This window comes from Pseudopodoces humilis, chromosome 8 (assembly GCF_049639895.1).
Source record: "Pseudopodoces humilis isolate 2021_Gansu_Grassland_sample_001 chromosome 8, ASM4963989v1, whole genome shotgun sequence".
Taxonomy (NCBI): domain Eukaryota; kingdom Metazoa; phylum Chordata; class Aves; order Passeriformes; family Paridae; genus Pseudopodoces; species Pseudopodoces humilis.
The window spans coordinates 35647922-35788411 of record NC_142207.1 but is presented as its reverse complement, the minus strand read 5'-3'; the positions used below and the strand labels follow the sequence as shown (position 1 = coordinate 35788411).

The 140490-nt window shown below is 48.2% G+C and overlaps 4 protein-coding genes across 12 annotated transcripts; 2 read left to right on the top strand and 2 right to left on the bottom strand.

The window, feature by feature from the left end:
• Positions 1–31012: 31012 nt before the first annotated feature.
• On the bottom strand, positions 31013–89189 carry COL6A3 (collagen type VI alpha 3 chain). The gene is made up of 46 exons (XM_088058560.1): positions 88890–89189; positions 80272–80420; positions 78726–79343; positions 74400–75002; positions 69831–70433; positions 67008–67607; positions 65187–65753; positions 61853–62470; positions 60160–60759; positions 58979–59581; positions 57983–58585; positions 55983–56329; positions 55417–55495; positions 54923–55068; positions 53644–53736; positions 53231–53284; positions 52235–52306; positions 51295–51321; positions 51133–51177; positions 50972–51025; positions 50744–50806; positions 50291–50356; positions 49542–49595; positions 48758–48793; positions 48162–48224; positions 47816–47878; positions 47064–47126; positions 46548–46610; positions 46311–46361; positions 46153–46188; positions 45994–46056; positions 45801–45863; positions 45118–45150; positions 44990–45026; positions 44869–44880; positions 44220–44713; positions 43532–43631; positions 42346–43044; positions 41132–41240; positions 40115–40389; positions 38559–38813; positions 36918–36992; positions 35185–35364; positions 35016–35069; positions 31982–32152; positions 31013–31850 (listed from the first exon to the last, which is right to left on the bottom strand). The coding sequence occupies exons 2-46, from the start codon at positions 80357–80359 to the stop codon at positions 31810–31812; spliced, it is 9639 nt and encodes a 3212-aa protein (XP_087914686.1). The 5' UTR covers positions 80360–80420; positions 88890–89189; the 3' UTR covers positions 31013–31809.
• A 13841-nt stretch (positions 89190–103030) lies between these two features.
• MLPH (melanophilin) lies at positions 103031–130057 on the top strand. Of its 7 annotated transcripts, XM_088058992.1 has the most exons (17): positions 103031–103559; positions 107497–107718; positions 108879–109015; positions 110463–110501; positions 111114–111208; positions 111909–112037; positions 113634–113820; positions 115053–115213; positions 118840–118923; positions 120717–120908; positions 123182–123367; positions 125248–125403; positions 125511–125603; positions 125802–125867; positions 126015–126072; positions 127631–127728; positions 128070–130057. In XM_088058992.1, exons 1-17 carry the CDS (start codon positions 103450–103452, stop codon positions 128094–128096), a joined length of 2040 nt encoding a protein of 679 aa, XP_087915118.1. In that variant the 5' UTR covers positions 103031–103449; the 3' UTR covers positions 128097–130057. The 7 variants fall into 7 exon arrangements, with proteins under 7 accessions (XP_087915118.1, XP_087915120.1, XP_087915119.1 ...); XM_088058994.1 differs by lacking the exon at positions 111909–112037; XM_088058993.1 differs by lacking the exon at positions 118840–118923.
• A 1764-nt stretch (positions 130058–131821) lies between these two features.
• Positions 131822–133613, top strand: PRLH (prolactin releasing hormone). The gene is made up of 3 exons (XM_088058971.1): positions 131822–131889; positions 133048–133224; positions 133462–133613. The coding sequence occupies exons 2-3, from the start codon at positions 133110–133112 to the stop codon at positions 133611–133613; spliced, it is 267 nt and encodes an 88-aa protein (XP_087915097.1). The 5' UTR covers positions 131822–131889; positions 133048–133109.
• Positions 133614–134296: 683 nt separating this feature from the next.
• RAB17 (RAB17, member RAS oncogene family) lies at positions 134297–140282 on the bottom strand. Of its 3 annotated transcripts, XM_088058944.1 has the most exons (7): positions 140071–140279; positions 139710–139785; positions 136873–137032; positions 135807–135958; positions 135446–135571; positions 135145–135238; positions 134297–134790 (listed from the first exon to the last, which is right to left on the bottom strand). In XM_088058944.1, the coding sequence occupies exons 3-7, from the start codon at positions 137027–137029 to the stop codon at positions 134678–134680; spliced, it is 642 nt and encodes a 213-aa protein (XP_087915070.1). In that variant the 5' UTR covers positions 137030–137032; positions 139710–139785; positions 140071–140279; the 3' UTR covers positions 134297–134677. The 3 variants fall into 3 exon arrangements, with proteins under 3 accessions (XP_087915070.1, XP_005528937.1, XP_087915071.1); XM_005528880.2 differs by lacking the exon at positions 139710–139785 and having other exon boundaries at positions 140191–140282; XM_088058945.1 differs by lacking the exon at positions 139710–139785.
• Between the last annotated feature and the right edge of the window lie 208 nt (positions 140283–140490).

Genomic DNA, 140490 nt, shown 5'->3' with positions numbered 1-140490 from the left:
AAGAAACAAACAGCTTCCTTGTCAAAAAGCCTCCAGCTCTCTTGAGCAGGCTGTGCCCCAAGAGGTCTGACTGTCTCCCTCCTCCTGTGGGTGTCTCCTGCTTCTTCCTTCGGGATTTCTCCTTAGGTATTTGTTTCCTGTCCTTTATATATGGTCTGTGGATCTCAGAGTCAGTCCACAGCTTCCAAAGTAACCATGTGTTTATGGTATTCTGGGATGAAAAAGATTTTAGCTTGGGAGTAAAACAAGATGACATTTCCACTGACTTTTGTATTGTGTTTGACTTTGGACCATGCATTGCATTTTGCGTTTCACCGTGTGTTATTCCTCACCCCTTGTGGACTACAGAATAAGATGGAAAGAGAGGCATAATGGAGGATGATCGGATTAAAACCAGTATTTTATTGTGGTAACGTGATGCTTCTTTCTGGTCTCAGTTTCTGAATTTATAACTGAGGGCCAAGCAGAGCCCAGTGATGCGTGCACTGCCAGGGCTCCGTGTGGGGGACAGTGCTGAATCCCAGGAGAGATAGTATCCTACAGCAGGGTAGGATAATCTGCTCCAGGTGGGAGCACAGTGTCTCAGAGCACTGTTATTCCATTAATGATGTTACATCAGAGCATTATATGAGTGGATTCCACTCATTCATTGCAGCTCTAAGGGCTGACAGTAGTGAGGAATTCCGTGCCAACCAAACCTCCCTGAGGATTTCTTGGCTCTGTAATTCCTTACATACTGGAGCAAATGATCTCCAGCAACGTGGGGCTTCCCCTTTCTGGGGTGGCTAGTGTTTGCTCTGGGATTTCTCAGCACGTTCAGGCAGAAATTAATCTGCTTCTTGCATGAACGGCCCAGGTCTACTCTGGATGCACAAACAATGTGTGCACAGCCCTCTTGAGAGCTGGGTTTCTCATTCCTCATTGTTCAGGTCTCTCAAACACTTGCTGAAATCTCTGACTAACACAGAAAATCTTAATTGTTGTTCAAACTCACTCTGTGGGCAGGAAAAAAGCACAAATGGAGAGAAATATGACCTTATCTGACAGGCTCTGAACTCTGACTGATTTATACTCTGGTGCAACATGACCCTGCCTTGAGCTGCAACAGAAGGAAATTTGCCTTGCTATCAGAGAGTTGTTAAAAATGGGTCTATTTCTGTCAACCCAAGTGGGGAAACCTTTGGATCCCATTCAACAGGTTGGGATGACTCAACTCCCAGCTGAGCTGGTCACCCTGCACCAGTACATACAGTATGTGACGCAAGGATTGATTCTTGGCTCGCTTACTGGGAATTTTTTTGTGGCATGTTGCAAAATCCTGTACTGTTAACCCCCCGGCAGCCTCGTGGTACAAGCTGGACCTTCATTACCCTCAACATATGATGAGGAATAGGAAGTTTCTGACCTAATTCCATCATCTCAGTCTCCTCCTTATCATCATTCCCAGGTTCTGTGGGACATTTCTTCTGACATCTCATCTCTTATGAGCTCATCTCTTACGGCCTGCAACAGGGAACAAGATTTTCATAACCCTTTAGCAGTTCTGAGGTGGAGGATGGGATTTTTCCAAAGCACTCACCCTGTGAATTGCCCTTCTGTGGAAATAAGTGGTGAGCATTCTCAATTTCCATGGGACCAGGCTCAGAGCAACAATAGGATTTTTGTAGAATCCCACAGATCAAGCCAAGTTTTGAGCACTCCCCATCCTGAATTCTCTTTAAGGACAAGAAGGGAAATCCCAACAGGAGACCCCAAAGGAACATAAAATTTTCCCTGCTCATTTCAGCACACAGTGTGGGAGCAGAGACCTCTTGTGAACTTGCCTGAATGCTCCTACCTCTGTTTATTGTGAAAAAGATGGAAGATGGGCTTTTTCAGATATATTCCCATGTGATCTTGAATTAAAGGAGCATTGGTCCTGAAGTATCAGGACATTTTGTGAATCACCTTTGCTCTAGAGTGCAGACAGTGACATTGGTCTTGGAGGGAACAGGTTTCTCCCAAAATTATCACAATAGCAATCACACTGAAAGGAACCTTAAAGCCCATCTTATTCCACCCCCTGCCATGGGCAGAGACACCTTCCACTACCCCAGGTTGCTTCAAGCCCTGTCCATCCTGGCCCTGGACACTTCAGGGATCCAGGGACAGCCACAGCTTCTCTGGGCAACCTGTGCCAGGGCCTCACCACACTCACAAGGAAGAATTCCTTCTTTTCCTGGCCCTGAAATCCATGTTATTAGGCTGTAGAGTTAAAAGAATAAAAAAAATTAAATAAATTAAATTAAAAAAAAAAAAAATCGGCCAAGTTATATTTCTCTTATTTATTTTAAACTAGAGATTGGGAATTTCAACCTATGATCAATGACACGATGTGAGACTGAGACTTGCAGATAAAGGGAGTGACTCCTGTCTGAAATATTTGTAATGTAAGTAGATCAAGATGGTGCCAAGGGAGGGGGGCATAAAATGAAGTGGTTGGTTGAACAATAAGGTTCAAAGTGGTTACTGGATTAGAATTCCCACCAGAATTCAGTCCAGGTTGATTCATCTGCCTAAGGTTGTGTTCTGAGGTTGTGTTGGCTTGAGGAATGCTGTTTCAATTCCTTGCTGCTGGCTAGCCCAGAGGGCCACAAGCCATGTGTGACTGAGCCCATTTCTTGGAGAAAGACTGAACTTCAATTCCACTCCTCCAGTGGCCATTCACTCTTCTCGAATCCCAACTAGAAAATGTTGCATCCATTCAGAAGGAGTTGATACAGCTTTTTTCTGTGGGTGATTAAAACAAAGCAGTATCCTCAATATCACCTGGCTTGGCAAAACCACACTGAAATCTGAGTGAAAAGCCAACTTCTGTTGAAGTTCTCCCTGTCCTAGATGTGAAGGCTCCAGCTGTGTCAGCAGCAGCACAGAGCTGCCACTCCCAGTCTGTGCAGCTCCTGGCTCTGCATGTCAGTGTGGTAAAAATACAGCTGTTTGAAATCTAGTGGAAATATTAAGGGCTTAATTATCATCTGCTGTGGAGCCACTTTTTTTTCAGCCGAGACTGAGGAGATAGGGAGAATTTGGCTGCTGTTCCCTGCTCCTGCACCACCCTGCCACACTGAGAGCTGAAGCAACTCGATGGCTCCTGTGTTTTTAGTGGCCCCTCTGGCAGGAAGGGATTAGAGGGAATTACAGCTCCTTCTATACCCCTTTGTCCCAGGCGAGAGTGTGCGCCTGTCCCCTGCAGATCCCTTGGCTGTCTGCAGCTTTATGTGAAAGAGGAGAAGTAAGATCTATTTTTAGGCTATCTGAGTGGCCTGTTATTGGAGGCAAGTTGACTCATGCCCATCTGATATCATTTAAAGGGTTAGATATTGCCAGCTAACAAAAATAAGTGCTGCTACTCCCTCCTAGTCAATAGAATTAACCTTTCTCAGCTGACATTTGCTTTTATGGCAGAAGCTGTGCATCCCCAGGGTCCTGTTAATAATGTATACATGGCTGAGAAGGTGCAAATCTGGATTTTCTTGGGATTGCAGTGATGGAAACAGAAATATGAAGGCAGCAGAGTTGCCAGGGAGCCTTCAGCTCTACTTATGTTCATCCCTATTCAAAGAACCTGCAGCAATTATAAGGGATGGAGACAAAAAGCTGCTCTCTTAACACCAAGGGCTCTTTCCTTTCCATGGTAGAGTTTTGGAAAGGTCCTTTCCTCCTCCTCTTCACCCCAGCCTGCCTCAGGAGCATTCTCTCTGTTAAACAGAAACTCCTCTGCTTCCTGTCTGTTGGTTTTTGGCATCAGTTTTGAAGCCCTGAATCTCTCCCTGGGGATGTACACTGGAAAACTGATGGGAACCAGTTTCCTATCAGCAGCTGAGATGCTCCACTTTTCTAGGGAATCACAGAGTACAGACCTGGACAGCATCATGAGCACAGTGTAAGAGACCAAGTACCTCTCGTGGGCTGAGTGTGTGAAATCCTGAGGCAAATACTTCTTGCAAACTCAGGACATGAGGGAGGGTGGGAGGGGGAAACATCAGCTCATAAAGCTTTGCCTGCTGGCTCAGGAGCAGGGAAAGAAATGAATAAAAAGTGAATATAGTTCTGTTTCTTTTTTAGGTCACAGCTGGAATTAACCATGAGGTATTTAACACTGAAGTGGAAGGAAAGGATGAAACACTAGGGAGAGGAACTGCTTTGAAACTGGTAAGCCCAATGTCCCTTTTAAACAAGGAAGATGAAGGATTTGCTTGGTGTAAGGTCACCCTACCTACAAGATCCTTGTCTTTCTTTCCCCCAGCTGGGATAAAGAAAGCCACGGCTCCAGGTATCCCGCCTGAAATGTAACATCAAGGGGAGATGCAGCAGGCAGGTGGCTGTGGGTGAAACAGTCCTCCCAAATACACCTTCCACTGCTTCCACTGTGGCTGCTGTGGTCAGGCTGACTCTGAGAAACCACAGCAGCAGCTACAGAATACCAGAATGAATCCCAGAATGGTTTTTGTTGGAAGAGACCTTAAAGCCCATCCAGTTCAACCCCCTACCATGGGCAGAGACACTTTACACTATCCCAGGTTGCTCCAAGCCCCATCCAACCTGGCCTTGGACACTTCCAGGGATGAGATAGCCACAGCTTCTCTGTGCAACCTGTGCCAGGACCTCACCACCCTCACAGGGAAGGATTTCTTCCTAATACATAACCTTAATGTGCCCTCTGTCAGTTTAAAGACTCATGGAATCCCAGAATCATTGAGGCTGGAAAAGCCCTCCAAGGCCATTGAGTCCAACCTGTGCCCAGTCCCCATCTTGTCACCCAGACACTGAGTGCCACATCCAGGCCTTCCTTGAACACCTCCAGGGATGGGGACTCCAAACCTCCCTGAGGAGCCCCTTCTGATGCCTGACAACCCTTTCCATGAAGAAATTCCTCCTGAACCTTCCCTGGCACAACTTGAGGTCGTTTCCTCTTGTCCTGTTGCTTGTTGCCTGGGAAAAGTTGCCGATACCTACCTGGCTCCTGTTTTAGAGTGAGGAGGTTTCCCCTGAGCCTCCTTCCCTCAGGAGACAGAGCTGAACTCCTCCCCACAGCCACTCTAATCCCTTCAGCTGCCCAATGGCCAGCAGATGGCCATTTCTCCCACTGAATGAATGCTGATAGCTGCTCTCTAGGTACACCCTTTAGCTCACCATGGTGGCCATGGTGCCTTGATTGCACTGCTAGTATTCAGCCTAAACAACATCAAATGGGGTCCTGCTTTCAGAACAGATTTTTCTGTACCATGATAATAGGAATCGTCTCATAAATATTCCTGGGAAGGGGTTGTTTTTCTCCCAGATGAGAATGGGGACAGAGAATAGCACTCTAGAGCCAATATCTGAATGAACCTCAACCCTTTGTGGGGTTTGGAAGGACTTCTTTAAAGTGCTGGTCAGCATCACTGGATGGATAGAACAAAATTTATGCTGCTCCCCAGGTTAGTACTGCACTTACTGGGATGTGTTCCCTTTCCCCTAGCTAGAAAATTTATTCTAGACCTGAAGACAACCTCTTCCCCAATGTAGATAAATTCCTTTGTAATAAAAACACATTTTATTTTTCTGAGAAAACAGGATTTTTCACAAAGGTAGTGAGGGAGAACTGCATTCAGAAACACACAGCAAGAAAGCACATCACAAGAATATAGGCCAAGTAGTCATCAACAATTATAATAGCTTCTTGGAGAGGACCCCAAAATAGCAAAAAAAAAAAAGCTTCTTTATTTGTGATATGTGGATTAATGATACGTTAATAGCTGATGCATGTCTTTAATCATTATTTGGTTTTAGAAAACCTAAGCAGAGCCAGGATTGTCTTTGGGCTGAAGGGGCATTTGCAATTTCCCCAAGGCAGACACTGGGATCATACCCAGCAGCTGTTGGGAATCACAGGCATGGTCCAACAACACCCAGAATGCACAAGCCTAACTTTACCCTTCCTCCATAAAACTCGTGGTACTCAGAGACAAGGCACAGCAAAAGAAATGCTGGATAAAGGAGGAAAAGATGGAGTTGGCCAAGTCAGGCAGGAGGCCTGTGTCAGAGCCAGGAGCTGAAATCACCTCTCCTGAGGATGTTCTTTACCATCACTGCCAGAGGCAGAGCTGACCTTCCCGTGGCTCCCTGTGCAAGATCCCAGGCTCCACAGGACCTGACACTTGGTTCCAGCTTCTCACTTTTATCTTGTTTGCTCCTTGGCTCTCAGGCTGCTTTCAGAGTGGGCCATGAGCATCAGGTGAATTGCCATCTGAGGGCTCTTCCAAATTAGAAAAGAACAAACAAAACCCAAAACAAAACCAAATAAAACCCCCAAGCTATGACAAAAAAAAACTTCTCTGAGGGTTTTTTAACCCAAGCTTACAAAGAAGTTTAATGCTGTGGTGGAGGACTGTGTTGTGCAGTGTGGTCTGAAAGGAGGGGAGGAGAAGGGAGAACAGGAATTAATCCTGTGGCATGTGGTGAGCAAGATATTCACCTTGCAGACGGACGCTTTTCAGCAGTTAGTGGGGATGCAGTCCTTGCCTAGTTGCATTTAGCCAATCCCTGACCTTTCAGATCAGTGGGAAGAGTCCCAGGCAGTCAGCAGACTTGGGAAAAAGCCCCAGATGACAGAGAAAATTAGACTTTGGGAGTTTTGAACTGTTATTGTTTGACTCATGGCTGCGGGTATTTTCCTCTCTGTGCAGCTGCTGGGAGAACTGGGGGTGGCTACTGGGAGATGATCAAATCCATGTGACATCCCTGAGGTAAAAGAGCTCTGTGGTGAGGCTTTAAAATGTTACAGCAGTCCCAACAACCAATAATCCTGATAGATAAGTCTGATGAGTCTGGGAGAGCTCTTCTGTGAAATTCCTGGAGTTATTTGGGAAGTGATAGCAACCACTGCCCCCAGGGTTATGTAGGAGAGGTCAAAGGGATGGGTTGTTGCCCCCAGGAAACTGCTTACAAGAGAAATGAGAAATAGAAATAAAGGGGCTCTTGCAGATTTGGAAGAAGAAACATGAGGGTTGGTCAGATGTGGGGGCTGACAGCTCCTCTGGCTGCTTTTGGGTGCTTCCTTGGAAGAGCTGACTGTCTAAGGAGAGTTTTAATGAGGTGAAAAGGAGCTCAGCTGCTCCAGAAGTTAGGACCAAGGATGGCTGTATCCTTGTAAATCCTGTATCAATTGTAGAGAGGAAGAGAGGCTCAGGAAGCTGCAGGGCTGTGCTGCTCACAGCTGCTGATTCCTCTCTTCCCTCTCTGCTTCCAAGAGGGGTCAGAGCCAGGGCAGCAGTCAAAGTGCCAGGGAGAAGTTTCAGTGCTGATAGCCATAGTTTCTCCTCCATCTGCAAAGCTGAAAATGGAGAGAGACCAAAAAAAATCTGAAGTACCACAATGATGATAATAATAATCCCAAATTCCCTCTTAGTCAGTCTCATCTCACCCCACCCTTTAGTTCTTCTCCAGAACTCCTGTTTCCCAGGATTGCTGGCACCCTTAGGAGGACAGATCTGGTGCAGGGGTCATGCTGGGGGTCAGAGTGGTAGCATGGGAAGGGTTTCTTTCAGGACAGCAAGTTCAGATCATGCCAGAGGTTTTTCCATACAACCTTAAGCCTACCTTTTAAACTCCTCTCTGCCTCAGTTTTCCAGCAATTAAATGGGGTGGTACTTTTCTCTTCAGCTGTTTGGATTGTCAGCTGTCTAAAACAGAGGCATTTCCATCTCCCAGCACGCCTGCTCTTGGCTGTAGCTGCTGCCATGATATCCCTTTTAATGAGGGAATGAGCACATCTTCCTCTCTCTGCCCAGCACCAGCCAGGAAACCCTTTGGCCTTCCTGTCACAGCACCAGGGAGCCAGGATTAGCCTCTGAATTACCAGATCCCAGCATGGATAAGCCAGGCACATCTACAAAAATCCACAGGACAGTCTCTGCTCGGAGAGGGAGCTCCCTGAAGGTTTTGTCCCAGCCCACACTGTCCCCAAAGCAGTTGGGTCCCTCTGGACTGCCAGGCTCTCACAAGCAGAGCTGGCCCGAGGGCTCTGAGCAGGTGTTGCAAATTTCCCTGTTTTGTGGTTTTTTTCTCCATCAGGGCAAGACCATCTGTGATGCTCTGAGGTCACTAATGGTTTCCAGTATTCCAAAATACTTGTGCAGCCTACGACGTGTAGGGCAAGTACATATTATGCTCACATATGCAGGAACACAGAGCAGGGTGTAGGGGTTTGTGAAATATTCCAGTGGAGTGGCTTCCAGCGGTTTTTTTGCCTTTAGGAAGATGCACAGCTGTTCCAAGCTGTTGAGCTCTCGGGGAGATGAGCTCTATTTGCATGACAAAGGCAAAAACAATGTCGTTGTCTAAGTCACCTTTTCCTCGGTGTGCCAAGCAGGGGTCCCTTCCAGCCCCTTGCTGGCACTGCTTCCACGTGCAGCCAAGGGTCCCCGAGGTGTTATCTTAGCCCTCAAACCCACCTGGAGAACTTGGGTGTTTTGGGCTGTAGCCCAAAAATCCAAATGAAAGCCTGCTGGAGCCAGTGGGAATCTTTCCACGAAATGCTCAAGAGTTTGCTTTGGATTTCGTTGGCTCTCTGCAAAGCTGATCTGCGGCCAGTGGAATGACTCTGCTTTGGGATACTCACGCCATCCCTTGAAGGGGTGTTTCAGAGGTTAGGAAGAGTCTCCAAGCAGGAAGCAAATCCTACCAGGAGCACCAGGGTCTCCTGGATCTAATCACCCCTGAAAGCTTAATGAAGCTCACTTATGGGGCAAGGCCACTTGGTGCTGCTGTCACTTGTGCACAAATCCTTCGTGGTCTGTAGGGAGCTGTGGGTGCTTGGAGGAGAGCTGGGATATGCTTGTGTAGTTTTGAAACTGCACATCAACATCTGTCTCAGGATCAGTATTCATGGATCAGTTATCAGGAATCTGGCTCAAGTGGGAAGCATTGAGAAAAATATGAAAAATATTGTCTGGATGTTTCATTTGCAGCCAGGAAAGGGAGCTGAGTTTTTCTAGGCTGGTTTGGGGTTCTTAGGCTTTGACAGAACAGTTTTTATTTTGACACTGTCAAAACATTTTTTTTTTCTTTCTCTTTTTTTTTTTTGTGGTGCTTTGCCTTTTTGAAGATGCTTTCATCAAAATCTGACTTCAGCATTCTATAGGCTGTGATTTTTATAGCATGTTAATAGTCTGCTCTATTGCTTAGCTCTTAGTGCATCAAACCATTTCTACATTTTTCTATCAGAAAAAAATATCAGCTTTACTAAAGCAAACTATGCTGATATTTCTGGGTGGTTTTTTAAGCAATTCACTAAATAATTTCCACAGTTTTAATTTTATTTGCCTTTCTAAGACCTTATAGAAAAATACTGGGGCTTTCCAGAGAGCAAAAATTATACCTCCCAGCCCACATGAGTGTGGTTCCTTTTGCAGAGATAAGGGTGCATTTATTTCACTGGTGTGACAGTCCCTTTATAAATCTACTTCATTATCCAAGTGGTCTGGCAATAAGAACCTGCAGTAATTTAATGTTACTGGTTTTATATCTGTTATTACATGTACCTGACTTCATCCAGGAGTGTTTCACTGACTCTGAAGCTGGATGCCATACAGAGTCAGAGGGATATTGTTAATCCTCCTATTATAACCTGGAGAATCTGGGGATGGAGATAGCAATTATTTTCCAGAGGTGGTGCAGGGAATCAAAGGGTGATGAAACCATGAACACTAATCTCAGAACTCCCACACAGCATCAAGACCCCCAGCAGGTCCAGCAGGTGCTACTGTGTTTTCCATTTTGCCTTCCCAATGTTTTTCCCAGATCCCAGCCTTCTGTAGAGAGAGGCCTTGTAAATCTCTTTCGGGAGCATCCACTCTGTCCTGTTTAAAACTTCACTCTGTCCTTGAGGAAACAGAATTTTTCCTCCCTCTCTTGCAACTTGTGCTCTCTTCAGCTGTAGCATCACAGAAAAATGATATGATCCTGCATAAAACTCTTTTCTCAACAGCATCCAAAATTCTTACTTTCTGAAGATGACAGAGATGGATAGTACATGCCTATTTTTAAATTTGCTCACAGTTATCAGCTTACCAAGATTGTTCCAAACTTTAAAGCCCAGCTTGGGAGTAGTAAAGGGCTTAAAACAGTTTGTTTTGGTCCTTCTCAGGTAAAGAAGTACATCTTTGCAGCACATGCATGGCCTCTACCCCAGTTTATCCAGAGGAGAGCCTGATTTCACTGCCAGCAGAGTTTTGACTCCATCTGGATGAAGCTGGATGGAATGGCAAAGACTGGGCAGCCAGATTGCAACAGGAGGGTGGGGACTGGAGTATCTGGAATGCCCAAGCAGGAATCTGGTGCAGTGGAGTCTGGCTTGAAGTGGAGACTGCAATCCCTGCCTGCCCTGGAGTTGTCCAGCAGAACCCTGTAAGGAATTAGAGTTACTCAGTGCTTTAGGACAGATTTACAGATGGGGATTGGAAACAGACAACCCTGCAGCAGCATTTGTTTGGGTTTGCAGCTCTCAAAGAGCTCTAATTGCCTATTAAACAGCTATTCCTTTATTCAAGGAGAACCCCCCCCTCCCAGTCCCATGGCAATCCAGGAGTCTGGGGACATTTCAGACTGGCCTTTCTGCTTTGTGATGTCTTGGCTGTTTCAGGAGCATTCGATGCTACGTGCAAAGCAGATTTTAAAGTGAAAGATCTTAGGAAAGGGCTTGCCCTTTCCATGTAGTGAGAAATGCAGTCCATCCTCCAGCTTTTGCCCATATTGCAGCTACCCAGGCTTAGAATAATCTGGTTTAAGGTAACATGCTAACATCCAGCTTGCCAGGGGCTGCTTCCTTCAAGTGTCACCTCCCAAATATTTGGGCCAAGCTATTCCATACTTTGTGTTGTTTGGGGTTGTTGGGTTTATTCAGCATTCCTTGAGCTTTCTAGGAAAAAGTTTTCTCTGCAACCAAGTACAGTTCTAGCTCCTTCACTAATAGTGCTTTTGATGTGCTGTTCAAAGCAAATCTATCAGAGCAGGGTTCTGTGAACAAAACTCTGGAGAAACAGGAGGTCAAGTGACATGAGTAAATAGACCTCTCCATCTCTTTGGAGCTCCCATTCAAAGCCAAGAGGAATTTATCCTGACAAAAGCACCAGTTTTAGCTTTGGAGATTGCTCTTTGAGCCACAAAGAAGTAATTCATGCCAGTGGATTGCATAAAGACACTTATCCACATCTTTCCAGTGCTCCCAGATGTACCCAGGGACAACTATTTTATTTTTATAAAGATACTTTTCTATCAAAATAATTAACCCCCAAAGCCTAAGTCCTAGATTTTTTTTGGTGTTTCTTAGGTTCAAACATAATTTCTGATTGGAGCTAGAGGTATTTAGTCTGAGGAGAAGGCAAGGGCTTGCACAGGATGTCAGCTGGCCAGGGCTGTCTTTACCCAAGGAGCCTCTTGAGATGGGTTTTGTTGGGGTTTTCTTTTTCCCAAGAGAGAAATCCATGCTACTGCTTTCTTTTGCACATGGCCCAGTGCTTTTAGCTCACTTTCCACCCTCCTCTTCACACCACTGAGATGTTGCCAGCATGCAAAAGACTACATCTTGCAGAAAATGTATGCCCCAGACACTTCATGTGTGAGTCACACACACGTCCCTGGGCATGGGAAGCCTTTCCTGATGCTGTTGCACCCTTGTTTTCACCACGATGAGGAACCAGAGATAAGGATGGCTGAAAATCTCATTTCAGATGGCCCATCCAGCCCTGTGGTTTGTCTCTTCACCTCTTGTCATTCAACAGCCTTGAGCTGCTTGTTGGGGTGGGGACCACCAGCAGTGACTGAGACGTGTTTATCTCTTGGAAAATATAATTCTCATGTAGCCACAAACCCAGGGCAGTCACTGCTCCCTGCCACTTCCTTCTCCCAGTGTCCAGAAGTGACCTTGTAGAGGCCATTTGCAAGTTTTCCAGGCCTCTAGAAATGCAAGAGCTTCATCCAAAAATCTGGCTTTTTCTCCCAAATCTTGTATGTAACTGAAATACCTTGGCACAGGCGTTCTGAGTCCTCAGCCTGGCAAAGTCTGTATTCTGTGCAAGATTCTGGATGCCCTGAAACCTCAGTTCCAATGTTCTCATGTAACCTGAACTTACGATTTCTGTCAGGAAAGCTTGAATTAAGGGAAGCCTGTGGTATTCTCCAAGGGATGGAAAGGAGTAGGTTGGAAAAGCCAAGCTGTCCCCAGCCTATTAAATACCCACTTGCTGATGGGAAGGGAGTACGTGGGATAGACTCTGTGGGGACTTTCTCCCTTCTTTCCACTCCTTTGGCTCTGTGCCTTTTGCCAGCAATTTCCATGGCTGTCATTCTGGTGGCATTCCTGTCAAGTTCCTCCCTTGGCTCACAGACCTGGTCATCAGACTCCCTGGGCAAAAGTCTTGCCCTGGTTTGGCTCAGGACCAACATGTTCACTGTTCCCAGTCCCTGCATGGATTGCCATGCCCACAGCTGCCTATGGCTTTTCCAGATTTCCAAGCAGCCCTGTGAACCAGCCACACCCCCACGTCCAAGGGGCTTCCCTTTCCTCCAAATGACTCATGGTCTACGTGGATAAGAGGCCCTTTCTTCCAGAAGGCTCTCAAAGACATTGCAGATGTTGCAAAAAAAAAGGGCAAAAGGTTGCTGGAAATTACTGTATTGTTGGGATAAAACATAAAAAATTGCTAAGTGTGATTTGTCTTCCCAAGGGAATGGCAGGCTGGCTCAAGTATGAATTCCTTCCACCTATCCTTGGAAAGACTGACTCACTCTGTGGGGCTGCTTCTTTCTCTTTCCACCAGTTGCAGAGTCCTGCACATCTTGCTTAGATGGGCATTTAACTTCCAGAACTTTGAAGGACTCTGTAATATCTTAATTTCTCTTTTCAGGTTGGTAATGGCCAGCCCAACTCCTGGGCAGCTGACTTGTGCTTTAATAATAAAATGAATCACAAAATTATAGATGGTTTGGGTTGGAAGGGACCCCAAAGCTCATCTCATTCCATCCCCTGCCATGGGCAGGGACACCTTCCACTATCCCAGGTTGCTCCAAGCCCTGTCCAGCCCGGCCTTGAACACTTCCAGGGATCCAGGGGCAGCCACAGCTTCTCTGGGCACCCTGTGCCAGGGCCTCACCACCCTCACAGGGAAGAACTTCTTCAGCAAAGCAGTAAAACATGCAAAACTTCTTGTTTTAGGCCAGGCACAATTATCTGGGCACATACAAATGATGTTTGCAAATTTGGAGTTAATGTATCTGAAGGCAGAGTTTGGATGTAAAGATCAGTTCTTTGTGCTGAGTGAGAGAAGACTGATTTTATTAAAGACACTTTTTTAATGGTTTTTCATATTCCTCTGACTGCGCTGACTTAAGGAGCAGCCCTCACCACAAGCTATTACATCATGAACTTGATATCTCTCCCTGGGAAAAGAAACACTTTTTAGGAAAAAAACCCAAGTGGAGTACTGGGGGGAAAGGGGGAGGAAGAAGGAAATGTTCAGAGGAGTTCAGAAAGCCTGAGATTCCTCTGGGGTCCCCAGCTGTGCTGTATGTTGTCCCAGCTGACCACCAGATATTTCCGCTCTGCACATTAATGCATTCACAGAGAGATCAAAGTGCCTGCCCTGCTGGGCCAAGAGTGGATGTCCTACCTCCGAACAGCCTCATCCCAGAGCTTCCAGGCCTTTATCCCTCCCTCCTGATATGGCTGGGGCTGAGCATGGGCTCTCAGGAGCTCATTATGGGCAATGTGTTAAGTGATGGACAGTTCTTCTCAAGCTCGGTGGCACCGCTGGCCTGGAAGCCACATCCACTGCCGGAATATTTCGGGTGATGGGAGCGATTTTCCTTCCATGTTGAGGGGAAGAAGAGCAGCACATCTTTGATGGTCCCACCACACCACATGTCCTGTGCTGCCACTCTTCAGAGGTGCCTTGGGACAGCCCAGCTCGTCCAGTGTTAGGGAGTTGGAGGAATCCAGTTAGGAAGGCTCTGCCAACTCTGTTGCCCCACAAGGCTGGTTTGTTTAGATGCAGCCCAGATCAAAGCCACATCCTTTACCAGTCAGGAAATTCTTCAAAGCAATATTTTACATCCCCACAATATTTTTTTCAGAGGATGGTTCTGAAATTATAGAATCACAGACTCGTTTGGGTTGGAAGGGACCTTAAATATCATTTTCTTCCAAGCCCTGAACAGGTACACTTTCCACTAGTCCTTGCGTCTTGCCTTTCTAAGTACTCTAAGCAAGCACCACTGAGCACAAAGTGAGAGGAAGATCTGCTGAAAATTGAAAGTGCTGGAGACAGTGGAGTGTGTTGTGCAAGGGCTCTGTCCCTTGTCAGTGTCAAATTGCACAAATCGGTGTTGGCCAGAAGAACTGAAGTAACAGCTGACTTCCAAACATGGCAATATCCCCATATGCTGTTCCTGGCTGAGGACTTGGGACAAGAGCACCAGGGGGTGGCAGTGACTGCAGAGTGTCCCTTGCCCCCACAGTGCCCAAGGGAAGGAGAACAGCACTGTTTGCCATAGATCTGACAAATACCAGGGCACTTTGCACCCTACAAAATCCCTCTGGTGTAACTTTCAGCCTAAATAATGTATCTTCCTTGAAAAGAAGCTGCTGTTTTCTGGGATCCAGCCTCTTCTGGTTAGATTCCCTAGGGCTTGAATGTTTCAGGCATGTTTCTAGCACAACAAGTTAAAATGGGAACTTGTAAAATCCTATATTTGGGGTTTATTTGCATGGTTAAGCAGCAAAAGACTGTTCTTCGAAAGGGGAGAGCAGTTAAGGTCCATCTGTGCAGTGTGGGGAAAACTACTGGCACTGGTAGGTGCCAGTGGAGGAAACCCAAATATGCCATGGGACTCCTCACCCTGGGAATGATCCATCATTCCATCCAGAGGAGCATGCAGCCTCCCTCTGCTTGGGATTCTAAGGTTGCAGGTTTACTTTGATTTTAGTTTTGATTTTAGTTTTAACTACACTCACCATTTAGCCCTGCCCCAAGTGTGACCTTCCTGAGACCTGAGGTGCTGCTCATGCTCTGCTCCCACAATTTTTACCTTTCCTTTTTTTTTTTTTTTTTTTTTTTTCCCTTAAATGGCCACAGCTGGATTGTGTCCTGAAGGTTTTTCCATAGGAGTTATTTAGTCAGATGGCATGTTTGTTTAGCAGTAGCTCTGGACACCAGTTGCTCCCAGATGTCCTTGAAGGAGCAGAGTGTCTTGCCCACAGCTCATCAATCCTGCGGTCTCTGCCTTGCCAGAGCTTGTGGACAGCATCTGTCCTGCTGTTGTTTCCAATGTATCCCAGCATTTTTATCCATTTAAGGGCTAGGGATTTGGATTGCTTCTCCTTCTGTGTGAGTTTCCCCATCATTTTGACCAATGCAAGTTCTTGTTTTGCAGTGAACTTCTCCCCACATTCATTTGTTCTCTCTGATCATGACTTGCCCACTGATCACTCCAGAATTTTCTCTCTCCCTCATATTTTCCCCAAAAGATCCTTGATGTGAACCTCTTGTTGGAGCAGAACTCCTCTCTTTTGTGATGCCTCATGTGGAGTCTAGCTCAGCTTGGCCTTTTATCCATGTTAGTCCCCCCAGCTCTCACCCACCTCTTACATCTCCTGCAGTCTGACCCTCCATGTGGCTCACTGGAGCTTTTCAAGACCTTCAAAGACATTCAAAAAGCAGGGTTTTTTTTTACAGAATTTGTGAAAATTGCCTTCAGTCCACAGCTGTACATGTAGTGGACATTTGCAGCCTTGCCTTCCAGCACAATGACCTGGACATGGAGCTGGAGGGATGGGGAAGTTGTTGGGAAGCCTGAATTTTCCCTGCCCTTGCTCCATGGAAAGACTTCATTTCAGCCCTCCTTCAGCAGTGACTGGTACAGGTGGTATCAACAAAGTAGAAATTTCTGCTTCAAAACCAAGGGAAGTATTTAATTAGCTTTTCTTTTCCTCAGTTTCTTCTTTCAGAAATAAGAAAAATGAGAGGGAAAGCCACAGCAGTCACGGATTGTGGAGCTGCCTGCTTTTCATACACAGCTCTGGGATCTGCCCTGAAATGCCAGCTTTTGGGGAGTTTCCAGTCCTCCTGGGGAAGGATTCACTGGTGAGTTTCAGCATGAAACCTCTAATGTCCACAGGAACAAGCAGAACAAAGATGACACCAATTTTTCTTTAAAATTACTATTTTTAAGGCAATATCAGGATTTTCCTGAGATTTGACTTACTTTATTTTGTAAGAGCTGAGGCAGAGGTGGAAGCACAGCTTCCTGAGGGGCAGTGGCAAGGCTGGAGGAGGACACCAGAGGGAGATGACATCTCCAGCATCAGCTGCTGCAGGGAGGGAGTATCATTGCCATTTCCTTGAGGCAAAGCTCATGGAAATTGGGAAAACTGGGAAATACTCAATAACACAAACTTCTTTTAAAACTCCTCAGCTTGTGGGTCCTCTGATGTAATCACAGGCCTGAAACTTTAGGTTTTTTTCAACTGGAGGTTCTTTTTATTTAACTGAAAGAGTGGTTGTGTGGCTAATGGGATTCCTGGGCTAATTGTGTCCGTAGCTCCTTTGCCCTGGGCTGGGATTCAGTCCCTCAACTGCCTTTGAATGGGGTTGTTTTCATTTCTGTCCTCCTTGGCACAGGGTGGACAGAGACCATGACTAAACTTTTCTGGTTTCTGTGCCAGTGCAATCATGTGAGAGGTTCAGGGGCTGAAGGAAATGCTGAGGCCTCTCGTATGAAATAGGTGGGGTTTTTGCACACTGGATGAAAATGAGAAACCTCAGGCAAAATTCAGGGGACAAAAGCCATCTAGCCCTTCCCAGTACTGGTCAGAAGTAGCAGCAAGAGCAGAGGGTAAATACAAAGGGAAAAAAGCTGGATACAATGGGAACTGCTGGTCCAGCATCTCCCAGCTGGGTTGTCTGGCACAGTGCAGCCTTGGGAGACTTCATCAGCAACCTGAAAATTAAGAAATTTAAGAAAAAATTAAGAAAAGGCTGGCATTGACAGTGAAGTCACAGACATTATAAAGTAGGTATCTCCCTTCTGCATTGCTTAGTGACTCTAGAGAGTCTCTGCTCTAAAAACCTGCGGTCAGTGCTTATTGGAAATTTCCCTCTGTCCTTTCTCCCTGGTGATGCTGGGGAATGCCAAGGCACTGAGACAAGCCTGGCCTTGCTTGTAAGAGCCACATGCTGGTCTTCCTGGGGCTGAATTCTCCTGAGCTCTTCCAGAGACCTTTGGGGGTGGCTGGAGGAATGTGCCAGTATCCCTTGATGCTGGCCCAGGAATTGCCTTTCGTCCATGTTTTCCTAAAAAACAATGGAAGACTTCTAAAAACACCACCCTGTCACTTCTGTGTTAAACCAAGTCCCACCTCTGCACCTTCCAAGCCAGTGGCTTGGCTCCAGCTGCACTCAGCTCAGGCCACAGCAAACACTGCAGAAAGCTCTGGGATGTGCTGAAAGGAAAGGCAAAACCAGCCAGGAAAAGGCCAAGCATCACCTCCTCTTAGTTTAGTGATGTGGTCCCAAACAGTGACCCAGAAAATCCATGTCACTCCACTCCCTGGACAGCTTTCTGCCCACTGCCAGTCCCTCACATGAGGAGGCTGAACTGGGGGAAGGTTTCCTGCAATGCTTAGATGGTCACTGGCACCATCAGCAGCACCATCCGTGCCACTCACCATCCATCTCGTAACCCTTGGGTTTCCCTTTTGGAATCCACCCAGCTGCCCTTCATTTGAGGCAGTCCTGTCCCACACCCTGGTCAAGCTGTGCCATCTTCCCCCCTTGATGGCAGAGATTTGTTGGTCCTGTGTCCCTCTCAGTCTCGGGGCAGGATGTCCCTGTGTTCATTCAGGGCTGCACAAACCTGTAACAACAAACAGTCCCCACCCAAGGCATCCAAAACTGTTGTTTTGGGAGCATGTGGCCAAAAAGTAAATATAGAAATAGAAAAATTAGTTTTGGCTTGTGTTGGTTTTTTACTTTGCGTGAGCATTTTGTGCCAGGCAAATAAACCACTCAATAACATAATCTCAGCAGAAAAATAAGTGAGGAAAGCTTATTGAGCCATCAAGTGCTATAAAAGCGGCTTTTACAGAAGCAGGTGGTGCTCTAAAGCAAGGATGGGGCATTGCTGCTCTGCACTGGGGTGGTGGAGGGCTCCAGCCATCTACCTTTAGTCACTGAGTGACCATCACACCTCCCTGAGGTCCTTCTTTTTTACCCTGGTGATTGCCAGAATAGGATCAGGCTCCCACAGAAATAAATTTCTTCTTATCCTTTTTGCTGTTTGATGATAGTAGAAGTGAAGGGGCAGCTGCTGGGTTTATGGGAAAGCAGGATGATAAGGAGTCAGGAGAGAGAATTTGGTTCTCACACAGGATTTTGGGGCAAAGCTGGTGTGTTTCAGCAACACTTGTCAGCCCTGCTGTAGTTGGTGCCCAGCGAAGGTGGAACTGAGCAGCACCCACATGGCTCTGGGCAGGAGCAGGATTTTAATGAATTTTAAATGAATGAAATATTAATTAAAGAATTTTAAAGGCCTTTGCAGGACCGTTGTGCTGTTACACACTTGGCAACATTAAAGCTGAGCTGAATCAGTCTGTTCCAGCCACCAGAGAATGCAAACTCAGTTTTGCAGTGGTGTGAAACGAGATCTTTTGCATGGGTGGGAAGAGAGGTGTGTACCAGGGTGACATTCAGACCCACAGTGACAGATTCCAAGCCATGCCATTCCCCACTGCAGCATGTTTGACTCCTTCGCCCATCAGTCTGGCCTTGGTACCACATCCCTGGGGATTGCCTGGTTCTTATCTGTGGCCATGATGGGGAAGGAACTGGGAAATCTTGCTGCCAGCCCAGCATCTCCCCCCTCTCCTCACGGTTTGGGAATTTTCCTGCCCCCATGAGAAGCGTGGCAGTCAGGCTTTTCACTGATTTGCTTGCTTCGAAGCTGTTTCATGGAAAAACTTGTTTTTTCCTGTCTGCAAGGGGAGGGCTGATCCCGGTTTTCAGTTCTGGGTGGGATCAGAAGTGGGATGGGAGTGTTTCATCCAGCACAGCCCAGCAGAGTGCAGTTACCTGCCAGCTTCACACCCCAAGTGTCTGCCAGGAAAGTCGGGTTCTCATGCCTGGCTTTGATTTGCTGCAAAATATTGTTTCATCTGAAAAAATGACAGGGAAAGCAGCCAAAGAGCAAAGCTTTTGAGGACACGCTTTGAGCCAGCCCCGTGCTGCTGGGAGATGGAAGAGGAATTCTGGACAAGCAGTTTTCTCCTTTGGTAAAGGCCCCAGGGAATTAGAGGGTGCAAATTTAAATTAAAGCTTGAGGTTTTTCCCATATTAAGGTATTATTAGATTAAGTATTACTAGAAAGTGCTGAGTTTCTTTAAGCCCAGCTTGGGCTGTTTCAAGAAGGTGTTTGGCCGTCCCTGTAAAACACGAGACACCACATGCTGCAGAAAAGCTCTCTGCAGAAAATTGTGTCAGTGAAGTAAAGGAAAAAGATACTAATTGAAGGAAATGATTCGAATTTCTGCCTTGGATCAGCCAGTACCAACCCCTGCATTTCTGGAAAACAGCAGGGCCAAGGGCTCGGAGTGCTGGAGGAGTTACTGGCTTGTTTCCTGAGGATTAGCCACGTTGGTAGGATTGAACAGGAATCAAAGCTCATTTAGCAGCCTGGTTAAGGACTGGGATAGTCTGGGAACGCTGTGAGTTACAAAGGCATGGGCAGAAAGCTGCAAAGTCGAGGGAAGAAGGATGGAAAAGCCCCATCCCGGTGCCAGTCTCCCACTTTAGGGTAGGATCACAAGCCTGCAGGGGATGCAAGGAGAATCAGCCCCCTACTCCACCCCAAGCTCCCCACAGCACATCTCTGAGTCCCACTCTCATGGGAGAAGGCTCCAAACATGCTTGAGCCTCACTCCTCACAATCAAGATATTAGCAGACTGGGTTTTGGGAGAAAGATCTCTGTTGGTGATGAAGAGAGATGGGGACAAGTGACTCCATGATCAGAATCTGCTTTTACTGTGGGCTACATAAGCTTATATACTACTATAGGAAGGCTACAGTGATTGGGTTAAACATCATACAAACATAAAAACAAACATATGCATATTTCAACATCGATTCAATCTTGTCCCTGTGCCAGACCTGATTTCATCTTCCTGCAATCTTCAAAGCTGTTTTTATTCCTGCCAAGGCATCCTGGCTATCAGATCTCTTATGCTAATCAAGTCCCAGGTACTTTCTGATTTCACTACAGAACTCCTTTTCTACCTTGTCTGGCTCATAAAAATCATTCCAGAAAAATCACAGTGCAGCTGGGTTGTAGGTACACAAGGGTTGGGTTTTTCTCAGTCCCTCTGTGTTGGCATCACTGGTTTTGTTTGCTGGCTCTGGGTGTACAATCCCCCTCCATGGGTGTCCTCTGAGTTGGCTCCCACAGGGAGAGTACAGATAAAATCCTGTCTTGCAGGTGTTTTCCCAATTCCCAGAGCATGGCTGAGGTTTATCCTGAGGTGGGGTGAGGACTGCTGGAGTACCAAGGTAGGGTAGGTGGGGTTTTGATAGATGAGCTCACAAGAATCACATTTCTGCCGAATCTGTAGAATTTTTCTAGGAAATGTAATGGTGTTCTTCCCTGGATGGCCTGGCTGTGATGTGGAGAGGTAGAGGATGAGCTGCCCCATAGGCTTTCCCATGGGATCCTGCTTCACGATGCCATCCCACGTGTGCAGGAACCAGAGCAGATGATGGTGACCTCAGGAGGATTAAACTTGCTGGGGCTGTTGATAAAAGTCTCTTTTTTTTTTCCACCAGAGCAGGGACAGCAGCCATAACATCAACAAGGGACCTCTTCCAACTCTCTCGCAGGGATTCGCAGCCACAAATCATCCCCTTGTCTTAACCAGCCCAGAGGGAAGCCCAGCCACACAGGGTCTCTAAAAACACTTGGCTCTCCACTGATGGGTTATTTCCTTTAATCCCTTCTTGTCTGAGCTAGTGCTGCTGTCATTGCCCCTCCACCAGTGAGCAGAAAGGTCCCAGAAATCCCAAAAGTCCCCTTCCTGCCCCTTGGCTCTGGAGATTTCTCTGCTCATCCATGTGTTCAATAGACACAGGGCTCAAAGCATTCAAAGGGGCTCAAGAGGCATGAAGTTAAGATGATTTTTCCCCCAACTTGTGGGGTTGGCAAGGGAGCTGTTTTCAGCAGAGAACAGGCTCCTTTTACCCTGCCCTGGTCCCCATCCCTCTTCTTGTCCCCTCTGGGACTTGCTGTTGATATGTGTGGACTTGGCCTCAAGGCATTTCTTTCTTTTTTCTTTTTCCTTTATTTTTTTTTCCTATTTTATCTTTCTCTCTTTCCTTTTTCTTTCTCCCTTTTCCCTTTTCACTGTTTCCTTCTTCTTTTTTCCTTTCCCTTTTATTTATTTTCATATCCATATGCACTCCTCATTTTCCTTTTTCCGTTTCCTCTCTCCTTTCACCCTTTCCCTTTTACACACCTTATTTAAATACATATACATTTTCTTTTTTCCTTTTCTCTCTTTTTTTTTTTAACTTTCCCTTCCTTTTTTTTTCTCTCTAATTGTCCTTTTTCTCGTGCTGCCTTCCCTCTCTGTCCCTTCCCTCCCGGGCTGGCGACACCCCAGCCATGAGCTCATGCAGCTCCCGGCTGGATCCCGGATCTGCGTGGGAGGCAGGGAGACACTGCTCAGCCCAGTGCTGGCCACGTTTGGGATCTGTGGGGGCTGATCCCGACATCCAAGTGCTGTTTGTGGCTCTGGGAAGGGATGGCAAAAGCTGGCTGCAGTCTGAGCTTGGGGTCAGCCCCAGCTCCTGGATGGAGGAGTACAAGGGAAAAGCAAAGGGATTCTGCTGTCTTGTTTGGGATAACCATCCCAATCCGTTTACAAGTGGCTTTCCAACATATCTGAATGTTGGAAAAGCAATGCTCCTTGGAATAAGTGTGTGCCTGTTTCAAATATGCCGATATTTATCTCCTCAAATATGCCCTGCTTGAAATTCAGAGGTGCCGGTTGTGCCTGAGAGCAAAAGTTCCCACCTCTGCTCTCTGCTGAGGCCAGAGGAGGTGAAACTGCAGTGCCAGGGGCCTGTTGGACCTTCAGGGCAAATCCATGACCTGTGGAGAGCATTTGTGGTTTGTGCTTCTCAGTTCTGAGCTTGCCAATCAACGGGAAGCTCATTGCCAGCCTGCAAATCCCTGGCAGGAGGGTGGATCCAGGGGAGGATTGGCCTCTTCTCCCAGGGAACAAGGGACAGGAGTAGAGAAAGCGGCCTCAAGCTGTTCCAGGGGAGGATCAGGTTGGACATCAGGAAGAATTTTTTCATGGAAAGGGTGGTCAGGCATTGGAAGTGGGCTCCCAAGGAGGTGGTAGATCCCACATCACTGGAGGTGTTCAGGGAATGCCTGGATGTGGCACTCAGTGCTCTGGGCTGGGTGACAAGGTGGAGATCAAGGTTGGACTCGATGACCTTGGAGTTCTTTTCCAACCTTCATGACTTTTTCCAGCCTTAGTGATTTTGTGATTTGCTGCTTGGCCACTGCAGCACTGTCTTTTCCATCTCTTCCAAAGTCAAACATGGGCTGCTAGAAACATTCCCAGGCCTTTACAGCTGGGAAATAGCAGCGACCTCCTGAGAGAGCCTGATGTCACAAGACTTTTCAGCCTGATTTCCAGAGTAGTGGTCTGGATGTGCTTCAAACTTCTGACTGCTTTTTCCAAGCAGCGTTGTTGTTCAGGATTTTTGTCTCTCTTTTTTTTCTGGACTCAACCTTCCCCAGCTCTCAGACCTTCTTGTGCAATCGATGTCCCATCGTAGACATGTCTGGGAGAAATGCAGAGATTTCCTGAGAGCACTGCCATGGAAATTCCTGAGATTTCTGGTATGAATGGACACGTAGGGAAGGAGGAAGTGGCCATTTAGGAGGTGCATTTTCCACACATATAAGTCCTTTCTGCTCACCCTCTATACTCTGCACCTGCCAAAGGTAGTACCCCTAAGTTTCACCCTGTGGTACCCCAGAACTGAGAGAAGGCTCAAACATTTGCTGCTGCGCCAACTTTTTTTAGCTACTTTGTGCCTCTGGTTGTTTGAAAGCTTGGAAATGTGGCTTGGAGCTCTCCCTGCCTGCTGGAAATACCAAGGGAGCAAAGGCATGATGAAAACTCCTGGGGAGGAGGTGGATTTTGGCAGTGGGCTCCTCCCATGGCGCTGCTGAGGCTGGGAAAACTCATCACACCTGCCTCTGGCATGCCTGGAGGAGTTTGGTGAGATGCACAGTTGTGGGGCTTGTAGTAAGGGAAATTAGAATGGAATTAAATGATCTTTAAGGTCCCTTGCAACCCAAACCTTCCTGTGATGCTGTGAGTCAGGATGAGCTGCCCCTGCATAGAGAAACCCATATGGGAAAATATTTGAGCCCACACTGCCTCATGGGCATCCAGGAATCAGCACAGCCCCCTTGGAAAAGCATTCCCTGCCTCAGTCTTCCAAAGGAAATGTGCAAGGGGGATGTTCTCCTCCCATTTCTTACGTGACCACCAGCATCAGATGTTCCCAGGATGGGACACAGCTGTAGGGACAATGCACGGGGCTGACCAGAGTACAGCCTGCTCTTTTGCAAGGAGCTTGGCTCCAGACTGCAAGCAAAACTGCCTTCCTATTCCCAAAAATAAGATTATAAAAGGGAGGGAGGCAGCGTTCCAGCTGCTGCCTGTTGCAGCGGCAGGAGAGGAGGGGTGGAAAGGACGAGCAGTTTTCAGTCTTCCCAATCCAGGAATGTTCAAACACCTGGGGCAGGTCTGGGGGCTGAAAGTGGGGGCTTTGAATGGAGAGGGGTCAAATGGAGGGGTTAAAAAAGGTATGGAAAAGTGGAGAAAGACCTGGAGTGTTAAGTGCAGGTATGGAGGTGTTGGTTGCTGGTTCCCAAAGAGACAGCTGCAAGCTCTGGTTGGGAAGGGTCACCATCCCTTTCCCTGTATCCACACCCCATCCTGGAGCTCTGGCATCCCTGGGGCCGTGCCCATTCCCTGGGGAGCCTGGGCAGTGCCCCACCACCCTCTGGGGGAAGAAGCTTTTCCTGATATCCAGCCTGACCCTCCTCTGACACAGCTCCAGCCGTTCCCTGGGTCCTGTCCCTGTCACAGGGAGCAGTGATGGGAGCTGTCCCTTGGGAGGAGCTGCAGCCCTCAGCGAGGTCTGACCTCAATCTCCTCATCAGGCTGTTTAATCTGAGATTAACCCCATCCCTGCAGGTCCATGCCCTGCACAGCCTTCACACCTGCCTTCCTTACTCAGCTCCCACTTTCCTGGAGCTGGCTTTAATCTCAAACACTTCAGATCTCACTAAGCTCTTCCAAGCTGCTGGCATTTTTCTAGCACTTAACAAGGCCTTTGCACTTGGGTGTTAAACCCGGCTCACCTGCCCTGTCCTGCTGGGAAGGGGGCAAAAAGGGGCTCTTTGGGCTGTGTTGGGAGGATGCTCTGCCTTAGCCAACTTCAAGAAATAGTCCCAGAATGGGCAGAGAATTCTAATTCTCTTTACTTCATCTGTGTCATACCCCTGTGTGACGAGCTGTGCCTGTTCTCAGACACCTGGTGGGCTTGTCCACTGTAGTTTTTCAGGGTAACATTTCCATTTTTAGGTTTCCCATTGCCCAGCCTGCTGCTTTTGATCCCAGATTGACACCTACAACCTGCAGGCTTTGAAGGTAGGAAGAGGGGGTGCAGCTTCCAGGCTGCTCTGTGGGTGCCCTTCTGCCTTTCTCCCATGGCTGTTTCCATCCTGGGGGAGAAATAGGATTCCATAATCCGACCTAAGAGAGAAAAAGCATTAAATATGATGCCCCTGACATTCTGGGGCCACCTGCATCCATTGCAGAGCTGAGCTGCTTTATAAAGAAAAAGAGAAAAGAAGGAGAATTATGATGCAGATGGGGATTTTGAGTGTTTATTTTGGAAAAAGCTTCTGGATCTCCAACTTTTTGCTGTGGGTCAAACTGTCAGGTGTTTAATCCAAAATCTACCCCTTCATAACTTCGAACACTGGGAATCCAGGGATTTGGATGTTTCACCCAGTGAGCCATGCAGGGACCCCAGCAGCCAGGGCAGGATTTTGGCTTTTCCAAAATAATTTCTCATTTCTTGCTGCTTAAAAAAAAACCCCAAAACCATGAACTGGGGCAAAATACAATGCCATGAGATCTATGGAGCTGTGGGAAAGGTCAGGCTCACTGTATGTAACCCTTCTGCTGCAAAATTCCTCTTTTAACATTTTTCCACTTTTTCCTTAGAAAACCATTCTTGCCCCCAAAATCACCAGAATTCCAGGGGTAAATATTTGAGCAGTGAGTGAGCATATTGAACTTGCCTTTCCAAATGGCACTAGTTTAAGCTTTCAGCTGCTGGGCAGTGAGTGGAAATGCTGTCACCCCAGATTTACCATCAGGAAATGGCAGGATGTTCTAAGGGCTAGCGCAGGGAAGCAGCAGGGGAGCCTGGGATCCAAACACTATAAAGGAGCAGCCACAGTGTTCCACTTATTTCCAAAGGCTGTGTCATGGCCTCTGCAATATTCCAGTCAATCTAATGCAAGGCTAATTTTTTTTCATTAACCTCCAAAGCAACCTCCCCATCTGCCAAATTAATCACTGCTGGAAAGCCAGAGGAGTATTTTAGAAAAAACAAACTACTGATTCTGTCCCTAACAACCTCTTTTTTTTTTCTTTTTTTTTTTCCTTCAGGCCTTTCAGTTCCACTTCAGCTCATTTGCAATGCTCTTGCAGAGCCCATTTGTAAGGCATAAATATAATACATATATATGTACACAAATAATTACTGCTTTTTTTCAAGAGCAATGGTTTATTTGGTCTTTGCTCACCAGGAGACTCCCATCTCAGAGGAGATCCTCAGCAACACATTGGGGTGCTTTCATCCCAGGTTTGGAAGCTAATTTTCAGTGAGTGAGAGCTGGATGTTATTCCTAGAGTGCTTCCCTGGCTGCAAGGCATGGAGCTATGAGCTTGGAAATCAGAGAATCATAGAATGGTTCAGGTTGGAAGGGACCTTAAAGATCATCTTTGTTCCACCCTGTGCCATGGGCAGGGACACCTTCCTCTACCCCAGGTTGCTCCAAGCCCCATCCAATCTGTTATAAGTGCAATTATCTTTCTATTAAATTTTTTAAATGCTATATAAAAAATATGTGAACCTCGTTTTTCACAAACCTGGCCTCGGACACTGCCAGGGATGGAGCAGCCACAGCTTCTCTGGGCACCCTGTGCCAGGGCCTCACCCCCCTCACAGGGAAAAATTTCTTCCTAATGTCTAATGTAAATCCAATCTCTTTCAGTTTCAACTCACTCATGTCAATTTGAAGCCATTCCCCCTTGTCCTGTCATGCCAGGCCCTTGTAAAATGTTTCTCTCCATGTTTTCTGTAGGCTCCCTTCAGGTACTGGACAGCCACGATTAGGTCACCTCAAGGCCTTCTCCAGGCTGAACAATCCCAATTCTTTCAGTCTTTCCTCACAGCAGAACTGCTCCATCCCTCTGATCATCTCCATGGCCCTCCTCTGGACTGGCTCCAACAGCTCCATGTCCTTCCTGTCCTGGGGACCCCAGAGCTGGACACAGAGCTCCCCATTTTGTGGTTTTCCCTCAGCAGAGCCTTCCCAAGAGCTTTTCCTCGCAGGTGGGATCACCAGGCAGCACCCATTGCTCTCCCACATCCCTCCCCCTTGCCCTTCCCAGCCCAGCACAAGGCTCATCCTCAGCTCCCTGCCCGGGTTATATCTTTATGATATCAGGTTTTATGCAGCAGCACGGTGAAGTCATCGCAGCCGGCCGCGCTTTTATTCCGGCGCGGTCCCCGCGGCAACGGAGGGAGAAACAAAACAGGGAGTTCAGCACAGCGAAGTTTCCTGGCTGCTGGGGCTCATTTTTCTTCATGAGCTGGCTTTGGAAGGCAGCGGAGCGGCCGCTCATGGAAACTCAAACATCTTTCCCTCTCCCCTGTCTGCTCCCCCGTCTCTCTCCGCAGCAATGGAGATAAAGGTTACACATCTGGTTCGGATCTGCTCTGTTTAACCAGAAAAAAATAAAATAAAATGAAATAAAAAATGCCGTGCTCCTGCTGTCCCATAAATCATCCCGCAGCTGGAGCGCACTCCCGGCTCTCGCTGGGGCTGTTTATCCCGCCACGTCCCACTGAGCCGTGGGGTTTGCTTTTGGGAAAGCTGCGCCTCCCGAGAGCTGCCTGCTGCCATTTGGAGTGATCTCCGGCCTCTGGGCCAGGCCTGAGAAGTTTAAAGTTACCATGGATTAAGGTTTTGGGATTTAAAACCACCCATGATGCTCAGCTCAGCCCATGGGAATGACGCTTGCAGTGAGCTCCCTGCCAGATGTTGCTCCCCAGGAGCAACTGTTCTGCCCCCAAAACACTCACATGGCTGTAAAACATAGGCAGAAAGCAATGGAGCACCTACAAAATCTAACATCTTCCAAATCCCCTGCTTTTACCTTATCATCTCCATTTTACTCCAGTGATTTTGGGGTTGGGAGTTGCAGTATTTCCACCCCACAAGCAGAAGACCCCTGGCCAAGGAAATGCCCACACTTCTGTCCCAGTTATCCTAAGATCCTCTGCTGCAGGCTCAGCTGCTCCAAGTTTATCTGCATCTCTGCTCAAGCACTTGGATACAGTCCTGATTAATTTTCCTTGAACTCCTGGCCTTGCAATGTCAACACTGGCTGTGTAGGGCATTGCTGGAAAACCCAGGAAAGATCTGGGCAGGTACATCTGGGCATCTGTAGACTTCTAGACTGGCTTCTTTCACTGATGTAATAAATTTAATACTGGCTAATAAAATTTGTCAGAGCCACTTTGCCTCTCCTTGTAAAGGTCTCCCTAGAAGGCTGTGATTAAATGCAAAGCTGCAGCATTGAGGGAACCTAACCAAGCATTAAATGCTGATGCTGTCCTAAATTTAAGGGCCTGGCTTCAATGTTGAACTCTAGGACACATCCTGCTCTTCATTTTTATGACCCCAGCATAAGTGGTTACGTCTGTGCTTTAGGGTTGAATCCTGGAGATTTCACCAGTGGGCTCGTAGCTTTCTGGTCTCCAAGGGCAGCAGAGTAATCCAAAACCCTCTGGATTTCAACTGGAGAAAGTGAGATTTGACAGTGATTCTTTGTAATAGTTTGTCCCAGGGACACACTATCACACTTCAAGGAGGAAGCATGAGTGTAGGAGGGAGTGTAGGATTTTGTGGCTTCCTCTGGGCAGCCTGACTGTGAAATTCTCCGTGAGGAAATTCCCTGGTTAAAATGATGGCCGGTAGCTCTGCTGACTGTACCTCGCCCATCTCCCTTCAGGTCCTGAAGGGACAATACAAGGAAGATGTAGTGACAGGACAAGGGGGAATGAATTCAAACTGAAAGAGGGTAGGTTTAGATTGGAGATTAGGAAGAAATTCTTCTCTGTGAGGGTGCTGAGCACAGGGTGCCCAGGGAAGCTGTGGCTGCCCCATTGGTTGGACAGGGCTTGGAGCAACCTGGGATAGTGGAAGGTGTCTCTGCTCCGGCATGGGGTGGGCAGGATGAGCTTTAAGTCCCTTCCAACCCAGACCATTCTGTGGCTCTTTCATTGGGACAGAATTAGCACTCAGGTTTGAAGACACAGCACTACATTCAAGGCTCACTTGGATTATATGCAGGTCCCGGAGGCAGGGTCACTTCAACCTACACCAGCCTTGTGAAGGTTTCCCTGATCCAATTCTGGAAAACTCCAGAGATTTAGAGCAATTCCAGTGACACTTTTTTACTTCACAACATGCCCTCAGCTTGAGGGGAAATTCTAGGCTGGAGTCTGGCTTTTATGGCCTTGCTGTCCCCCCACCCGGGCGAGAGTGTAAGACTGAGGCAGTACCTTTTGAAGCAAGGCCAGGGGCATTTTTGATGCAGGAGGTGATGTCTAGAGAAGAAATCCTGCATAAAGGGGGGTCTGAGGCCACCCCAAAAGCAGCAGGGTGTGGATCTCGGGGCTCCCCACCAGCAGCCGGGAGTGGAGCGCGTGTCTCGGGCCAGGCTGGGCTATTTTTACTCCCGGTCTGGTCCCGCAGCCACGCTGGCAGATGCGCTCCCAGCTGCAGATGACTTCCATGTGCAGCCCCTCTTGGGGCCCGGGGATGGGAGGGGATGTGGGGCCCCTTCCCGGCCCTTCCCCGAGCTTCCTTCTCCTCCTGGCGCGCTGTGGAACCTCGGGCTGCGCCCTGGCATCCTGGAGGGCTGCACGGGCCATGGAAAGCAGCTTTCCCGGGAAACGGAGGCGGTGCAGGCATTGGGAAAACCTCTCCCGTGCTGCAGAGGGGTGGGAGGATGGAGGGAAGGATCGCTTTAACCAAAGTGCAGCTTTTAAACCCCGTGAGAGCAGAAAAGGGGGGGCCCGATGCACGGTGAGGTGCAGGGCAGGCTCCCAAGTCCCTCTGCAAGAGCCAGTTAAAATAATAAATAAATAAATAAGTAATATTAAAAAACCCCCAAATAAAAATATAATATTAAAATATTATAAAAATAATAAATAAATAACATTCACCCATTCCCCTCTTTTTCTAATGAAGCCCCTGTGGTGTGCTCGGGGAAGGTGCCAGATAAACAGCGCAGTTTCCCCAGCTCAGCTGCCATGGCTTGGCAAACCAAGCTGTCCCCTGTCCCCCACGCAAGCGGCTCAGACGGGAAGTTTTGGGATCTGGGCTGCGCCTCCTGCCAAGAATGGGATGCCTGAACTGTAAATCCTCATGAGGACAAAGCCCAGAGCAGCCCTGAGAGCTCTTCTTGCGCCCTGGAGAAGTCAGGGTGAGGCCCTTGGAGCCCTGTGGATCGTGTGCAGCGCTGAACAGCGAGCCTAAGCTGTCAGATTTAATTTAGTCTTGTAAATGGTGTTGTGGAAGGCAAATCCTCCTCCTGGGAGGTGCTGCCAAAGGCATGGTTGTGTGTGCGACACATGTGGAACATCTCCTGTCATGACCCATGGGGACCTGCCTGAAGTGCTTCAGAAAGCAGCAGGACAGCGCCAGGTGGCCTTCTCCTCATGGCAATCCCACCCTGACCCATGGAAGAACACCTGGATGAGCCCTGAACTGCAAGGGTCTCCTTTCCAAGATCTAATAAATGCAACCCAGTTCTCCAGAAGGCAGTGCCCTCTCCTAGCTCTCCCTCACCAATTCCCTGGTTTTGGTGTTCCAGCTGCCTTCTGCACGGCATATGCCTGCAAGGCTCCATTTCTCCATCCAGGCAACTCCAGCAGGCCGTGGGAACAACGCCTTTGGACAACAACAGAGCCTCAGGGAAACTGAGGATGTAAGGCCCACAGCCAGAGCTGCCCTGTGCTGTGGGGAGGCCACTTTCATCTTCTTTGTGCTTTCAGGGGGGATTTTTGAAGGGACAGGAAAAATGTGCATTGTTTCTGGGAATTTCATCTTCTTTGGGTGAGCTCAGAGAAGGAAAAATCATGGCTGTGGAAAGCTAAGGAGACAGATGAAAATATGGGGGCATTGAGTAACACAGGTTGGAAGGGACACCCAGGACTGGCTGACGCCAAGTTGCTCCATGCCATGTCCAGCTGAGTTTAAATTCCTTCAGGATGGAGATTTCACAACCAAGACATCTCTGTTTCTACCTTTTTTCCAAGCTGGAAATCTCCAGGTTGCCAGCAGCCTCTCAGTGCTGTCCCCCTGAATACCCTTACTACATCCATCCTCCCTTTGAGGAACAGTGGGTTTCCCCCCTCCCTGCCCCTGCCCAAAATATTTGTTTTCCACACCCTGGAAAATTATTCCATTGATACCCACACTGGCTTTAACAAAGACAAACCCACAAGTTTCTCAAAACCTCCATTAGACTTTATTTAAAAGTTCTTTGTATAGACTTCCTGACACAGAATCCACAATAAAAATAAAACCCCACTCCCTCCCACTGCTCCCCCCTCCCCAGATTGCTTTGCTTTGTATTTTATAAAACATACAGCATCAGAAGAATGCCAGAGGCATCCTACACCACAATTTGAAGATTTGTTAACTGAGGCCTTGGTCCCAGCAGTGCATTTGCATTCGGAAACTTTGCTTCCTTTTCCTTGCTAGTTCGGTTGGCCACATGTGGTACAAATGCAAACAAGAGATCTAGTCTGAGATCGAATCCAGCAAAAGGAGAAGAAAAATAAAAGAGGAAGAGTGAAAATGGAGCTACTTGTTTATCAGAATCAGCCACTCTTACACAAAAGCTTTCCCTGTAAAGTTACGCTCAGTTATGAGAAGGATAAAAGCAAGCAGGTAACAAGTTGCCGTGAAATTACTACGATTCTTGGGGTTTTTTTGACTCATTTTTACGGTGCCTTTGATAGGCAGACTGCCAGAATTGGGGGGGGGGGGAAGGCTAATTTAGAGACATGTTGAGAGACAATAACAATCTGCACTCAGGTAAATATTTGGCAATGTTGAAGCTATACAATATAACCCGGGCACGTGTAGCACTCAGTCCACAAACAGTTTAGCACCATATTGATAGGTCATGTAGCAAAACCCTCTCCTCAGGGTTTGCTTGGGAGTTAAAAGCATGAAATATTACAGTGCAAGGTCGTCTATACCCTTAGCTTCTATAGGGGCAAGGTGGCAAAGGTGATGCTGTCTCAGAGGTAAGTGTTGGCCAGCCCCTGGCTCTATGTCCCTATTGTCGTCACCACGCCAGGGTTGATGGTACCTGGTGGAGAAAGAAGGAATAAATAAGGTTCTGATGCAGGATACTGAGGGAAGATAAACGAGGTGACTGTCAGGAGTCCAACCCCACTCAGCAGAGTGGGAATGCCAGGGATTTGTCTGAGTCCCCCTTACCAGAGATGCAGAGTTTTTCACATTCTTTCTGCGTGTTGAACCTGTTCTCGTTGCCGCCGCAGCCGCCGTACCAGAAGCGGGCGCAGCTCTTGGTCTCGGGGTCGTAGTACCACTTCAGCACAAAGTTCCTGCAGGTGCCCTCATCCTTCTGCAGCCGGCAGATGTCCATGACTGTGGACAAAACAGGAGCAACAGTGGTCAGTAGCACTCCTGGGTGAAGCACAGCCTTTTCTGAGTGTATCTGCAGGGCAGGGCTGGAATGCAAGCTGAAAAAGGGCATCCACAGCACACATTGTGCACATCTCTTGTGACTGAATCCTATCTCTTTCTCTGCAAAGGCAACCTCTTTCCCTGAAGGTCACCACCCTGGTGCACAAGTTTGTCTCCTGTGTTGCTGCCATGCATCCAGGAGGGATGAAGGAAGAGTGCTGCATGACAGTGGTTGTCTGCAAATCCCTTGGATCTGTAGGATACGAGTTTGGCAGGTCTCAGAACTGGGAGAGGACTGGCTGGGCTGCAAGGGAAGAAGTACTGGCACCACCAAGATGACTGACTTAATCTGAAAAGAGAAATCTTCCATGTGAAGATGCTCCTGGGTCCACCACACACTGCCCATGGCATTTTGCATCCCTTGCTGGGTGAGCAGGGAACAAAACAACAAAGCACTTGGAAGTGGCAAAATGAAATTGCCAAATTGTTTCTTAAAAATAAAACTAAACATCTGATGTCAGCCACTGATTTGCCATCAGGTCACACACCTCCCTTCTCACAGGGATGCAGAAAGAGCTCATGCCACCTCTGCTCAGCACAGCATAAACGCCACAGATCAGGGGGAGTCAGAAATCAGTGTTGACCTTGCAGTTCAGCTTTGCTTTTGGGCCCCTACAGCCAAAAGCTTCCCCATGCCTTAGGCAGGCTCTTTGCCCTCCTTATATTCAGATTTTCTTTTTCCAAAGACCATCTCACTTCTTCCCCACTTTCCAAAATACTGAAATCCAGCAGATGTGAACACAGGAATGACTCTACCCCAAACCTTGCACAGGAATCAAATCCAAACACTAATCAAAACAGAAGAATTTCTTTTGCATATATAACCTAATTTTCCCCTATTTCAGTCTGAAATTAAACAAAAGCTTACCTAAAAATTTCCAGGAATTGATAGAGAGCAAGAACTAGGGAGTTAAAATGTGTTTTAAGCTGTAGCAGGTTGAAAAGATGGGAAGAGAGAGGGTTTTAAATCATCCCCTGGAGAAAATGTGCCTGGGCTCCTCAGTTACACTTAGGAGTTACTTTTGTCATGCTAAAAAAGTTAATGACAATAAAAAAAATAAAGCCATAGAATCATCAAGGTTGGAAAAGTCCTCTAAGACCCTTGAGCCCAACCATTACCCCAGCACTGCCAAGTTCGCCGCTAAACCACGCCTCAAATTCCACATCTACACGTGATAAATGATATAAAAAGTCCAAAATCAAAGGGGATCACATCATTTAAAAGGCTTCAAAAAGGAAGTGGGTCTGGTGCATGGTTTTGCACCCAAAGTGCCTTAAAGTCTGGGGGCTCAACTCATTTCTCAATGTTGCGCCTGCTATGGGCTGAGCCCAGAGCCTGAGCCACCACGCAGCACCCCAAAAGCTGAGATGCACTGAACTCATGTGTCCATTTTTCATGTGGATTCAAGCTCTGCCTTTGCAGAAAATGGAAAGGGAATAAAGCAAGCAGAGCACAGTGGGCAGAGACCTGAACATCCCTCCAGGGCCCCTCAGCTGCTTTTCTTGACTCTGTGCCCAGGGCAGAGCGGTGCCAAGTTGATGAAATATCACTTTAGCCTCAGAAACAGTTGCTGGAAACATCATAAAGGCATGTGACAATGATCAGAAGGGGCTGACCTGTGGGACAGGGCTGGCAGAAACAACGCTCCCTCCAGAGAAAACCTCATCAGGGAGGCTTCCCTGCTCTCTGAGGGTGGAATCCTGCTCTGGAGTGAAGCTGCAGGTTCCTGCAAAAGCTGTGCACTGCTTCCTCTGGCAGCAAAGTCCTCAAACTACAGCCAGAGGATCCATGATACCCATTTGCATCCCCAAAGCACCTTGAAATCCCCTTTTGCCACCCCAGACATCTCTGTGGCTGATGGTGGCCACCTCCTCCTGGCCTCCACATCTCTGCAGGGCTGCCAGTGATAAAAATTCCCAAGCATGATTTAAGGATCCTAAAATAAACCTAAGAAAGTCAAATGAGGTGGAAGGATCTGTAATTTGCCTTTTCAAACCCTGTCATGCCATTGCAAGGACTAAAGCCTTGCCTTTAGGTATCAGGGCTGTCTTCACTCCGTGGTTTCCCTCCTGGCTCCACAAAGGGCCCTGAAACACCTCTGGGAGGGGAGGGCTGCTCTGATAAGGATTTTCTGGGCTCTGTTCCCTCCCAACCCCTTGCTGAACCAACACAGATGATTTCAAGCCTCTTTTCCCTTCCCAGGTCTTGAAGAGGTTTGCAAACATAACCCCTCAACCTCAGAAACTCCCTGAGGAGAGGAGGACATTGCCATTTTCCTGCGGGCTCCTCCCTCAACCTTGACTTTTATCTTTTGGTGCTGAAGGGAAAACGTCTCCATGCAATACCCAAGACCCATGGAATCACTTTCCATCGGGTGTTTTGGTTACAGGCAGGGAAATGTCGGGAATTCTCTGCATTTCAGCAGAGCAGTGGCACTTTTTGGTCACACAGAGATAACACAAACTGATTTGGGACCGTGCCACGCTCCAGTTCAGCAAGCACAGGTCCCTCATGAAATCCAGTGAGCTTTGCCACTCTGGTTGTGCCAGAACACCATGTCCTCGTGGGACAACACACATGCAAAGTGACTTGCTCATGCAAAGCAGATGGAAGGACGTGGTCATGTGAAGGAGCAAGTGAAAACTAACTCTGTGCTACTTTTGATCTGGGGTTGGATAGGCTTGGATGCATGCTGTGAAATGGTCAAGGTGAAAGAATGGGTTTGCTTTGTTTGTGATGATTAATGTTTTTGGGGGGTGTTACCTGATGAAAATCTTTTCTCAAGGGGTGGCTGCTGCATGGCTTTCTCATCTGCTGCTGGAGGAGGAAAAAGTGCACGGGTTTGGATTTTAAACGGTGTTTTCTCTCTGATCCAAACATCATTTGACATTAGGACAAAATGCAAAAGGGTGAATCCTCATGGGGTACTTACATGGCTTTAAGCATTTGTTATTGCACTCAGCTTCGGTCTCAAATCTATTGGCATTACCTCCACAGCCACCATACCAACCCTGGCTGCAGAACTTGTGTTTGGAGTCAAAGAACCACACAATCTGATAGTCCTTGCACTGCATGCCCATGTCAAAGTCCAGCAAGCAAGGGTCTGGCCAATCTGCATGGCAAAAGGTGCAAAGGTTAAGGGACTCTGAGAGGGTTAAAAGCTGAAAAAGCAGAGAGATTGAAAAGAGGAAGAAAGGGAAAATAGAGCCTGATTCAGGACTGGCATCATTTCCCCTCTCATGTGTTTTGTCTTGCTTTGCTGGATGCAAACCTTCCCCATCTTCCAGCTTACCTCTTCTCACTCTTGGTTTTGTCACAGATCCAAACCCCAAATCCTTGGAGCAACATATTGGGAACCCCTTATGCCCCACTAGGGCACTCAGGACTGAGCCCTCCCACAAATCCCCACATTCTGTTTTCAAAGCTCTTTGTCTTGGCAGTAACTTCTAGTCCTTAAGTGTGTTTATCTCTAAAAGCAAGTTGCACCCGGTATATGTGAAGGCTCAATGAAGGTTTAAACATATGTTCCTTTTCTGCCCCAAAAATGATAATTTAGGTCCAAATCCCAGGGTTTTTATTAGCTGTGCTGGGCCATCCATGGTATTTTACCTATATAAGGAGGACAGAGTGTGGGCTTTCCTCCACAGTCTTTTGGAAGATTTACACATGGGTGTCTCCCATGAACTAGAGGAGGCTGAGCTAAACCCATCCCCAGTTCCCTGCCCTCTTTAGAGTCTTTATCCTGTTGAAAACCTTTGGATTAGCATCCTTGGGGAATGCTCCCCCCAGATTGCTGGCTGCCATAAATCCTCAGGCAGAGGCGTTTGCTGCAGGTGGGTCAGCAGGAGGAGCTGAGATGGAGAGGTCTGTGTGGAAGTGCAGAGCAAGCACACAGCACACCCCTTTTCCCTGGAGCAGAAGGAGCCTACACACTTGGTTTCCCAAAGGCTGGTGCCAAGGGGTTAAACAAAGCCAGGGGGTGCTTGTCACCTTGTCACAAGGCTTCTGAGGAGATGTCAGTGCCAGGGAGAGGGGCCAAACGAGTGGGAGCACATGGGAAGGGAATGATGATGGTTCATGCAGGAAGGAGAAATGAGTTGGTCCAGCACAAGCTCTTGTCCCCTCTGCTGCACTAAGCTCCAGTGGTGCCACCAGCCAGGCATGAATGAGATCCATGCTCATCCCACTCAACACCAGCAGCCAGAGCTCCACAACTCCTGGCTGAACACACTGAGCAGCAGCATTTCCCCGTGCTCTCAGACCACGTCGTGAAGAAAATGAGCCTCAGCGCAAGAGCACAATGCTTAAAGGAAAACATGGGAGTGGTGATTCAGGAGTGAGTTTTAGATGACAGATCCATTGTTGGTGTGCCTGCAGTGGCTGTGCTGCTTGATGAAGGCTGAGAGCCCTCCCAGGTCCTTGGAAGAGGGGTTGTGACACTGATGGTAGCACTGAGTGTGACAGCACCAATGTGATGAGCTTGATGTCACCCAAAGCGATGAAATGAGGCAGAGACCCCAGTGCAGGGCTCAGACCTGGACAGCCAAGGATGTCACCAGCACCAGGATCAGCTGGCTCTGCAAAGCCAAGGACTTGCAGATCCTTTGGTGTTAGTGGGACTGTGAGAGCCCCCAGCCCAGCAGTCCCCCCATGGCCCACACTCACCATTCTCAGGCCCTTCCAGTGGCTCAGTGTTGAGCATCATGTTGGCCAGGGACACCTGGGGCTGCACCAGGGTCTCTGTGGAGGAGAGGCAGAGGGTCAGTCCAGGGGCAGGCCACCAGCAGCAGCACCCTCAGTGCAGTCATGAACAGGTTCCCTGGCCCCAGCTCCAGCACAGGGGCCAGGTCTGGATCTGTTTAGCCCAGCACACACATGTGAGAAATGTTTATTGGAGGCAGCTGATGGGATGAGTAATCCCCAGCTGCCTGGCTGCAGCAGGGTGGGATCACCTTCCATCCCCAGCCAGTGGCTCTGCTTGGGCTCACCCTCAGAGGTCACCTGAGGAGCATCCTCAAGGCCCCATGTGGCTGCTTTGGATGGCCCCCACTCACCCCACAGCACCAACAGGCAGGGGTTCAGGAGCTGGATGTGGCCTCTCTGGAGCCAGTTTAGCTTTGGTTTCCTGGCCTTAGAGATGGCAGAATAAAAATGGCATCCCTCGGGGGGGCCAATCCATGATGGATCTATACTCTCCTGCTCCCTCAAGGGCTCTCTTGAACCCAACATTCCTCCCCATCAGGCCTCACATCCTTCTAGGAGCTATGGCAAGGATAAAAACAGCACAGGTGAAAAAGTTCCATGGAGCAGGAGGGGTCTGCAGCCACAGGAAGGGCTGGATTTGCTTTTCTTTAGTGTAAAGTTTGGGTGTTGGTAAGGGGGACAATCCTACTCAGTGTCCAGGTCACAGCTTGCCACCACTGCCTACTCAGCTTGTTCCCATTCAAGATTTATTCTGTGAGAAAAGCAGCTTCCCTGGGCATTGGGAGCTCCAGTTCAGCACATGAAAATGTTACTTCCACCCACTGATGTCTTTTCTCAACATTTTTGTGGGCATGTTTATTGCTTGAGAAGGTAAGGGACTGGTCCAAACCCACTGAAGCCAGAGGAAAGGCTCTCCATGGGCACAGGAATTGTCTCAGAAGTGCCAGAGGGAGCCAGACACAGCACTGGCAGGACCAGCACAAACTTCACACCACCAAGCCAAGTCACCCCTCTGCCAACAGCATTAAAAAAAAATTGGCTCTTTCTTACACAGCAACTTTTGGCCATGCCAGAGAGTTTGGTTAGGTTCACATTGGATCTGCACACATGGAGTTTGGCTCCCCAAAGGACTAAGCCTTCCATTCCATCTCTTCTTTCTGGGTTTTTCTGGATAGTGTGGGGAGCAGATCAGTAGCTATGGAAATGGCTATCAGGGAAGCAGCTTTTCTTGCTTATTTTGATATTGGACTGGACTGAGTTTGCCAGTTTGACTCATTATTGTTTGCAGTAAAGCAGGCTGGACCCCCACCAAGACCTTTTGCACCAATGTGCAAACCCTCTGGGACCCACTCTGGGACTGCCTTTAGTTATCCCACATTCTGTGCAGGTTTAATCCTACTGTAACTCCCATTTCTCAATGAAACACATTTCCCACGTCTCATACCCTGCTGATGATGCAGAGGATGGCAGACATGAGGTGACACAACTTAGCACAGCCAGGGCTGGGATTGTTGGTACCAACTGACTCCTGATCCCTTATCTTTTGTGTCCACTTTATGAAAAAAAAAAAAAAATGTCCACACGTTTTTAAGAGTCACTTACTCGTGCTGAATGACCCTGTGTAGGTTACTTTGGGCTGGGATTTTTGGTAGCCAGTGATGACGACGACGTACTTTTGCCCACTCTTGAGCCCTCGGATCACGTGTTCGGTGCCAGTCAGGTTTTGCCTCTGCACGAGGGAGTGGTCGTGTGCCAAGGTGACAGTGACATCAAAGGTGTTGTGTGGCTCAGGGCTGGCCCAGCGCAGCCTGGCACTGCTCTCAGTGACATCTGTGATCTGGATGTCGTGGGTCTTTGCTGCAGGGCAGAATCACAAGGGACACCAAGTAGTGAATGAAGAGGGAAAAATCTCAAGGAAAAAGTGCCTCAGTGCTGCAGAATCTTCTTTCCATGGCAAGTGCAAGCCAAGTTGGTGCTTGGCTGTCTCAAATGCCACTGCAGGGGAGGCTTTGTTTTCCATAGCTCAGATGATTCACCAAGTGGTTTATTTATCTTTAATAATCAGTTGCAATCTAGCAAATCAAAGCATTTTCATTTTCTTTCCCCCCAGAAGATTCTCACAGATTGAAATTCCCAGCACTTTTCCAACAACTGTAAATGTGCCCAGTCAGATCCTTCCTTCTCTAGGGTGCAATGGATTCGCTGAGCTGCTGAAGACCTCCAAGCCAAGCTTGTCTAATAGTGAACATAAAATCACAGACTGCTTTGGGTTGGAAGGGACCTTCAAGACCATCTCATTCCAACCCCCTGCCATGGGCAGGGACACCTTCCCCTATCCCAGGTTGCTCCAAGCCCCATCCAGCCAGGTCTTGAACACTTCCAGGGATGATAACCTTAATAGGTCAAAGAAGTAATTATGGAAAGGTTTTTCTGCTCTGGGAGATCACTGGATGAGACCTGTATAAATACTGCTTAAAGCACTGGTGGAGCAAGAAACACTCAGAAAAGTTTATTCCCCTTAAGCTGATAAAAGCATTAGCCTTGCAAAAGCTGACTGCTTTTATTTATTGCTTTTTATTTATTATTTATGCAGCAACTTTCCATCAGTGACTGGATGAGCTTCCCTGTGCTTGGACACGTGCTTTGATCCTTGCTCAGCTAGTGCAGATCTGCCTGGTACCCCCTTGCAAAAATACCTGGAAAACCTCCTTTGTATGAACTGTGCTCACATGAAAGAAGCTTGGCATTCCCAAATAGGTCTCCACACTGATCCATTGATGAGCTAACTATTCATATTAGCTGGGAGCTCAAACAATGCCATGAACCATCACAAATAGCAAAACTTGGACAAGGGGCGATGCTATGAGGAAATCATAGAAACAAATGAGCCATGCTAGAAAGAGCAGTTCTCTGTAGCTGGATGGATTGTTCCTGCTTATGTTTTGCCTAGGGGCAGCCTGTCCTCCACTCATTTTTGCACAAAATTCTTGACACAAGTTGACAAAGCCCCAGCACAGATTTCCACCTAAAACCAAAATTTGGCCTCTGGGTGACATTTCCCGCAGGAATAATCCTCTCGGGGGGCAAGGAGAGCCACAGCCTGCTGTGGTTCAGCCTAGAGGGAGGCACTGCCCACATGGGGAGAGCTGTTCACATACCGCTGTGTCTCCTCCTGCCGCCGGCCACGGTGGCTGTGGCATTGGTGGTGGCCCGGCCGCTGGCTTTGGTGTGGGCAGTGGCACTGGCTGCTCCCTGGGCAGTGGCATTCACCTGGAGCACAGAGCTGTCTGGGGTGGTCTCAGTGGCTCTGCTCTGGGCCGTGGTGCTGGCAGGAGTGGTTCTGGCATGGGCACTGGCCACTGGCTTGATGGTTGTGCTGACCGTGGTGCTGGCAGCAAAGGTCCGGCTGATGGTCGCGTTGGGAGCCACGAACCTGAGCAGAATTTTGGAAGTGGAGAAGAGTTGACATAGAAACCATTGGCAAGAACCCACTCTTGAGGTCAAGAGTCTCTGCCAGCTTTAGATTTGCCCACAGTGAAGAGTGAAAAGTGCTTAGATCCAAGCAGTAAGAAGTGCTTGGGGTAACCTGGTCTAGTGGAAGGTGTTCCTGCCCATAGCAAGGGGTTGGAACAAGATGTTCTTTAAGGCTCCTTCCAGCCCAAACTGCGCTGTGATTGTCTGAGAAGGGTGAATTCAGTAGACAGATCTGTAACATGCCTGACTTCAAGAGGCTTGGCCTTCTAAAGCCAGGACGGCTCTGTGCCACCAGTGAGTCTGGGTGACACAAGCTTTCATTTTTTTTCAGAAAATATTAGCATGGATGCTGTGATGGATTCTGTATATCAGATAAACCAGGGCAGCCTAGCCTCTGAAAATAATGCTTGGAGTAGAAAGCCCCAAATTAACAGAAATTTCTGGAATTCCTGACCTACACGATCAAAGTCAACATATACCTCCACCATATTTTTGTACATATATAAATATGAAATTTATCCCAAATTTTAAATTATACATGACCCTTCTCTATAAGGTATCTCTGCTGCTCTTTTGACACAACACTGAGGAAACCAGTAAAATTAAATGCAGTATTATTAGAATTATATTAATTAGAAGATGATCCTGATTTTTGAAGGTGAAGTTGCTTTTTCTTTCCTTTTCCCCAAAGCATTACTCACACTGCTTTCTGCCCAGTGAGCACGGGGCGCTGGCTCTGGGCTTTCTGACCATTCTGGAGCCACTCACACTGTCTCCTTATCTCTGGAGACAGGTAGGAAGCAAATTCACCTGGAGACGGAGAGAGACATTAAATACTGGAGCTGAGGATGGTGGATACCCACCACCAACAGATTACATTTATTTCTTCTTCATTAAAAAAACAAAACCAAGAAAAAACAACAAAAAAGCAAAATAACTTTTTTTTCTTGCTGGATGTTTGGCTATGGCAACATCCAAGGCTGGGATATTTGTTATTCCAGTTTACAAACATGAGGGCCTTAGCTACAAGAGGGTTGTTTGCCTGAGTCTGTCACTTATAAATACATTTCTTGTAACAAGGCACTTCCAACCACGCAGGTAATGTTATTTTTTCAAGAGTTAGAAGTTTCTAGGACTGCTGTAAGCAGTAAACGGAAAAAGCAAACTGAGCTAACCTAAACATTTATTTCCAGATGTTTGCTTCCTATTTAGTGCGAGACATTCCTGAATCTGTGGTATATCAGCCCACTAATCTGTTTTTCAGGAATTTTTGCTAAAACCTGGATTTCCTAAAAGAGGTCTATTTCTTATCCTTGCTGGATAGGTGTGTTTAGGATCTGTTTAGGAGGTCCAGCCTGGGGCCTCTAGCTAAGCTGAGATGTAACTTTTCAAGGCATAGTCAGCATATCCCAAACACAGCAGCTTTATTTATCCCTGAGCAAAGAATCCTGTACATCTGGTCCTTAAATCTGCATACAGCAACTCCACATCTCAGCCTGAGCCAGCCAAGGGCCTGCTGGACATGGTATTTGTGCTGAAGTTGGGAAGAAAGATCTGCTGGGTGTTCCAAGGAAGTGCTGCAAAGGGACTCAGCAGGACCTATGTGAGAGGCCAGCCAGGTGGGATGAGATCAGAATCCACAGGTGAGCCCATGGAGACCAAGACAAAACACACTGAAGTGCAAACTCTATTGGTGGATCAACATGGAAGAGGATGAGGAGGCCAAAGTGAACAAAACCCGGACATACTCAACTAGGTAAAGTATGAGCAGCCCAAATTGCACCCAACAGTACAATCCATAAAAAAAAGAGACTAAATTCAGTGGGTCCTGCTGCTCAAAACCTTTCTGATTAACTCCTCTGAAGCCAGGTGTTGTCCCTTCCATGACACTTGGGCTGCAGGATGTTGCACTTACTTCTGATAAAGGATGGCAGCAGTGTCCCAAAACGCAGCAAGGGCTCTTCATGGAGCTCTCCTGTTTTATCAACCAGCTTGAAGAATACATCATTTGGTTCGCTGGCGAGGCTGTAGATATTCTTGGCATTCACCTTCCTGCCGATGCCCAAGACAACAAAGAAGTACCCTTTGCATTTTGCATTGATGACAACCCTCTGCAGGTGCTCAAGTTCTTTTTTGTTCACTTTTCCAGTCATCATCAGCACTATGACTTTCAGATCCCGAGGGCTCGGTGCACTTTCGAAAACATGAGTGATTGTGTGTTCAATTGCATTTCCTAGGGCCCTTGTGCCATGGAGCTGGGTCATTTGGTTGTGGAGGTAATTAATGATCTTCTCTTTGGATGCATAATCAGTTAATGAAAACTCAGTTTTTACTGGTGGGAAGCTTGAGTTGGCTTCATGTTCGTAAGGAGCTTGCTGGAGAACGGCCACTCTGGCGTGGTGCTGGGATACTTTTGGCTCTGAGCTGATTTCCAGGTTATTTACGATGTGGGAAATGTACTTCCTCATCTCGCTGAACTGCAGAGGGGTGGTGGACTCGGAGCTGTCCAGGATGAAGGCTATGTCCGTGTCTACGTCCGTGGGGGCTGCCCTTCTGTCTCTGAATGCAGGTCTCTGGCCACTTCCACCACAGCTGGGATGGGGGTCACACACATCTGGGGAAAAAATACCTTTCACCTGCAGGACCCAAACACAACCCTCCCTCATCACTGTAAACATCCCTGGTGTCACATGAAATACCATCAAGCCCTGGACATTCACTGGTCCACTGCTCGATACCTAAGTCATTTCATCCCACAAGACATTTAGTTATGTGTTCAGTATTTTTTTATGTGCTCCTTTGTCCAAGGGGATCCCTGAAGCACTCTGTCATAAGTGGCAGAAGGCCATCTTTGAGAGCACTTAGCTATCAGTATTTGGGCTGTAAAAGTGGCAACCAGACAAAAAAAGGAGCTTCTCTTCACAAAGCAGAGAACGCCCAGGAAACCTCGTTCATAATGCCAGTGTTTTCTGCTCAACCCAAGAATCCCTTGTAGTCATCAGCAAAAGGGCTGACTCCCAACTGGGCTTCCCTTCTTACAACCAACTGCTGTGTGACCAGAAGGATTTGGAACTGTCTAGAGGAGAAATTGGATGCTTTACCCAAACAGATGTGACAAGTCAAAAGCCTCTGAATGGTTTGATTCAGCTGACCACCGCTGGTTGGAAGAACAATGGCGTGACCAACTGCTGTGTTGTTGATCTGGTGGGATGGAAACAGAAACACATGGAGTCAGTAATGCTGCCTTCTGCTGTTCTCAGCTCAGAGGAGGGTAGGGCAATCCACAACTCTGAGGGATTCTCTGCTCAGCACAACGAGCACGATGGATCCCTTTTGGAGGAGCCTCGTGTCCCCAGCGTCAGTTTAGAGTCGTATACTCCAAGAAAAGGGACCACTTGAACCAGTGCTCAGTGAGTTTATCTGGGGCTTTTTCACTTTCAATCTCTGTCTATCCACCCTCCCTCTGCCAACAAAGCTAATGTATTTCCACCTTCCTGCCCTTTGCCTTTCTGTCAGACTCTTCCTTCTGTTTCATCCCACACCTGGCACCCTGGAGCCATGGCCTGGGAAAAGAGTCACTCCTGAGAGTCTCACTAGTATTTCCCATGATGTGCTGTAATGATTACAGAATTAGGGTTTCTCTCCTAATGGATGGATGAGTTTGGACAGCAATACTCTCTTCCACATTTGAGAGGCCTGTGAAAGCCAAGCATTGCCTGTGGCATCCAACACCATCAAAGCAGACCAAGGGCACGAGGAGAAAATAAAGAAAGGGTGAAGGACCCCAACCTCCAGAGCTCTGGTGAGAACCGCATCCTGCCTGCTGGTGAGGAACACCGGCACAACCCCGGCATCGTAGAGCTTCAGCACAGCATCGTTGAGCTGTGGGGATGCTCTCGTGTCCCCGTTGCTGAAGAAGACAGCCACCTTTCTCATCAGGAACCCGCTGCGGGCACGCTTGAAGGTATTCCTGGCCACAAAGGACATGGCAGTCTCCAGACTGCGCGGCTTCGTGGTCAGGGTTGCCTGGAAGTTTTGGATCTGCTGGAGGAGGCTGGATTTCTTCCTGGCATCAGCAAAGCGGATCTCGGTGGTGACCTCGTTGTTGTAGGTGACCAGAGCCACCCGTGCCCCCCGGGGACAGTTGCTCTCGGCGATGGTTAAGTTGTTGACCACTCTGAGCACAGTTTGCTTCATCCTATTGAAAACATCCCTCACGACGCCCGAAGAGGTGTCAATAGCAAAGGCCAGCTCGGTTGGGAAGACAGGGCACTCCTTGGGACCTGTTGGGAATGTGCATTGGGAGCAAGTCATGCCTCAAACAGCTGTCAGGATTCAAGGACAGTGTCCTCAGCAGGGGTAAATAATTCACATGTGGGGAGAGGAACAGTCGTGACATGCAGCCACCCTGGGCTTTAAAGGATTGAGTGAGACTTACCATAGCAGCAAGCTGTGGAAAAGATGGAGAGAAAAAAACAGCTTGGTCAGTGCCATTATTGCAACAATGATGGGCAAATAAGGGTAGAGAGAGGGGCTTAGCAAAGCACTGAGGTACTCACGGCATTTGTCTTTGATGTTCCGCACCAGTGCACATTGCTTTAGGAAATAAAGAAAGGGGGGAAAGAGATGTATCACATAGCCAACCCAAGGATGTTTCAAAACATGAGAGAAATTATGCCACACTTACGTCTCTGGATTCTCCTTTCTCGCCTTTAAGGCCCTGTTTCAAAGAATGAAGAGAAATTGAGTGCAAAGTGTATCTCCAGGGTGCCCCATGAACTCTGTCAGAATAACTACTGAACCATGGGTCATGCAGGAGCCAAGGGAAAATCTGTCTGTTTTCAGCTGTGTTTCCAACAGCAGAGTGCAGGGCTCTTCTTGTGAGGAGTGAACCTAGCTGAGGCCAAAGCCAAAAGGAAGGTTGGAAGTAGATGGTCTTTAAGGTCCCTTCCAACCCTGACCATTCTGTGAGTTACGATGCTCCAGGTTCACGTGCAAAGCAAGCCCAGTCACCTTGGCCTCTCTAGGGAGCCTTGTGCCAGCCAGATTTGGTCACAGTCCATATCCTGTGTGGGGTGGTGAATGAACAAGAGATGAGAATCTCCTAGAAGGAATTTTAAGGGGCATATCGCCATGGGGAATTCCTAACGCCTGGTGAGACCGTGTCTCTTGACTTTTTCCTTTGGTTTGAGGGAGGGTAAATATTTGTCAGCAATAAAGAGCTGCTTAAAAATTTACAGAGACACATCCAGAACAAATAATGAGAGACTTTCCCAACTTGAAATCAGCAGGAGATAGTGATGGACTTAGTTTTCAACCCCTAGCACCCACCATTACATGAAGCCAATCAGCAATGCAGCAAACACTTACAGCTGGCCCAGGGTATCCAATCTCTCCTTTCTGACCGGGTGTCCCAGGTACTCCTGCATTTCCCTAGAAAGAGAGAGAAGTCCTCTCCATGAACAACTGCAGGAGAGTTCCCAGGAGCACTTGGAGGTAAAGATGAGTCCATCTTTAAGGGAATTCATGCAGAAGGCAAAATTTGTACCATGGTCCAACTTACTCTGCGGCCTCTGTTTCCTTTGGGGCCAGGGCCTCCAGCGACACCACGGTCACCAGGTCCACCCTAGGAGGGGAAAACCACAAACAGCAGCTCTAAACCTTCACAGACCCATGGAAAATTGCTTGGAAAATAAATGCATAGCTCGTGGGCTGCACCTACCTTTGGCCCTGCGTAACCTACGAAGCCACGTTCGCCCTGAAACAGTAGAAAGGTTAATTTGAATATGTTCTAGAAAATGCCCTCATCCATCTCCACTGGAGATCTTGGCTGCTTCCTTGTCCTTGTTGAGGAGCTGGGAATGCTGATCATACACCTACCTTCCTGCCTTTAGGACCCGGGTCACCAATTCCATCTCGTCCATCATCACCCTAAAATTGGAAAGCCAGAGTCGTTCATATGTAAATGATATGCCATATGTAAACAACTTAAACCCCGAAGGTCCAGCAGCACCAATAGAAAGAACCCACTGAAGCCACAGGCCTTTGTGAAACTCTTAAATGTTCCTTAAAGTTCTTTAAGCGTCCTTAGAGGTGTGAGGGCATGGCCACACTCACCATCTCTCCTCGTGGGCCTGGCTGTCCAGTCAGCCCTTTGGGTCCAGGGTTTCCAGGCTCACCCTAAAAAGAGGAGCATCTGTTAAAGCATGTGCTGAAACTCCAGGCAGCTCTGAGCCTTCCCCACCCCATCAATACTGGTTTATTTGCACAGAGCAGTCTGCAGCCCTCCTTGTGGCAGAAAGGCAGGACTGGACCTACACAGCCCAAAATGCTGCCAAGTGCATGCTCCTTAGTGGGACCTTTGGTGATTTCAGGAAAAACAAAACCTTCCCACATGGGCATTTTCTGAGAATCTGCCCAGGAAAGTTGCTTGGGAGTCTCAGTTGCTGAGTTACTTTTGCCATTCTGTTCACTGAAATGGGGGCCTAATGAGACAACGAGCACAGAGTCGCTTTTCTCCACGCTGTGCAAGCCCAAGAGGTTCATCTCATGTATCTCTTTAAGCCCATGCAAAACCCAGCAGCTTTTCAATGCAGCTTTAGCTCCTGATGCCCAGTGGTCCTAAAGACATACCTTCCTTCCCATGGGACCAATCCTGCCACGTTCTCCTGCAGGTCCTGGAGGTCCATTCCCAGCCTGGAATGCAAGTGGGGAGAGGCATGTTGGCAACATTCAAGAAAACTCAGGTACTAGGAACTAGGGAATTGGATGACCATAGGAGTCATGTATTGACTACTGTGGCTGATGTCTCTCAAACACCTCAGGAAATTCAGAAGTCTCCTTCATGTTTGGGGAGGGCTGGAGGTCCAGCTCAGTTCCAAGCAAATGTCAGCAGCAATTTATAATATCCCTAAGAAAACACCCACAGGAAAGCAAGAGGGGGAAAACCATGCTGGGGGTGGGAAAATGCAATATGGCTTTGTGTCGATGGGTGTAGCTGAGGAATGCAGCAGGAGGGAGAAATAAATACGTGGGGTGGCCCCTGAAGACATGTGAGATGGTCATGATCTGGCTTCAGAGCATGAAACATCACAGAGATGCCCCACCAGTCACTCAGGGACCCTCTTTAACTAAAATTGCAATAATGGGCCAAGCACTGAAGTCCTGACTCTTCTGTGATTGCTTTCAGCTCTTTCTCTTCTGTAACTCTTGATCAAGGAGTCTTAAGCGTAAGTTGAGAGGAGAATCACGCTGGAAGAGTGTGTTAAAAGAGAGTGGAGCAGAGCTGGAGTCCTAGGAGAGGGGAATGTGAAGACACATTGGAATCTTATTAGTTCAACAGCAGTATAGTTGGGCCAATGTCTGGGAAGCAGCAGAAGGATTACCCTGGGTCCAGGGACACCCTGCTCTCCTCTGATGCCTGGTGTGCCAACCTGGCCAGGGGGACCCTGTGTGGGAAGAAAAGAGAGGCTGTCAGCACACGTGGACAGAAACACACCAAGATCCAAGGGGAGGCAAATGCTGCAGTGTCTGAGGGATGCTTTGCAAACACGTCACACCTTGGCTGGTGTGAGCATAGTGGCAGGCGGGACAGCCAGGCCACAGCACACCCAAAAATACCCAAATCCCAACAGTTTTTTGGGGTGAGACTCTCTGGGGAAGTGTCTGTGATGAAGTAACACCACAGCATCGTGGGGCAAGGCTTTTCCTCTGCTGTGAACCCACACTGACCTGTGGCCCTCGCATGCCTTGCTCTCCAGCTGGCCCTGCTTGACCAGGCAAGCCCGTGGTGCCCTGGAAGTATAAAACAGGACAGTACAGGTTAGTTAGCATGGGAGGACGTGGTCAGCACCATGGGAAGGGAAAGGGGAGGTCAGGGTATCCACAGCTGCACAAGGTGCAGGGAAGAACAGATTTTCAGTTGGTTTTTCTTCCCTTGTGGTTTTTTTTTCAATATATGGTGTTAGAAGATAACAAGCACAGTGATGGTGGGGGCAATTTGCCTCCTGCAATCGATGGGCATCAACCATCATGCTCTGGCCCTGTTACACTGCTCCAGCAGCACATGGGGACAGAACATCCCACCAGGGAATGCTGTAGGAGACAGGCAGGCACGTGGACAGTTGGTTCTGCACCGAGTCCAGCAGGAAGCACACAGGGAGATGAGCCTGAGGAGGAGGAGGAGTTGGGAAATGTGGAGGAGAGAGGAGGCAGAGAGGAACAAGCAAAGCCTGCATGTCTCTTTTCTTGGCACATCTCTCTGGGTGCTGGGGCTGCCTGGCCCGTGGTATGGCAGGAGCCCCATGTTTTGTCCCATTACCACCTACCTTAACTCCTATGGGCCCCCTTCGTCCTGCCATGCCCTGCAAATGAAGGAACAATTAGGCTTGTTGCTAATAATGTAAGCACACCTTTCACTATTGCTTTTAGATCAATGCTTCTTATCAATTCTTCTTATAGCCCAAAAATTACATTTGGATATTTTAAGCTACTGGTGGGGAGAGGAAAAGGAAAATCCACATGGTCAGATCTATTAAATCAGACTTGGGCATGTTTTCTCGCTCCTCACATCCCCCATGCAGGTGAGCTGCTCCCTCATGCATGGCAGGGGTGTGTCACCACCCCCGAGGCAGGAGGGACACGCAGCAGGGAGCACATCCCAGACATCCCAGCTCCAGTTTGGTTTTTGGCTTTCCAAAACCAGCAGCCAAATGCAGATGCAAATCATGGAATCACAGACTGGTTTGGATTGGAAGGTACTTCTAAGACCATCTAATTCCAACCCCCTGCCATGGGCAAGGACACCTTCCACTAGACCAGGTTGTTCCAAGCACCATCCAACCTGGCTTTATATATAAATCATGTAACTCCACTGACCTGAGCACTGAATTTTTCCATGGGAATAAATTTGACTTTTAAAGTCTCTACAACAAGCCAGGAAGCCATGAGGCATTCTCCTTTTTAGATATTTTTCTTTTTTTGGGGGGTGTTTTGTTGGGTTTTGAGGTTGAATTCCTGATGCTTGTGAAACAAAGTACATGGAAAGAAAGGAGGGGAAAAGTTATGTCAGTCTAAATTTGGGCCTTGCTGACTGGAGGTCTGACAACTCACCCTACTCCCATCTCTACCATCTTGGCCCTTCGGCCCTACTGGTCCAGGATCTCCCTAAGGGAAAAACAAAACACAAGTGAGAGCCCTGAGATAAACAGGCACTGGGAAAACAGATTAAATTCTCAAAAAACGGCTCCTTTCATGCTTTCACACAAGTTAATAGTCCTGCTTTGGTGGGAATCCTTCTAACAGCTCACAGAGATTTTCCATCAAGTTTCTGAGCCAGCAGAGGTCAACATTCCTATTCTTTGGGAAATGCCTTCTGACAATTTAAGATGCATTTTTTTATTGTGAGCTGGTGTGAAAACAGATGGGCTTTGAAATTCTCCAAGGAGTGTGTGGGGTTTTTTTTCCTTGTAAAGGTTTCAGGTGAATCAGGAGGTTTAGATTTAGTATAATCTAATCAGTTCTCTGCTTTTTTATATGACCCATGAGAACATACAAAGGTAATTTCCAAGTACAGAGTTATTTTCAGAAGCATTATCCCAAGAAGGCATTGTAAAATAATAATTTATTTTTTTTTTAAAAAGGTGCTTTTTACACACAAATCTTCTAAACTGACATCTTCCCAGAGAAAGTTTTGGTTGCAAACCAACAACATTTTCTAGTAGAAAAAAATATTCCATCTGACAAGGCACAATGAGTTTAAGAAACTTGCATCTTTTTGATAGCATCTTTTTTTCTCTCTTTCTCTGTTCCATTCTGTTGTTAAAACCAAAAAACAATACAAGACAAGAAAGAAATATTACCATTGGTCCAATTTCACCCTTTTGTCCTCTGGGGCCCCGTTGAGTGTTATCAGCTCCTGAATCTCCCTGAAAGCAACAGAGCAATGGGAAACATCTGTGTAAGTGGGACAAAAAAATTAAATCTTGTAAACTGCTCTGCTACAGCTGAGAACCAACGTTATTTTCCTTTTTTGACTGAAATAGATGAAGTATTGCTGCTGTTTTCAGACAGGCACAGCTTTTCAACTGGGAAATAATACTGAAGAAGACGAGGAGGGGGAATTTTAATATGGTGAAGCAGCAATGGATGGGTTGGTATCATGTGGAACCCACATGTCACCTCTGAGTCCTTGCTCTGTCGTGGGACCTGCCACTGTCAAACAGCATTTAGTAAGCCAGAGCCACCCTCTCTGATGACCCTAGGATTAGTGGAAAGTGGGTGGAAAATCAAGAAGATGCCTTAGCAGTATTTACCGGATCTCCGCGGAGCCCGCGGTCACCTCGTTCTCCTCGTTCACCCTTAACACCCTTATCTCCCTGTGGGAAGAGATGGAGAGTTAGGAAGAGCAGATCTTGCTTGTTGAAAGCATCTCTGCCCAGCCCTCAGCCTTGAGGGGAGCACGACGGCTTTTCACCCTCCCCTGGCTCAAATCCACCTCAATGCCATCATTCAGCCCCACTGTAAAAGTGATTAAAGCCTACCCTCCTGCCAGAATATCCCTTCTCTCCAGAGGAGCCAGGCAATCCCTTGTCTCCCTAAAAAAAAGAAAAATATTTTAGAATATTTGCCACTTCCAAGGTGCTTTTTAGATACTTCACTGATGCATCGAGTCATTAAGAGAAAAACAATTAAAATTACTGACCTCTTCTCCATCGATGCCATCCAGACCCATTTCTCCCAGTTCACCCTGTGGAAGGGAGACAAGGGGCAAATGCTCACTGAGGAGAAGGGGGAATGGGGAGAGGGATATTGATGTGCTGCACACTCACAGCTCACTGCTGTGGCATGAGGAAATAGCTCCTACCTTCTCTCCTGGGAATCCCCGAGAGCCCTAAGGAGATAGAAAAGAGAGTTACTCCACTTTTGTCCAGCTCACTGCCATAGGAAGCAGTGGAGAAGGAGGGCTGGGCTTGGTGGCAGACCCACAGACACGACCAGGACAGGACTTTCCCTAATTTCTCTTATGTTAAGGTTTGTCTTCAGCTGCCTCCCCAACACTTGTGCCAAGATAAAATACGTGGGGCATGAGGGTTAATCCAGCTGATCAATAAAATATTTCACTCCTTAGCCACAACTCTTCCTTCACTGACTTTTGATTCTCCCTACACTCATTTTTATGTTAATCCAAAGCCAGTCCTACTGCCTTTGTCCAAGGCTGAACAGATTTTTAACGAGACTCAGAATCTCGGCTGCAGCAAATAGGCTTGGTTCATGCTTTCTTCTTCTCCCTGCCAGAAGATCATGTGGTCAGAGCAAATGGGAGGAAACATCCCCTTAATTTCACTATTTCCCATAAATATTATATGTTTCACCACCTTTTCTGGCTTGAGGTGCAGCTGCTGTCCTGGACCATTAGCTCAAAGTTCCTCTTTAAAGCCTCAGCCATGGCTCACTTGTCTCCCTTTTCCCCAACAGCAGAGTTCCACCCACTCACTGTTCCAGCTCTGTGCCAAGACATGCACATCCATCTCTTCCCAAATCTTTCCCCCAGAGCCAGACTGCAGAAGATAGATCATCCTTGCCTGTGGACTGAGCCTGGGTCTCTGGGCTGCCTTTTTGCTCTTCATAGCAACGCCAAAGCCACAACAGTCTCTGAAAGCCCTGGTGCCTGGCCAGGTGGACACAAGCACTCAAGAGCACGTGGCAGAGGTTGTGTGACCTTCTAAAGCAGCAGGAGTTACCCCTGGGGTAATCCCACCCACTGGACTTTGGGTCTTCTCTGTGCAGGCTTGTCACACACGTACCTTTGTTCCTCTGTGCCCGGGGCATCCCTGGAAACCTTGTGTCCCATTCACACCTGGTGGTCCACGCTCACCCTGGTGCATAGAGGGGAAAAAACAAGTCAGGGGTTGCCTGCTAAGACAATTTCTGTGGCTACCTGTCACAGGAGGTGGCTTGGAGGCACAGGAGCAGCAGGTTTTGCCTGGCCACTCCACCATCCCTTGCCCACAGCCTTCCCTCATGTAGAGACCAACTGCAAGTCTTCATCACTGAGAGAGAAACATCCTTCCCCATCCCTCAGCTGTGAAAGAGCTTTGTGAAACTTGCCTTTCAAAATTAAAACGACAAGATGAAGCCCTCAGAGCTCTGCACAGATGTCTAATCCCATCCTGACCTTCAAGCCCCGGGAAAACATTGCCTGGCATGTGATGTGTCACAGCAGCCTTTGGCCCGTGCCTGCGCTGTTGGAAAAGCCGTGAGCACCGTCAGCCCCTTGGCCTCGACCTCACCCCTTGGGAGTGATGCTGGAGGGATGTTTATTCCAGGGCTGACGTGGGATTCAAGCAGAGCTTAGAAGAAGAGTTAGTAAGAATTCACTGGATTCACGTTGCCTGCCGTGTGATGGATAGGAACATCACTCTTGGTTCCACTTTTGGACTAGCTCAAATCTTTCAGCTGCAGGTGGCATGGATGACTTTGCCATAGGCTGCAGATTTGATGAAGTTGAGGATTTTATTTGCCTTGGGGAATAGCACAGAGAGGGGTCACATCAAATAATGGGAGTTATTCCCTTCAACATCCTTCTCCAGCTCTTGAGAAACTCCCTACTGACTTTCTCTCAGGAGAAGCTGAGACCAGCAACTCAGTCTGTCAGGTGTGGGAAGCTCAGAGTTCTGCTGTCTGTTCTAACCCACATCCACATTTCCATCAGAAAAAGTTTGGAGGCTTTTCATTTAGTGGAAATGCTCCAAACACTTGACTGTGGTGAGGTCCCCACATGAGCAGGGGCAATCACTCACCGGTCCTCCTTCGTCACCAGGGTAGCCCCCGTAGCCAAGATCCCCCGTGACACCCTAGAAGACAATGAAAGAAAGAAAATGAAAATAGTGAATTTCCTTTGTAGTTCTGTGATTGATATTGAAGGTTTTCCTAGATAAGCACAAAGCAGCTGCTTGGTCATATGTGTTAATGAGAGATATAATCTCCTTTTGATGTCCCTGAATTGTTTCACAGGATGATTCATCCTGTCTTTCCAGCCATTTATCCCTGCCCTCTTGGGTGTTTTGCAGCACTAAGGCTGTGGGAAAAGGGAAGAAGAGCAGCCCCCAATTGCTCTGCAAGTCCCAGGGTCAGTTTTCAAATGGGGGGAGTAAGTGGAGCTGATGTCCTCATTACAACTACACAACCCTTCATCCCCAGCTAGGGGACCTACCTTTGGTCCTATAGAGCCTGGCACACCTCTGTCCCCTCTCTGTCCTGAGCACTTGCAGGGGACCTTGCAGCACGTCCTCTCTGCGATGTTGTCCTGCAGGAAAAATGGGAAATGAAAGTGTTAGAAACCTGCCAGAGCCCCAGCACCTGATTTTGGGCACCAGAGGGAAGGGTTTAAACAGAAACTGCAGAACTTGTGGAGTGCATTTAGTAGGACATCAGTCCCCAGAGCAGTGCCTGTCACTGAAGAGAGGAATCTCATCCCCAAAGAAAAAAATCCAGGCTATGGAGCAGGCCATGAGAAAGTCACTGCAGTGAGCAGCTCACCAGCAACCCACAGGCTGAGAACAATTTGCAAGCACACAGTAAAGGAGAAAAAAAAAACATTAAAAAGAATGATATGGACCCAGAGAAACCACAGCTTGGTTTTACATCATCCAACAGAAAGAAGAGGGGAAAAAAGCCACTTTCTTTGCCAAGTACATTGCTGGCTGCAAACGTTTCCTGCCAGCTTCGCACATTTACATTTTGGAAGGATTTTCCTAGGCTGAATTACTTGGGGAGGGGCTGAGGACCAACTTTTATCCCAAAACCCAAGGCTCACTCACAAGTGGCTGCACTTTGATTTGTGGGGAATGGCCTAGCAAGGTCACCACAGGGACCAGTGGTTAAGCCCAATCTTAATAAATCTACTGGAAAAGGAGCTCAATTGTGCTGGTAGCAGCTGAGAAGTTGGGAGGAACTGGACATACTGAGGTTGACAGCAAATTAAGTCAACACTCAAGAGGGCCTAGGCCTTGGTAAAGAAGTGAATCTGTGAAAAATAAAGGCCTTAAAGGACAGCTCCTTCATCCTTCATCATGTCTAAAATACAGGCAGTGTATGAGATCAGGGAAAGAAACCTCGAAAGCAACACTTCTACAAGAGCTTTAGCACTGACAGACATGACAGAGCATTGCTGTGAGGCTAAAAAAACCAACAGTGTAAACACAGGCAGAGGGCGGGTTTTTGGCACTGCAGCTTTTGATGGCATCTTATCCCGTCCCATTTGACCTAAAGCTTCAGCTGGAGCAGGGTTTCTTCAGGAGTGAGAAGAGACTGTGATCTGCTCTGAACTTTATTTGCTGTGGCATCTGTGAAAAGGGCTGACGTGAGGCAGGGAGGGGAGAGGAGCAGAGCCAAGAGGTGTAATCCAGCCACGGCTCAGCCCTGCAGGAGATCCAGCCGTGGGCTTTCCTCCAGCGCTACAAGGCAGCGCTGCCTTGTGCCAAGTTACTTACAAGCTGCTCTGCCAGCTCAAAATCCAAGTCCAGCAGATTAACTCTGAGTGGTCTGTTGTAGGTGAACCCACGGCCAAACTCCAGCTGCATCACTCTGTCAAAGTTGGTCACTCGGTCCAGCCCGACGAAGATGAGAGCGCTGACTCCTGGCAGGGAGAAGCAGAAGGGGCTTTGCGATGGGGAGAGGCTCTCTGGAGGGCCTGCACACCCTGCCCTGTGATAACACATCATTATCCACATCTTTGATTGCAAACAGAGCCTTTTCAATAGAGAGCAAACATCTTCAGACGTATCCTGTGTAAGTTGCCCACTGTGTAAGTGCTCTGGTGGCAGACAGCAGCTAAACATCACAGGAAGGCAGTGAAGAACAGCAAGAACTCACAAAATCCTTAGCTCTTACTACCAAAAGCAGATGGATTTAGGAGAAATGGTGGCAAACTGGGTTACATGTTAACATGGACTATAATCATGGCCTGGAAGAGCAAAAAAATTACCTTCTGAGTGTAAAGTAGATGAAGGAGCCTCCAGCTGATTTATCGGCTCATCTACACCATCAGTAAAATGGATTATGACCTGGGAGAGAAACAAATTTCTGTCAAGACTCAGAATATTTCAGGTGTGAAACACAAACAGCGTGCAGCCTGAAGGGCCTTTTTCCAATGCTTCATCTGAGAGAAGGTGAGGGAATTTCTACACCTTTTCCAGGCCTTGGAGCTCTACATTCCTGTGCCAGGTTCCTGTACATTCCTGTTCCTGTACATCATGCAGGTGTTGCCAGAGCACAACACAGGAAATACCTGGAGAGCAATAATTTGCAGCCAAGCAGTGATTGTGGGAACTGGCTACAGTGATGCTCATCAATTGTCAGGACAGGACCTTGACAATGCAGGGAGAGTGCAGCAAACAAGCAGGGCTTAAGCTTATGGTGAATAAATTCAATTAATTTAATTAATTCTTTACAAAAATGTATCGTGAATTTACAGTTTCTTAACCAGCCAAAGGACATCAGAAATCAACTTTGATGGCCAGTACTGCCCCAGAGACCTTGGCCTTGACTCACCTTGGTGCTGCCAGAGGGCGAGGATCGGAATTTGCTCAGGTAGGACCTCAGAGTGTCTGCCGTGAGGTAATAGGGCCCGCGGGTCCGCATGTCCAGGAACCTCTCCAAGAGCTCGGGCCGGTACTCGGAGAAGTCCAACCCCTCCACGGGTCCCCCCTGGGCCTGGGCCATGATGGCCACCCTGACATTGGGTGCCTGGTTGCCAGTGCAGCTGATCTTCTGCATCTGCGTTATCCTGTTCAGCACGGACTCCACTCTCGACTCCAGACCTCGCTGGGAGCTGAATATGCTTTGGCCGGGCCCAACATCACTGACATCAAAGCCAATTATCACATCTAAGTCACAATCTGAGAGGGGAATGAAGAAAGAGAGAAGAACATCATGGAGCAGCGTGGTGATTGGTTTTCAAGTAATGGCTTTTCTAATTACCTTTTTAGTAGTTAATGAACACACTGCATCAAGAACTGACACCACTTGCTGCACAAGTGCCTCCTGTTTCCTTTCACCATAGCAGTGATAACCTGGGAAAACTTGCATTTTATTAATTTTCTTTTCTTAATTTTTAACAATGGGAGGAGCTGCCTGAACCAAGTCCTAGAGAAATTAGCATTTTCATCAGGCAGCTAAGTCTGCTTCTCTCTCTCCAGCACATGGAAACCTGTCAGTTCTTGTACAGTGAGCACCTTCTGCCTGTGCTCAAAGTGACACTCACAGGGAGGTGTTTGAATTCCCTTTCATATTAGCCACACTGCCTGATTAATATCTTAACCACACTTGGGATAAGTTAATACCACCAGCTTTTCCCAGCACTCAGTTCTTCTTCTCAGCTGGAGCTGCTGCTCAGCTCAGGGCTGTTGGGCCTCGACTTTTCTTTTCTCCAGAGGTTCAGGAAACGCCTCTGCTCAAAGTCAGAGGGCTGAGCAATGGTCTGTTGTGCTGAGAGTAGGACTGGCTGAAATGCAGTAAGTAAAACCAGCTGCTGGGAGTCTGATCCGACAGCAATACCAACTCACTGACTCACTACAATTCCCCTGCTTGGCTTCTGAAGTAGCCAAATCATGGGATTCCTTCTTGAGGCAAATTTACCTTAAACTACAACCACTCGTGCCCTGGTTTTTCCTTATATACCTGTCATGAGATCAGGTGGACATCCTGGATGATCTGCCAAGGGAAATTCTGTTTATCCCCTCCACTGTCTAAGGGGTTCCAAGAGAGCTGGACATAGGCTTTGGACAAGGTCCTGGAGTGACAGCAGGGGGAATGGTTTCCCACTGCCAGAGGGCAGGGTTAGATGGAATATTGGGAAGAATTTCTTCCCTGTGAGGATGGTGAGGCCCTGGCACAGGTTGCCCAGGGAAACTGTGGCAACCTTATCCCTGGAAGTGTTCCAGGCCTGGTAGGACAGGTCTTGGAGCAACCTGGGATAGTGGAAGGTGTTTCATGGCAGGGAATTTGGAACAAGATGGTATTTGGGGTCCCCTCTTATTCAAACTATACAAGAATTCTATGATTCTGTGATTTCCAGCATACCGTGCATGCCTGAATGGCCAAAAATGTCAGTGATGTTTTAATAGACAAAGAGAGGGGAAAGAAGGGCCATCACTTTTCATTTTGGCAAGAAGCAAGTTGGTCTGTCAAGATGATACTGGTATCATGTCCCTATGAGAAAGTCCAAAGCAGGATTTAGTCCAAAGGCTAAGTGTGGTGGTAGGAGACCAGTGATTTAGTGCCCAGCTGTCACATCTGAAATTAATTCCACCACGGTGGTCTCTGTGGTGATGTTACTCCAGTCATTGACAGGCTGGAGGCCATGGACAGGCAGCTCTTCCACCAAAGGTTTGCAGCCCCCATCAGACTCCTGGAGGAGGAAAGAACCCATGCTGCACCTCAGGCCATAGGTAAAGCACAACAGTAGGACAGACAAGTCCATCAAAACACACTGGATATTAAAAGTCACCCCTGAGAATGACCTGGGAACATCATGAAGAGATTGTCCTTACCTCTTGTCACATCTGTTGTTCCTGGGCACAATCTCTCCTCCATGGCAGCTTCCAGCGTGACCAGGACCTGCTCATTCAGCTCTGACAGCTCCTGGGCTGTGGATGCTCTGAAACTCATGGCGCTCTCACTGGCCAACAGGCTGACTTCCTTCAGGTCAATGTTCCTCACACCGACTGCGAACACCTTGACGCCTTTCTGCGTGATTTCCAAGGAGGCCCTTGGCCCGTCATCCGTAGACTTCCCGCCCGTGACGATGAAGGCGATCTGGGGCACCCTCTGGTCAATCCGGCTGCCAGCCTCCTTCACAAAGTGTCTCTCCTGGATGTGCTTGATGGCCGCGCCTGTGTTTGCCACTCTCCCACCTTTGTAGATGACTTTGTTGATAGCATCTAAAATCTGAGCTTTGGTGGAGTGGTCCTTGAGGAAGAACTCGTCAGTGACATCCGAGTTGTACTGAGCCAGTCCTACCTGGATAGAGTCGCCATCCCTGTAAATGGCATCCACCACAGAGTAGACAAACTGGAGAACTTCTTGGAAGTTATCTCTTCCCAGGTTGATAGAGCCATCCAGCAAAAACACAATGTCAGCCTGCTTTTTACCCCCTGAGAAGATTACAAAGAAAACACAGTTGATAGTAATTGTTTGCAGCTCTTCTAACATTTAAACTGCTGAGGGATTTGTGAAGTAGCACTTTGAAAATGAAATTTCTCTCTCCTTTCTACCATTTTAGTTTCATTGACTCTTGGAAGGATTATACATCCATACAAGAAAATTTTTGTATAACACTTCATACAACATTACTTGTGATAGGCACCCTCATCTCTTTCCAAATTTAATTATGTTCTTTCCTAACTCAACAACTTCAAAGACTTCTTTTAATCAACCCAACTAAAGGTTTGGGAATCAAAAGGTGGTATTACAGAATCATTTTCACTTTATAGAAATACCATCTATTCTCTGTTCAGAACAGTCTTCAGGATGAATAGCAGCCTTACCAGGTAGGAATGGTCCAGGTGAGTCTGTTGTAGGTATCGGGAGCTCATCAAGAATATTCTGCACCCTCTTTTCTAAGGTTGAGAGTCCCGTGAAGTCCTGTACCACAAGCACACGCCCAGGATCATTGGTAATGACCTGCAGCTGGTCCCTGTCCGCATTCCTGGCTCCAACACCCAGAGGTTTGATGTTTGTGGACGTGATCACTCTGGCAGGTCTGTTCACGTCATCCTGAGACCTGTCTCCAAGGATGACAACCAGGTGCTGGGGCACTCCATCTTCTATCCTGCTCCCTGCAGACTTGATGAAGTAGTTCTTCACCACGAAGTCCAGGGCTTTGCCAGCATTCAGGGGGGACCCACCTCTAAGCCTCAAGCGGCGGATGGCTTCCAGGACAGCATTTTTGGACTTGTGTGTCTTCAAGTAGAACTCAGGGAAGACACCATTGCTGAACTGTACCACCCCAACCCGCACTTTGTTTGGCCCCACTTCCAGCTGCTGGACAATTCTGCTGATGAAATCCCGAATATGAGCAAGCCCATCTGGTCGAACGCTGTCAGAGCTGTCAATGAGGAAGACTATGTCCTTTTCATCTCCAGAAACATCTGTGGGGAAGCAAGAAGAGAGGAAATTATTTGCCTGCCAAGCCTCTGCTTAAGCTTTGCTGGGGGATTTCTGTGTGACCTGCTGTCATGTGAAGTAAAACCACATGGCATATTTTGGCCAACTTTAGGCATGGTGTTTCAGGAAGCCTCTTCAAAAGGGTCTGTGTGCAAGTGGGAATGTGTGTCTGCCTAGTATTTGAAGCAGGCATTACTCAGAGCCTTATCTGCTTCATTCATTAATACTCTTCTATGGATTTGTCAATGTTTCCAGCTTTATTTTGCCCTAGATTTATGCCTGTTTCCTTAAGAGTTGCTAAGGGGGAATAGGCAATTGTACACATTGTGCATTTGAATTGAAATTGACCCAAATAGGTGTCATGTTTAGGTATTTGACTTGAAAATCATAGGTTATAATGTATTTAGGTACTTGGGTAGAATTGCCATCTATCAAAAGCTTGCCTTCCAAAACTGTACATGTGCTACGACTTTGGTTTTAACTAAGGAAAATCTTGACTTAAAGAGAAGGTCTTTTGGGCAACATTTGTTTGAGTGGAAACCAGAGAGAGCCAGTGCCTTACCTATGGGGGGTTGCACATCTCCCAGCAGCCGCCTGATTTGGTCCACAGTCAGGGTTTCAATTGGAGTCAGCAGCTTCTGTTCAAGGCTGGGCAATTCCTGGAAGCTGGAGACTTGGAATATATATTCAGGACTAAGGGAAATCTGTATCATCTCTTCAGTATCCACGTTCTTTGCTATCATCATAGGTGCCACCCCCACTTGCTTGACTTGGAGGGATGGATACTCAAAGTCATCGTCGGACTTGCGGGAGGAGAGGATGACCAAGAACTGCGGGACGCCCTCCTCTATGCGGCTCCCGGAGGGCCGGGTGAAGATGGTCTTGGCCACAAACTCCAGGGCCTCCCCTACGTTCACCAGCTGGCCACCTTTGGACCGCAGCTGCCTCACGGCGCCCTGCACCTCGTCCTTGGTGGAGTGGGTGTTGAGCAGGAACTCCACGTGGGGATGCTCACTGAACTGGACCACCGAAATCCTGGTGGTGTCGATGCCCACGTCCAGGTTGTTCACGATCCTCCCGATGAGGTCACGGACGAGGTAGAACTCCTGGGCGGCGTAGCGGGAGCCATCAACCAGGAACACGACGTCCCTCTTCACACCCGCTGCAGGAGAGAAGGCATTGCTCAGAAGAAGCACCAGGAATTGTTTATGGAGAGCAGCTAAGCTCATCATCTGCACCACTGACCCATGCCTCTGGCCATGGGAATGGTATTCCTTGTCTCTCTGCCTGGGATAACTCCTGGGAGCCCCAGCAGGAAGCTCTGGGTTCAACCCAGAGACATGGCCAGTCTGCAAGGCACATCTCAGGGGGTGCAAGAACAGCAACTTCCAGAGCAAAAGAAGTAAGAGGGAGCAATGGGACACCCAGAACAATAATTCCTCGTGAGATCTGCACCCAAGAAAATGTAGCCTGGTGGTAGTCTTTACTCAGGGCAGGTTGCTTTGCATTCAGAACCACCCCTCTTTCTTTGGCTTTGCCCTCTAGGAAAGATTCTATCCTATTATTCTCTCAGTTTCTGCCTTTTGATTCCTAGTAAAGTTTTTTCTGCAGTGGAAATTCAGGTAATACAGAGCCTGAATTATCACAGAGTATCACACTGATAAATGGGGATGGAGGAAAGTGGTCTGGCTTAGAAAGGAGTGAACAGAGTAGGACAGTGAATTTCTAAGGGATTGATCCTGGGTGGACACTCTTCATCCCAGGCATATGCTGGCTGTATTTCATTCCAAAGGAGACCAGAAATATAAGATCTGATCCTTCTCCCGATGCCCGCTTCCAATTTCCCTTTGCCCAGTGAATGAGAGGCAAAAGTAGGAAAAATCAGCATGTCTTACATTTAGCAGAAAGCTGACCTTGATTTATATTGGTCCCTGTAGCATCTAAATGACACAATTTCCATTCTAGAAGGACCAGCGTGGACTTAAAATCCATCCACTTAAAATAAGATTAAGGCAATAGCATTCACTTTGTGGGTCTTCCATGTGGATACAGCATGGACCACCTCAGGCTTAAAGGTGGCTCAGTTTAATTGCATGGCTCCTACCAACTCTGAGTGCACCAACAGGGAAACCACGACAGACTTGGAGTCTTAGCCATGGCCATCTTTGCTTTTCTTAGTTTGTGTTGCAGCCATGATGTTACTAAACATCATATTTTGCCACTGGCTCTCGGTGCAGACACAAACATCTTCTCACCTGGGCTGGGTGATGTGAAAACCAGGTCAGGGGCAAGAGATTCTATCTCTTGCTTGGTCAGCCGGATGACTCTGTTGGAGACGACCTGCTGCACCGAGTCCAGCTGGCTGAAGTCGGGCACAGAGATAGCAAAGTCTGGGAGGAAGGAAATGGTCTGCAGCTCTGTGAGGTCGGCATTCCCAATCCCAATGCCAAAGGGCACCGTGCCACTCGTCTTCAGGACCACTGAGGGCCTCCTGACATCATCCTGGGACCGGTCAGCAGTCAGCAGGATCAGGAACTGTGGGACACCCTCCGCTATCCTGCTGCCGCTTGACACCGTGAACACGTTCTTGATGAGATAATCGAGGGCTGCCCCAGTGTTCAGAGGAGAGCCTCCCATGAGCTTCAGCTGCTGGATGGCGCTGACGAGATCTGCTTTGTCCTCGTAGGTGTCGAGCAAGAACTCGGGCTGTATGGTGTTGCTGTACTGTGCGACAGCCACGCGCACCTTGTCACGGCCAACATCCAGGCTCTCGACAACCCTTTGGACAAACGTCTTCAGGAGAGGGAAACCTCTTCTGACACCGTCCGAGCCATCGATTAGAAACACCACATCCTTCTTCTCACCTCTCTCAACTACTGTTTGAGACAAGTAAGGGAACGGGGAGGAAAAATGAGATTCTCTTTTGCAGCGATTAATATTCTCCTCATGCATTGTACCAAAGGAGTACAAAGCTCAGGGAGGGGAAGGTGAGGTGTCAGAAAAGGTGGTTCTGTTCCTTTGCCATTGGAAGCAATCCCTGGTGAGGAGGCAGATGGGTGGAAGTCGGTGGAAACCGGAGTGCAGTGCATTCCATGCCTTACCCACCGAGTCATAGAATCATAGATCCATGGGAAATAGGGTGCCAAGGGACTTCTGGGTGCCATCTCCTACCTGAGGCTGGGAGAAGCCAACAGCTCCCAAGGGGCATGGGAAGGTGACATGTGGCTTTGAAATACGCAACAGGAGCCTGGGATCTTTTGTTCCCAAGAAACAATGAGTTCCTGGATGAAATGGCATATGGGGAGTGCTCACAGGAAGAGGGTGAAGAGTGGGAGAGAAAAGCTTTTCTGACACATTACTGAACTTAGAAATAAACACTGCTGAAAAGAAATTAAGAAATTGCTGGAGAGGACATCCAGCTGAAAATGCTGAAATGCACTTCTAAAATGCTAGATAGAGATCTTTGTTTTGTTTTGTTTTTTTTCTTTACTATCTTCAGGCAGGAAAAAACAAGCTAATTGTGACCAAACTATTATTTTTTAAAAAATCAAACAAAAAAACCCACAAAGAAACAAAAAAATCTCAAAATCAAGACCATGAAGTGTCAAAGATCAGAGAACTTTGACCTGTTATGCTACTGACCAACAAAATTGCAAAGCTTTGGCTTGGCCAAGCAGAAAACATCACTGCCCCTCAAACACAGCAACTGCTGGATGACATCCCAAAAAGTACTGTTGGCTTGTTTAGAGCAAGGTTGAGTGGGACAAGCAGGAGCATGATTTGCCCCTCTGAAGAAAACATTCATTATCTACTTATGAATCTTAGCCATATAAAGAATTAACAAGGGCAGTTGAATTCTTAATGCAGACTTCAGATCAAATTTATTTCTTAAGGGGATTGTTGGAAACCTGGTGGGTTAATGAATAGCACAGGAATATTAGTGTAGGTGGGAAGAGGGAGCAGACATTGCCTGGTGTATCCCAGTTTCATATAATTCCTTTAAAGTTCAGGAACAATGGGAAAAGTCCTATTAAAATCCCTGTGTAGCAGATAAAGAAGAAAAAAATATGGTTGCTCTTATGGAACAGACATCTTTTAGCCAAGAATACTAGGAAAACTGGGTGGATGCAGCTATCCCTGAGCAAATAGCACAATTATTAATAGTCCTTGGTGGCCAAAGGGATTCCAAGCAGTCTGGACAAGACAGAAATGGTTTTAAAAGGGAGGGTGGAATTCAAGAGCACTGGTTGCACAAGTCTTGGTTGAGACAGAAGCTGCACAAATATGGGGAAGGGTCATGAATCTGCATGGAAAGAATTGGGTAAGAGATGACCAGGGGATGCCATCGTCTCACTCTGGTCATTTGGAGTAGGCTGATATTGGGTAGACAAGGGTGAAAATGTAGAAGAAAACCTGCAAGACCTACAAGGAAGGGTTGAATTAGCTGGTGACACAAGGACTGTGACAAGACCTATGTGTCAAGCCTAAAGTAGATGAAAAGGCTGCCACACAAAATTCGGGAGCAAGCTGACATCTGTGTCCTCCTCAGGCTGAAGGAGATGTACAAGGCTTGAACTGTGACTAGGGAGACAAGAAGTGTGACATGAAGGGGAAGTGTTGTCTGATAAAAGCAATTGAACAGATTGGTTATGGAATCTGGGAAGTCTCCCCCAAAGGGTTTCCAGAACAGATTAGATCAATGTCATCCAGTTCTGGGCAAAAAGATCCTGCTGGGGATAAGCGGGATGTACAGCGGACAAGCAGGATGGACAATGCATGTGAAGCAGACGGCACCCTGAGGTTCCTTCCAGCCCTATTTCTTTTTTATGTTTCTATGATTCTAAGTCCATCTGCCCCTTTTACAGAGAGAAGATAGGGATGTTATTACACTTTTCCTTCTTTCCACCTTCTGTTGGGAGATGAGCTAATGCTCCAGTTAGGGCTGCCTCAGGAAATCACACAGCTGGACATGCATAATTTCCAGTACTGCAGTGAGAATTTATTGTTGTGGCCGTGTGATTTTTTGAAGACTTTTTAAAAATTATTCTTCAATTAATCCATCTCATCTACTGAGCTTAAATGGTAACTGAGTCAAGAGCATCTGATTAATTGGTGTGTATATAGAAAATGTAGAAACTGCCATCATGTCCTGGAAGAGATAACAGAGCAGAGTGAATCCAGTGTGTTCGATTCCACTCCTCCAGAAAAGGGAAGATGTCAAGAGAAATTGAGACAACCTATTATTTGCTTCTTTTAGCCCTTGCCCAGCATTGCACATCAATTAATGCAAAATCTCTGGGGCAACAACATCCTGTTATTTCAGGTTTGTCCCATGTTCTACACACTGAAAACAGCACCAGCTGCAGCTCTTGCAGCTGAACAAAGGCATTTTCCCCACTTATCATTAAAATTTGGTTTGGCACTTAATACTTGCTGGATCAGAGCGTGAGCAGAGGAAACTCCAAGTACAACAGCAGTTTCTACACAATCATTTTAAATATTACCAGACCCAAATGCTCCAGTTACCAGTTGAGCAGGGCATGTAAGTCATGTCTTTCAGCCTTTTGGAAACCCCAAGGCTCCCTGTACCTGTTGGCTGAAGCTGGACTGTTCTCAACAGGTTGACTATGTTTGGCTGAAGCTCTGAAATCCGTTGGAGCGATTCAACATTCAGAAGGAATTGTGGGGCATAGACAATCCTTTCCAGTTCTACAGGGTCAGCATTTTTGGCTTTGATACCAAAGGTTACAACTCCAGCATGCTTCAGAATATCCGATGGCTCCTCCACATTGTCGGTTGATCTCCCAGCAACAAGGAGAACCAAAAACTGGGGAACCCCTTCTTCGATCCTGCTTCCAGCTTCCTTCACAAACAGCCTTCTTACAGCTTCATCAAGTGCAGCTCCAATGTTCAGTTGCTTCCCAGTTTTAATCTTCATCCTTTTCACTTTGACAAGCATATCTTGCTTGGATGAGTATTCAGCAAAGTCAAATTCAACTTGGATGGTGTCGCTGAACTGAGCTACAGCGACTCGCGTGGCATCGGGACCCACGTTCAGGTCAGAAATTACTTTGTGTACAAAATCCCGGACGGCAGGAAAGCTGCCCAAGAGGTTGGCTGAGCCATCAATCAGGAATAAAACATCTTTCTTGCTTTCTAGAATAAATTCACAAATGAAAAGAAGGGGGGGGGAAAGAAATGAAAGCTTTTTTCCTTCTTATACGTCATCCTAGAAAACTGTCTACAACTTAGCTGGGTTTCAATCTTTCAATATTCTCATTTACCAAAGCATTGAAAGTCTGCAGAACTATACAGCATCTGAGGAAGAAGGGGAAGCAAGGATATGTCTATCCTAAGACTTAATAAATTTGGGCACCAGATAGAAATATAATATATTGTATCACATCAGATTGCATCATGAATTGTCTGAGTCAGTGATATTTAAGGTCTAGCAATATGTTGACAATACAGACATGAAGTAAAGCAGCAGTGGAGGGTTGGTTGGAGTTTTTTTCCTATTTAAAGGCTCAGTAGACAACAAATAGACAATTCATGCACATGTACACAGAACATTTTCCGGATCTTCTCCTGCTTGCATCACAAGGAACATTAAATCCATGAGAGCCTTGTTTCAGTTTGATGCCCTTTTGATCTCATTGAATATCCAAGGCAAACCCAAGCCTCTTGTACCTCCATATTCATCTTAATGGTCTCCTTTCCATACTAACCCATCCCAGTTGTTCTTACATCTTCATGGGCACATAACAGAATTAGTGAGAAAATACCTGTTTAAAAAGGGGTTAAACTTGCCAAAAGCCTTTGGGTTTAATATTGGAGAATAACTTTGAATTTCTGAAGTCAAATCCAGCCTCTATGACAGCCTGATGACATCACTTTGACAAAATAGTTCTGGGGATGGATTTGTCCACCTGTTCCTGGCTAGACCTCTGCTCTTCTGTGCTCTTTAGTACGACTTTAACCTTTCCACACCACTTTTTATGGTCAAAAATCTCACCCTCCCATTGCCTGATTTAGTGCACATGATGCATTTAAAGGTTGTGGCCCTGTTATGGGAACAGCAAGGGAACACCAGAGTCAATGACTGGTGGGCACAGACTCACTCAGGTCCTCCTTTTGTCCTGACCTACCAAAAGACTTAGAACTGTGCTTTTAAGGTGTGGTAGAAATGACTTGAACAAAATTAAGAGCTACCAGTGCCAAGCCACGTATTCTTAGAATCATAGAACGGTTTGGTTTGGAAGGGACCTTAAAGATCATCAAGTTAAGCACAGCCATAACCACTTTGATGACTCAGGGCTTGGAGATGTGTCAAGGTGTACAATGGAAACAAGAAATTCACTTAAACAAGATTAACTTCATGCAGTCAGCATGCAGGAAGGTAGGTATTACCTGTTGGGGCGAGTGGAACCTCTTCCACACCTCCACTAACATATGTTGTTATAGGCTTTTTTAACTCCTGGGGTAAAGCTGACAGAGCACTGAAATCATCCATAAAATACACCATTCTTGGATTAAAGGCAATCTGCTCAAGTTCTGCCTTATCCGCATTCCTAACGCCAACAGCAAAAGTCAGCACTCCGGCCCGAGCTAATTCATTGGAAACTTGGAGGAAGGGATCGGCAGAGCTCCCTGCCGTCACCAGGACTAGGACCTGGGGCACTTGTTCATCTATTCTGCTCCCACCGGCCTCCGTGAAGTGATTCGAGAGCACAAAGTTCAGTGCAGAGCCAGTGTTCAGCACCGACCCCCCCTTGGGCCTCAGCTGCCCCAAACGCTGGATTATGTCAGATTTGGTTTGGTAGGAGTACAGGGAGAACTCGGTTTTGGGAGTGTCGCTAAATTGCACTAAGCCAACTCGCATTTTGTCACTGCCGACATCAAGGTAGTTAACTAGGGTGGCAACAAAGTCCCGCACAAAGGGGAAGTTGGCATTTCCGACGTTGAGTGATCCATCCAAAAGAAAGATGATATCCCTTTTGGTTACTTGAACTGCAGTAGAGCACAGAAAACAACATGAGACATCACAGAAAACAAAAATGGATTTTTTTTTTTTATCATGTGTGCATGCAGCATATGCCGTACATGCATGTGAACCGTGTTAGGGGGGGAGAGAGAGAGAGAGAGAGAGAGAGAGGAGCAAGAGTGTGATCAGCACAGAAGTAACAAGGACCTTGCTGGAAATTATTGAGTTGGGCAGGGAAGGATTAGCAACTCTTCTAAATGTCAGGCTCGACATCTACCTGAGGATACCTACCTTCCTGAGCTCTGCACTTTACTGTCTGTTGTTACTGGCATCTATTTTTTGGGCTGTTGAAGGGGAGAAATTTCCCACTTTTGGCAGTAAGCAGACAGCCCTTGGTTTGTTCATTTTTAAGGTTAAATCCTTCCAAGCATCTGAGCTCCAGGACATAGGTCTACACCCCAGGGACACCACAGGGTCATCACCCTGTGCTGGTTTTTTGCTCTAAACACATCCAGATCACAGACCAAAATGCCAAGCTTTTAAATAAAATCTTGAAGAACTGATGTCATCCAAGACATCCCCGTAGATGCCTTCCTCCAAGTGAGTTATTCAAGGATTTATTTATGCCCACTGCTAATTCTGCCCAATTTATTTCTGTTTAAAGCATTTCTGGATAGATTTATCCACCCTCTAGCTTGCCTTGTCCCTGTAAGCTTGCTATCCTTTATAGAAAATATATAAATACTGAGCTATTCAGAACAAAAAGGAAATAAAGGGTTCTTTGGAATACAGGGATTGCTTTCAGATTTTACAGATTGTGTTGGCTTTCTGTATTTTTAATTTTTCCCAGAAAAGTGCCATTCAAGGCCCAGGGTGAGACAATAGCCAATTAAAATACAACTGCCCAGTGTCAAAATCAGTTTTGTTGCTATCAATAACAATTTGTTAGGGGTAGGATACGGTCCCTTGCTTATTGTGTATGTGAATAGCTGTGAGCACAAAAAAAAGACTGGAAAAATAGAGAAACTGCATGGATGACCTTTTAAGAACAAGAAAACACAGGAACATTTTTAATTTACATTGAAAAATAAACACATCAAGTTTGGTGTATAGCCATGCAAAATTGTATTAGCTGGAAACACACTCTGAAACAAAGCTTATTAAATGATAAGTCCTGTGATATTCATCTTCATTAAGGACAAGTATTGGTAAACTGATTTCAAAATGTCTTCTTTTCATGTAAATCAGGCACATCCTTTAATTCTTTCAGGATTCTTTCCAAACATCCTGTTTCTTTTCCACTATGGTAAATTATGTGGGAAACTAGAAAAAATATGGACACAATTCAACAACTACTTAAGCCAATAATAACCTCACTATTGATCTTACTGGGAGCTGGAAGAAATTCTGGTTTTCTAATGTTCATATGCCATGAGAGACAAATACAAGGTTCAAATATGATCTAGTGCAACATAGATTTCACCTCAAGCATCTCTATTGTGAAGCAATCCTGAGAAATTTGTATAAAATCTCTATACACCTGGAACATCTCTTGAAATACAGGGGGAACTTCCTCAAAAGACATGACCCTATCAGTTGGTTTCTTCCAAGGTCTACTGGTGTCAATGGCAAGGACAATTAAAAACTGTCCACTGGCTTCATGGAGCTTTGGATCATCTTCCAAACAGATTAAATCAACACTGAAATATCATCACATGCCTCTTAGGGCTTGAGCTGAGTAAATCGTAAGAAAACTAAATATGTTCTTAAAGGGTGAGTTTCAGTCCAACAATATCAGCTCTGAACATCTCCACAAACAAATTCACTTGTGTTCTTTACACTCCAAGGAAACCTCTACTTTTCTGAGCAAACACCCACTATGGATGATTCCCAAACTGAGGAAGAGACTTTAACATTCACAGGTGTCCCATTCACTGGCTACCCAGACCCTAAGAAGAGCAAAAGCCTCCACTGAACAATTTGGATACCTAACTAGCGAAACACATCTTCCACATCCAGGCCTTTAAATCTTGGTGACAAAATCAGAACAGGACAAAAATCTCCAGGAAGGAACAATAAAACTGTAACAACCATGCTACCAAGTTCACTGACCTGTTCATGCACTCACATTAAACCATGCTGGAACATGCATTTGATGTGGTTTTCCCCATTATCTCTACATGTCACAGAATAAGAATTGGCAAACTTATAAACCACACCTCCTTAATTAGAAAAAAGCCATTAATTACCTGCAGGTGGCTCTGGGACAATCAGTCCTCCAGAGAGTGTCCGGATAGGTGACAGCACTTCAGGAAGAATGGCTTGCATGAACTGAAGGCGGAAGTCATTCGGGTTGAACACAAAATCTCGTTCATGAGCAACTTCTTGAAGCTCTGCCAGGTCAGCGTTCCTTGACCCAATGGCAAGGGTCACGATCCGGTTCCTTTTCAGCTCTGCTGCGGCTTGGTCAACGGCATCCCTGGACTTACCCCCAGTGATGAGCACCAGCATGGGGAGCACCCCTTCCTCTATCCTGCACCCAGCAGCACTGGTGAAGAAGTTGTTCCTCACAAAGTCCAGTGCCGAGCCAGTGTTGAGTGTTGTGCCACCCATGAGCTTGATCTTCCTCACATTGGCCATCACATCCTTTCTGGTCTGGTGGGTGTTAAAATAAAACTCTGGCTTCACAGTGTCTGCATACTGTGCCACAGCCACTTGGATCAGGTCGGGTCCAACCTCCAGCCTTTGGACAATTTTGGCAACGAAATCACGAATTGCGTTAAAGGGGGCAGCCCCCAAAGCAGTTGAGCCATCTATCAGGAAGACTATATCCTTCTTGTTCACTTCAATAACTGCAAGTAACACATGAACATCATGTTAGCCTCCAAAACACCCTGCATCAACTCTATGTCAACAGCTCAGCAACGTTCAGGACCTCTTGTTTGCTTGGAGTACTGTTACTCTCAACACCTTTAGAAAGGTCTTGCTTTCCAAACAGAATTATTTTTTTAGGTTCTAGCAGAGGACTAATAATAAATCTGACTGTTTCCCCTTTCTAAAACACTAAAGAGTTGGAGAAGAGTTACAAAAACAGTGATTTTTACACACTTGAATATTAAAATACATGTACATGTCAAAGCAAGAATGAAAGGCAGTAAGGAGAAGTCTTGGCACTCAGAGGCACATGAGATAAAATAAGCAGGTGATGCTCCTTTTATCTGAAGAGGAACCACTTGAATGGTGGTGGTTTGGTATGAAAAGTATTCGCTTCTTGGGAGCAATGACACAAGGAAATAACAGTCTCCACCTAACCAACACACCTGGATTTTGGGTCTTTGCATCCTAAATCTTACTCCGTAACTAATAAAAACAAGTTATGTTTTTTCTTGGCACAGCTGGCCCAGTCATGGATGAGCTGGATTATGTTCTGGTGGCCATGTCTTTAACAAACAGGTTCCCTGGCTTTTAACTTCTGAAATTTTATAATTGGTACACAGGACATAGAAAGGGCGCAATTAGCTTTCCAGTGCCCTGGCTAAGTTTGAAGAAAGATAGCTAGGGAGGAAAAGAACTCTACTGTGTGGCATTGGAACCAAAGCATCATGATATTTAATAGAGAAAATATATTATTTTAAAAGGTGAATATTAACAAGACCAGTATGATTGTGATAACAGCATTATACATGATTATCATGGTGCCTAATTGTAATACTATCTTTTAGACAAATCCTCTCACGTCATCACCTCCTTGATTTCATGCCATCAACATGAGAAAGGAAACTGTGTTGCTTCCAAGTTACGCTGGAGCACTATGGTTCATTGTGTTATGTTGGGTTTGGGGTATCTTTAAATCACCCACCCACCTAAGAACTCCTGAGATGGGGCCAGGATTCAAGGAGGCAGGTCCATCACCCTCCAGGCTTGCTACCACACCCAGCACACATCCTGGGCAGAGAGGACACCCTGGGGATCTCACACCCTCAGGGTAATCAGTAGCAAACACTGCCTTGCCCTGCCTGGATGGAGAAGAGCAGCCCCCAGCCCATCAGGGGTCCTCTGTCTGGAGGCTGTTTACTTTGGATTTCAACAAAGAACAAAACTTTGGCTGCAGTCGTCCTTGGCCGGACACCAGCTGGCCATGGATTGTGGTGCTCCCAAAGGCTGGGTGCCGTCAGGTTTCTCACTACGGGGGAGTGCCATGAGACTGGACTGATCAAGGGGTGACTTGGAGCTGGAGATGACATCTGTGACTCGGCTGTCCCCCTGGCCTCAGACCCTGGAAGACCTGCCTGCATAAGCAAGTGTGAACCTTTGCAAATGCCTCTCATGGAGTCGTGCTGGAAAGAATGTCATTAAGGACCAGTTGTAAAAAATGGAAGTTTAAAATTGCCTGCTGTGGTGCTGCCAGGCATGGAATGATGAGGATGTGCACAAAGCAAACGTGGTGGTGCCCTCCTCAAGCCAAAACCTCGAGTAAGCTGCCAGTGGCCTGCAATTGGCTGCCCAGGCAGTCAGAACAGAGCTACGCACAGAGCGTTTGTGTAAATGATCCCTTTTCCAGAGCCGTGATTTCCAGCATTCATTCCTCCAGCCAGGCTTTTTTTCCTCCTCAGTTTCTCCAAGGAGGAGAGGGCTGAAAGCAGGAAACTTTCCAAATGGATAGCAAGAGCTGACATAGCTGCTTTGTAGGACCCAGGAGAAATGTCCAAAGCACATCCTTAGCTTGTCAGCAGCTAGAAACCCAAAAGAGGAGAGCCTGGAAACTTTTGACTTTTGGGGGAAACATCAAAGGGGCTTTGGAAATATGAGGGAGGCTGGGAAGGAAGAGTTCCCTCTGCTTCTCATTCCTGTTGTAGCTTTCAAATCCTGCAGTATTTTTCCCCAGAGGAATGCAAGAACCAAACCCAAAACACACAGGAAGAAACAACCCACGGTTATGGTTTGCATGGACACAATTAATGCAAAAGCCTTTAAGCAGGGCTGTGCACATCTCACGGGGTTTAATCCAAAGCCCTTTAAAGCTGATGGCAAGTCTCCCAAGAATTTCAGAGGATTTGGGATCAAAGAATTTTATCTTTGGCTCTCAAAGTTGGGAATGTTGGAGGGGGTCAGTGCTGAACCCAGACCTGAATAGTTCCACCCTCGTTGCCATGTCAGTTGTCTGGTGGAGCACCTCATCTAACTTCATCATCCAGGTTCCCCCAGGAGATGAAGGAGCAGAAAACCACTTTGGAACACCCCTTCATCCCAGGATGAACAGCTGGTGAGCTAAAGTGAAGTGACTTCAGTATTTCATAGGAGCACTTGGCACCTCAGAGTGTTTGGCATCCCTTTTGGTCTTCAGCGTCTCCCACACTGCTTCACTCTGAAGCCTTCCAATTGATGTGAATCAAGGAACCTAGTCAAAATTGATTTCCATGGGTGCCAGGGGTAGGAAATTCCCTAAAGATATAATTATTATTTGAAAATAATCTACTTCCCCATCTAGCATATCCAGCTGTATGCAACTGTATGGGCTGACATAGCACCTTCCACAAATGGGCTGGCACTTTAAATGAGAAATATGCAAGTGTAGTTGATACAAAATGTACCAAATTGTTTTAATTTTGCCATTCATACTGTTAAGAATCAGACAGGAGGAAAGAGAGATTTTCCACTGAGTTGCACGGATCCCAGCATACACATTTTAGCTCCACATCTTGACTTCATATTATTTGGCTAAATATGGTTCTTGTAGGGTGCTACAAGGAAAAGTTCTTAATGTTTTTTTCCTGGAATAATGAAGGCAAGGTCATAAAATGATCTTTAAGGCAAATTCCTCCCTTTGATTTGAGCCACAGGATAGCAATCATGTTTAGGCATGGATCAGCAAAGACATCTGGAATGCAGTTTTATATGTCAACATACACCATGAGGAACAGTGTGTACAGAACTCCAGACTGACAACGGGATCCCAAAAGTGCTGTTTGCATTAAGCATCTATTAATTAAGTGCAGCAGCTCCTCTGCAATATGACATGTTACGTCTTTCATAAATCACATGTTTGCCCCATAAATCTAGATATTCTTTATTCTACCACACCAGAGCATCTGGACTGCTCTGGATGCTAGTCCAGAAATAATGTCAGTGGGACTTCTGGGTCACTAAGTGACCTGAGTGGAATATTAACACCTGCATTTTTAATTCCCGTGGCAACTTTCTCAGCTGATGGATCAAGGGTAGGGATTTCACTTCAGAGGAACTAAGGACTGTTCAGTTTTTTAGTTCAACAACACAGAAGTGTCACCCTTTTACCAAGGGCAGCCCAGAGCTGTGGAATTTTACTGTTTTAGCAAGCTGATAATTTCAGCTCTGGTACATAGGGATCCATTTAACATTCCTGTTACCTTCCTCAGCCACATTTTATGGTCATGACACTTCCAACTGACATATAATGTAAGCTTACATGGCATAAATATTTTTACAACTGGCAGTGCTTACTACCAGGGTGCTTAGATATCTCAATAAGGATTATATGAGATTTTTTTTATTACACCCTTTTTTTTTATACGCTGCTCCTGTCTTTTTCCTGTCTTTTAAAACACCCCGTGTCACGCCAATTGTTGCAACAAGACCTCATGGTTTTTGAGAGATAACCCACTGGGCCAATGAGTTTCTGCAGAGAAACATCACTTCTCCATAACCAGACCAGAGAGATTAATTGGGGAAAAAAAAAATAATTAAAAATACTTAAAGCTTTAAATATGCTCGTAAAGCGTGCAAAAGCTCAATCATTCATCGATTCACCGAAATGCAAGGGTCTAGAAAGGCATACATACCTTCAGTCACAATGGTTGGGGCCGCTAACAAAATGAGTCTTTGGGCCACTCCAACAATGTTGGGCAGTAATAATTCTTGAAGAGCATCAAGGTTATGGATATCCAGGGCAGTATAGGCGAAGCTTCCATCAGTAGCAATCTGCTGCAGCTCTGCACTGTCAGCATTCAGGACCCCAATGCTAAACGAAAATATACCAGCTTGCTTCACCGCTAACAAGCCCTCTCGGATATCATCACTAGACTCTCCACCACTTATCAGCACTAAAATCTGAGGCACTCCTTCCTCTATCCTGCTGCCTCCCGCCTGGGTGAAGAGGTTCTCCACCACAAACTCCAGTGCCGCACCGGTGTTCGCTTCCTCGCCCCCGCGGAAGCCGAGTGCCTTCACGGCATCCAGGACATCCGCTTTTGTGGAGTAGCTGTTCAAAGCGAACTCGGTTCTGGGTTGATCACTATACTGCACCACCCCAATGTGTATCTGCTGAGCTCCAACTCTGAGGGTTTCAATCAAATTTACAAGGAAATCGCGTATGGCTGGAAAATTGACACCTCCGATGTTGTTTGATCCGTCAATAAGGAAAATAAGGTCAGCGGACTCTTGAGCTTTAAAAAAAAGAAATGCAAAAGGTGAAAGCATTAAAATGGGTGATTACATGCAGTTGTAACAGTGTTCTGACATGTTTCTTGGAAAACCAGTGAGAAACATAAAAATGAGGAAACAAAACAATGTGATCACTGAGGAGGTGATTTTGCCTCTTAGTTCTGCATTCTGATTGAATACGAGCTCTCAGGTCCTTCCCAGTAGCATCCACAACCCATCAAGGGAGGGCTTGAGTGGACACAACATGAGACAGTGGCTGTAGTAACATGGGGGTCGGCATTACTGGCATGCAAGGAGAAACCTTGGCAAAATACAGTTTTTGGAAATCTAGATACATTCCATCAGTGGCCAGCACTGTCCAAATATTTAGACAGAGGCAAAAGAAAATGGTGGACTTTGGTGGCAATTCTCGCTGAAGGTAGAGGGTGAGGAGGTTTTTATCATTGCTACCTTCTATTTTTTGGGAGGAAAAAAGCCAGCATTTACTGGATGTGGGGAAAGTTTCAGCTTCTCTGTCATGATGCTGCTCTTTTGCTGGTTAAACACAGAGGCTGAATATATGGGCTTCTCCCATCATGAAAAAGCATTTCAAATACATTTTTTAGAATCAATTGAAAAGGATTTAGTTAATTTCCTTGGACTGTAGCTCTTTGACCAGCTGCCATCATCCACCTGAAGTTATCTGTCTAGCAAGCTGACCTACACAGTTTTCAACCTAGGCCATGCAAAAATCGTGTCACTTTAAATATTTTGCACAAAGATGGGTTGATACCAGAGGGGTCTGATCTGTATTTTTCATAGGGATTCTGGATATTCAATCAAGGAATGCAGAATCAGGTTAAAAAAGGGTGATGAATCAGTCATGACATAATTATCCAACTTTAGTTGTTGTGACCATACCCAGATGATCACAAGTATTTGCTGAAAATATACACACACCAAACAAAGCTTGCACGTGGCATCAACGTGGTGCTGAGGAGGTGTATTTTTGCTGTGAGACTTACCAAAGCAGACCCAAAATGCCCTGGTGTCTGCTCTTATTCCTTTTGCTCAACTAATTTTACCATCAACATCACCAAGAGCTGTATGCATGCAAAAAAGAAGAGGGGAGAAAACCCCAAAGCATGCTCAGATGTTTCCATGCTATTACTCTCCACTCTTGTTAAGAACTCAGATTTCATTCTACTTGCAAATGAATGACAAGCAACATTTGTAAATCTCTCTCAGTCAGCTCTCGACTTTTGAAAGCCAAAGGTGAAACCAGCAGCAAAGTTGGCATGTGGTTAAGCAAGGCCAGGAATAAACCTGAGGTCTTTGCTGTTACTGCCAGTAAATGATTTATTTATTTATTGCTGATTTAGTTATTTTTCTAGTACATGTTTTCATAAACAAGGGGATTCAAATGGTGCTGCAATTCCAGTGACAAAGGAGAATGTCTCCAAGTCACCATCACTCCCCTGGACCAACTCAATGGCCAGTGTTGGCTCAGAGGAAATCACCAGGGTTTAGAATTTCAAGGAACTCCAGGTTTTTTCTTTCCATTGAGGCAAAATTTAGGGGTGCTTAGGCTTGGTTTTGCTGAGCCATGTTCAGCTGGGACAAAGTTCCACTTCATCATAAAAGTGAGAGGGAAATCTGGCTTTACCCAGAGATGCTTTAGATATCCTGGATATTTTTTTGAAGGAACAAGACTCCTGGCACTAATGGGTTGCTTCCAACGAAGAGAAAATAGATGTAAAACAGACACGTTGGATAATTTGTCATCACTGTAAAAAAACCTTGTACTTCAGTGCACATTTATGGAACAAGCTGGTGTGGAGAACAAATAAAAGCATGCTGGTTACACAACTAAGCAAGGAGGGTCAGATGAGACAGACAGCTCATATTTAACAAATACTTCAGGGCAAACTCAGGGCTGACTGTTGTACTTACGTGAGTCAGCTCCAGGGACTGCCACAGACCAACAGTTTTGGCTCTCTGTACTGGAACCATTACAGGACTGGGGCTTTTCTACACCTCCATTTCATATTAGGGCTCATTTCTAGCATAGCATCCATGGCACTTCCATACATTTTAATGCCACATGTAGTTATCAGCTAAAAAATGGACTTTTTAAACTCTTATGTTATTTGTACCATGATTTGCACACTGGTATCATCCAAGGTTTAAGACCTGTAATATCTTTTCCCATGTTTGACAACACTCTGTATATGCAAGTCACACAGGGGCAACACTGCAGTAGTAAGATTAACTTTAATTTGTGTTATAAGGATGGGAAGGAAATGCTTGCAAAAAATACCTTTAAGCAGAAAGAAACTTGGAAATGCATAATACACACGAAGTAGGAATTTGGCTTCAAAGCTTTTAAAGGAATGTCTGTGATTCCAGATGTTTCCATGCAGTAGGGTTACCTGCTGGCATGGCCCAGAGGAGGACAGCCAGCTTCCAAAGACCAATTCCCCAATTGATTTCAACAGGGAAGCTCTGGGCTCCTTCATGGCTAAGACACCCAACAGCCACCGCAGTGCTGTCAGCAGGTTGGGTGTAACATCAATTTTCCAGATATATTGGTGTCATTTCCTTAGCGTTGGTGAGCCTTTTGTTATATTTGTGGGGCAGCTACTCCCCTGTGGCTTTCCTGTGACCTGGATATTTGCCCTGTCAAGCGCTTTGCACGACAAAAAACACACATGAGCACGGCCTTTTGGTGTTGCTCTGTGTCATGCAGTGATGGAGAGCACCCAGTGGGACTGGCGTGAGGGTTAATCAGGCAAGACAACACAGGGGGATTAATGTCACACTGCCTCATGGCGCTGCCGTGGCCTTACGTCGCCCCACAAGCTCTCGACCTTCAGATGGAGTCTCAGGAATAAAAATAAAGGTTTGATCCCCGGGACTGCTGTTTTGAAAAACAACAAAGCTGCTCAGAAGGCTCTTGCCATGCTGGAATTTCATAAACAGAGAAGGGATGGAGGAAGACTGGTTTGTTTTCCTTTCTGGGGAAATTGGGCCCTGTGTTGCAGTCAGTGCAGGTCTGCTGAAGCCAGCGTGGGAGGTTTCACCTTTGGGAAGGATCCAGCACTCCAGCAGGTGGAAGCCATGGGCTTGCAGAGAAGACTCTCCAACCACACACCTTCTCCAGGTGCATGAGGAGAGAGGTTAAGGGACAGCTCAGGGGTGGACTTTCAGCAGAGAGATTCCCCACCCATCATTCTTCAGCCATGACTGTGACAAGAATGGCACACTGCACAAGAATGTGACTTTCTGGAACAACACACCGTCTATCTCCCTGTCCCCCCACCTGGTTCTAAAGGGACATCGATCATGGTGTCCCCACAACCAGCAGCTACCTTCTCAGTCTCCAGAGGATTTTCAGTCAGGATTTCACCATCAGGTGTGGTGTGTTCATCCCCTGTTTCCCCACCTTGGGACTGAACAGGACAGGGCAATTTACTAACTCTGCAGAGCTCCCTATGCTTGAATTTCCATGCCATATGTGCCAAAGGATGGCCACAAGGTGCCACTGCCCATTCAAGGATTCCTGCCCTGACTCCTGGCAGCCCTGGCTAAGCCTGCAAACAACAGAACCTCAGCAGCTGCAAAGACGGGGCCACACGCCTCAAACCTTTGTTTTTAAACTTCTGAACATCCATCTCAGTCTTGTCCCTACAGAGTGGCAGCACCGAACAGCACAGCGCCAGCAGATACCACCAGTCAGCCATTACCTGTGATGTCTTTAACCAGTCCTTTGGCTCCAGCCTTTTCTGGAGTCATGGAGGAGCGGACACTCGCCACTAAGTCTCCAACTATTCCGTGGAGAGTGGTAAAATTCTCTAGGTTGAAGCGGTGCGTATCGAGGGGTCCGCTCGCTACTTCCTGTAACTCCCCTTCCACCGCGTCCTGAACGCCGACCGCAAACAGGTTTACACGGGCCGAGTTAAGGAGAGATGAGGGCAGAGCCACATCATCCCGGGGCTGTCCATCTGTTAGCACTACAATAACCTGGGGCACGCCTTCACTGGCTCTGCTTCCAGCAGCTTTAGTGAGGTGCTTCTCGATTAGGTACTCTAATCCTTTTCCAGGCTCGGTGCCTCCCCCCACGTAAGTCATGTTGGCAATATGGGACAGGATGTCCTGGGTGGAGGGGTAGGTATTTAACTGGAACTCTGTGTGGGGGTTTCCGCTGAACTGGACCAGGGCAAAGCGAAAATCATTTCCTCCCACATCTAAAGCTTTTACAACATCATACAGAAACTCTCGAACGAGTTCGAAGTGTTCCTTCCCAACGCTCCAGGAGGAATCCACTAGAAATATTATATCAGCCACGGCAACGGTTTTGACAGCTTTAAAAAAACAGATGGAGGTTTAGGATTTTCTATCGGTCAGCACAAGCATGCTTCCTCCTCCTCCTCCTCCTCCTCTTCCTCCTCCTCCTCCTCCTCCTCCTCCTTCTCCTCACCCAAACAACCAACAGCCTCCTTGGCATGGTGAAAGTGAAGCTCAGCTTCCCCTTATCGCCAGCAGCAAAATGAGAAGCGCTTGAGAACAACCACGCAGCCACCAGAACCCTGGCACAGCAGGTGCTGGGGGACAGTGTGCGACCTGCCCTGCCCAGAGAGGGGAAGCCGAGGTGCTTCTGCCCTCCTGCACCTCGCCCATGGGTTTGGACATCAGCCCTGAGCCAGACAGAGACACCGGCAGCTTCGCCTGTGAATTCAGACTCATTCAGTTTCTAGCTGCCCTTGTCTCTTGAATGGTTTTTGCTGGCTCCATGGTGGTGCTCGAGGATGGAAGGACAGCTTGGTTTAAGCAGCTTAGGTGTGGCATAAGTTTTCTGTGTTTTTCCTGCTGTTAACACCTGCTTGGTGACACCAGCTCCAGTCCCAAAGGCGCCAGCACCACCTCCTTAAACAACTTTTCTGCAGGTCAGTGGCAGTGCTCTTCTCACTGCTAAAAGCCCTCCTACACATGCAGGGAGTGAAGAACAGCTCTGCCCAGGAGAAGACCCTCTCAGAACCACCCTGAGCGCAGGTCCCACACCCTGGTGCCCTGCAGAGCATCCTCCACGGCATGGTACCAGCCAGTGTCATGCTTGGGGAGGCACCACGAGTGTCAGCCAAGGTCTGGGTCCCAGGGACCCTCAGAAAGGTGGAAGCTGAGGAGCAGAAAGTCATCCATCCACAACATCCCACGGACATGCACATTAAACAACAAACAGCACCAATGAGTGGCTGTATGGGGCCAAAATCAGGTGGAGTAGCCTGGGCTTACCTGCTTGCTGCTGAGCACCAACCGAGTCAAAGCCCGAGAGCAGGAGGCAAAACATTGCCACAAGGGGCAAATGTCGATGTTTCCTCATTTTACTCTTTTATATGAGTTTTCCTTTTATTCTCTTTGGTTCAAAGCACCTGATGTGAGACCTAAGGGAGGAAAACAGGAAGAGTGAGAAACAGTGCCAGTGCTGACCAGGAACAGATGAGGCACAAGGTAGAAAAGCCAAGCCATGTGGGTTTACAAGGTGTTTGTGGCAATTTGGCAGGAAAAAAAATTCTTTGCTACTGGGCAGAGTGCCAATTCACATAATTGACCTTTAATCACCTCTGTGGAATTAGATTATTTTATTTTTGTCTGTGCTGTCCCAGGCAATACATAATATATATGAAAATGCAAAATACACAGTGGCCTCCCACATGCCCTCCCCATCCATGGCTGACCAGCTGATATGTCTTTGCCAACATACTTCCTCTTGCTGTTGCCTTTTCTCACTTTATTTCTTCCAAACTCCACAATAATTGCCCTAAACATCCCCTTTTGCCTCAGCTCACCTTTTCAGCTGTCCCACATATACAAGTGGAAATTTAAGCACTCTAGACCCAAGTGAGCCACATGATCTGGCTGCACAGCAAAAAGCCCTTGGACTCTCCCGAGCTCAGAGCCTGGGTTGTGGAATAGCCTGCGCTGGTTGATCATATTTTGAAAAGGCACCAAGAATAATATTTTATCTGCTGGAGCCAAAAATATAATTTAAGCAAGTTTCTTATCTGTGATCCACCTGGCAAGCCTTCTGAAACAACGTCTCCACCATGAAGGCTGTGCTTCTGTTGCCATAGAGATGACCAATTTATTATTTAATCTTCATTTCCAAGTCTACAGAGCAGAAACCAGCAAGTCTTGCTTAACTGGGAAAATATCCTCCCAAAAGGGAACACAGTGATTTAATACCTTTCATTCCCCAAAGGGGTTTCAATTACTCAAATCAGCCAAAAGTGACTCCAATACATCAAACTGTTAACCAGGTCATCATAAAAGGGAAAAAAAGAAAAAAAGTGATTCAATTTTCTTATTACCATCCTTGCCAATTCCATCAATCCAGACAGTTATGACCAATACAAGAGTCTAAGAGGGCTAAGTGAAAGGATATCTTATTTTTGAGGAAAAGTGTGGTAATTACATGGATGGTCATTGCTGGCATGGCTGGAAACAGAACCAAGAGTTGGGAATATGGGAAAATCTGGACATAAGGAGCTAATCCCACTTCTGCTGAAGAGACACTTCTCAGGGATATCAGAGGGCAGTTCCATGGAAAGGAGAGGACAACTTCCACCTGGTTTCCTGGAGTCCAATGTGATCCTAACAATTCCTCTGGCTCCCTGTGTGTTAAAGCTGGGTTGGGGTCTGGTCTTTCTTCTTGGGAGGAGAGATTTGCAGCATTTGGTCTTTCCTGTGCTCCAGATGGAATTTATGAACATCCTATAGCATGAGTCTGGCAAAAGCTCTCCTCTGCCTTTCCCCCAACATATAATCATGATAATGATAATGATAATGATAATGATAATGATAATGATAAATGATAATACCAGGCTGAGAGACAGTGAACAGGCCCCCAGCACCAGCAGCTAGCACACGTTAATCAAGACATGGCAAAGTCTTCCCTTTTATCGGCAACCCCTCAATTCATAGAGGCAGCTGCTGCAGCCCAGAGGTATCATTGTCATTCCTACAGAGATTAAACCATCACCTTTGTGAGCTGGCACCCATCCATCCCCCTGGCTGTTCCAGTGCAAGCCAAACCTCCCAGTGCCTCCAGCAGGAGAAAACCTGCTCAGTTGGACTGTGTCCCTGATGGATATCTTGCTCTCAGAAAAAATAGTTTCACCCAAATGATACATGGGGAGGGTTTGTCCCCTGAGCACAAAAATACAGAAAGGTCTGTAGGTCCCAGAGCTGAGTTCTGCAAAAAGCACCGAGCTCATGACAACCATCCACCCAGTCCCATGGGAGAATCTTTCCTCTGGGAAGAAATTTATGGAAGAGCTGCAAGCTCTTGAGTGGGATTCACTTGCAGCATCCATTGGGATTGTATAGAAGCCTGGAAGAGCTTAAAGTGCTGGACAACACTCTCAGGCAGAGGGTGGGATTGTTGGGGTGTCCTGTGCAGGGCCAGGAGTTAGATTTTTATGATCCTTGTGGCTTTCTTCCAGCTCAGGATATTCCATGGTTCTCTGATTCAAGATGTGTATGTCTTAAATCCTCATAGTTGTGGAGCCAACCAAGGATTGCTGGTAATAACAGCCAAGGATTGTTGGCAGTGACCCACTCTGGGAAAGAACAGGATGTGGCTGGAGAAAAGGCCACATGGAGGTAGGGCAGCATTTTATGGGACAAACCTCCTTATTCTGGCTAGGGGAGATAAGCAAAGCATAGGGATGATGTTGAGAAGCAGGAAGATCTCCAGAGCCGCTTGACCCATTTCAAGAAAGGTCTAGGAAAAACTTGTTAACTAATTTGCATAGAAAGTGAGAATTTTTTCTCCAGGGCAGGGAAAATGTAGCTATAAAAGTTACATCCATGAAGCCCAGGTGCATCTGTGCCCCTGGATACCACATCAGCTGGATCAGTGCTGGAGTCAGGAATGGTGATCTCTCTTTCTCCCTTTCTTTCTGTCTTTCCCTCTTTAATCCATCTCCCTCTTCCCTTTCACTCTCTCCTTTATCCAAAAGCCACTGCCACGTGCTCATGCTGAGATCAGGGAGATCAGCAGCACACCAAATTCCACACAAAGTGTGTAATTTGTTAATAAAAGTTTTGTTTTTGTAGGTTTTTGCCTGCCCTCTCACTTTTGCCTTTTCCTTCAGCCATGAGCATCTACAAACCTTGGGAACCCACTTCCCCTTAAGGGTGGGATGCCACAGAAGGAAAAGGCTGCTAGCAACGAATTAAAAATACGAAATAAAATGCATGCTAAGGAAAACAGCCCATTAAATTAATGTGTGCTGTAAAAACTGCTCATATTTCTTTCCCAAAATGCAGGAAGTTATGTTATCATCCTGTTTATTAGATGCTGGCAGTCAATCCCTCTTCAGACACAACAGCTGGGGAAGAGCAGAGCATCAAGACAAACCAGTGAAAATTGATGTCTTGCTGGCTAAAAAGTGGCAGGACTGAAGCAAACATTTGGGGGCTTTTCTGGTTTTAACATCGAGCAGCTGCTCAGAGCCTGTTTACAGCCAAAGGGAAAAGTGAAACTCCCTGAGGCAATGGAATCTCCCCTGCCCAAAGGATCACCCATGATCTCCCTCAGCAGTGAGAAGCTGAGATCTTCCAGAGTCACAGAATTTCTTAGGTGGGAAAAGACCTCCAAGATCGAGTCCAGCCTGGGGACTGATTCCCACCTTGTCACCCAGCCCAGAGCACTGTGTGCCACATCCAGGAGTTCCTTGGACACCTCCAGGGATGGAGACTCCACCACTCCCTGGGCAGCCCATTTCACCACATTCCCCATTTTATCTCTTAGGAGGCCTCCAGATCTATTTCCAGCTTTTTCTGTGACTTTCATCATGGTATTTATCATTCTGTGCAAGCAGAGGGACTTGTCCATCAACAAGAGATGAGTCTTAGCATCACACAAAACCATCCTAAAGTAATAGGGGCCAGGATTAGTCATCAGAAGGAAAAAGGCAGCAAAGCCTTGCAGGAAGAGGTGATGGATTCCTCTTAGAGATTGACAGCTTAAGGAAAAGAAGAGCCTTTAAGAAGAGCTGCTCCTGAGCAGGGTTTTTTCTTATAGCCCCCTCTCCATGGCACTCATTAGCTAATGAGGAAGAGTTCATTGCTTCCAGAAAGGGGTGGGCAAGGAGATGGTTTTCCTGTAGGGGATGGTCCATGAGAAAAAGACAATGCAGCAAAGACAGCAATCTTTTTTGTAAAGGTGGGGCTTGAGTGGGTGGGGGTAATTATTTATTTTTCTTTCCTTGGATGGGGGAGTCCACCCAAAACTCTACTCAGCTCTGTCTTGACTGAGCAAAGTCTCTGGCTCAGCGAGAAAAGTGAGTTTACTAAGACTGTGAATAATGTGATTTTTATTACTTGGCTTGCCTCAGTGAGGCACAACAAGTAATTTCCGTTGTTCAATGTGTTCTTGCTTTGTGTCCCAAATTACCACTGGTCACAGAAGCTGGAGGTGGCACCAGCTTGCAGGGGATGGATGACAAAACCAGAGAAGTGAAATCATTTTAATACTTGGTTATGGTAAGAATTTGTTTTGCAGCTTTATTCTCTGGCATTGTTGGATTTTCAATAATGTATTTTCAACAAGGCAATTTAATTGTGGATTTATTTAAATTTTTATATTGAAAGTTCCTTGCAGTCCTGTGGGGTGAAGGCTCTGGTGAAGCTTTTGCTATATCCACTTCAAGCTGGAAAAATATGCTGAAAAACCTGACTGCTGAGTGCCTTCAGGAAAGGAAAGAGTTTTCCTGAATTAAGTTAGCGCAAAACCTGGGGAGCCAATTTCTTCATGATTCATGTGCTAAAAGATTAACTCCTGTAGCCTTCAATAATCTGAAAGTTTTATGTCTGTCTAGAGTTTATATAGCGTGTGCCGACCTCTTAATATTACAGCATTTCATCAGAAGAAATACATCTGTTCCTAATACTGCTCTCAAAAAAGCAATCATTTCTACCCCTGACACAATGAAGTGATTTCCTTAAATATTTTCCCCAGCAGCTATTTTTTGCATATATTGCATACTTCTCTATGTGCATAAAATTTGACATTTAATTTTTTATTTTTTTTTTCCTTTGAGTGGATGTTTCAAATTCACTTTCTAAGCAGTTGTTTGCTTGTGTGTGTTGGGGTGGTTTTTTTTCACTAGAGTGTAGTTAAAATAAAATAGATGGGTATAATGGGAACAAATTCTTCCCTGTGAGGGTGGTGAGGCCCTGGCACAGGGTGCCCAGAGAAGCTGTGGCTGCCCCATCCCTGGAAGTGTTGAAGGGGGCTGGAACAAAATGGTTTTAATGTCCCTTCCAACCCAAACCATTTTATGATTGTATTTATGACATTTGTTCGCATAATCTCCCTGTTCCTGTGACACATTCCTGCTGGAAAGCCAAGCAGCCTCTAGGAAGAAGTAGAACATGGCAAGCATGGTAGGCAGAGCCATGACTGGCACATTTTCTGGGGACAAATGGCCTGTATTTGGGCTTGGTCTTGTGCAGCTTTCCCAGCTGTCATGCTCAGGGACCTTTGGGATGCCTCACTGCCCCACACCACAGGATATCTGGTCCAGTTTTCCTGCCCAGCCATGCAGCATCCACAAAAAACACATTGACTATAAACCTGAGAAGCAATTGCAGCCCTTAAATTCCCTTGTGCATGTGGGGTGGATCATGCTTTGTCATGGGAGAAAGAGGTGGATTTGCAGCTGGGTCAAAACAGCTTTTCCAAAAGGGAGACAGGGAGAGCAAAGCTTCATCCCATAGCTGGTGCAGGATTCTGTGAGCATCCTCTAGGCCCCTCCAGAAGTCTGTCTCATGGGGATGTCACAGTCAAAACAAAGGTCCTTCACCTGCATTTGCTTGGTGGGGATTCTCCCTTGTCCATCATCACCCTGTTTCCCAACCAAACTGCTCAGCCTCAAATTCCCTCAGCTTGGCTGTTCTCTGCTGTATCCACAGCCATGGGGGGCAGCAGCTGTGAGCCCTGCCCGTGGCTTGGAAGTGGACACCAGGCACCCAGAACAGCTACTTGCATCCCCAGCAGTGGGATATGATTGCAGTCATGGTTGTGGAGTGAGCAGCTGGGAGAACCAGCTCCCAAAATCCTGATGTGGAGCCAGCGAGCTGCAGATTGCCCTCTGGAGGTGAGGCATGCTCCTCTCTCGCCTGGAAGAATTCCCCCTTAAATTTCCCTGAGCTGGGGAAAATGTTAGCCAAAAGCCACTCCCGGCATGATTTTGAGGCTGAATGCCGTGATTTTTCTATGTGAAAGAATCTTGGTCACCTTTTCAAAGGACAAAAGTGTCCCATGCCTGGCCACGTCTTCATCACAGAACGCTGCATTCCCCCTGGTTCCACAGCCCTAGGGAGAAGCAAAGCTAGTTCTAGGGACTCAGGATGAGCTGAATAGGACAGATCCTGGGTTTATTCATGGCTCCAGGTGCAGACATTAAGATTTGTCTCAGCTCTTTTGAAGCATAAACGTTGCTGCCGAGTGCTACTGGGAAGGTGAGGCTTGTGGGGTTGCGGGTTGCTCCTGAAAACATTTATTCCAACAAAGGCAGACCTGAACATTAATAAAAAAATTTTAAAAAGCTTGAAAGGATGGAAAAAAAAAAAATCTCCCTGCTTTTGTAAGCCACTGGAGCTCTGATTCTTGAAAACCAGTGTTCAGCAAAGCAATAGAGTTACGGTGCTTCCATATCCTACTCAGGCAAGTTCCCTGGGTGCTAAAATTTAATATGAATCACGTATTCATTTCTGTCCTTCTAAGCATGATGTGTTGGCTTAAAATCTACTTGTTTTCTCCATCCAAAGACTCAGACCAAAATAGAGTCATTAATAAGAGGAAAGGGAGTATTTGCTAAAAAAAAAAAGGAAACTCCCTGAAAGATCAATGACTCTTTATGTATAGTAACCGGAGCCTCCTGGAGCGTCTCCACCCAAACAAATCGGCTCCTTAATGTGGAACACAGATCACTTAAAAAGGTGGAAAAAGTGATGGGCATGCGGAGGGGTAAGGCTGGCTGTGATTCACGGCGGGGAGCAGGCACGCAATGCCACCCGGCGCCGTGCACGCCCAGCACAGGGCAGGCTCACCCCTCTGCTGGAAATCCAATGGGGAACACAATCCAAGGCTGGCAAGGCTGTGCAGTTACCACAGTTTGTACTGATGGAAGGAATAAGATGTTCCCTTCCCTACTGTTCCTGGACAGGCACGTAGCAAAAGCAGAAGAGGAACGTTTGGGGTTTTTTTTTTTATTTTTTTTTTTCCCCTCCTTGACATGTGGGAATAAAGCAGGGGCTGGTTTAGCTCACCCTGAAATCAGGGAAAGTTACTGAGTTTGAATGGAAAATAGTAGAGATGTTTGAAAAACCAGAAAGGGGACTGGGGAGGGTGCTGGAAACTGGAAAGTAAATGAATGAACGATGGTGTGGTGGCAGCAAACACGCAGCCCTGCACTCCTGTCTTAAACATTGTCACAGCCCTGGTCATGGCCAGCCTCTCTGTAAAGACAAAGTTTGGGGATGAAAAGCCTGTTTCCCTGAGCTCTGTCTGAAGGGATGGTGCCAGGGAGATGTGGAGCTGAGTCTCTCCTCTGTCACTGCATTCTTACATGACCTTGGAGGAATTCTCCAGCTCCCTGCAGCAGCCTTAGTCTGGAGGGATCTCTCTACAAACCTCCCAAACAGGGTATTTTTGCCCCAGAAGCATCACTATATAAGCACCGTAATTATCCAACCACACATACTGATTCTTTTTTCCTTAAACCAGCAAGAAATGGGGTAAAGCCAGAACTTTGAAAAAACACAGGATTCTTCCCCCAAGAGTGCACATGAATCATCACAGCAACCAGAAACGAGCTGAGAGTTTCCCACTGCACACACTGGAACCAGAGCAGCTTTGGCTACCCCCCATTCCGGCCAGTTTTGGCCCATTTGCTTGGTCAGGAAACCAGTTTGGCCACAACCATGTCTTACCCCAGAAGGCATTTCTTACTTGGGAAGGGAGGGCTTTGCTGAGCCCAGCAGGATGGTGGCAGGGTGTCTCCAGATTAGTCATAGCCACCCCCTCAGCAAGTCCCAGGAGGCTGAGGGCAACTGGGGCTGTGGGGGGAAAGGGCTGGGGAAGGCAGGAGGGAGAGCAGATGGGAGCTGTGGAGAGGGACAGGGCTCCATCCATGGATGGAGAGCCCTTTCCCTTAGGGGAAAAGCTGCTGTTTGGCCAATTTCCCTCTCTGTGGATGACCACAAGAGGATGAGGATTATCCTTGGAGCCACATGCTGGCCCACCCCGGAGCAGTGGGGGTATACCTGGCAGCAGGACCTGAGTGGCACAGCTGAGCACCTCTGCTGGGTTCATCCTACCTCACCTTGGGGCAGGAGGGCAGCTATCCAACATCCCCCAGCCCTGGGAGCAGGAAAGGGGGCACCGAGACACCCCCTCAGCACATTCCTTGCAAGGTCCCATTGATGCCCCCACCTCCTCGTGCTGACACATCTTCCCAAAGCACCACATGCCCTCCCTGGGGCACTGCTTCCCATGTCATTTTGCTCCCATCCCATCACACTGCTGCTGCAGCAATTCTGAGGCATCAGATCCAAAAACCATGCTGAGGCAGCAGGAAATACACCGGTCAGTGCTTTTGAATGGGTTTAGCTCCCCTGCAGTGGTGGGGACAGGAGTGTCCCCACACACACGCTGCGCATCAACTCCAGACCTGTCACCATCGCTCCACTTTTCCAAGACTGATGCAAACCTGGGGCTGGGTTTTATCCAAAATTCCCTGAAAAAAACCCAAGTACTACCACCCCACCAAGGAGAGGAATCATGGTTTAGCAGCTGCTGAGCTTAGGCTGAGGGCTCCCGCACGGAAAGCGAAACTCACCCCCAGAGTGAACCTCCAGAAGAGTTGCTTATTCCAGGATTTTCCGCTCCGAAGCGCCTCTCACCCTTGCTTCATGGTGCACGGTGCTGCTCAGCCTTCCCAGATCCCTCTTGCCTTGCTCAGTGGGGTGCAGGCACTAGTGGGATGAGGGAATGGTGGGACACCGGTGGGATGAGGGATTGGTGGGACACCGGTGGGATGAGGGACTGGTGGGACGCTGGTCCCTGCGCGACGGCTGCCGTGGTTCTGAGTGGTGCCGGAGGAAAGGACTGAGCTGGCTTGGGAATGCCGGGGGCCGGGCGTCGCAAATGGGATCCAGATGGTTGGTGCTGGCGTTCCCGGGGCTGAGGTCAGAGCTGCTCATCACACACAGTCTCCCCCCGCCTCGGGGGACGCCTCCGCGCTGTGTGGCTTCTCCTCCCCGCACTGCTCCCTTGCTGGTAGGAAATATATATTAAAATTAGGGGGGGAAAAAAAAAATAAGGAAGAAAAAGAAAGATAAAACCCTGTGGAGTTGGAGGAAGCTGATTTAACGCTGTCTTTTGGTCTTGGATGCTTGCAGGATGTGCCAAAGAGCATACCAGGTTACGCAGGGCTCCGGAGAAGTGCTGCTCAGAGATGCTGCGGGAAGCTCAGCCTCTCTCCCTGAGAGGTTTCAACATCAGCACAGGCGGAGGGAATCTCTTCTCTCTGCACCTTCCCATTGAAATATAGCAGCAGGTTTTTAGACCTACCTGGATGGAGAGGCAGAAGTGGGGGATTTATGTTATACATAACTTATAAATGGAAGTTAACACCTTAGCATAAGGATATTTTAAAAGATATATAGGTTTAAAGGAAAAGTTTAAAAGGCAACAAATCCAGTCTGCAAGTTCCTGACTGGTGATTTTTAAAATTTTTAAACATACATGAAGTGAAAGAACACTTTAACTTTTCATTAGGCTGAGCCTAATAAATTTGGGACTAATTTTATTCCTGTGCCTTGAGCAGCAGCGGGTCACTGGCCAAAGTTAAACATTTCAGGCTGGACTGGGCTGTGTTTTGCAATAAACACTGGTATGGAAACTTTAACTCTTATCTCTCGCTCTTGCTTGGTTCCATATAAGGCTGGAGAGGAGATGGCGTTCCTGGAATCAAATAGTCAAGTTCTTTTCTTTTCAAAGGGGGATTTATGATGTTTGCTCTGGGGTTTGTGCTGTTTGAAAGACCAGCCACATAAAGAAATAGCTGGAATTATTCAGGGAAGTGCTGAGCCCTTGGACTGAGGCAATAACTCCTTTTAGAAATGGTGCTTGGCTTGGAGCTGGCAGAGACTGAAGGCACAGGGGGACCCAGAGTGAAATTCCCCAGCCTCATGCCCAAAGGAAAGCAGGGCATTATGTCACCCCTCCAAAATCTGTCAAGCTGGAGCTTACAGGCAGGGAGTTCCCAAATAATAAATGAGCCTGGCAAAAGGGAGCTGCAGCTGCTCACTGGGTGTCAGTGGGCACTGAACAGGGGATGGTGGAAACAGGAACTGCTGGAAAGCCATGACAAAGAGCTTATTTTATTTTATTTTATTTTATTTTATTTTATTTTATTTTATTTTATTTTATTTTATTTTATTTTATTTTATTTTATTTATTATTTTATTTTATTTTACTTTATTTTATTTTACTTTATTATTTTTTAAAAAAATATTATTTTTATTTTCACTCAGGGTGAGGGACAGCAGCTAAAAGATAAAATATAAAAGATGGAGGAGCATTATGTGGGCAGAAGCACCCAAACCAAAGGGCTTTCCAGGTGATTTCAGCTGCCAGCTCAACTGGGATGCCCCATCCTTAGAAGTGTTCCAGGCCAGGTTGGGCGGGGCTTGGAGCAATCAGGTCCAAGCTGGAAGATGTCCCTGCCCATGGCAGGGGGAGAGAACAAGGTGGTCTTCAAGGTCCCTTCCAACCCAGGCTGTTCTGAGATCCAATAAAGCAAGAAGTTGAGGCTACAGTCGCTATTGTAAGGAAGAATTATATTCACCAGTGGTTCCAGTTTGTCACCACCAGTGGTAACCAGGACACAGCTGGGGTCTGTGTTGCCTTTTCTTCATATCTGACTTGAAAAACAGAGTTTTCTGTGTGGCAGTGAAGGAGTGCAGGGAAACCTAACTGACTGAAAAAAAAAAAAAACCAAAAAAAACCCCAGAAGAACAAACCACAGGAAAGCTCCCTGCACCCTCAGAACAGTAGTGAAAAACAGCCAAGTCAGAGAATTCCAGATAAATAATGTAACAACACTGGTAAAACGTGTGTGGCTTGTGTTATGTGTCTATCACAGCTCAATTGAGAACATGTTTAACTTGGGAGTTAGACTGATTTCTTTTTGTGCTGCTAGCATTTCTTCTTCTTTTTCTTTTTGTTCTTTGTCTTAACATGGTTTTAATATTGAAGTGACTTTTACCAAGTGCTGCAATAATTAAATGAGGCTGCAGGAGCTCTTCAATTCCCATCTGACTGCCTTTGTGACTGTAATAACTAAGCTGGAAGATTCTCCTTTCCAGTTTTATCACTGACACGTAGTGGGGGAGCTGCCAGACAGGATATTCAGGGCATTTTGGGGTGGGGTTATTTTTCCCCCCCTTTCACTCACATCCCTTTACAATCCTTCCTTTAGCAGTTCCCTCTCTGTTTGTGTTGGTGACTCCCAGCAAAGAGATCCCCATCCATATGGGAACCTAGGCTGTGGCTGCTGTGGCATTCTGGGGGTGTGTGACCCCCCTGGGGAGGGGGTGACATCTGCAGGGACAGGCCACTTTCCACCCCCAGACACCAAACAAACCCTCTGACATTAGTAAAGGACTGGATCGCGTCACACTGGTAATTTCTAGAGGCAGCTGGGTCTAAGTTTAGCAATATTTCCTCCCTGGTGCATTAATAACTAGACGTGATTAATGCTATGAGTCAGGAAGAGGGTTTTGAGGAATTCTCTTTCTACCCACGAAAAAAATTAAAAGCCCTGTGTGCTACAACATTTCCAGCATGCAAAGGTGACTTTGATGTCCTCCCACCACCAGAAAAAGGGTCCCAGATTAAAAAATATCCGGTCAAACTGGCAGAGAGTGGTCACATTTTGCAGTTCGTTTCTGATGTGCCTCAGCTGGGCAATTTCTACCCTGACTTAGGAAACTTGGGTGGATTTCCCTCTTGTGATTCAGGCAAAGCACCAGGTGGCTGGCTGTGGGTCCCTGACACAAGGTGACACCCAGGAGCTCCATCCTTGAGCACCATCTGCTGGCTTTTCCTCCAGGGATTCTTGGGCATCTGCCAAACCCAAAGTCATCTTTTCCCCCTCAGATAAAAGATGTTCCTGCAAGAGCAAATGCATCTTGCTCTGAGATTAGGGAGTACCACCAAAACCAAGGGTTGGTCCATTACTTTCCCATCATCAGCTGAGCATCTGCACAGCGGATCAGGGGTGCAGGGTCCCACCCCTCACAGCCTTCTTATTTTAGAGAACAAATTCTTTTTCCTGCTTGGAAATCAAGGCAAAGAGCAGCTCAGCTTGGACAGAGGGCAGGGCTGCAGACTGCAATTTAATTTTGCTTGCAATAGATGCTTTTCATTAGTTCCAAAGGATTTGCTATTGCTTTTATCCGAATGCCTCCCCAGCACCTCGGTTAGGAAGTGGTCCAGGAAATATTTTCCTGAAGTTTTCTTGGTTCTTCTTTTCTCCTACACTTTCTATTTGTCTGTCTGCCTTTGTGAAAGTATTTCTTGATGTATTTTTGTCTCAACAAATGACTTTGGAACAGTCAGGGAAAGGGGCAAGAGTATCTCTAGATGGGCAGGTCAGAGTGGAAATTAAGAAAAGATAAGAGACACTTGGCTCTGCCCTTCCCATCCTGCAGCACTGGCCAAGAATTTAAAACATCTCTGAAAAATCTCCCATCTTCCATCCCTGGAAGTGTTCAAGGCTGGGTTAGATGGGCCTTGAAGCAACCTGGTCTAGTAGAAAGTGTCCCTGTCCATGGCAGGTAGCTGGAACAAGATGAACTTTAAAGTCTCTCCCAACGCAAATCATTCTGTGATTTTATGATTCTATGTTTTTTTTCCCCTCTCATAAAAAATCTCAGCAACAAAAACAAGCCCACACCAGGCTGTGTGCATTTTCTGATTGTATATACACCCACTTAATCCATGGCCTACAAAATAAATCCTAATTCAAAAGGTTAAACTTGGAACTCTAACCAACCACATCCTGCAAAAAGCCCTTGTGCTAAAAGGGATTTTCAGCTTCTGTGATTACAGGGAACAAACTATGCTCAAGTATGTAAATAATGTGGATATATTCCCCTCTAGCACAATGCACAGTCTGTAGGTCAGTAAACTCTAATGTGAACTGCGATGCCTGGATTCTAGGAAAGATAACTCAGCTCTTTTTCAGAATAAAAGATAACTCAGGGTGCATGAAATGTGTTTTGGCCAAAGCAGACCTTGCCAGCCTTTGCTTTGGGTTACTCCTGTCTTCTTTTTTAGAGCCTTTCCAGGTGATGCCTTGCACAAGGGGATGAGAAAATCTTTCCAAGTCTTGGCCTCAGTGTCCTGTGGCAACTTGTGCTGCACAAAAAGCTGTTTGAAATGGGCTAGATTTCAACAGCTCAACAAAACTTCCAACTTTTGTGATGGAAAGGCCTGTTGCTAATTACAGGGAGAGAGGTGAGGTGGCTTGAAAAGAGCTGGAGTCAGAAAAACGGAGAGGCCAGAAATACTCACTGCCCACACGGACAGGATGATGTAACGGCAGACGAGCTGAAGAGGAATTATAGGGAATTATTCATACTCAAAGAGGAATTGTAAGGAATTATTCATACCCCTGAATGAGTGTTGTGTTATTTGGTAAAGATGCAGAGGTGAAAAATAGACCTGGGGGTTTGCTGTAGGCAACTGCTTGGAAACCTGTGGTCATTGTGCCCCAGTGCTGAAAAGAAAAAATCATGTGTTATGGCAAAAGGGAGAGGAGAGCCCAGGAAATGTGGAGCTCTGTCTTGGTGTGCCACACATCCCAGGCCCCAGGGGGATGTTCTTGTTAGGGTTCCCTACTAAAGAAAGAAGAAAATACCTTTTTTATCTTGCCTATGTGTTTTTTTCACATGATAGACTATTCCATGATTTTTCTTTGCCTGAGTGAGTAGGATGAGATGGATGTTGGGGATCAGCAATGCTGGAGTCTGAAATGACCTGTGGGGATCATGGCCCACACCCCAGCCTTGCCAGGGTTTCTGCTGGGGCACCAGGTCCTGAGTCAGCCCTGGATGTGATTTCCTGACAGGGGTGTCTGTCCAAAATGCTACTTTTTAATCTTTGGGGCTAAGTTGAACAGACTTAATTCAACTGTGAAAACTGTGCCACTCTCCTGACTTGAGCTTTGAATTAAGGGAAGGAAAAATCCCTACATTCTGCTCAGGGTGAGCACAGGGATTTGAAGAAGGTTGAATCCACTCTCCTTCTCTTTCCAAAGAATCACTGAAGGGTTTGGGTTCGAAGGGTCCTTAAAGCTCATCCAGTTTTACCCCCTGCCATAGGCAGGGACACCTTCCACTATCCCAGGTTGCTCCAAGCCCCATCCAATTTGGCATGGAACACTTCCAGCGATGGGGCAGTCACAGTTGCTCAGGGCAACCTGTGCCAGGGCCTCACCACCCTCACAGGGAAGAATTTCATCTCAATATCCCATCTAACCCTGCTCCCTGGCAGTGGGAAGCTGTTTCCCCTGACCCTGTGATTCCAATTCTCATATAAGTCCTTTTTCAGCTCTCTTGGAGCCCATGTAGACCCTGGAAGGTGTTCTAAGGTCTCCCTGAAGCTGTGGGAGTCCCCCTGGGTGGGCACAGGGATCCGGGCTGCATCATCTTGCTCTCTCCCTTGTAAACTTCCTGTCAGTTGATGGGGGAACTTATACAAACATCATCTCCAGGTCGTGGCTGTTTTGTTTGGAGTTAATGTCCAAAAAAATCCCAGGAAACAGCACGTATGTAGTATTGTATCTATTCCTGAGGGGCTTCTCCACAATTTATACCGAGCATATGGAACAACTTGTGTTTGAGATGTTTGCCTTGAGATGTTTGATACATCTGGAGATGCCAAGTTTCTAAAAAGGAATGAAAACTTTGGAAGATTAAAAGCCACGGGTTTTGCTCAAATCCATTTAGAAACTCACTTGAAGCTGGTCTAGGCAATTTTCAGACTGATAGATTTTGCTGCATAAGAGCTCCGTTGGAGAATTTTTTCTTAAAGCAAACATCAGTTCCTCAGCACTGCCAGGTTATTCCCACGCAGTCAAGTACAAACTAGTAAGAAAGTGAGAGATCTTAATTCAGTATTGAAGTTATTTTCAAATGTGAAAAACAAACCAAATTAATCTGGTACACTAGTGGCCAGATGTAAGCTCCTGTTTAAAATTGGGGTAAAAGGGGTGTAAAAACCAAAAAAGCATTAGGAAATTACTTTCCTGGGGAAAATAATGTTCTTTTGCTAATATGCTTGGCAATTAGATTTATTGTTTGTTTGGGGTTTTTTTTGCTAAGGAAGCCAGCCTGGTTTTACAGAGCCAAAGGAGAAGTTGAGTATTTTCGTCCTGTAGTTCAGTTTTGGGAAGGAAACAGAGACTCAGGAGGTTGTTATTGGGAAGCATCTCCAAATTAATGGGAAACCTCTAATGGACTTTTCCCCATATTTAGGTGTCTCTTTGGGCAACCAGCACCTGCAGCTCTCACAGTGCCAGGATCCTGCCGCAGCCCCTGGGCTGGGGATGTGCCTGGATGTGAAAGATCAACCTGTGCTGGGACAGGAAGAGGTGGGGATGACTTTGCATGGTTACAGTTGCTGTTTATCACCCTTTCCAACCACACGTGGCAGAAGGAGTGGAAAAACAGCCTTCAGCGCTCCATATAAAACCTTGAGCCAGCGGCCTTGCCAGCCCTACAAAGTATCCTCTGTCAAATGGCTCATTCATTCATTCTGCAGCAGGGACACGTGAAAATCACATCATTTCTCCAAGGTGGAACAGCAGCGTGCTTGTCCCTAAAAAATCCCAGTGTGGCAGCAGGTCACCCGTCATCTACAAGCAAGCTGGAACGAGAATGATCTTTATGGGACTGAGCATCTATGGGAGTAAAGCTCAGGCAGAATCAGCCTGAGTGCCAGCAAAGCCTGATGGAGATTTCTGGCTCCCTGAGGAACATAAATAACATGGCCAGGAATGCTGTCCCCTTCCCTCTGGGCTGGCACATCACCATGCCTAGGGAGGATGAGTTCACAGTGGGTGATGGCCTGTCCTAAGCCCTTGCTCTCAAACTGTGACCAGGCACTCTGCATTGTCACCCCCAAGGTGTGTCCTTTCCATCTGGACCTGCTCTGCGAAGCTCAGACACCGGAGTTTTTGGAGTATGGAGCCTGATCCACTTCCACAGGGAGCGTTTTATCCTCTTGCAAGCAAGTCCTGTTGTAGCCTGTCTAGCTCAACCCCCTCCAAATTTATGGAACCTCCACCATCCTGTCCCTTTGACAAACTGCTGCTGCCCAGCCATGTGCCAGGACAAGGCCCCATATCCGAGATAACTGATGCTCCAGCTCAAAACCCAGATTCACCTCCAGGGGATGCATGAAAACAGAGTTAGTGTACTCACGAGCTGCTCTTCCTCTGTAGGGATGGGTCCCAAAGCCTGGATTCTCTTGCTTTAGTCTGTGTGGTTTTTTTCCTGTTTTATCTAACACTCAGGGCTCTCTGGTCCTCCAAGCAGCAAGGAGAGAGATGGTAAGCTGCCAGCAAGCACCATCCACAAACACCAGCACTTCTTTCACAGTTAATCTGCATTAGGCCTCCTCTCTGCCTTCAGAGTAATCTAATTCTTTGGAAGGTTGGGGTTTTGTCATCTGGCATGGCAGCTCTGATTCATCAATCCATCAGACTTAATCAGTCCTTTAATTAGAAGGACCTGCATCCAGCCTGGCCACTGGTGAGGTTATCACTAGCCAGAAAATACTTGAAAATACAGTAAATAAATAGTTATTTACTGTGTGAATGTGATCCTTTTTTGACTCTTAGGGAAGCTTTATCCACCTTAATGAATCATGGAAAAGGCTGTATCCTGCAAAGGTACAGCCCAGGCTGCAGCACCGAGGCCCTAGACAATCCCTCAGCTTTTCCATATTGCCATTCCCTCCCCAGTTTGGGTGCACACACCAGAAGGTGAGCTCTGGCAGGGCACTTAAATGATCTGATGTTTTAACAGTGGGAGTGCAGGAACAGGAGTGGCTTTCCCTATGGCATTATCCTGGCAGTTGGATAAAATCCCTCAGGGAAGGCAACAAGCTCAGGGATGTTCAGGGACCATCACTGTGTCCAGCATCACCCAAGTCCTGCTGATTTCTTGTGGTGTTTTGAGGGGGTTGGGGTGTATTATGTGGCTTTAAACTGACTTGTGTGGCTATAGAGATATGAGATTCTATATCGAGGAATGCTTTGAAGGCAGTGGTTTCCCCCAGCTGTGCTTTGGTGGAGCCCAGGAGCAGATATATGGCAAAAGGGGATCAAATCTTCTTTGGGTTTTAACAACAGCAGCTATTTTTACACAAATGATCTGAAACTCCTCAAAGAAAAGCCAATCTGGTATTCAGCCAGGATGAGAGATACCAGAGAAAAAGAGAGGAGATTTGGGTTCTTTCTTCTGTTAGGGCTACAGAGGTTTTGGGGGCTGTGAGGACAAGAGGCACTTGGAAGGTTATGGGTGTGTGAGGTGTTTCAGAGCTCTCAGGGCTATGAGGACCCATGGTGGCTGTGAATGTTATAAGAGCGTGGGGGCCTGTGAGGGCCGCGATAGCCATGGTCATTTGCAGGTAGGAGAAGGACTGATTGACAGGTGGGACTAGGTGGTTGACAGGTGGGATCAAGCTATCTGATTGACTGATTGATTGATTGATTGGACTAAAAGTGATTGAGATCAGCCCCTCAGGGTGATGACAGACAGGAGTGGCCAGTGAGGGTGACAAGAGGCAGGGCTGCTGTAGGATTCAAATTCAGGGGTAAGATGAGAGAAAAAGAGTGGGAAAGGTCGCGGAAAAGGGAGACAAAAAGGGGTGAGGAGTATGATGGGGAAGGGGCAGGAAAAGGTAGATAAAACGGTGGGAAACTGAGGGGGAAAGGGCTGAAAATGTGGTGAAAAAGGGCGGGAAAATGTGAGAGAAGAAAGGGCGCGAAAACGGGGGGATGACGACGGAGAAGGTGAGGGGGAAAGGAAAAAAAAAAAGGGACAAGAAATATGAGGATAAAAGGGCCAGGAAAGAGAAAGACAAACTGCCGGCACGGTGAGGACGAGCGCTCCCAAAGCCGAGCTGCCGTGCAGAACCTTCCAGGGAAGCTTGGGGTCGCTCCAGGCCTTGGGAACGCAGCAAATCAGGGCGGCTGGAAGGGAAACAAGTCTGGAAGGAGCCGTGCCGGATCCTCCGTGCTCCCTGCGCTCACCTCCCTTCCCAGGAGGGCGCAGAAGAGCTGGGACACTTAGGGCTGGGGCTGGGACACTTAGGGATGGGGCTGGGACACCCGCCTGGGTGCCACCCAAGGCCGCTCCGCTCGGCCCATCCCCGCCATCGCCGCGCCTTCGGCTTTCTCTCTGGAGAGGGATTCCACCTATTTCTTTATTTTCCGGGCGAAAAAGAAATAAATAAAGGCGACAACTCGAGACCCACAAGGGGAAAAAAAAAAAAAAAAAAAGCCAAACAAACAAACAAAAAAAAACCAAACACGCTGGAGATAGTCCCCGGCCTGGAGCGAGGCTGGAAGGGATCAGCAGTGTCACACCCCGGCCGGGTCCCCGAGCACGCCCAGCCCCGGGCGGGGCATCTCAAACAGAGAGATTTAAGCTCAGTTTTCCCCCCCACAGACCCCTCTCCAGTGGGAGTCTGTGGGGTTTTTATGTCTTATATTGCGTTGGAAGGGACTTCAAAGCTCATCTCATTCATCTGCTACAAGCAGGGACACCTTCCACTATCCCAGGCTGCTCCAAGCCCCATCCAACCTGGCCTTGGACGCTTCCAGGGATGGGGAATCCACAGCTTGTCTGGGAAACCTGTACCAGGCCCTCAGCACTCTTACTGTAAAAAGTTTTTCCTTTTTTTTTTTTTTTTTTTTTTTATTGACATCTATCCTTCAGTTTAAAACCATCACCCCTTGTGCTGAGGGGTGGGGCAGCCCCAGGTGTGGTTGGTGAGGGTGACAAGCGGGGCAGCATTTGGGGCCCTGGGAAGACCTTTTTCCTTCCTCCTTTCAATTTCATCTTCCTCGTCCCTCACCAGTGCATCCCAGTGCCTCCAGTTTCTCCCCAGTCCATCCTGGTGACCCCAGAATAAAGGCAGAGAGTTCAGGGGAAAAGGGGTTTAAATTGAGGAAAAAACATCCTTTTCCATTACTATTTGTGTTTCAGCTGGAGCAGAGAAACCCTTCGCCTGTGGTTTAAAGGTTATCAACTGAAGGCAAACTTGCCTTTTCTGTGTTTTTAGGGTTGTCAGTTAATTGACCAGGACTTCCCATTTTCCAGTTTAAGGGGAAGGGAAAGATCTTTTTTATGCCATGTGATGGGTTTGAATTGAGGGCAACACACCCCTCCACCCCCCACCATTTTCATCACCTAAAGGTTTAAACTGAGAGGGAATCCCTGTTGTCCCTTACCTTTTTAGGGTTAAAATTGAGGGATTTTACTCCCTTTTCTCATAATTTGGTTATGGGGGCCTATGGGGTTGTGGGGGCTATGGGAGGTCTAAGGGCTGTAGGGTCTGTGTAGGCTATAGGGTCTGTAAGGGCTATCAGTTATAGGAGGGATGTGACAGCTATGGGGTTTGTTAAGGTTTTTGGGGTGTGTTAGGGATGTGAGGGCTTTGAGGTCTGTTTGGGGTATATGGACTTTGAGGGCTCTAAGGTCTGTGTAGGGTATGGGGGCTTTGGGGAGCTGTCAGAGACCTATGGGGTTTTTGAGGAACTGTGAGGGCCATGGGATCTGTGAGGTCTGTGAAGGCTGTGGGGGCTGAGAGGGCTCCCTAATATCCACATTGGTTAGGAAAAATGTCCTTACAGCTTCCACCCCATAAATGATACTACACCAACTTTGTTTTCATGTTCTCAGTGATAGTTTCCTAATTGCTACAGATGTCAGAGCATCGTTATCCGTGATAATTAAAGTTGAATGGTTGTTTTCTCTAAGTGAGGCTGTTGGGGTCAGTCCAAATGAGATGTGGCCGTGCCATAACATAATTTAATTGCTGTATTAATAGATGAAACCCATGGCAATCCCTCGTGAGTCACATACAGAAATAGCAGTGGCATTGTATGCTCCCTCCCTGTCCTGCTTGTTCTCCAGTGTGATGGTGGTGATAAGGTGTCTTTGTAAAGCTGCCAGGAAGCTGAAGGGAGAAGGAATGCCATCCCAGCGAGATCTCATGATTCAGAGATGATTGCAGGAGGGTTGGGGGTGAGGCAGAGGCACCCAGGAAATTCCTGGAGTCAGAAGCAATGTGCTTGTGGGAGCTCCAGTTTTTGTTATGCTCCTATGAATAAGGGTCCTGTGACCTCTCTGCCTGTGGCTTTGAAATGGGCTGGAGCTGCTGGTGGATGCTCCCGGTTCGACTCCTTCTGGCTTTTGGAAACTCCTCTAGCTTGGCCAGGTGTTTGGGATGACCCTGTATTGAGGGAGGCCAAAACACCCATCAGTGTTGATGGAATGAGGTGCAAAGCTGGAGCTGACACCACTGTAAATCAATTCACCTCCCCAAAGGTCATTTCAGCACCTTGCACAAGCACATCTTCCCTCTGCAGCACTTTAGGCAGCTGTTTGGAAAGCTGAGTACTGGAGAAATTATTGTGGTTTTGCCCCTTGTTTTGACCAAACAGGGACCTCTTCAGCAGGAAGAAAATGAGGATGCTGGGAGTGTTGGGTGGCTTCACTGAGGCAGTGTTTGCTGTCTTTAGAAGCAACTGGATATTATTTTCACTCATCGTTTTTTTTGAACTCTGATTATGGATTTACTTCCAGTTATCAGTTAAAACAGTGTGAAATGAATGGCTGGAGAAGGGCCAGGCCACATGTCCCATATATCAGTACACAGTTGTCTTACAAATGATTACCAAGAACTGCAAAGATAACAGCTCATATGACTGTTGTTTTTTAAGGAGTGGCCCTGCAGCTAGAAGTGCATTTCTCTTAATGATACCCCAGAAAGCCATTCTTTTCCTCATGTGGCAATAATGAAAATCAGAAATGGAGCCTGGGATCCATCTATGCCTGGTTTCCCAGGAGAGGCTGAGCTTATGACACTTTCCTCTCCCATTTTGCCACCAGGCCCACAATTCAACTGGAATCAAGGTCCATTTGAGCCTCCAACTAATAGGAAACACATAACTTTTCCTTTACATCCCTGCTCCTGATTTCCACCCCACACATGTGTGGTCACTGCAGGGGCTGGTGGGTTTAGGCAGATGTATAACATCATCTGTCCCTACAGCCTGGAATCATAAGGAGTGGAAAAAGACTTCTAAGGCTGACTTCAACCATTAACTGACAGTTCCACCACTAAACCCTGTCCCCAAGTGCCACATATTTTTTTAAGACTTCCATGTGACAGTGTCTGCCTGAGTGGTTCTGGGTGTGGAGTTTTTGGGGTTTTTTTTTCCTTTTGCATGAGTTTGTAAGATTTGGGAGCCTTTACTCACAGGGAGGGAGCTGTGGGTGGGCAAGTTTAATTGTCCTCAAGGCAGAGGATCGCTGGAAGGTGATGATTACTGGGTCTGAACTGCTACAAAATCCAGAAATTGCTTTGAAAGAGGGGGAAAAAAAAAAGAAAATAATTCTATCTTTGCTGTTATACACACCAGGGAGCTGAGGGAGGGGAGTTTTCCTAAAGAGACTCTGTTCCCAGACAGCCCTTTGCCAACAGAATACTTTGAATTTATTCCTGCACCCGGGACATTTCCCTTGAGGTGGTTTTCTGGCTAAGCCAGCCCTTTTTAGGGGGCACTGGCACTGCTGAACCCTGGCATTTTTCACATTTTCATTGCATAGTAGGCCACATCTTCCTGATTTAACGCAACCTCTTTATCCTTTTGGAGGAGAGTGTGTTGGGATGTGGGGCGGTCGGAGCTCCTGGCGTGATTGTAGCGGGAGGCCGTGGAACAGGGGCTCGTTGTGATGTTAATTAGTAGCTATTGACCGCTCCCTGTTCGGGTGCAGTGGGGCGCAAGGGCTCTCAAATACGCTTACATAAGGACCTGCTCCTGTCTGGCTCCTGCCAATAAACTGATTACTTTTGTCGGGACCTCTGCTGGACGAGGAGCTGGAAATCAATTTCTGGCTTCCAGAGAAGATCATGCACTCCCGATATCCAAGCTCAAACGCTGCATCTGTAGTCATCACCTTTCCTGCACAAAATGCATCCTAATTTGGATTCGAAATGCTTTTCTGGCTCTGTTCACAGAGTTTAATCTAATCTTTGTTTCAAGTGAGTTACCAGGGTGGATAATTCCCTGTACCCCTGGGCGGGCAGCAGGGATAGTTTTCCTCTTCAGTCTTGCCATCTTGTTCCCTGTTTATATTCCTGTCAGGAAGGGAAAAAAAGAAAAAAAAAATTAAAAAGTACCATCAATGTTTGCTCTGATGAAGGTGAGAAATGGGTTTACTTTAATATCCCTAGACACAGAGGGAGTGTTTCAGTGAGCAAGAGCATAGCCTCAGTAGTCAGATATATATATTGCAAGTTATATTTCTTTGGCTATGTAATGTATTTAGCACTTCTCTTAAGATCCTGTCAAACCGTCTTTTCTTGCTCACGGCAAACGAGGGAAGTGCTGCGTCCTAATTAAGCTGTTTGCCACAAGCAAAGCTCAGCTGTCCAAATTGCCGTGAGAGCAATGCAGGACTCCAGTCTCTGATGTGGGGGGGAAGCCAGATGCGCTTAAGTTTTCCTTACAAACTGCTGGTGGGGGCAAAATTTGTGTAACGAGATCAGACACAGAAGAGCGGGAATCACAGCATCCTGGCGGGGCAGGAGCCACCGCGATGGAGCCGGTCCTCCCGGGAGCGCGGCGCCTCCCGGGGATGCTCAGCTCCCTCCCAAAGCTTGCCTTCCCCGGGGAGGCGTTTGAAGGCTCCCTTTCATTCGCACACCCCGCATCGAGCAGGCGGAGAGTAAACATCTCCCGTAGCCCCAGCCGGGCGGGCGAGGTCTGCAGCGGCTGCAGCTGCGGGCAGGACCCCGGGGGAAGGCAGGGCCGCCCTCCCGGCTGGCGAGGAGTCCCCGCAGCCGATAGGCAGCGTGCCAGCCCTGCTCGGCGGCCGGCTCCGCGGGCAGGCTCGCCCGGCAGAGCGGCTGCGGTGCTGCCAGGAGCCGGCTGGCCTGCCCGCAGCTCTGCCCCTGCCCGGTTATATGGGCAGCCGCGGAGGTGGGGCTGGGCTCTTCCCCCTTCGTCAGCAGCATCCCAGGGTACGGGACACAGAGCGCTCGGGGTAGCGACTAACGGGATCGGCTTCGGCTCTCGCCACGACGAGATGGGCAGGAAGCTGGACCTCTCCAAGCTCACCGATGAAGAAGCCAAGCATGTTTGGGAAGTCGTTCAACGGGACTTTGATCTGCGGAAAAAAGAGGAGGAACGGCTGGAGTGAGTATCTGCTCTCCGGTCCCTGAGTTGGGGGCGAGCCAGCCAGAACCTCAGGTCCCCGTGGGCTGTGAGCATGAAACAACCTGCTGAGGCTGTGGGCGAGTAGGGACGGCAGGAGACCGGGCTGTGAAAGTCAAACCCGGTTAATAGATTACGTTATCAGAGCAAGGTGACGCACTCGGGCAGCAAAGGTGCGAACTGGCGCCGTGCCATCGGCAGCGATGCGGATCGGTGACACCGCCGCGCTTCATGGGGACAAATACCAGGAAATGCCTCTGTGAGGCTTGAGGCTGGTGGGGCTCTCAAGGGGAGACTTCACCCGGCAGCAGAGGATGGGATTTGGCTCCCTTGTTTTTTACTTCATGTGATGGGTCTCGTGTGTTTAGGTCAGGAGTTGTTCAGTGGGTCCTGGGAGCCCTCAGATCCCTGAAGAATCCTGAAAAAAATAACTGAGAGGAGTAGTAAATCTTCTACTATTAGCAAACCTATTTTATTAGCCTTAAATACACAATACAAGGGGCTGCGCTGTCCTGGGAAGGTTTTAGGGGTCCACAGATCCAGAAAAGATTGAAAATCACTGGAGCAGCAAATTCTATGAACTTCTAAGTCCTTGTAAACAGGGTGTTGGACAGAAGTGCTGTTTAAAAAATGTTCTGTCATTTCAGATTAAATTTTGAGCATGAGAAATCACAGAGGGTTCAGGTTTTGTTCATGAACTACATCAGACGCTGAACTTAATAATGTCTTAACATACTTCAAGAAGCTGCTGTGACCCTCTTCAGGGTCTGGCCAAGTTCTCATTATTCCAGAGGAGTGGTCCATGCTCTCAGACTGGGTCTGGGCAGTGCTGCACTCCCACTGAGCCCCCAGACCCTCCTAGCTCTGAATTTTGTGGGCCAGCGCTAGTGTTGGTTCCATGACAATGCCTGGAGACCAGGAGCTCATTAGTTCCTCTGTCAGATGCAAAAGGAGGGGTGAGGAGTGATAGCCATCCTTGGTTTGGGATATCTGCATCCCCCAAAATCTTTCAAACATGCCACCCTCTCCATTTACACCATTGGCTACAAGAAACTCTCAGTTGTACATTTTTCACCCCCCTGATTAATTTTTTTTTGCCTTAGAAAAGCTAGCCTGCGTGGGAGGCAGAGATAATTCAGTATCATCATCTACTGCCTTCCTCTGCTGGTAGCTCTGAAGAGCAGGAAGGAGATCAGACAGGAGTATTTAAAAGAATTATCACCCTGCAAAGAGTGCATGTCTCCCTTGTGATGCATCTGAGCTCAGCCTGGAGGGAGGAGGTGGAGACCTACATTGCTGTGTCCTGCAGCAAAGAATTGGGCGAGGTGAATTCCTTCCTTACTCGACCTTGGCGCCAGACTGGATTATCTGTGTCCTCTCTGATGCCCAGGAAGCTTCCAAATTGAGTGCCATGCTCTGGGAGATGCAGGATGGGGGAAGGTCTTGGGATGCTCCTACCCAGCTGCTGTCTCTCCTCCTAAGGATCATTTCCCCCGGTTTCTTGTTTTTATTTTCTTCCTTAGCCGTGCCCTGCAGAGGCCTGGCATTAAGCATTCGGAACTACAGAAATCTCTATACATTCTGAATAATTTCTGAAACAGACCAGACCACCAGTTTGGGAAAGTATGCCACGTTCCTGAGTGCTGGACATGGAGCTACACAATAATTTTCTGCCTGTAACAAGCTGGGACATGATGTGACATTATGGGAGACCCTGCAGCCATTCACTCTGTGCTCTGACCAGTCCCATTTACTTTTCTATTAGTTTACTTTTCTATTCATTTACTTTTCTATTCACCGGGGCTTGTCTCAACCTGCCAGCCTTGAAGAAATGTCCCATCCACCCCCTCCCCAGCTTGGTCTTTTTCTTCCCTTTTTGCTGCTTCTCTTTATTTAGTTTTTGGCAGAAGCTATTCACCAACAAGGGACAAAAGCTTCAGCTGGCCACAAACTACACAGGCATGTGAGGGCAATGCTTTGCCCAAAAAATTAAATAATGGCTATTTTGAGGGGTCTCTCCCTGATTCTTTCCTGAAACCTCCATGCCCACAACCCCATTTTTGGCAGATGGCTCCCTGCATCTCTCCTGGAGGTCCAACCCTGCTGCAGCTGACATCCCAACACCACAGATTTATTTATTCTACCATGAAAAGAGCAAGGCTGGTGCTCCTGCCAGCAAGGGGAGACAAGAGGCATGCGGCTCCTGCGGGTTTTAAACTGGTTTGGTTGAGACTCTTCCTTCCTTTAGCAGGTCTGGTGGGTGAGGGAGGAGAGGTGAAGGGATCCAACCGGTCTCTGGGAACCAGAAAAAGCAGTTCCAGTAAAAAAGATTGGATCCTGCTGGCAACAGCCTTAGCACAGGAGTGGAAAAGGAGTACTGAGTCCAACCCAAGGGTTTTTTATTTGAGTGTTTCTTTTCAGAAGTCACTTAAATTTACTGCTGGGACATTTGCAGCAGTTTATCCCAATCACTGCTAGGATGGTGATTATACAAACCAGGTGCCCAGTTTTCTGTCTGTGTACTGGTTTTCACATCTCCCAGATGTAAATGCAAGTTGGCGTCACTCCTGCATGACCACAAACAGAGGAGTGGCACCAAAAAATGTGTCTTGCGGTGTGCTGGCAGCCAACTGGCCAGAAAATTCTTCCTCAGAAAAAAAATCAAGAGCTGAGCCCTAATGTGCAAACTGATTAGGTTAAACAGAGATTAGCTTGGTTGACATTCCTGCCCTTCCCACTGCCAGTCACACCACTCCTCCCAGGGCCGGCCAGGCTCCTGCTGTGGTCACCCCAGCTCCTGTTGTGGTCACCCCGGCGTCAGCCCAGCTCTGGGAGCATCACCAGTGCCTCGTGCTCCACTTTGTGATCCTGAAGCAGCCCCTAGACATGACTGCTTGAGGGTTTTAACCTGACTCCTGCTCTGGAAAAAAACAGCTTCCTAACCCTGTCTAGAGAGAAGACAACTTTCTAGGACCTTCCCTACAAATCAAACATTTTCCTCTTGGCCATGGCCCCAAAGGCAAACATACCTGAGGTGGTGTGTGGCACGGGCAGCACACAGAGAGCTTTTGGGCAGTGCAGGGGGCCCCCACCAGCTTGGCAGATATCTCAGCTGTCCCTCAGCCTCATGCAGATACTGTTTCCCATGGGAACCTGCTCTGGCAGCCAGGTCTTGATAGTGAAGGAAGCCTGCAGGGATGCAGTGCCAGGTGAAGGTGCTCTTGGAAAGCGCTTCCCTGTCATGGGATTGTCACAAGCATCTCCTCTTGCTGCATCATCTGAACAGCCAGAACCTTGTTGCACATAATAAAATTTTCTGCTGATTTTTTAGCACTGGAAGATCATATTAAAACCCCTCTTAATCCTTTTTAATCCCAGATTTCTTTTCTTCTCTCTTCTCCTGGTCCTCCTCCCCACCCCCCCTTTTTTTTTTAAAACTAAGAACTCCAGAAAGATTTGAATTCCCTGCAGGACTCCAGGCTTGAAGATTGTGTCAGGTTGGGATACAGCCACAGGGCTTGAGAAGAGCCACTCTCCTGAGGTTCCTGATGTTAATGATCAACACCCTGTGAAACAAACAGGACAGGTTTTGGCACAATCACTTTTTTTTTTTTTTTAATTATTCTTGTGGGTCCTGTCCAACTCAGAATATTCTGTGATTCTAATATTAAATTAAATCTAATATTAAATTCGAGTTGCCCATCCTGAATCTAGAGCCCACTTTGTTGTCAGCTTATTTAACTCGTGATATGTTATTTATTAGATTTCCCCTACAGCTGTTTCCACAAGCTGCAGACTTGCAATGCTCCCTGGAAAATCGTTCCTGAAATGATTGTGGCGTGATGGGCTTTGCCACGTGAGAGCTTGCAGTGAGACGATAACAAACTCAAATTTCTGCTTTTGGGGGTGTTTTCTACAGGGAGCTGAAATGCAAGATCGACCAGGAGAGCAGCAAGAGAGAGTTCCTGACGAGTCAGTCCCACCTCAATGACACTCACTGCGTGCACTGCCTGCAGCCCTTCAAGTTCCTGCTGAACAGCAAACGCCAGTGCCTGGACTGCCACTTCTACACCTGCAAGAACTGCAGCCGCTACAACAAGAAGGAGCAGGGCTGGGTCTGCGATCCCTGCCGCCTCTCCAGGTACCGCTCCTCCGGGAATCACAGGATGGTTTGGGCTGGAAGGCACCTTAAAGTCCATCTCGTTCTACCCCCCCCTGCCCTTCCACTCGCCCAGGTGGCTCCAAGCCCTGTCTAACCTTGCCTTGAACACTTCCAGGGATGAGACAGCCACAGCTGCCCTTGGCTAGGGGCTTGGGCCAGGGCCTCCCCACCTTCACAGGGAAGAATTCCTTCCCTATAGCCTGTCTAATCCTGTTCTCACTAATGGCAGTGGGAAGCCATTCCCCCTGGTCCTGTCACTCCAAGCCCTTGTCTCCAGGCCCTCTACAGCTCTCCTGGAGTCTCTTTAGGCATGGGAAGGGCTCTGAGGTCTCCCTAGATCTTTCTCTTCTCCAGGAGAACACCTCTAGCTCTCCCAACCTGCCTCCAGAGCAGAGGGGCTGCAGTCCCCAGAGCAGCCTTCTGGCCTCCTCTGGTCTCATTCCAGCAGCTCCACATCTTATTTTTTTGGGGGCCCCAGGGCTGGAGGCAGCTCTGCAGGTGGGGTATCACCTGAGTGGGGCAGAAGGACAGAATCCCCCACTCCCCTGCTGCTCACACTGTGGGATCAGCCCAGGGCACCAGGAAGTTTCTGGGTGCCAGTGCACATTTCTGGCTCTTGTCAACATTCTCACCCTCCAGCACCCTCAAGTCCTCCTCAGAGCTGTTCCAAATCCATTCTCCACCCAGACTGTCTATTTGCTTAGGATTGCTTCAACCCAGGGGCAGGACCTTGTGCTTGGCCTTGTTGAACCACAAGAGTTTCTCACAGCTCCACCTCTCAAGGCTGTCAAGGTCCCTCTGGGTGTTATTCCTTCCCTCCAGCATGTGACAGCTTGGTGTGTCAGTGAACTGAGGGAACACTCAATCCCATTTTCCATGTCACCAACACATATGTTAAAGAATTCCAGTCCCCATATCAGCCCCTGGGAACACCACTCCTCCCTGGTCTGCGCTTGAGGGAGGCTGAGGGACAATGTGAGCCTTGGGGATGAGGCTCAACAAGACTTGCCCAAACTCAGCATCTTTTTAGATGAAAGCATGCTGTGTTTTTGTTAAGACACAGTTTTTTGGGTGAGGGTCTGCTCACCACGAGCTTGGCTGGAGTGGCTCACCTGGGTGTACCTCCTCTCTTTGGGCAGGATCGTGAAGATCGGCTCCCTGGAGTGGTACTACGAGCACGTGCGGTCCCGCTTCAAGAGGTTTGGAAGTGCCAAAGTGCTGCAGTCCCTCTATGGCAGGCTGCAGCCAGGCCAGGGGCTCAACTCTGCGTTTCTGGGTGAGGAATGGCCACTGCTGCACGTGGGGAATCTGTGCTGCACTGCCTTGGGGTGCACCGAGGGAGGAGCAGCAGGGTCGATGCTGCTCTGAGTGTTGTGGGGTACCGGGACTGCTCAGAACATCTCGGGGAGGAAGCAGAGGCTCAGGGTTGCTCATTCAGACACAAAGATGTTCTTGATGTTCTTTTCTACTGTTAAGTCTTAAGTTTTTACCACAGATTGGAGAATGTAAGATCATAACAGCTGGAAAACACCTCTAGATCATCCAGTCCAGCCCAGTACTGCCAAGACCACCACCAAACCACATCCCTGGGTGCCAGATCCATGTGTTTTTTGAACACTTCCAAGGGTTGTGGTTCCACAACTTCCTTGACCACCCTTTCAATGAAAAAAAGTTCCCTAATACCTCATGTTTAATTTTAAAAGTCTCACGTCTTGCACTTTGTAAGTACGGAAATTTGCAGCTCTTTTTTTTTTTCGTCTTTGTTTTTGGTCTTTTCATCACAGAGCTCGTGGAATTGACCCTAGCTTAATCTGCAGCATAAAGCCAGCCCTCATTTTTTTTTCTCCAAGACCTGATGATTTTTATAACCAAACTGATTATCCCTGGCATAAAAAAAACTATGACAAAATTAGTGAGCTACCTGTAACCATAACTATTTCCTTCAGAGCTTCATGAACCTTCCATATTTCTGATTTTTGGTCCAAGAGTGCATAAATATATGATGATGTTAATACAATGTTATTTACTAACGAGCTCCTAGTTGTCATTCATAGAGCTCCTACTTCTTGGCCTATTTCCTTTGGAAGACAGCGTGGAGTTTATTCCCATCTTGAGGAGCCACAGGAAATTTTGCACACATACCATTGACATGACCTGCTTCAACTGCTCCAGCCACTCTTTCAGCCAGGCCACTCATGGCAGAAATAGCAGGCGAAAAAAAAATAATGGACTGAGAGACAATCCATGCATTGTTTGGACCCAAAATGCATCAGAGCACACAAAAACCCAACCAAGTGTGAGGGTAACAGTGCCTTAGGCTGCTTTAAATTAAGATTCTGATGCCTTTTTCAAAGGGAAATGATTTTGTTGTTTATTACTTCATTAACACTAGTGAATTGGCTGGACCCTCGAGCAAGCAAGAATCTCCTCCTGGGATGTATCTCTGGCCATCTGCAGTTGGCTGTGCCTTCCCCTGCAGCTCCCAGGCATGTTGCATCAGCCTGGGGAAGCAGTGACAAGCAGCTCTTTGATTTTTAAAAGTCAAGTCCCATCTCCAAGAGCCTGTTTTGCTCTCTCTAAAGAGCCTTTTTAACCATTGTTTCTTGTGATGGCTAGAGAATGAGAATTCCAGTTAGCCATGGCAGAGAGCCATTGCTCTCTGCTCAAGGAACAGGAAGAAAATATGATTATTCTTTATTACCACAATTTTTCTCTTTGTTTAGGTCTTCATGACAGAGTTTATAGCCTGCCAGACATTAACAGTAAGTAAAAAAAGGGGATTGCAGCAGGGGGCTTGCAGTTCAAGCAAGGTTTCCAAAGTCTTTTTTGTCTTCTCAACCCCCCAGCTGTGGGTACTTCTGGAGAGATTTGGAGTGGTCCGATGAGTGAAAACATTCCTACACCGCAGTGGAGATGGACTGAACTGGGGTACATCTGGGGTCTCCAGGGGCAGATTTGGATACAACAGGACTTTTAGTTCAATGCCAAACTTGAAGTTTACAAGCTCTCATTATCTCAAAGCAATGGGTCATTGATAAATAGAAGAGCTGGCTGATGGGAATCAGGAATCAGAATCCCAAGCCTTCAAGCACTGGAGTCACCCAGGTGGATCTCAGGGTGCTCTCCGTGGTGCAAGGTGCCCCTTCACTTCCACATCTGTGATGGTGCACATCTGGCAGGGGAAGCAATGAGAGGCCAGCCAAGCCTTTTCAAGATCAAGTACTAAAAGCGGGTGTCTGCAGAAAAAAAAAAAATCGGGGAGGTACTTCTAATCTGGGCCTTTTCACCCCATATTAGCAGCATGGCCTCGCCTGCAGGTACACTGGTGTGACCAGCAGGGTGTGGGACTTACCTGCTGCCTGTGTCCCCTCCAGGAGAGTGCCAGCTGCTCGCCGGCTGTGACGCCGGGGATGACAGCGATGAGGAAGACAATGTCCTTCGTGGAGCTGAAGCAGAGTGCTACAGCAGAGTAAGTCTTTGCTTCTGGAGCTGCTTCACTCCGTGTCCCTGGCCTGCCTTGGGTGATGGTAGTGGCAGTGGTGGTGGCTTTCTGTGCCAGTTTCAAAGCTGGACCTTTCCCTCTGTTTTTCTTCTCTGAGATAAGCTTCTCTCCCAGTTTGTGTAGAAACAACCATGTCAGTAACATCATTAAATACTTGTGCTCTGGAAAAAAGACACACTCCTAACACCATGGACATCACCAATTAACATAAAAGTCCCAGCTGTATAATGAGAACCCACCTGCTTTGGGGTTTTTTACTAATGACCTCACAAATATTCAGAAGGATGTGCCTGAAACACCCTTCCTCTGAGGATGGGGACATGTTTCAGGGCTCAAAAGCATCACTTGGATCTCTCTCTGAGCTGTAACCTGGCTCAGCTTTCCTGGAGTGCCTTTATAAACCAGGAGAGAGATACTCACTCTGCTTATGGCAGCAGTCCTGAGCCAGAGGCTGTGGAAATCAGGAACCCACTTTTCCTTGCTTTTAGCCCAAGCGCATGCTGTACCTGGCTCTCTTCAAGCAAGACAGTATCAGGTCCAAATTTTCTCTGCAGAAAGCTGAGCAAACACAGACAAACTAAGGAGAGAAAAATCCTCCCTCCCCCTTTCCTCAAGGTCAACTGTGTCTTACACTGAATTTTCCTTTCTTGCACTTTCAATGCTAAAGATGTGCAAGACAAAGCGGCTGCTGTCTGTGCATCCCTTTGATTTCGAACTGGACTCGGATTACTCTGCTCAGTCTCGCCGCCAGTCTGTGCAGCTCTCTCCAGCAGCCAGCAGCCCGGATGCTTTCCAGGTACTGGGAGACTCCTGAGGGGTTCCTTTCCTTTCTTCCTCCTTCTCCTTACTTGCTACTACTGCTCCTTCAGCCTCAGAACCTCCTTCAGCTGGTGTTGGGAGGCAGTAGTGCCAGTCCCTGATCCCCATCACTGCTTGCAATCTCTTCTTCCAGCTAAAGTCCTTTGCCTCAGGCCAAGTCAGGAGCAAGACATCTGATCCAAGTGAGGATGAGTGCTGAGACAGCAAGAGGTTCTCTGGCTGTGTCCCTGCAGATTTCCTTGCTCTCAGCAGACAATCATTTTCTTGTGTTGTCCCAAGGCTATGGGACACACCCTGGATTCCAGAGGGTTTGGTGCTCAAGGGATTAAATGAAATCAGGTTCTTCTCCCATGTTCCCATCCAGTTTGGGGGCTGGGTTTGCTGTGTGGTGGCACTGGGGTGCAGCTGGCCACAGCTCCATGAGGCACATGACATTTGTGAGGTTGAGATGAATCCCACAGAGACAGTGTGAGTGAGGGCCACTCAGAGGGATGAACACTGCGAGGACAAAAACTGCAGGAATGCTGGTTACTTCTAAACAGGAGACTAGATGTGCCTTAGTATCCAGAGCTTCTGGCCAGGAGCAAGACACAGAGAGATCCAGGCAGAGCGGTGAGCTGTGCCTTGTGGTCCCACCAAGGGCCAGGGGCTGACCAACCCCACCTTCCAGCTCTGGGGAGGAGCACAGATGGCTGTGGCAGAAGGTCTTCCAGCCTGAGAGGCTTCAGGTCAAGCTTTTTGGGCTGCTCTTGTTTGGCTTTCCTGGTGAAATTGCACTTTTAAAGTATTAAACAGCTCCTGCTTTTTAATAATGCTCTGATTAAACTCTATCCTTGGGTAGAAATAGGATGTGCTGAGATCTGTAACAGCAACTGAAAAAAATAAATCTGCACAATTCCACACAAAATTATTAGAATTTGCGGGGGAAATAATTAGATCCCTCTTTTTGTTTGTCTTTTTCCCCTCTTTTTGCAGCAGAATTCAGTGTGAGGGCTGGCCTCTGTCAAACTGGATTTATGGATTACAGATTATTTGAGGTGGTGGCTGTTTGAATAAGTAGAAGGGGATGGTGTTTTAAAAGATCAGAGGATTTTGCAGCCTGGTTCAAGGATCTCTGTAAAAGGATCTGCTTGTAAAAACTACCAGTGCCCCCTGGCAGTGACGGGAAGTATTGTTCAGGGTTCAGCAGCCAGGCAAAATCTTTAAATGGGATTATTTAGGAACTTTTATATTTTATATAAATACAATTGGCACTATAAAATTTCAATCCATGCACATATTGAAGAATTAAGAGAGAAGCTCTTAGTGAAGGTCAGGAAAGACAAGGAGTTGTAGAATCATAGAACAAGTTGGGTTGGAGGGTAGAAATAATCTCATTGCAACTCCTTTCACTATCCCAGGTTGCTCCAAGCCCTGCCCAACCTGGCCTTGGACGCTTCCAGGCATCCAGGGGTAGCCACAGCTCCACTTTGTTCTTACTTTGGGGGTCCCTGAGCTGGAGGCAGCACTACAGGTGGGGTCACACAAGTGAAATCTCCATGGGCAGCTGCTCAGCAGCATCCTCAACTCTCAGTCCTTCCCAGATTTCCCCAACTCAGCTGAAGATGGCTCCCAGGAGTCCAGGATCACGGATGCAGACCTGGTGTTCCACCACGTCCTGCAGGAGCCAGGGGTGAGCGCTCCAGAGCAGCACTTCAGCACAGAAGTTCGGCTCACTGTCAATGCAGGGAGGAGGAGCCTGGAAAGAAACCCAAAGCCTGGTAGGTGTCCTTGCCCAGGTTCCTCTTGTATCCTCTCGGGACAAGTGGCTGCAAGTGTTGGACCAAAGGGAAAACATCTTTGGGTTTTATTCTGAACAACCTCAAAGCCACTAAGCGGCTTGTGGGTCAACACAATTTATCCGTCTGCAAAAGGGATTTTTATTAGGGGAGAATCTTGCTGATGTTACTTGGTTGTAAAAGGGCCAATCTTGTTCCCAGCAAAGCCAAAGGGGTTGTTCCTAAGGTGTCCATCCCTTTCATACCTGCTGATTTCCAGGGTAGAAACTAGATATAATCAAATGAACACTGCTAGAAACAATGGGATGTGTTTCCTGCTGCAGGCAGAGGAGTTCATCTCCTCAGTAAAGGATGTTGTGGCTGCAGAAAGCTTTGAGTTTTTAGGGGGCTTGGACTAGACCTGGAGGCAGGAATTGGAGATTGCTAAGTGGGATCCTTGTAGCTGGGCAGGGTGCACGGGTGGGCTAAATGATCTGTGAATTTGTGAGTCTATAAATACCCCCTAAGAGGCAGAATTTGCCTTTTACAACCTCTGCTTTGCCTGCAGTGATGGCAGAGCCAGGAGGGTTGGATATGGGCTCGTGCATATGCAAATGTAGAATATGTCCTCCTGTGTCTCCAGTGGCCTGGCTGTATCTTCAGGACATTTGGGAATACTGGGTAGACCTTAACATGGCTGTTTAAATTTCCATTCCAGGTCATGCTGGAGCATCACAGCAGCAAGGTCCCCTGGCATGTTAGTTCAGTTTTCTCTCATTGTCTTTGTCTCATTTGAAATTCTCCTTTACACAGGAGATTTTCCACTCTTGGAAAATGCTCCATCCTAGGCTGGTACCTCTCTAGCCTGAGCCTAAACATCTTCCAGCACCCGAGCAGTGCACAGAGGGCAGCATCCAAACCTGGGCTCCCACAAAATTGGGAATGCTGTAGCCTTTTTTTGTGAGAGGCCTGGTTGTTCAGGGCATAACAGCAAGGACGGTGCTCCTGGTGCCCTGTGTGGGACCCTGCTGTGCTTGGTGCTGTGTGGGAACAGCGTGTGGAGCTGCAGCCTGGTCCATCCTTAAACTTGGCCTGCCCTGCAGAAGCACCTTCTGCCAAAGGGTAGGAAGTCTGATCCAGGGAAATGCCTCATTATTTGCCTGCCTTAAGGATGGGACCAGTGTCTGGGAAGGAGCTCAGGGGTGTGAATGCCTTGGACCTTTCTCTGCCCAAAGGCATCCCCCGGAAGGAGCCGCCCCGGGCTCGGTACTCGGCAGATATGGACACCTCCGACGAGGATGTGAAGGGAGCCCAGCTCCTGACCTACCCAGCCCACCACGTGAAACGCCGCAGCAGAGCCTCCTCCCAGGAGAACATCAGCCACTCCTCAAACCAGGTATCAAACAGCCCCTGCTGACACTGGGCCCGTGTCCTTCTTGGTGCTTCTGAGGTGCAGGGTGGTTCAGAGGAGAAGAGAAGCAGCAGTGGCCAACCGGGGTGAGCTTTTCCTGTCACAGCAAAAAGAAAACCGGGCACTGGCTGGTGCTTCCCTCTGCCCATGCTGCCACCACAACAACAAACCTGCCTTTGTTGCAGCTCGTTTTCCAGCTTGTCCTTAGTAATCTGAGTTACTTGTGGGTTCTTGTGTTTCCAGAAAGGCTTTCTTAAATTGAATGTGCCAGAACCAGGTGGAGGTCTGGAGATGGATATTTAATAAGCCCCGAGATCCTTCTCTTCCTTTGCAGTGTGTTCCTGCCTCGGTAGGACTGGGTCAGGATGAACTGTCATGTACCTCTCCTGAGTGATGGTAATGGGGGGAACAGCTTAAAAAAAAGATGTCAAACAGAGTCTGAGCTTGTGTTTTAATTCTCAGGCAAGGACCTGCTGTTCCTGGTGCTGCCTTTGCCGGTGGGGGGTGGTGAGGATGGTAAAGCTGATCTGGTTCCTCAGATTCCACGAGCAGCAAAATGCAGGGTGGTATTTGGCCACAGGTACAGGGGAAGAATCAGTTTCCAGTATCATAGCTGGTAATTTTGCATGTCCTGGACCTCTCTTTGGGTAATCAGTGTGAGATCTGTGACCACAACCATCCCTTGGCACCACACTTTGTGTGCCTGGGTAGAGAAAGCTTCCCTTTGCCACTTACTTCTGTAGGCATATCTTTTAATTAGTAAATGCCATTCCTTCCTCAGCCAGCAGTAAATGGGAGAACCCTGGACTGGGTGTCCTTAATGAGGCCACGCTGTGTTAGGCATGAAATGTGCACCATGCTTTGCAGTGGGGAAATGGGGCCAAATTCCTACCAACGCCTCCCACAACTTCCTGCAGGAGCTGGGCAACCTCCCACGTCAGGCTGTGGTTTGCTCCCTCACATCTGGAGGAAGGCTGGTGTGGAGCCTCATCACCCTAATGGTTACGAGGCATCTTCTAACTCCCACTTTACCCCCATTTGCTCTCCTGGCAGAGTTGTTCATTAGCTTAAATAACTCCCCATCCTCCCTGCCCTTTGTGCTGCTGATGTGTTTACAGACAGAAGCCTTCCTCCCACCCAGCCTGCTCCTCACCCAGCTCTGGTGCAGGATGTAGAATCACGTTTCTTAACCCTGTATTAAGCCTGGCTTTATGTGTTAACCCCATATTAAGCCTGGCTTCACATGCAGTGTGGTCCTGGCAGACACCTCGTTGGCATCTGAAGGTTTCAAGAGGTGGAGAACTCAGCTCTTTGACCACACAGGTGAAAACTCTCTTCTCCTAAAATTACCTTAGGGGGCAAGTCTGTCAAAATATGGTTATTTGAAAACCACTTTTGCTTTAGTTCTGAAGAGGATACAGTGTTCGCTCCCAAACACAAGAAACTTCTCCAGTAACTGCAGCAGGGGCTTTTCCCTGGTCCTGTGACTCCAGGAGCTGAAGATTCAAGAACAAAACTTAAAAAAAAGAAAAACTCAGTTTGAAAAAGCACTTAAACTTGATGAGACACAAATAGAAGCCCTGAATTAGTAACTGTGTGGGTCTTTGCCTTTAGGTCTTTAAAAGTCAGGTAGGAACAGGACTAAGCCACAAGGAATAGCTCCAATTTACCAAGTTACTCCCCAGAAGCCATCCTGCTGTACCTCAAGGGTTCTGGATTCCCAAAGCTTTGATGCTGTCTGGCTCCTCTTCTTTACATAAATATTCTGTTAGAGGCTTGTGTAGAGTAACCTGTCCTCCCTCCTTCAGCAGCAATGAGTAGTTTCCCCTACTTTATGTTATGGGCTGTGCTTTAAGTTTATTCCCCTTAAATGTTTCAATTCAGAGCACTGTTTGCCAGCCTTTGTCACACTGAGAGAGGAGCAGGGTGACCCAGTCCCTGATGGACATGTGCCCACCCTGCATTAAAGCCAGCCTTGACTGGGAAGGAGAATTAAGCTTTTCAGCTCCTATCCTGGTAGATATCCATCAATATCAACAGCAGCCCATGCTTTAGGCTCTGATCTCCCCCAACCTCTTCCTCATGCAGATAGGGCAGTGGTGACTCCTGGTTTGTCACCATCTCTGGGGCTGAAGGGCCATCAGAGGCTTAAATAGGACTGAAAAACCACTTAGCAATGGACTGAAGTGCTTCATGCCAGTGGGTTTAATGCTGCTTGGAGATGCTTTCAGTTTGGGGTGGTAATGACAGCTCTGCTCTCCACAGTGCCAGGTTTTTATGTTCATCTTCCCTTAAGTAGATGCAATCATCCCTGGCTGTTTTGAGGGTCTAATTCATCAAATGCTGGCAAGCACAAAGGCTGAGAGGATGGAAATTGTTACAAAAACAAAGCCCACCCCTCACATCTCTTTGTTACCAGCTTTGCTAACTGCTTTTGCTGCTTGCTCCCCTTTGAATGGGCAGAAGCCACTCAGAACAGCAGTGATGCACTGGTAGTGTCATAAAACAGGAAATATTTATCATCATTTATGTTTTATTTGTCTGGATCAAAGGAGAGGGACTTAGTTGGTTTTTTTTTATTCAAAGGAAGAAAACTTCAGTTTCTAAAGGGGGAAAAAAAAAAGCTTCCTTTAATGTTTTCAGTGATTGTAGATCATAGACATGTTTTGGTTTAAATGGATCTGAAAAATATCTCATTCCACCCCCCTGCCATGGGCAGAGGCACCTTCCACTATCCCAGGCTGCTCCAAGCCCTGTCCAGCCTGGCCTTGGACACTTCCAGGGATGGAGGAGCCACAGTTTCTCCGGACAGCCTGTGCCAGGGCCTCAGCACCCTCAAAGGGAAGAATTTCTTCCTGATGTCTAATCCAGATCCACCCTCACCACAAAGGTTTGTCTTGGTTCTTGAGCACAGGAAGCAACTTCTCTTTGACTTTTCAGGACTCTGTCTGCCTTTAATTTCTCTGCCCTTCTCTCCACTCCCCATTTTTAGTCAGAAGAGTGAGGGAGAAGAGAAGGGAAGGGCAAGTATCTGGGTAAATCAGTGCACAGAGAAGTCAGAAAAATTCAAAGTGGTGGGGAAAACTTTCAGGTTTGGTTTTTCTACTTGGATTTTTTCATGGGGAATTCTTGCCCACTTCCCTCTTCCTCTCCACGACTGTGTTGGCAGGCGTGTGATGGGATGGTTACAGCTTGAAAAACATGTTAGTAGGAAGTGAAAATGGATCTTGACTTGAATTTGGGGCAGCATGGGAATGATGACAAGATGGGTGGCTTTATTACAGGCTGGTGCTTTTATTGGTGATGGGATTTTACATTCACTGCATCAAAGCTCCAGGTGCTTTGGTGGGAATTGTCTTGTGCTGGGGGCTCAGCGTTGCTTGGAGTTTTCCAGACCTGAGGTTGCTCTGCCTAAGCACCTCGTGGAGTTTACTGGCATTTTTAAGACATTACTTTAAAAATATTATTTTTTTTAATGTCATTTAACTCTGCCCACGGTGGCAGTGTCCTGCTGCTTGCTTTCCTCTGCTGGTTGCAGTTTCCTCACTGTCCTGGCAGTGGTGGCTGGTCTGTTCTCTCCTCCTTTTCCCTCTCTCTCCCCTTTCCTGTAGATCCATGAGCTCAACTCTCGCATGTCCGCAATCGAACGCGTGCTGAACCGCTTGGAGGAAAAAATCCTGGCACGCTCTGACGAGGTAACTGGGCAGGAATCCTGCAGGGATGGAGTGTGGGCTGTGCTGGTCCCTTCTCCTGGCCACTGGAGAGCCTTCTCTGAAGCAGCCAGCATTGTAGGGATGGACAAAATTATAGAAATATTGAGGTTGGAAGAGACCTCTGAGATCACTGAGTCCAACCATTCACCTACCACTGCCAAGTCCTTCACTAAACCCTGTCCCTAAGTGCCACAATGACCTGGGATGTTTGAGTTCACTCCTCTGTTTTGGCCTTGGAGGCTGTTCTCCAGTTCCAGGTGATGGAGTGTCTTAGAAAACATTGCATGGCAGGACAGAAACAGCAGGAAATTTAACCCTTTTAGACCCTGTGCAAACCAGTGCCTTCCTTGTCCCCTCTGCACAAGGAAAATTTAGTTTCAGGCTGATACTTCATCAAGTGCTAATTGCAGGAATTTTGTTAGGTGGTGTCTGTATCTGCAGAGCTGTGACAGCTCATTTCAAATTGTGGGACACTCAGTTTGTACCTATGAGGAAGGCACCTGGTTATTGTGACTGTGAGAGCTGAGTCAAGAACCATTTCTGTATCTCTTCTGAGCTGTCCTCATCTTACCATGCCATAAAACTTGGAAGAAAACAGTTAAATTAAGTTAAATCTGAGCAACAGTTTAGAACCTGTGAATACTTACACCGCTTAACATTGATTTTTGGGTTTCTAATTGTGGACTATGCACTCTTTTCCTTCATGCAAACCCATCACCACTCTGGCAGCTGATGGCTCAGTAGAATGGATGGTGATAATTACAGGCAAGGCCCCCAGGCATGGATGAAACAATGCAATTTCTCCATTTTTTTTCTAAAATTTGCAGTGGAGGATGGCCACGATTTTAACCATTCAGGGTTTCCATGAGTAATCCTGACCAAAGGAGTAAGAGGTTTTCACAGTGTCAGGTTCCCACACTTTATTCCCGTATCCAGGGCAAATCAGAGCACAGGCAGTGGGTCTAAACAGCTGTGGGACAGGCTGAGGTTAACTATGAAGCAAAGCTTTCCAGCAGAAAGGATAGCAGGGCCCTGGAATAGGTTGCCTGAGGAAAAGATTGCCTGCTGCAGATGCTGCTGTTGGAGGCTGTTAAAAACAGCTCAGACAAAACCCCACCAGGTATGACGCAGGTAATTGTATTCCCATCTTAATGCAGGGGTCAGCAAGTTCAGGAACTTCTGGAGATCTCTTATCTCTTCCAGCGCCTGGGAGTTTAATAGAATTCTTCTCCAGCTACCATGAATTGCACCTAACAACAGGGGTGGGTGGCAATGTGCCCTCTGTCCTACAGGGAAATTTGCTGTGTGGTTTCTCATCCCAAATGAGATTACCCAGAGGTTCCAAAAGTTACCTCAGGGAGTGGCAGTTCCCATGGCTGCTTCCCTCTCCCTGGTGGACTTTTATTTCTGGTTACTGTGATCTCTGCCCTCAGAGCCACCAGCCATGCCATGGTTCCTAATGAAAATGTGGTGATTTTTGGTCCCAGATTCCTCATGCCCACCTTTTTCAGGGTGGGGGAAAGGCAATTTTCCACCAAGAGAACCAAGGAAGTTCTGTGTGTGGGGGAAATAGGAATTGAGGTTCTTTAGGTCAAGGGTTTGTGTTCCTCAGTGAGGAGCTGGAGCACAGCTTGCTGGGCTCTGCTGCTCCCTGGGGTGGTTTGAAAGTCCCTCTGTGGTCACTTGAGCTCCTCTGCTTGGTGTGTCTGGAGCCAGGTATGCCCTGTTGTCCACCACAGGGGCTCTCAGACCTCTCCTTTCTTCTGCTCCTCCAGTCCCCAGCCCCAGAGTCCCACACTGATCCTGATGCCGAGGAGGAGGACTTGAAGAGGAAGCTGGAGGAGTTAGCCAGCAACATCAGTGATAAAGAAGTTTCTTCTGATGAGGAGAAGTGTGAAGAAGAGAAGAGAGCAAAGAAATCAGAGGTGACTTCCTCTGGTGATGACGTGGCCAGGGATGTTCGAAAGGTAATCTGTGCCCTGCCACCCACATCATTCGAGGCTACATCCATGATTCCTTCTGCTTTCAGTGGTTTATGGTATTACACCATGACAATGTGACTCTTCTTCTGTCCCACACCTCCACCAGGGCTGTGTCTGAGTCTGCTTTAGCAATGTCAAGGGATAGGGAAGTCCCAGAGTGTTAGATCGGGACATTTCTCCTTGTAGGCTCTCCCAGTCTCACCCAAGAGTCAAAGCTAAAGCCTCTGGGAGTTCTTGCAGGCTATTGCCTGTCATGGAGAGGTACACAGCCTCCACATCACCTTAGAGGAGTTGTCCCAGGATCTGGAAGTCACTATGGAGAAGAGTCCTGGGCTGGGAGAAGAGCTTGGTGATGATTTAGTATTAGCAGCCTTTCTCAGGCACCTGCTACAGCCTGAAATGTCTTTTCCACGCCTGTCAGTGTGTCCCTAAACTCCTGAGTCCCTAAACCCCTGATCCCACTTCCACTCTGCTAGATCAGCATCTCTTGCCTTTCCAGCTCTGTGCTGACTCCTGTCCCTACTCAGTGGTGGGTGACCTGTGGGGACAGGGGTCAGGGAGAGGAGATCACAGCACCTCTGCAGCGTGTCCCCAGTTGTGCAGAGGCTCCAAGGTGATCCACTAGCATGGATGGAAAGGCCAGCATTCCCTGCTGGGTCTCTGATGGCTGCTCTGTCCATCCCCTCCCTCCTGCCTTGGCTCTGGAAGGGGGATGTGTGTATTTGCTCCGACACATCCACTGCTGGCACAGGAAGGAAGCGGGCACCACGCTGCCCCTCCCTCTCCTGTCCTGCAAAGCTCCATTCATCCAAGGTTGTGGTGACTTCCATGTTGCCATGAAGCCTTGTTTTAATGTGCATTTGTTCCTCAGCCTCACAACACAAAACCTGGTGGGGTTGGGTCCCATGTGCTGTGCTCTCATTGCCACTGGAGCAGCAGCACCTCCTTACCCACAGCATCCTTTACTGCCTCCTTTTTCCTGAAAGCTGCTTTCAGATGATTGCTGCAGCCAGACTTCACACAGACTGAAAAATCTGTGTCGTCTTAACAACCATTTCTAATTAAGTGCAGATAAGTGGTAAGTCACCGAGCCAAGGTGACTTAGTTTCTGTGTGAGCTGCTGAACTGCAGCAGACAGAGGCTCAGACCCTGGACTGTTTGTGTGGTATCAGTGTAAGATTCTGGTTTCTTATGAAATGAGAACTGCATCCTCCAGATTTGCTGCTTTCTTTTGCCCCTATGAAGCAGGGAGGAGTATTGAGATAGAAATGTCTGCAGTAGTTGGACCAGCCTTGATTAAAGGCTGTCAGCGTGGATGATGTTTAACAGCAACTTTCCTTATACTTACAACAGATCCAGGTTTGGATTTTGTGTGATTCTGGGGGATTTTTGATATGAGGTTCCTCCAGTCAAGAGGAAATCTTCTAACCGGGGGAGCACTGTGATGGAAGCACACAAACCTAATGGAAAATGTGAAAAAAATCTGCTGTACCATGAAGGCACCATAAAATGATAAAAATATCATCTGGACTGATTTAGCTGGTTCTCTGTTGGACAGCTTGCCTGGAAATACATGCAGCTGTAAACACAACCAGCACATATGTCACCCCCATCTCCTTGGTTTCTAGGGGATTATCAGCTGGGAGAGAGATGATGAGCTTCTTGGGCTCATTTTTACATGTGTTTAGCACCTCATCAAGCCAAGGGCAGCACTTAGGGGCATTATTGCCATCAGTGCTCCTTGGGGTGGGAAAAGGGGACGTTAGCCCCAAGCTCTGGCACTGTGGCAATACAATCATTTTATGGGGTCTGGTTGTTTTTATTCTTTTGCCACAAACTCAAGGAGTTGTTTGCATCCCTGCTCAGGCCCACTGAGGTGTAAAGCAATATGCTGCAATTAGATCTTAACTGCTGCCTAACCGAGTGGCCCTCAGGTGGCCAGGTGCTTCCAGTGAGCGAAACATCCCTCCATAAGCTCCTTTCCAAGCCTTTTGAGGTGACTTCTTTTGTCCCAGCCGCCCTGCAGAAAGCACGAGCTGAGATCAAAGCTGTGCCGTAGCCACGCATCCGTCTGGTGGAGAGCCCTTCAGGAGCAGAGTAAGCCTGTTAATTACCACTCCTCCCTCTTTCCACAGCTCCTGGAGGTCCTCTCAACCCCTGGCTTGTGTTGTTTTATACACCACATTAAAATAACACCCACATTTTTTCCCCCCCCTCCCTCCCTCCCTCCCTCCCTCCCTCCGCTTTGGCTCTCGCAGAGGTCGTCGGCTCAGGCTCTGAGTGAGATCACGGCCAAAGTGCTGAGAGCCATAAACGCCACGGAGGAAGCGGTGTGGGAGTCCCTGCACGGAGAGAGCCAGGGCTGTGCCCTCCCTGCGGGGCAGCTTCCAGGCCTGGCAGATGGGAAAGAGGTGGCCGAAGTGTACCGGGAGCTTGAGGAAAATGTAAGGCTCCCCGGAGTTTTGGGCAGCGGGGGGTGGGAATGCAAAGGAATACCCCCCCCCCAAAAATTTCATGTTAGTGGGTAGGTCAGCACTGAAAGGATGGTCAGCAGAGGGATTAAAAAGTCTGGTCTTAGAGGATGGAACAATAGCAAAAGCAGATGCTCTGTCTTGTGGCTTTCCTTTCCTTGGTTCCTGGTCCTCTGGGTGATAAGTGTGGTCCTCACCTTGCTGTAGCATCACTTTGCTGGACTTCAGCAGTCCTTGCTCCAGCAACACTTGTGTCCCATTCCCTTCAGCTCCTCCCCAGCACTGTGTTTCATCAAGTTTCATCATGACCCACCTCTTCACTAAGGCTGCTCGTGCCTGGGGCTGATGGGCCCGTGTGGGTGACAAGTTCACAGCTAGAGCATAATCCCCCTGCAAGGTTTGTGTGACCCCGGAGCACTGACAGCTTTTTTAGCCACTCTGAACCCATAGGAATTGATTCCCTGTGGAGATGGTTTGCATCCACAGTGCCCTATACCAAGCTCCAAGGAAACAGTTCAAAGAAGAGCTGGATCTCCACCTGGGTGGTCGGGTTTTGCTGTAGGGAACGTCCTGTGATGGAGAGCAGGGTTTTAGGACACTCTGTGTCCTAAAATCTCTCACTAAAATCTCCTAAAATCTCCTAAATCTCTCACTGGGGAAAGCTTATAAGTAAAAGCAGGGAGCTGCAGCACCTGGATGCTTTCTGGCAAAATGCAGCATCCCAGGGGAAGAGGGCTGGATGCATGCAGGTTTTGGGGTTCACCCTCTCTCAAGAGAGGGAATAAGGCTGGGGAGGATGTGAACTTTGCCCTTAGTGCTGCTGCTGCTGTCAGCTCAGAACAAAGGTGGGTAGACAATGGCCCTGGGAGATGTGTGCCATCCTGCCACTCCCTCAGGGATCCTGGCTGAGTCACAGCTGGCTGGCTGCTCTGTTCTCCTCTCCAAGGCATGCCACCCACCTTGGAGGACACTGGGAGAGTCTGGTGGGCCAGCAGCAAATCCCTGTGACTCAGGTTGGGTGGTGCATGGCCTTAGGACTTGCACTGGGATGGGTGGGACATCTGGGAGTGTGGTGCTGTGATTTGGGTGGATGAACTGCAGTTCAGTGCATGCAGAGGGCTCCTGCCAGGCGGTTCTGCACAATGCCCAGCCCAGGGAAAGCTGAGAGGGCTGGAGGAGCAGCAAGTGCAGTAGCAGCATTGAGATTTTGGGATCAGTCAGCAGAACAGTGGCCACATCTGATAATCTGATGTGATTGCCTACTGATGTGTTAATGTGTCCTGAACTGCCTTGTTTGGACCTGTGTCCCTTTAGTAACCTGGGAGGAGACAAACAGCAGTAAAACCAGAGGGCTTTTTTGGGATATATCCTTTTACTCTTCTTTCTCTAGGCAGCAAAGGGAGGATGATGCAGGCTGACCCTGCTCCCAGCAACACAAACACCTGTAAAACAGACTGAGCAGGTTTGGAAAGTCAGTTTGTCTCCTTCCCAGCTCTGCCCTCACAGGACACAGCAGCCTGAGCCGGTTTGCAGGTACCTGCTCTCGCTCTGAGCGCACAGCACAAAGTGCTGCTGCTTCTCGAGCAGGTCACTGAGTTTTGGTCCTTCCTGTGCTCCCACTGAGTCTCTTACCACTTCACACTGTCAGTAATTGCTCTCAAAAAGCCCAGGGAAGGGAGAAAATGAGATGAAAAGCCGTGTCAGAGCTGACTGGTACTGTCTGTGCTGCAAGGCAAGAAGGCAGTCAAAAGAGTGGCAGGAGCTGCTGCGTCTGGGGCTGCCATCACACCAGGAGAGGAGAACTCCAGGAAGGTTAATTCTTCAATGCAATTTTTCCCTTTGTTGTATTTCAGGTGTACCTGACTGCTGGAAAGACCTACCAGCTTGAGAAGACCCTGAAGGAGCTTGAGGAAGGGGCTCAGCACAGCGGCACTACTGACTCAGAGCTGTCGGAGCTGGAGGACAAAGTGGCCCTGGCAGCTGCTCAGGTGCAACAGGCAGAGAGTGAGGTGAGGGCCTGACTCTGACAGAGGCTTTGCCCAGCCAGTGATGGCGATCAAAGCCACTGATGGATCCTCCAACCACCATCTGTATGTCTTTTCTCCTCCTTCTAAAGATATCTGATATTGAATCCCGAATTGCAGCTCTGTCTGCTGCAGGGCTGACAGTGAAGTCTGTGGAAAAGGCAAAGAAGAAGAAGAGTGTGCAGGTGAGCATGGAAGGTGGGGGCTGTGATTTACGTGCTCCCCTGAGCTGTAGCTGCTGTCTCTGGGTGCTGGGCAGGGCTGCCTGGCTGGTTGAGCCATTCCCAGCTCTCCCCCTGCTGCCTGGTGCTTTGCCGTGGCAGGCTGAGCTGTCTGCCTCCTCTTGCACCCCCAGAGACACCTCTGCCTTCCTCTGTCCACAGGCTGCCCGTCTCCATTCTCCTGGTCCTGCCAGCAGCAGCCCTGGGGAGTCTTTGGATGACATTAAAGTGAGTATGTGTTTATTCACAGGCTGTGAGTAAACAGCATTAATCCTGGACATAACCAGGGCCTCCAGGGGGCTGCATCAAAGCCTCAGGAGGGACCTCTGCCCTCCCATCCCTTCCCCACAGCAGGCTGCTCCCCTTCTCTTGCAGGCAATGCCCGGACTGCAGAGGTTCAGGAGGAAGTTCAACAGTCCCCTGGAAATCACCAGTAAGGACCACAGCCCTGCCCATGGGAGATGGGCACCTGTGTGGGGCTGGGCTGGGCTTTGGGGGGTGCTGATCCTCTCTCTGCATCCAGCTGAGTGTCTGCAGCGGATTCCCATTCCCTGTGCCCACAGCCTGCTGGTGGGACAGCCACAGGGAAAACCTGTGGTGGGTAACTGGGGAGGGAGGCAGCAGCTTGCAGGATTTGGAACAGTGATGGGAGAGCAGAGATCAGGCTCTCTGCTGATCCTCCAAGAGCCAGGACTTCTCTGCAGCCCCCCCAGAGTCCAGGGAGACACCTGTGTGCCTTCATCCTGTCATCATGGGCTGCTAGCCCTCAAAAGCCTCACCTAAGCCCATCCTCTCTTCTGACAGCAATTTCTCCCTTGCTTGGCCATCCTGGGGAAGGTATCCTTCCCTGGATGGCATCCCCATCCCTGGAAGTGTTCCAGGCCAGGCTGGATGTGGCTTGGAGCAAGCTGCTCTGGTGTCCCTGCCCATGGCAGGTGGCTGGAACAAGGGGGGGATTTCAAGTTCCTTTCAACACCAACCATTCCATGACTTGTGAATCTTGACCCTGCTGCACACCTGACTCAGCCACCAGTCTTTGCTGGGGAGCAAGAAGCCCTCCAGGGCCCAGCTCTGGACAAACAGCAGCTCAGGAGAGCTTCAGAGCAAGTGGTGATCTGAAACTTGGCACAGCAGCTCGTGTGGCAGGGGGACAGTCACTGGAAATGTTTCATCCTAGCCAATATCAGTGAGACCCATTAGGACATTACTTTTCTATTTCTCCCTTATCTCTCCTCACAAGCTTAAAGGCCAAAAGAGTGGCTCTCCTTCCAGATAATGGGAGATGAAGGCAGGGAAGAGGGGAAAGATCATTTAATGCAGAGGTAGAACAGCATTTCCCCCATTCACACAGACAATTAACAGTGCTTTCCACCAGGCTGGGGCCGGTAGGTGGAAAGGTCCCTTGTCCTCACCCTGAGGAGGAGTCATCTGCTCTCCTTCCTGCGAAGGGCAGGCAGATAAAGGCAGCCTGTGGGACACGTCAGTGAGGAGATAGAGGGATGTGCAGAAGGGACAGACATCACCAGGCAGAGCTAATCCCCCATGCCTGGGCTGGCCAAGGGGTGATTTGGTCTCCTGCCTGCCTGGCAGGTCAGCAACTTGGCAAGTTGGGCCTGAAAGGTGCAGCTGGTGGAAGTTGTTGGCAGAGGAGAGAAGATGAATTAACAGGTCAGGAAAGTCTCATAGGCTGGGGCAGCAAGACCTTCTCCCAGGCTGGGGTTTTGTTGTCCCATGGAGCTCTCCAGAGCACAGGCCCTGCCAGGCTGACCCAGCTCACGCAGTGCTCTGGAAAGCTGAGTAGCAGCAACTCCTATCTCCTTGTTCCTGCCCTCAAAGTGCTTCCCATCACCCTCCCGGAGAGGGAAGAGCCCGGATGCATCCAAACCCTCAGCAACTGGGGAATCAGTAAATCCCAAGGGACTTGCTGGGTTGCTGAAACCTCAGGTGAGGTGGGTGAGGGCCTGCTGCCCATCTCTCTTCCCTCACTACAGGTTTTGATGACTCCTTTGACCGCAACTCCGTGTACCGTGGCTCGCTGACGCAGAGGAACCCCAACGGGAAGAACAGGAGGGTGGAGCGGCTCTTTGCGGTACGGACCCAGCCCCATGGAAGGCTGCAGGCCTGGCTCCCACTGGGACCTGTCCTTCCCCACTTTCTCCTCAAGCTGAAGGAGCCCTCAGCTCCCAGCTTTGGTCCCACCATGCTGCCTGGTGAGGGCAGGAACGCCTGGGCACTGCCCTCTGAGGTCTGAGACATCACAAACCCCAGAAAAGATGAACATCTGTGAATTCCCGCTGCCTGCGTGGTCCATGGGATGGGGTAGGGACTCACTCCGTGCAGTGGCAGCAAGAAGGGACAAGGAGCATGCTGGGTGGGCTCAGGGTGGCGTGGACACGGTGGTGGGATGAGGTTTCTCCTTGTGCCTTGCAGAAGCCTGTGATGACCCACCTGTCCTGAGGAGAGGGGACCTTCCTGCTACCGCATTTCAGTGAAGATACAAGACCTCAGCAAAGCAAAGCCTCTCACAGCCTTCCCTGCAACACTTTTTCCTCCTTCTCCTGAGCCCCTCTCTCCCCAAATCCCTGGACAGAAAGGAAGCTAGGGGCCATGGGCAGGAGGCCTTGCTGGCAGCTGATGGGAAGAGGAGCAAAGCACTGGGGTGCAGACACATGGCCAGGGGGTCTCATGGGAGGATGCTGGAATGAGACCTTGGACTGGGGCAGCTCCTTGGTACTGGGTCAGCCAAGGGGACCAGAGAGGTTCAGAGCAGGAGTGACCCACCCCATCCCCTGTGGCATTCAGCACAGGGACCAGGGCAGGGACACAGCCCTCGCTTGGCAAGAGCTGTCAGTGCCTGTCCCTGCTCTCTCCCAGGCTGCTGGTGAGCAGGCCCAGGAGCTGACAGAGACTGTGGAATGCCCTGGGGGTAGCCCAGGTGGAAGAGGGACCCAGGCATCCCAGTGCTGGGATTCACATCCCAGTGGTGGTCCCAATCCCCTCCCATGTCCTTTGGAGCTTTGCTTCCCTTCCCTGAGCAGCAAAGCAGGATGAGAGCAGTGCTGGTCCCCTCCCAGTGAGCACCTGCTCTTTGCCCCAAGCCATGCAAACACCCTCTGAGGCTTCTGCCACCGTGCCTGAAGCAGCTGTGGCCATTTGGGGATGGGAGTGAGGCGAGGCCTGAGGGATCCAGTGGCAAGAAAAGTGGGAGGAAAGGCTGGAGGGCTTGTTTGGGATTGGTTCGCTTCTCCAGCTCTTAAAGGTATCTCCACTCCATCTGAAGCTGTATCAGCAAGAAACAGAACTCCAGCAAGCAGAGTGTAGGTGCTCCTCTGCTCCACAGAGGGGTCAGCCCCTGCCAAGATGCACTTGGTGGATGAGCATGTCCCCTGTCCTTAGTGATGGCATTGTAGAGCCTCTTAGGACCATCCCAACCTTTGCAGAGGCTGTGATGACCTTTAGGGGCTGCAGCAGCCCTGGGCCCCTGGTGTCAGCCTCCCCCAGCTCCCCCAAGACATTTGTTTTCCTCCAATATTCATCTCTCCACATGCACTAAGCCCAGTGGATCAGTAATGGCCCCATATCCATGACCAGAGCATCAGGATGGGCAGAGGGCTGCTTTCTCTTGCAGGTCACTTTGGAATAGGTTTTTTTCTTCAGTCCTTGTACAGTCCCCACTTTCCTCCTTCCTTCCTTCCCTCTCCAGTTGGCAAAGTGGGGAGGATCACTTACAGCTGAAGCAGGGATGTCAGACCAATGCTGACAGTTTCCCTGCCATGGCCACCCAGGCTGGATCATTTTAGGTGATTCCTGTGCATCTGAGCTAAAACCACTTTAATTATGAGCAGTCATGCAAGTAACACATTTGTTTGGCTTTGGTAGTAGTAGAGGCTGCTAACTGCCTAGGAATTGGTCCTGTGGTCATCCCAGAGAGTATTGTAGGTCCATGGTCTGGCCTTCCCAGCTGGAAACAAAACCAGTTTCTCAATTTAAAATGAAATCCTTCTGGCCTGAAGCTCAAAAGGGAAGTGCAAACCTCTGCTGTCGCAGAAACTCTCCCAGACACTGCGGCTTTGCTGGATCCAGCTGGTGGCTGTGCTGGGATGGCAGCTCCTTGGCTGGAAGAAAGGAGCTCCACCAAGATCATCCAAAGGGTTTGCACCCACCCTTCTGGCATCAGGGTTCAGCCTTCACCCCAGCCCACTCTCTTGCTTGTCTTTCCACCATCACTCAAGTCTTTCCAGGCCTGAGGCTGTCAAGGAATCCTCACGGGGAGCCTCAGCAGTGCAGACCAAGGCGTTGTTCAGTAGCCACCCATGTTACTCTTTGCTGGTTTCCTGACCCATTTGCCTGTGTAGAGATTATAATAAATGTGCACTAAATTCATGAAATAAAGCCAATTTTGTGTCCAGAACCACCCACCCATTTCCCAGTGTCTTTTTTTTCAGCACACTCGAGTGAAGGCTCCTTTCTCTTCCCACGGAATCCCAGAATGGCTGGGGTTGGAAGGGACCTCAAAGCTCCTCTCCTTGCATCTCCTGCCAAGGCCAGGGATACCTTCCACTAGCCCAGGTTGTTCCAAGCTCTGTCCAACCTGGCCTTGAACACTTCCAGGCATGGGACAATATTCTGGGTAACCTGTGCCAGGGCCTCACCACCCTCACACTGAAGAATTCCTTCCCAGTATCCCATCTATTCCTGCCCTCTGGCAATAGGAAGCCACTTCCCTTTTGTCCTGTCACTCCAGGCCCTTGCTCAAAGTCCCTCTCCAGCTCTCCTGGAGCCCCTTTAGGCATTGGAAGGGCTCTAAGGTCTTCTCAGAACTTTCTCTCCTCCAGGTGAACATTCCCAGCTGTCCCAGCCCTCAGAGCATCTTCATGGCCTCTTCTGGACTTGCTCCAGCAGCTCCATGTCCATCCATTCCTTTAGCCATCCTGTGCACTCCTTGCTTTACAACTGGCCAGGTGGAGCAGGCAGGAGCTGAATCAGCAGCATTGAAGCCAAATGGGGGCAGATCAGGATGGCCACATGGCTGGGCAGACGCTGGCCACAGAGCCACAGCTGTGATGACCTCCTCAGTGGTGATGCCGGGTGGGAGAAGGGGCTGATCCTTCTTGGATGCACTGCTCCAACTTGAATGGGATCCCTGAACCCAGTCTGGCAGCTGAAGCCACAAGAAATAACAAGCCACGGCAACAAGGGACTGATTTAAATCTGTATTAAATATTAGCAGCAACCCTGGGGTAGAGAGAGGCCTGGATTTCCCTGACTGGAGCCCAAGGTGGGGCAGGTGGGGCAGGTTCTCCCCTCTTCAGCCCTTTCCTTGCCCTTGCTGCACATCTGTGGCAATCCCCCTGTGTCCCATGCTGCTCCTGCCACCTCTCCCCAGCCAGAACTGGCTGTGCCCAGCACTGGAGCTGGGCACTGCAGGAGATGGAGCTGTCCCAGGGCAAAGCCAGCCCCACATGGGGCAAACAGAGACCTTCCCCCTGCCCACACCCCACTGCTGATGGTGTGATCACTGCTGATCCTGCCAGCACAGAGATCCCTGCTTTGGGATGTCCCTAGTACCACTTTTGTCTGTCTGGACCCTCATGCTGGAGTCCCAGTCTGGCTCCTCCAGCGTCACATCCAGCACAGTAAACACCAGAAATCTTTAAAATCCATTTAAAATGGGAGTGGGGAGCCAGGGCGTGGGGATTTGAAGTCCTCATGCTCAGAGAACAAGCCCATTCCTGCCAGCCCGTATTCCCCGGCACACTGCCTTCCTCTCATCTCTGCATTTTGTGTTCTGCTTTCCCTAAAGCAGGTTTGTTTGTTTTCGTGGGGAGTGGAGGGGAAAGGCTGGTGGTACCGGAGTAAATCCTGCGATGGAATTCCACGGTTCCCTCCAGCGCTCAGGGCAGCAGCACACCCCGACCCCGGCAGCCGTCTGGGTGAAGGAGCAGAAAACCTCCCCTTGTCCGAAATAACCCTGCGTCCAGGACAGGGATGAACGCATCCACAAACTATCTCCCTCAACCAGCGTAAGATAAAACGCTGGTCCTCTCTGAGTCATGAAAATCCCTGTGCTGATTTGATGAGAGGGGACAGCGGGGAGGGGAGATGCCCCGGCTCGGTCGCCGCCGGGGCTCGCCTCTGACATCAGCACGAAACCGGCCATAAAAGCAGCGACCGGAGGAGACTCCGGTTCACACAGCTCCCACCTGGCTCAGCGGGACGGCAGCCGGGCACCTCCGCTCGCCTCGCCTCGGTAAGAGCACCCCTCAGTCGGGAGCTTTTCTCTCCCTGGCGTGATGCTCGGGTAATTCCCGAGCGCTGCTTCTCCTCCGTGCGTCTGTCCTCGCGTCTGTCCAGCCGGCTGCGGTGCGGGAGGGAGAGGGGGGTGCTCCAAAAGTTGGCGGTCACAGCAAACCTGAGCTCCCCGGAGCCCGCTCTGTGCCGGAGCTCAGCGTGCTGAGAACTTCCTTGGCAAAAGTGGCTGGATATGGAGCTGCCGCCGCAGCCCCGCGGGGTCCTGCCTCGCCCGGCTCTCCCGTTCGGTCCCTTGCCCTGCTCCCTCGTTTTGAGTGGCTGCAGAGATCCAGCTCCCCACTCAGCCCGCCCTGCACGGTCCTGCTCAGCACCTCGGTGCCGTGAAGTGCGGCACAGGGTGTTCTGGGTGCCAAGGGGGCAGAGGTGGTCATCATCCATCATCCATCATCCATCCATCCATCAGCCATCCATCCATCTATCTATTCATCCATCCATCCATCATCCATCCATCATCCATCCATCCATCCATCCATCCATCATCCATCCATACATCCTCCATCATCCATCCATCCATCATCCATCCATCCATCCTCCATCATCCATCCATCATCCATCCATCATCCATCCATCCATCCATCATCCATCCATCATCCATCATCCATCCATCATCCATCCCTCCATCATCCATCCATCCATCCATCCATCCATCCATCCATCATCCATCCATCATCCATCCATCCATCATCCATCCATCATCCATCCATCATCCATCCATCATCCATCCATCCATCCATCCTCCATCATCCATCCATCATCCATCCATCCATCCATCCATGGCTCTGCAGCCTCTGCTTGGTGCAGCCAGCCCTACATTTCAGTGGTGGACTCCATCCCCTTGCCTGTGGGGTCCCACAGGTTTACTGGAGGTCCCAGAGAAGATCAGGCCTGACCTAAGGCACCAGGCTAGGATTAAAACGTATTTTAATGACCATGAGATCTGTGCAGCTCATGTTTGGAGGTGATATTTTCCCCAGAGGTGTCAGCCCCAGCAAAACCCCTGGGTTTTTTCTGGTGCTGTCCCCAAGCCCTTTGCTGCTGGCCCAGGGACGATGTGACTGGGATACACATCAACAACCAAATCCCTTCTCTCCTGCAGCCACATTGGAGTCCTCAGCAGGGCTCAGGAGACTTCACAACCAGGGCCTGAAAGAGCTGGGGATGAAGCTGGGGGTCACCTGCCTCCTGTGGCTGCTGCTCATCTGCCTGACCCTGCCTGCCACCCACGGCCGCGTTCTCCAGCGCTCCATGGAGATCAGGAGTAAGGAGAACATGAGTAAGGGACTCTCCCCAGCCAAACCCCTGCCTCCAGCCCCCTCTGCATCCCCAGGCTAAGCTGCACTTGTGCAGGAGCACAGGTCTGCTTTGAAGCGCCCTTTGCAACAGCTTGTATCCTCCTCATCCCCGTTCCCTGCTCCCCTGGTGTTCCCCAGCCCCTCTCTCGGGGGCACAGCGCCCTGTGCCCTTCCGTGTCCTCCAACCCCCCGATGGATTCTCGGCTTTTCCCTCGCAGACCCGGACATCGACCCCTCGTGGTACACGGGCCGCGGGATCCGGCCGGTGGGGCGCTTTGGGAGGCGACAAGCCCTGGGTGGTGAACCCCACCCTGGCTGCTCAGCCCCACACCTGCACCCCCACGCCCCACGGCAGGAGCTGAACCCCTAAAGTGGAGCTGACAATAAAAACCCTTCTCCTCTCACCCCTGAGTCCCAGCCTCTCTGTTCCAAAGCGCAGCGTGGGCGGGCAGGGGGGTGTGACCCCCCAAATTCATATGGTCACTGTGGTTTTCTGGCTGCCCTGGCAGTGTGTGCAGTGTGACAGCCCTTCCTGCTCAGGTTTATCCCCTCACAACCCCAGAAACACCCAGCTCAGAGGGACCCCTTTCTCAGGTGTATCCCCTGGGGTCCCACAGCATGCCAGCGCCCAGGGGTGCCCCCAACACCTTCATTTCCATGAGCTGGGGTCAGAAACTCCTGGGGAGAATATGATGCTCTGTCCAGCACACTGCCATGCCCCAAAAACCTCAGAGATTGCTGCCCTGCTGACAGGGTGAGTGGTGCTGCCTCTGGAGAGAGCCCAGGTGGTTTTCCCTCCTCTTCCAGCCAAGGTGAGTTCCCACAGTCGACTCATAATTGTGTGACGAGGAGACCCAGGAAAGCACAGGGCACTGTGACACCACACATTGGCTTGCTAATTGCTCCCAAGGATGGCCTGTGACCCCCTGTAATGGGGTGGATGGGGTGAGGAGAGCACTGGCTCTGGTCCCTGGCACCTCCTGTGGTTCCCTACAGACTGACATCCAGGTTGGAAAAAAAGCCAACACACCTTTAGGGCAATATTCTCTTTGTTTGCAGTCTGGGTGTAAAACCAGCAGGATCTTTGCTTCAGGAAAATAAACCCTCCCTTTCCAGGTGGAAGGGGAGATGGAGGAGGTGACAGCTGGGGGTGAGGGGATGTCACCAGTCACGGCTGGTGGCAGTGCTCCTGGCAGGTTGTGCTTTTCTCTGGAAATGGAAGATTGCTGAAAGAAACCCCTGTGCTTTATCTCCCGGCTGAAGACGGTGCTGAAGGGTTGAAGAGGACCCATGTACCCAGGATGGACTCTGAACTGGCTTTGAGAGGGAGGGTGGTCAGGCTGAGCTGTCCCTGCAGTTCTGAGTCCCTTCCTGGTTTGTCACTGCCCCGGTGGAGGTTGGGTCCAGCCCTGCTGAGCGCAGAGCGTCGCGTCCTCAGCTCCGGCAGCACCGCGTCCTCTCCCTGCTCGCCCTCAGGTCCACAGTCGACCTCCCATGTGGGGATGGCTTGGATGCCTTCTCTTCTTCCCTCCTCAGGAGCTCTTGGACTGGGAGGAAACACAAGGCAAAGAAGGGCTCTTTTCTCCTGCCAATGGTTGGGCTGCCCCGTTCCCACCCCACAGTTCCCTGAACAGTTAACTGGGGACACCATTGCACCTAGACTGGATACCAGTGCAAAATAAAATTGTGGCTCTGAGAGAAGGTCTGAAAGGCCTCTCTGACACTGGAATATCTTGGGATGGATCTGTCCATCCTTCTGCCTTAAGGGGTGGTGCAGGCTGGAATGGTTGGGAGGAACATCTCAGTGACAAGTCGGAGCAATGAAGGGGCTGAGCCTTTCAGGGGCTCGGGACTGTGGTTCAGCCTTCTCTGCTCTCACCTGCAGCCATCCCATAACTCACCTACAGCCATGAAGACATCATTTACTTGATGGTTGGATTTTGCAGATGTCTCCATGAACAGGAGGCCTTTTGTTCGCGCAAGCTCTTCCCCCTCCTAAGTGGAAACAAGCCGAGTTATTCCCCTGCCCCTTCTGGGGCTGCTTGTTCAGTTTTATGGTGGATTTCATGGTGGGTCAAGAATTGTACAGGGACTTTGGAGGTGTCTGAAAATCTCTTAAACTCTTAGCTTTCCTTGGAAATTTTCCTTGGATGCCTCCCAGTGCTTTCTGCGAGGGGTGATGAGGGAACCCCAGGCACTCACCTCAGTGGTGATCTCTCGCTCAGTAGCAAGGTCTGTCTTGTTGCCCACCAGAGCAATCACGATTTCGTTGGGAAGGAATCTCTTCTCCAGCTCCTCCAGCCACAGCTTTGCTCTGCTGAGTGTTTGCTGGAGAGATGGAGACAAAATCACCCAGTGATCTAGCTTTGATTTTATCCCTTTGCCTCAGACCAAGTAGGCTGGGTGGCAGCAAACCAAAGAGGGTGGGGAGGTTCTGATTGCCCCTCTCAGGGAAACAGGTCACCAGCCCTTAAACACATTTAGGGATAAATCATCCTTGGATGGGATTCATGGCAGCAGAAATCAGCCCTGGGTGCTGGCATGGTCCTGCCAGGGGCCTTACCTTGTTAGCAATGTCATAAACGAGGAGGGCAGCGTGGGCATCCCGGTAGTACAGGTGACAGACACTCTGGTACTTCTCCTGGCCTGCTGTGTCCCAGATCTCAAACTTGACAATGGCCTCATCCAGGTCGAGTGTCTGTGTGAAGAAGGAGCCTGCAGACAAGATGCAGGGTGTGTGTTCACTTGGAGCAAAAGAGCAGGGAGCTCAGACCTGCTGCCCTGGTGCCAAACCCACCCCAAGGCTCAGTGACGGTGTTCTAATGCACCCAGGGGTGACTTCTTGTGACTGGCACTGGGCTGATGTGGCCCTTCCTGGCAGCAGATTTGGGTGGATGACACCAGGTTTGATGTTGGATAACTCCAAGCTTTGCAGAATAGCCCCCAGACAGAGAGAGAGCTCCACCTCGCTGGTGGGTCAGAGCTGTGAATGGGAATATCCGTGGAAAGGGCTCCCACTGGAGGGGAGCCTCCATCCTCTCCTCCAGGGAGCAGATGGCTGCTTGTGGACCAGCCAGGGATTAGGCAGAGGGACAAGAGGAGAAGCTCCACTTTGCTCTGCTCCACCAGCTGGCTCTTCAGCTACAGGTGGGATCACACCCTCTCTGCCTGCCGTGCCTTCTTAAAGCAAAACCCAGGTGCATCACACAAAATGATGATATATAATGTCTAGGTGCTGTAGGATGTGGGCAGGGAGAATTGAAACTAGGTGATCTTTAATGCAAACCATTCTAGGAGACCCTCCTGGGGTGCCTGAATAGCTGGGAGAGCAGCACAGGATGCAAAGAGCAGATGGGATGCACAGTTTACTCATTTTGCTGCTCACCTGCCTCTAAAAGGCAGCACAAAGCCGGACTTGTGTGATGTGGATGTGACTTTGCTTGTGGCCTGGTGCTGAGGAAAAGGCCTGCAGAGATGTGAAGGGGGAGGTCCTGACCTTTGGGGTAAATCTGCACCATGTTCCAAAGTGGGTTTGTGCTATTGCAAGATGGACCAAGCAGCTCTCCTGCATCCCACCCCAGGCACCAGGCCTGGTCTCTTGTGCAGAGCTGCTGGAGCCACTCACTCACATCCCACAGTTGGCAGCAGCTCCCTGAAGTCGTTTCTCACGTATCTGTAGGCCAGGCTTGACTTGCCCACGGACATGCTGCCCAGCAGGACCACCTTGTACATGTAGGAGGGACGAGGCCGCTGCGGGGAGGTGCCCGATGTCACCGCCTGTGCCATGTCCTGCAGGGAAACCAACTCTGTTCAGTGGACATCTGCAAGTGATCCCAGGATCAGCTGAGCCCCCTGCACCAGCTCCTGGGCAGGTGGCACTTAACTCCAAAATAGGCTGGAATAAAATCAAAATCATTAATACCATAAGTGACAAATTTAATGCATCGAAGCATCTGCCACTGACAGTCACATCTGCCACTGACCAGAAGGTGGAGATGTTTAGGAAGAAACTCGATGCCAGAAGCCTCCTTGGATGTAGGGAAGGAGATTGAGGCATCTCCTTTAACGGGAGGAACGGGAGGAATTTCCAGGCAGAGGGAAATCCCTTCTGGCTGTGCCTTGCTCTCCAGGACACCTCCTTCCCGAGTCCTGGGAGCTTAGGCTGAGGTCTCACATTTATCCTGGTTAAAGTTACATCAGGAGAGCCTCAGGAGCGAGAGGCCCCGGCCCGAGCAGCCCTGAGGAGCACACAAAGAGGGTGGAAAATGCTCCTGCACCCTGGGTAAAGAGCCCCAGACAAACCGAGCCCCTGGAGTGCCACCCCATGTCACCTCAGAGTGTGACTGCCCTGCTGTGCCCAGGGATGGCAGGGAAACACAGACCCAGTGACAGCGACTGCCTCAAACCTGGCTCGAAGGGAGCTGCTGCAGAGCCTTGGCTCTGCCCTGCTCGGTGGGTGCCCTCCTGGGTGTCACCTGTGTCCCCTCCTGCCAGCCCTGAGGCAAGGAAGTGCCACTTCCTTGGGGCAGCAAACCACACTTTGCCTTGCTTCTCCTCGCAGAGCTCCTCCTCCAAAAATACTCAGCTGTTAAGGAGAGAGGAGAGTTCACGGGGTGTTGGACTGAGCAGGATGCCAGGCTGAGCTCTGCTGGAGGAGGGGGCTTCCCTCCACGTGGTGAGGCAGACAGCAGGGGTCTGCAAGGCTTGTAATGAAGAATTGGTGCCATTTCTTCCTGGGCCTCAGGAATTTGGCTTTGGAACTTGGCTGGCGAGCGAGAAGTGCCTTTACAAAGACACCTACAGCAGCAGCAGCGATGGAGCTCCCCGCTCTCTGCATTTCACTCCCCTGACAAAAGCCCCTTGTTCCTGTGAGCTGCTCATCCCACGTGTCTCCTTTATTTTGCCTGTCCTCCCTCTGCAATCTGGCAGGCTCATTAAGGCTGTCATTAAGAGCGCTCCTTGGCTGAACCCAGGTCTGTATCTTTAGATCCAAGTAGTTTTTCTGCTGGGTGAGGCAGGCTTTAATCCCCTCAAAAAACACAGGTAACATCACCTCCCCCAGCTCATGCAGCCCTGTGATGAAGAGCAGGATCATAGTTTGTGCAGCACAGCTAGTTAGTCATATTTTTCAAGCAGGAAAAAGATAAGCCCTGTGGCACAGCATAAATGTGCTCCTTAGGGTAATGATTACACATTTGCCTCTTTGTAGGCTGGAAACAAGACTGCCATCCATCCTGGGCACTTATTGTCAGTGATAAGCCATAAAACTCTCTAGAAGCTGCTTGAAAACTACCCAAGGTTGTCTATATCAAACACAGTTTGTCATCATTTCCCTCCGCTGCTCTCTGTTCAACCTTAGGAAGATGGGTTGATGCTGGAACAAAACTCACCTGAGATTTACTGAGTAAATGAGTTTTGCCAAAGCTCACTTGAAACAAATTTTTCCCCCATGTTAAGAGGCAGAGGGTGTCTCCCTTCCAACCTGAGGAGGATGGCAAGGAAGCAAAACAAGTGGCTTCGTTCTAATTCAGTGGAAAACAGGATTTGAGGGGAAATAGTGAGGGTTTCATCCTTTTTTTTGGTTGGAAAAGGAGAGTACAGAGTAAAACCCTGCACTTGTTGGATAAGGGACTATGGGAAAAGCATCAAGCTATCTACTGTCATCAATCTGGAGAGCAGCCTGGGCAACAGCTGAGGTGGTGCAGGTCCTCTCCTTTTGCCAAGAGACCACACTGAGGGGCAGAGAAAGCTCAACCTGCTCAGTAGTCAGAGAAAATAAACCAATTTATCTTCAAACAGCTGTAAAAACCCTGCTGGTGGATTTAGTCTCCAGGTACAGCTTAATATTTTGTGGCAGCTGTGTTTAGTGGCTGATATTAGGGGCAGGCATGCTTGATCCTACGCTTGTCTTGAAGGTGAGTTCCTAAAGAGCCACAACACCAATCATTTCTCACAAGGAAATTGTGTTCAGCATCTTTAACCTGGGCTGGAGGGATCCTGCTGTATTTATTGTCAGGGGATAAGCCTTTTACTTCCAAGGGAAAGCAGTAATAAAAGAAAAGTCATGCATACCTTTGGGGATGGAGTCACTGAGAAGTCTTATTTAAAACCCTGTTTAGCTTCCTGGGAAATTAATGTTGTTTAAATGTAGTGATGTCTAACTGGTGGCTAAGCTTTTCTAGGTCTTAATACCATTAAAACCATTTGCTGAGTTTCTGCAGGGGTGCAAGAGTGAACCAGAACAAAAATTACTGAACACCTCAGAAAAATTACAAGACTTCAATGCTTAACAGTGTAAGTCTGCAGTACTTAACTCTGCAGGTTTTGGACACAACATTTCAGGTTCTTTCAGATTTAGCTACTTCATTTTTCCTCCCCCTCACAAGATAGTTGTCATGCACCTACCTCCCCAGTTAACTTCTAGCATTCAGCTCAAAGCTCTCTGCTTTTGGGAGCCTCCTCCTACCTGCTTAATCTCTGGCTTGAATAAGAGAGTGGCCACTCAGAAAGTTCAGGGTTACCAGGGGATACAAAAATCCCAACTGCAAAGACATAATGTGTAAACATTAGATTTACACAGTGATGATTTCTCAGAGCAAGCAGCTGCCCTCCAAGCAAAGGGGAAGGGAATAAGGATCATTAACCACACAGGGAAGTAAGGCAGCAATAAACAGGACCGCCCTGGGCTGTGGGAGAGACTGAGAGCTCTGCTGAGCCCTTCACAACAGCTCTGGGAGGATGGGGGTAGGGCAGAGGGCTTCCTAAAACCTCTTCTCTTTGGCAGGGAGTCACTGAGGACCGTGCCACCCTTCGTGCATCCTTCGTACCTTGAATGTGAGGCTGCTCCGCGAGGATGAGAGAATTTCCAGAGCTTGCCTGGAAGAGGCACCTTGGAGGGGGCTGGGGGCCTGTCCAGTGGGGAATTCCTGAGCAGAGGATGCCTTTACCTTCCCGAAGCCTTGCTGTGCTCCCAGGGTTGCAGTCCGTGTGTCAGGGGTGAGAGGATGACGGCCCCATCCGTGTGTTCCAGCCTCTGCCTGCCGGCAGCAGCTAAAAGCGAAAGCACCGGGAGCGGTGTCAAAGGTAGAGGGAGGCAGGCCCAGATCAGTGAACCTTAGACCTGACACCAGGTCTAAGGTCTGGCAGCCAGACAAGATGACAGGAGGCTGCTGTCACAGAGGTCGTGCCCCCAGGGCCCCTCCATCCCTCCCTCCATCCTTCCCTCCCTGCTTCCCACACTGGGGTTT

Excerpts from the sequence above, each read along its gene's own strand:
- COL6A3 (XM_088058560.1), bottom strand. The coding sequence starts at position 80,359 with ATGAGGAAACATCGACATTTGCCCCTTGTGGCAATGTTTTGCCTCCTG. Across the intron at positions 55,069-55,416 it reads ATCTACTTTACACTCAGAAG|GAGTCAGCGCTCTCATCTTC; the intron begins GTAATTTTTTTG and ends TCTCCCTGCCAG. Across the intron at positions 46,362-46,547 it reads CAGGCCCACGAGGAGAGATG|GGTGATGATGGACGAGATGG; the intron begins GTGAGTGTGGCC and ends TTCCAATTTTAG.
- MLPH (XM_088058992.1), top strand. The coding sequence starts at position 103,450 with ATGGGCAGGAAGCTGGACCTCTCCAAGCTCACCGATGAAGAAGCCAAG. Across the intron at positions 123,368-125,247 it reads ACCGGGAGCTTGAGGAAAAT|GTGTACCTGACTGCTGGAAA; the intron begins GTAAGGCTCCCC and ends GTTGTATTTCAG. Across the intron at positions 125,604-125,801 it reads AGAAGAAGAAGAGTGTGCAG|GCTGCCCGTCTCCATTCTCC; the intron begins GTGAGCATGGAA and ends CTCTGTCCACAG.
- PRLH (XM_088058971.1), top strand. The coding sequence starts at position 133,110 with ATGAAGCTGGGGGTCACCTGCCTCCTGTGGCTGCTGCTCATCTGCCTG. Across the intron at positions 133,225-133,461 it reads CAGGAGTAAGGAGAACATGA|ACCCGGACATCGACCCCTCG; the intron begins GTAAGGGACTCT and ends TTTCCCTCGCAG.
- RAB17 (XM_005528880.2), bottom strand. The coding sequence starts at position 137,029 with ATGGCACAGGCGGTGACATCGGGCACCTCCCCGCAGCGGCCTCGTCCC. Across the intron at positions 135,572-135,806 it reads TTTATGACATTGCTAACAAG|CAAACACTCAGCAGAGCAAA; the intron begins GTAAGGCCCCTG and ends CCATCTCTCCAG. Across the intron at positions 135,239-135,445 it reads AGCGAGAGATCACCACTGAG|GAGGGGGAAGAGCTTGCGCG; the intron begins GTGAGTGCCTGG and ends GTTTCCACTTAG.